This window comes from Notamacropus eugenii, chromosome 3 (assembly GCF_028372415.1).
Source record: "Notamacropus eugenii isolate mMacEug1 chromosome 3, mMacEug1.pri_v2, whole genome shotgun sequence".
NCBI classification, from domain to species: Eukaryota; Metazoa; Chordata; class Mammalia; order Diprotodontia; family Macropodidae; genus Notamacropus; species Notamacropus eugenii.
The window spans coordinates 473,265,678-473,375,973 of NC_092874.1; the positions used below are offsets into that span (position 1 = coordinate 473,265,678).

General features: G+C 42.4%; 1 protein-coding gene across 1 annotated transcript; it reads right to left on the minus strand.

Annotated features, from left to right (window-relative positions):
• Positions 1-2,281: 2,281 nt before the first annotated feature.
• Positions 2,282-90,190, minus strand: SCN10A (sodium voltage-gated channel alpha subunit 10). Its single transcript, XM_072650705.1, has 26 exons — positions 89,906-90,190; positions 88,366-88,484; positions 86,905-86,985; positions 80,221-80,349; positions 77,606-77,697; positions 75,166-75,369; positions 71,568-71,631; positions 64,443-64,584; positions 61,733-61,930; positions 61,122-61,277; positions 46,163-46,289; positions 42,913-43,151; positions 40,244-40,417; positions 36,943-37,293; positions 35,148-35,603; positions 29,671-29,794; positions 25,209-25,363; positions 22,986-23,159; positions 20,823-20,945; positions 17,587-17,868; positions 12,872-12,929; positions 11,398-11,535; positions 10,407-10,507; positions 8,704-8,974; positions 6,032-7,259; positions 2,282-2,501 (listed from the first exon to the last, which is right to left on the minus strand). Exons 1-26 carry the CDS (start codon positions 90,188-90,190, stop codon positions 2,282-2,284), a joined length of 5,691 nt encoding a protein of 1,896 aa, XP_072506806.1.
• Between the last annotated feature and the right edge of the window lie 20,106 nt (positions 90,191-110,296).

Consider the following 110,296-nt stretch of genomic DNA (forward strand, 5'->3'; position numbering starts at 1 on the left):
GAGCAGGCCTTTGGCAGCTGTGAGAGACAGAGCACAGAAGGAGAGACCAGACCTGAGGAAGTCAGACCTGGCCTGGGGGGCCATGGGGGCTCTCGAGGAGCTTCCGATCTAATGGGAGAGAAGACAAGCAAACAGCTGTGTACAAACATATGTACAGGGTAGACTGGAGACAGAGGAAGGTAGCAGCATGAAGGGGACCAGGACACGCTTCTTGTAGAAGGGGGGATTTTAGCAGGGCCTTGAAGGAAGCCAGGGAAGCCAGGAGGTAGAGAGGAGGAGGAAGGAGAGTAAGCCAGGCATGGGAGAGGGCAGCAAGAGAACATATCCAGAGCTGAGGGATGGAGGGTCTAGTGTGAGGAAAGACCCAGAGGCTAGTGTGCAGCACAAACCTGTCAGGTGGACTGTAGAGATCTTGTTCAAATGGATGGTTCCTTGTCCACTCAAGTGTGTCCTGCCCTCCCCCGCCAAGAATCTGATTCCAGAGAAGGAAGGATGAACACAGATGTCTCCTGTCTCAGCAAACTTTAACACAATGTCTAACTGCCTAGCCCTGACTTTTCTTCAATCCCTAGAGGAGTGGAGTCCTGCTCTGGGCTAGGCCCTGATGCCGGTAGAAGATTAGGCAAACTGGGGAAGGGAAGACAGCCAAGAACTCAGTCCCTCTCTGAAAATTACTTGATGGGACACACTGACTTCAGGAAAATTAACTTTAATCATTCAGGAGAACAAATGGGCTGCTAGGTTCCTCCTGGGGAATGGCTGCATTCCCAGAGCACAGGCCAGCTCAGGGGGCAGAGACCTTGGCAGGCAGATCCAAGGAAAGGCTGCACTGAGATCATCTTGTGTGTTCCTTGGGAAAACAGGCCTGCCTACCTGGATCCAAGGAAGCTGAGAGCATCTGTAGGATATGGTGACCCTTGGCCTCCACATTCCTCAAATCCTTTGCTCACATCCTGTTCTGGGGAATCTGACTTGTTATATCATCAGCACCTGGACAGCTCAGCTCTGTGATTGTTGGACTGAAGGTAGCTAAGGCTGCAGAATGAGTTATGCTACAGGTGAACTCCTTGGGAGCCCTGAAGGTTAATTCTCAACTGACCAGCTCCTGGATGAAAAGATTCACCATCGACTGGCCCCTTCTTCTGGCCTCTGACTGCACAGGCTCTCAATTTACTCTTGGTCAGCATCCTAGGGGTTTACATGAACCCATGGTCCTAGCAGATGCTTCCCAGACCTTTCCTCTAAGATGTGGCTAGCCTTCCTTTAGTTCACAATCTCTCACTAATAAAGAACCAGAACTAGGGCCGAGTAATCAGTGCTTTGCCTCAGGGTATTGGATTTTCAGGGTGATAATGGCATCCTTATCCTACAGAAACAAACATGTTCAGCATTGAGTTTGGGGGATATTTTAAAACTATATCTGTGATTTTATTTGAATAGGGAAACCTTGGGGAGGAATTTCTTTTCCCAAAGCAGGTCTGCCCCTTCTCTTCCACTTAAATTTAGGGGGTGGGGGTGGGGGTAGGGTGAAATTGCATTCACACAGGGATTGGGACTGATATTTCACTGGTAGAGGGAACTCCCAGGTGAGGAAACTCCCTTCAACAAATGCAGGTCAGCACCTTCTCTGCAACCTCTGGTCTTAGAGAATTGCCTGGAGCTCTAGAAGGTTAAATGATTTTCCCAGGGTCACACAGCTGGGATGTCAGTTAGTCAATCAATAAACATTTATTAGGCATCTAGTATGTACCAGGCACTGTGCTAACACTTGGGATATGAGCAAAGGCAGAAGATATGCTTGGTCTCAAGAAACTCAGTCTAATAAAGGAGACAACTTGCAAACAGGGATGTGCAATTACATTATAGACAGGATAAATTGGAGACAATCAGCAGAGGGAAGGCACTGTAAATAAAGGAGAACAGGGAAGTCTTCCAATAAAAGGTGGAATTTTAGCTGGGACTTGAAGGAAGCCAGGGAAGTCAGGAGGTAGAAGATGAGGAAGGAAGGCATTCCGGGCAGGGACGACTGCCAGAGTACATGCTTGGAGTCTGGAGATGGAGAGTCTTGCTTGAGGAACGGTCAGGAGGCCAATGTTGCTGGACTGCAGAGTAAGTACTGGAAGGTGGGGCATAAGGTATAAGAAGGATGAAACGGAGGGGGTGGAGGATGAAGGGCTTTAAACACTAAACACTTAAACACTATAAGATTTTATATCTGATCCTGCGGACAACAGGGAGCCCCAGGAGTTTATTGGGAGGGGGTTGTTGATGGTGATGGCAGTCACTCCATCAGACCCATCAGTGGGAAGACCACTTTGACAGCTGGGGAGAGATTTGGGGCCAGCAGCCCAACCAGCGAGCTTACTAGTGGTCCGGGGGGAGAGGAAGAGGCTTCTCCATAGCCCGGGTTGGCGGCAGGGGCAGAGGGCAGAAGAGTGTGGACACGAGCAATATCATAAAGGTAAAATGGACAGACGTTGGCAGCAGATGAGATCCGCAGGCTGAGGGAGCCAGTGAAGGAGGGAGCCAGCTCCTGGGAAGTGCTTGGCAAACCTTTAAGGGCTATGTGAATACTCCAGATGTGTGTTATTATTATCCATCATCCCCTCATATCTGGAACATTCTGCCTTCTTGTCCTGCCTAGAAAGAAATACAAGCTCCCCTGCCGGGCATCCCCAGGTCTGACATTGTCAATAGAGTTGCCAAGCAAATGTAAAACAGGGGACCTCCTGTTCTGTCCTCGTTTATAAATCACATGTTCACGATGGCCTGGGCTGGATAAATACGCAGTAGATTGATCTGTACTTCATGACTTTAGCTGGAAAATTTTCTTCTGTACTGCAGGAGACTGGCTTTCTAGTTCAAAAAACTAGAAAGTTTTTTCAAAGCAGATTCTGCTCTGACATAAAAATTAAATCTCCCAGCTACACTTGGTCTGGGGTGGAGAGATCATTTACACCATCTTCCTCATTTCATAGCTAAGGAAGATAAGGTCCAGAGAAGGGAAGGGAGTCATCTGAAGTCACCCAGCAAGCGAGCAGCAGAGACAAAGCTGAGGCCCAGGTCGCTGACTCTCATGTTAGAGGCATGACCCAAGGCTCGTATTCAATCTCTTCTCTTTTTGAAGCAATGCCATGGACTGGGAAACAGTCTGGGAAGTCTATATCAGGCTGCTCCTTCACCCTTATGTTATTAAAAGGGCAGAGAAAAGCAAATTAAAGAAATTAAAAGGACAGAAGATGGTATTCTTAGGCGAAGAGCAGGAACAAGGCATTTGCATATCCCAAGCAAAGTCTGGAAATGATCGTCTCTGAGTGTGACTTCATGGAAGGCTTCTAGCCCTCAAATGCAAGGTGAAGTAAAACAGCTCAGCTATCTATCTAGCTGGTCTTAAAAATTTGGGCATTTACAAAAAGTCACATTAAGAAGCATTCTCTCTTGCTCCTCCACAAATATTGTGCCATAGGAGACCACCCATACTTTCCACCCCTAGTTCCAACTCTGCTTAGACATGATGAATGAGCAAGAGGGAAGGAAGGGGTGTTGGGAGTTATCTATGCACACTGGGAATGTTGGGTCCTGAATCTGGGGGCAAGCTGAAGTAGCAGTACTCACTGGAGAAATTTATGCTAGATCAGACTGGCACACTGTGAGGTGTAGGGGGTCCTGGAATTGCTTCCCTCTTCTTGCCAAGATGCTCAGTATCCTACAATTGCCCCATGAGAGTCCAAGGTGAGACTGGATGACTTCCCCTCCCTGCACCCTGTCCTCCAGGGGTTGAGAGTGGGACTAACATCCCAAGTCAGTTTCAAAGACCTTTCTGCTGACCTTCGGTGATGCCCTGCTCACTGGCTGATGATGACAGTCAGAGGACTGAGGGCTTTCCCAGGACTCTGAGTCCCTGCTGTCCACAGCTCAGGCTCAGGGAAGAGCCAGAGGCCATTGGCATTCAATGTGTGGAACAGAAATTCCTTGAATGTAGTCTCTGGTTTTTTGGGATTGCTTTTGTTTTTCTCTCTCTGATATCTACACAGACCCATGTACATTTTTTATTTTTAGGTCCCACTTGTCCTATGTTGGGAATTCCTGGTGTGGAAATGTGTTCTTCTGATGCACATAAGCAACTCATCCATAACATAGAGCCTTAGAGAATTGTCCAGGGCGCTGATGAGTTAAGTGGCTTGCTCAGGGTCATAAAATCAGTATGTATCAGACATAAGTAGGACTTGAACCCAGGTCTTCTTGACCCCAAGTCACTATGCTATAGGGTCATTCGTAGTAACCATGCATATAGTAGTCTTACACATCTCCCCTGATAGAATGTGAGCCCCCTGAAGGGAGGCACTTGCTCATCTCTGTTTTTATATCTCCAGAACCTAGTCTAGTATGTGGCATACAATAGGTGCTTAAATGCTTGTTGAACTGAGTATGGTTTCCCCCATCCAAACTGAGTATTGGAATCATGGGATCATGGCTGGGAACAACCTCAGCAGTCATCTTGCCCAGCTCACATCCACAGGTATCCTCATCATACCTGGCAAATGGTTATCTACTTGTGGGTCTAGAGGTAACCTAGGGCTGTGATTACAACATTGGATTTGAAGAAGGGAAGATGATCTTGAATGCTGCCTCAAACAGCCTTCTATAAATAATCATCCCACATATCATCCCACATATATTTGAAGGGGCTGTGCTCCACCTTTGGAAGCAGCCATACCATCCCATTTTTGGACAGCTCTGATTATTAGGATGCTTATCCAGATGCCCAACCTCAATTCACCTTTTTGCTGGAAGAAAACTTGCAAACCTGTCATTTTACATGTGAGAATCGAGACCTAGGTAGGTAGACAGAGTAACAGGCCTAGGACCCTCGTACCTGATTCTGATCCTCCCATGCTTCCTCGATGTGTGACCTTGGGCAAATTCCTTAATCTCCCTGATGTTCAGGTTGCTCATATAAAAATCAAGGGGCTGAGATTACAGGGAATCTAAGTTTTCTTCCAGCTCTTTTTGCAGAGAGACACATTTTGGCTTGATGTCAGAAATGTCCAGAGACTTAGAGCAGCAGACCTATGCTCCCATCGTCACTTACTCCACCTACCTCAAGAGCGATGAGCAGTAATGACTGGCACTAATTTAGTTGCAAAATACTAATGGCAGAGGAAAGGAAGAGGGGTGTTAATGACAAATGTCAACATAATTTCTTGAAAAAATTATGCTTTTAAATAGGATGTTGGTCTTGACAGTAAATCGCTCTTTAAAAGCATTCACTTTAATAGCTATACCCATGTCCTTTTACAGTATCTTCAGTGAGTGGTACATTGGGCCAGAGGGAGTGACACTGGATCTCTAGCATGCAGCCATGCAAAGTTCTAATTAAGGTCCCTGGTCTCTTCAGGTGATGCTCTCTGGCCTGGCTCTGTGCTCCAACATGCTGGTAATCAGTCCAGTTCTGAGAGTTTTTCTCATGGGAGTCCCTGCTCCTCTTGTGTCCCTATCAGAGAAGGGGCAGAGGAGAGAGGAGGAAACTCCTGGTGGTCTCTGTGACAAGGTTAGAGGAATACATTTCTTCATTCTTTTTTATTCTTTATAGGAGTATTGGAATGCACTCCTGGATTCCACCCTGCCCATGATGTATATTGAATCTTGGGGCAGGCAGATCAAATGGAAAAATAATAAAGTTAAGGGTCTAAATTCCCTCTCTCCCTCCTCCCCAGGATTGTGAGAAATTCAGTTTCAGTTACCAAAACTGAAAAAGAAAAGAAGCTGAAAACAGCAGTGCCCACATGAAGGTGGTGCTTCTGGCCCTCTCCTGGCAGGCCAGTTTCTCCCCCAGTAGGGATGGGTGGCCCTGACACATCCACATGCTCTTTCCCAGGCCCCCCCCTCCCCCTAGGCCTTTGGCATGCATTTATAAGAGATGGGCTGAGCCTGTGGGGCTATCTGTGGTCAGAAAAACAAAACTGAGGATGCATCAAGAACTGTGCATGAGTTTCTGCTGATCAGATTTCAGTCTTATCCAGAGTTCTACGTTGATGTCTTCTCCAAGTCCTGAGATAGTTGATCGTAGGTAGCATCTTCCTCCTTTTGGCGGGTGTTAGATGTATCCAGCTGGCCTTCCTCACTGAGCCCTCTGGTGACACTGTCATAAGATGGGGGGAAAGACATGGTCGATGCAGTTTCCGACTTGTCTGGAAGCTCACTGTTTTCCTTCATCATGAATTCAAGCAAACCTTCATCTTCAGTGGCCCGCTCACAAGGACGTTCACCTGCTTCGTTCGGACATGCAGTGGTGACCTGTCGTAAGGAGTGGTGCATGAGATAATTTCTGTAGGCCCTTTGTATGATGGCAGCAGACACATTTTCTTGTTTTGATCTCAGAGTAGTTGCAATTGGTTCATAGGAATCTTTAGAAGGATTAGCAGTCATGAACTTTTCCTCCATTTGGGCCTTCAGCGTGTCCATATCGCCAGATTCTCCCAGTACTCTCTTGGTAAAAGTAAATAAGATGTCTAAACAGTGAATCTTGTCCCCTGTGACCAAAGGCAGGTCCATCTGGAGCAGCACATTCTGGTTGGGTTTTGGAATGCGCAGGGGTCCCGTCAGAGCATCCGCAAAATCGGAAAGGGCTGAAAATGTGATGAACTGAGTGGCCTTCGGGTCGAACTTCTCCCAGGTCTCGTAGAACATGTCGAAATCGTCCTCGCTCAGTGGCTCAGCGCTCTCCTCTGTGGCCACGTTGAAGTTCTCGAGGATGACGGCGATGTACATATTGATCACGATGAGGAAAGAGATGATGATGTAGCTGACAAAGAAGGCGATCCCTATGGTGGGGTTGCCACAGTCTCCTCGGGACTTACTGATGCTTCCTGAATTTGGGTCACAGTACGGGTACCCGGTGTTGAGGATGGGGCTGAGGAGCCCGTCCCAGCCAGCGGACGTGGTGATCTGGAAGAGGCAGAGCATGCTGTTGGCAAATGTCTGGAAGTTGAACATGTCATCGATCCCAGCCTCCCGCCTCACATAGGCGAAGTTGGCCATGCCGAAGATGGAGTAGATGAACATGACCAGAAAGAGCAGCAGGCCGATGTTGAAGAGGGCAGGGAGGGACATCATGAGAGCAAAGAGCAGCGTGCGAATCCCCTTGGCCGCTCGGATCAGCCGGAGGATGCGGCCGATCCGGGCCAGGCGGATGACTCTGAAGAGCGTAGGTGAAAAGTAACCTTCAAGAGACTTCATAATGCCCGAAAACACCAAGCCTTTAAAGGAAGGGGAAAGAGGGATTTTAAATCTTTAAAATTCCAGGATCCAAATCAGAACCACGACAACATAAACTGTCATCTCTCAGTCAGTTCCTTGACTGCTGTACTCCTTCCTTCCTTCCATCCATCCTTCCTTCCGTCCTTCCTTCCTTCCTTCCTTCCTTCCTTCCTTCCTTCTCTCCGGTACAGGGCCCTGCACATGGTGGATGCTAGATAAATGACTGTTCACTGAGTGGCTTACTGAATTCTACTTAGATACATCTATTTACAATTTAGAAAGAAATGCCGAGGGTGTCATAGTGAACTTGGATGCTAGTTCTTGGAGAATTTGCATAGCAACCATTGTCCAGTGCTCTAGAAGCTCTTTATTTTTCTTGAAAATGACTTGGGGGAGATTCCATTTGGGACTAATGGAAGCTAGGGAGACTGGAGACATGAACCCAGAGAAGGAAGCATGAAGGATTTCCAGGTAGTTTTCCTCCTCTTCCTCTTTCTCCAGGTTAAATTTTGGAGAGGAAAAACAAGAAATTTGGACGTTTTTGTGGTCATGGTTACAATCTGAACTTGAACTGGGGGAAATTTTACATGATATAATATACATTTTTATACATATAATATATTTTTAATATAAGACTAAATATCTTAACAAGTCGGGTCCCAGTTTTCCTTCCAACAAAATAATGACTCTGGAAAAAAGCCAGTGACTATGGCAATAAATACAGAGTTTTCTTGCCTCTCTCCAGAAAAACACTCAAGAGAGTCTGAGACATGGCCCCTGGTTTCTTGGGTTTCATCTGGGAGGGACAGCTGGAAATACAGCTATTGTCTACACAAGCTGGTCTATCTCTGCATTGTACTTTAAATGAAGTACAGCTGGCATGCCCATAGGGGCTAACTTCCCATAATGCATGGTGTCAAAGAGTATTACTTATTGGGAGAGTTTCTCAGGATTATGTAGAACAGTCTCTTTTCATTTTTAAGGGAGGGCTAGACTTGCGAATTCATTGGTACAGGGAATCTTCAGTGAGGAAGCTCCCTCTACCAATGAAGATGGGTAAGTGCTCTGTAATGTAGAGTTGCAGATAGTTGCCTGGGACATTGATAGGTGAAGTCATTCGCCCAAGATCACACAGCTGATATATGTCAGAGTAGACTTGAACCCAGGACTTCCTGACTCTGAAGCTGACTCTCTAACCACACTCATGCCACACAATTTTCTATAACAAACTCCAAAATGGCCTTTATTAGTTATCTCATCGAGAAGATTGCGATGGTAAGGACATGTGTGAGGGACCTTGAGGAGAGCCATTCTTGGATGAATGTATGAAATTCAAAGAAGCACTGCTTTGTGACTTCCTCATCAGTTTCGAAAGTCCCCCAGCTGCCCACTCCACCCAGATCATGAGCCCAGGACTCCCCCTTTTTCCAAGTGATCACTTACTTGCAACTGAGAGGATCACAACAATTAAATCAAAGATGTTCCACCCATTGATAAAATAGTAATGTCTCAGGGCAAACATCTTTAGGACACACTCTGCTGTGAAGACAGCAACAAAGAACTGGTTGATCCGGTTGAGGATTCTGGTCTTCTCATCACTCTGGTTATCTGTCTCTACCATCATGGTGACCATATTAAGGCAGATGAGGACCATGATGGCCACGTCGAAGGCTTGTTTGGTTACAATATCAAACACAAAGCCTTGGTATTTGTTCTGGGAAAAGGAGAAGGGGTCATGTTGGCCAGTCAATAAACTTTTATTAAGTACATAGTATGTGTTAACAATTATTAAGTACAGAGTATGAGATTTGGAAATGGGAACCATATAGCATGGTAGGATAAGAGTGGGGACATAACTAGAAATTCTGGTGCCTAGGATAAACACTTCAAAATGCTTTCAGGGAAAGACATTGTGTGTGTGTGTGTGTGTGTGTGTGTGTGTGTATGTGTGTGTGTTTGCGGAAGAAGGTGGAAGGAATGGGGATGGGGACAAGGGAAAGACCTGGAACCCCAGGACATGAGGCATCTCCTATCATGGAGGAGGAAGCCCACCATCTGGTAGCTTCTTATTTATTGAATTAGTCTAGTTAACTCAGTCCTGCACTCAGTTGTATCAGCTAAAGAGAAGTATTCTCTCTGCCCTGGAGCAAAGGTCTGGTCATCTTCACCTTCCATAGCCATTCTGACCCCCAGGTTGTGCTGATTCTTCCATCACAGAACCTTTCCATTCCAATAATCACTACCTAATCTAGTCCTTCACTGTCTCCTACCTGGGTTATTGCCCTGGACTCCTAACTGTTCTTCTGGCCTTCAGTCTCTTACCCTTTTAATCTATGAGGGTTAGAAGTAGGTGTAGTGAAAATGATGCTGATTTGGGGGTCATTGGGATTGGGTTTGAATCCCAGATCTGCTACTTATAATTGGACTTTAGGCAAGTCACTTTAATGGAAAATATCTCCTTTTCCAGACTTCTAAAAAGAGGGGGTTGGATTAGATGACCTCTGAGCTTCCTCTTAGCTCTTTGTCTATTATCCTACAGTCCTATCACAAGGACTATATTAAAAAATAATGACAGCAGCAAGTTTGGCAATAGAAGAAGAGATTGGAAAGTCCACAAGGAGGAAATTAGTGGTCATTGTTATTGATGGTCTGGTTCTCTCTTGCACAACTGGGAATACTCTGGAGTTCATGCAGCCCTGTGGGATTTTATTTTTTATTTCCTTTGTTCATCTAAAGTTTTGCAGTTGTCAGTGGTTTTTTGTTGAGTTGGTTTCTCTGGCTAGAGGACCTGTGATGGCATCCTAATATGAAAACTTCCTTCAGCAAAGCAGACCAGGAACATCTCTGTAACTGAGAGTCTTAGGGAGTTCACTGGGGACACTGAGAGGCTGGGACTTGCCTAAGGTCGCAAAGCCGTAGGTGTCAGGTGGGATTTGAACCCAGGTCTTCCTGGCTCCAAGACTCATCTTCTAGCCACTGTGCCATATTGCCTCCCTATTGATGGCTATTAAATTTACAAGAAAATATATTGCAAGTATGTATGTATGATAATATATATGAATGATAATAATATGATGCTATGTACATATACATACATCTCTGTGTTTATATACACACATATGATCATAAGAAATCCCAGGGCTTACCAGAGGTCTTGGTATTGGTTTTTGAGGTTTCTTGGATCCTAATTTTTTCATGGCATTATAATATTTCTTCTGTTCTTCTGTCATGAATATGTCTTGGCCACCTAAGTACAAGAGTTAACATGATCATTCACAAAGAGGAGAAGCAGGGCTGGCTGACTGGATACACAAGGACAGCTCCCTCTAATTTCACGACTCAAAGAATTTAGAACCAGAAAGGATCTACGACAGCTCCTAATCTAGGCTCTAGGCTCCCCTAGAAGGTCACTCTTCCGGACAGTGACCATATTTAACTCCACTCTCTTCACCCTAATCTCAAACCCCTAATCTCATCCTCAGCTCCATCTCTAGGACCACAAGCCTTTATCCACCTGTAGATTCAAACTTTCTTTTCAAAAGGCTCATCACAGACAGCCAGGGGCCAGACCTTGTTAGATGCAAACTTGTGACGAACTTCAAAAGCAGGTAAAGACACTCTATGAAGTCTTGGGATTTGTAGCCATATATAATAGAGCCATCCCACCTGCTTTTCAACCAGGCTGTCCCCAGCATCAGATATTTGTGTTCCATCCTCATCCTAGATGGTAATCTCCATGAGGGCAGAGACTACGTCTTAAGCTAAACTTTTATCTCCTTCGCTACTTAGTCACACAGTAGGTACTTAATAACTGTTTTTTTGAGTGAATGAATGAATGAAAGAGGAGAAACAGGAGCCCAAAAAGGTCCTTTCGTGGCCACCTCTACCTCTAGGCTAACCACCTGGTTAGAGAGAAGGAATTCCATTAGAACAGGAGCTCCTTGAGCACAAAGGCTGCCTTTTGCCTTTCTTTTTATCCCCTGTAGGCAACACAGTTCCTGGCACTTAGTTTGCAGTGTCAACTGACTGTTGTTAACAGGGCCCCGGAGGGGCTACAGCTAGAGACTCAGAAAGCCACGGGCCAAGAGCACAGCACTTCATCAGAGATTCAAGGGGTTATCAACTTAAAAGAGACACTTATCTTTTTCTTTTGTTGATTGAAATTGTCAATTATGACTCCAACAAAGAGGTTCAGTGTGAAGAAGCCCCCGAAGATGATGAAGATGACAAAATAGAGGTACATGTACACATTGGCCTCCCACTGGGGCTGCTCCTCTAGCTAGGGCCAAAGAGAGCAGAGGAAGAATCAGGAGCAGGGACTGCAGGCTTGTGTGGCAAAGACACAAAGAATAGACATGGGCAGGGAGGCATCCTCCCAGGGCTGGTTGCCCAAGGCAGGGCTCAAACATGGGTCTGGAATGGAGGCTCATGGCAGTCCATGAGACAAGGTCATAAAAAGTTTGGGTTGAAAAGTAAGAAAGCACAATGAGAGGTTATGACAACGGAATGAGGCCTCCTAAGCAGAATCTTGACTGGTGGCCATTGATAGGATTCCTGGGAAACCCTGTGCCCATGGGGACACTCTGGATGGTTCCCTTCCTTTCTGCTTAGTCAACAAAGTTAAAAGATATTTTCAGATCTCGATGCTCAATGAGTCAAACTCACAGGAGGAGTCGGTAAGGGGTGCCAAGAAGGTACCTTTCTCCAAACATCTTCCCCCATTGCCCTGATATTGAGTCTGAAATTACTCCCCTTAAAGATTCATTCCTTGGCTAATTCATGGGTTTATCTATATCTCTGTCTTAAAATGCAAATTATCTTGGGGAGAGAGGAGATATATGGTCAGTTTTTTTTTAACATCTTAGAGAGAATGATTATGTCATATAGATGCAAGGGAGGTGAGAGTTGGAAAATACCTTCACCCCTTCCTGCCTTCCCCCTCACCCCTTTATGGGTACCTTCCCTCTAAGGCTCCCTTCTACCTACTCTATGTTTATCTTATAGGTACTGCTTGGTAAACGTGATTTCCCTCATTGGAATGTAAGCCCTTTGAGGCCAGGGACTATTTTTACTTTCTATTTGTCTCTTCCGCATTTAGCATAGTGCTTGCAACAGAGAAAGCATTTAAAACACGTTTGTTGACTGATTGATTGTCTGAAATGCTTCCATTAATTTCATTACATCAAATTAAGAATTTCTATCTCTGGTCTCCTCTTTTCAACAGCCCTGGGAGGACCTCCTGCAGTCAGTCTCTAATCTCTCATCAGATGCCTTCCTCCTGTTTGGGAATGGGGAGGGGTGCCAAGAGGAGACCAAAGGACAGAGGGAGCACTATGGGTTGGGATACACTTTTTCTGACACCATGATTTGGCAAGGAGCTGGTACTAGTAACAGACTCTAGGGCATGTAGGAAGGGCTTTTATGGAGATGAGGAGGAAGTCAATTCCTGTCACCTAAACCTCCCCAGTGGGAGAAAGTTCCTCATTCACTGAGAGTCTTAGGACTGCTTTTGCCATCAACTATGAGACAGAGGGATTGTGACATTGTTACAGACTGAGAAAAATGATATGAAGACATGCAGCCCCCAACATTCTGCTCCGAGGTCACCAACCCACCTTCCGGGAATCCACAGCAGCATACATGATATCCATCCACCCTTTAAATGTTGCCTGGAAATAAAGGGCAGATGGCAAATTTCAGAGCTGGGCAACAGCATGTTCCTGAAACTCCATTTTCAAATACTTTCTATCACTTATGTCCCCATACAGTTGACAGAGAGTTCTTACCTCGTGTGTCTTCATGGAAATAAACATTTTTGTATATATAAGTTTGTATATATAAGTGAAGGAACTTCCAAGGCTTTCTTTGGCTTCCATAAACCTGGTCGGGAGCCAGAAGTCTGGGTATGGTAGGGGAGAAGGTTCCTAGAGATGTGGATAATCTCTTTACATCTGGAACTCTGGCAGAACAGTGAATTCAGCCATTCTGTGGGTCTCACCCAAAGTGCTCTTTACATAAGTGCGATATAGTGAAAAGAATGCTGCATTAGGAACCTAGGGATATAGGCTCAAATCCTGCCTCTGACAGTATCAGGGTGACCTTGGATATAACACTTAAAATTTGGGGTCTCAGTTTCCTCTTCTGTAAAACAAGGGGATTGGACTAGATGACCTTTGGGATCCTGTTCAGCTCTATGTTTATGATTTAAATCCCAGATATGTTATTTACTACCTGTGTGATGTTAGTGGTCCAGAGTGATGGGTTTGGAGTTAGGAAGAACTGCGTTTAAATCTAGCCCGAGACACTAACTAGCTACGTGGCCCTGGGCAAGTCTGTTATCCTCTACTTGTCTCAGTTTCCTCATCTGTCACATGAGGATAATAATAGCACCTATCTCCCAAGGTTGTCTTGAGAACCAAATGAAACAATAACTATAAAGCACTTAGCACAAGGCCAGAACACAGCAGGTGCTAAATAAATGTTAGCGGTTATTATTATTAATCTCTGTGGGCCTCAGTTTCCTCATCTGTAAAATGAGAGGGCTAGACTGGATGACCTCTAATGTCCTTTTCCATTCTGACTTTGTGACCTAATGATTCTAGCTGATACCTGACATTTGTTTGATGGAGAGGAGGAGCCAATTTTTTACACTTATGTATTCCTAGAATGTCATGGAATAAAACTCTCATGCAGCCATAGTGTCTCAGGCTTGGCATGACTCATCATTCATTTTGGCTGATATGTGAAGAAGAACCCCCTCTACTATCCCTGACAAGCAGTGTCTCCCTTTGAAGACCGTCAGTGATGAAGAGCCCATTACGTTCCAGGAAGTACTTTCCACTTTGAGGAAATTTTCCTTATAACATGAATTTGCATAAGTCAACATAAACAGTCGATTTTTCATGACAATCTTGTAGGTACTTGAAGACAGTTATCCCATCCTTCCCAAGTCTTTTTTCCTCCAGACTAAATATTCTTGGTCTTTTCAATGGCTTTTCCTAAAACATGGCACCCAAATGAAGGACAACATGTGAAATAGATAGTCTGACCAAGGAACACTACAGTGAGGCCACTGGCTCTCTTGTTGAAAACATTGATCCAAATACTGGAGTAGGGAATTCCCATTAAGTAAACTCACTCTATCAATGCAGAGCAGTACCTGCTCTAAGACTTAGGAGTCTGTCAGGGTTGCCTGGATCACTGAGAGTTTAAATGTTCTGCCTAAGGTTGAACAGCTCATACATGTCAGAGGTGGGATGTGAACTCAAGCCTTTCTGACTCCAAGCCCATTTCTCTAGCCACTCTCTTCCATGCTGATTCTTATTCTGGACCTCATGCCTTTCTCAATGCAGCTTCAGGTTAGGTTGGCATCTTTGGTCACCATATTATACTGCTGATTCATATTGAGTTTGTAGGTCTCTGATGTCTATCCATACGGTAGCCATCTTGGACTTGTAGCAACCTACCCTTTATTCATAGCTGTTGCTTGACACTGTCCACTCTTTGCAGTCACTGGAAGGTTTCTCCTGGGGAGGAAGTGGAAAAATTTCCTCTCCATCCCTACTTGCTGGAAGTGAAAATGCTTCTTTCTTTGTCATTCTTAATAGTAGCTTAATAGTAGCCAGTTAGAGTGTCATCACTGAGGCTTAGTTGTGATGTGATGGAGTATCCTTGGTGAGATGGGCTCCCCACCTTTCCTTCTTCTGTGGGTTTCCTCAGTTTTTCTTGTGAGGCTCTTTTTGTTTGCTCAGCTGCTTTTTATTCCTAATTAGTAGAGGTCTGCTTCTAAAGTCCTAATGCCAACAGAATTTTCTGGCAGTACTGTCTGCAAGAAGTTCTTGACTGGAAATTAAGCTGACAGGCTTCTCTCACCTCTGCTTTTCTCTCGGGTAGATGGTGCACTTTAATCCTTTGACCAGGCCCCTCTGCTTCTGCCACATTACTTGGGCTTCTCAGAAAAGACAAGGCTAAAATGTGATATAGTCTATGAAAGGAGACTGACCCAGGGCACAGTTCTGAGATGTCAGGTATGATGGGAGCTTGTGCAGTAGGTAGAGTCCATAGGCTGTTTTCATGAGGAGTTGCTATCAATTATTCAGGTGCTCAGACCCTTGGCATCTCAGCTATTCCAGGACATGAACAACCATCCTCAACATGGATGTTGAGAATGTTAGGATGTTAGGATGTTGAGGAGTTAGAATAAGCCCCAGAAGTCCTGGGAGATTGTACCCATGGGGTCTTCCATTTAGGTGTAGAGATCCTAAGACCATTCATACAAGTTGGTATTTTGTTGGAGACATGGCCACCATATTTTACAGTTACCTGTATATTCCATCTTGAATAAATCCATGTGTTCTACTGATGAGTTTTCACACTATAACTCTGTCTGATGGCTATGTTTCTTTTAGTGGAGGGAGTGGAGTAGTCTGGTGTTTGAGTAGCCCATGGAGTATCCCATCCAGCCCTGCTTGGAGAGTACAGAGATATGCATCCTGAGTTTGCTGCTGCTGAATCAGGCCTAGGTAGCACAGCTGGTGTAGAGGAGCTGCTTGATCTTTTGGCTGAGATAGGGCCAGGATGAGTGGCTGAAGATGTAAGTGTTGTACAGTAGAAAGAACTCTGGACTCAGAATCTGGAGAGTCCACAATCACTAGTTGTGTTGACCTCTCTGAACACCTGTGCCCAGCCTTCCCTTTAACATGGATGTAAAGATATTTGCTTCTTGCATCTCACAGGGTTGTTGAGGTTTCATCATTGTAGGAAATGATCAGCATAGATACTCCTTTTGCTGCTCAAGAAAGATGCTGAGTTTGGAGTCCAAGGACATTGGTTCAAATCCCAGTTCCACTATATATTATATGGGTGAGTCATTTCTCTCTAGGCCTATTTTCTCCTTTGTAAAATGAGGGATTATCGGACCATAGAGCTAGAGCCAGAAAGGCTTTAGAGGCCAACCTCTTCATTGTATAGATGAGGAAACTGAGAACCAAAGAGGTTGAATGAATTGGTTGAACTAGATGGCCTTGACAGTCCTTTCTAGCTCCATATCTATGACTCTGTGGTACAGATAGCCACCTCTTCTGCAGCTTCTTTGTCTTAGAGAGATGTCTGAGTCACTGAGGCAGTGGGGCCATGCCCAGGGTCACACAACCTGTATGTTAGCTGCTGGACTTGAGTCTTCCTGACTCCAAGACCAGACAGACTTCTATCCACTGTGTAAGTCTGAAAATGCTACAAAATAATGTGAGTTAATATGTGTGTATAGACACACACAAACCACACTTCCTGAGATGAGGCATTGGCTTGATGCTGTGACATCTAGGAAAAGATAACATAGCAAAGTTTCATAGAATCTCAGATTAGAACTGGACAGGACCTAAGAGGTCATCTAGTCTAGTCCTCCCCTTGCTGTTGTCCTTCATTCTCAAAGAGGACCAAAATGACATTACTATGCTAAAGTCAAGTTTCAATGTGTCCGATTGAATTGAGGTCCAAGACCATATAGAGGTGGGGTTTGAAACTAGGTCCTCTGACTCTAAACCTGTTGCTCTTTCCTCTGTGCTTTGCCTGATCTCTTACTGATTAAATTGAATTGAATTTTCATTAATCCTTTGATTATTTTGTTGTAGTTACTGACTTGAGATATTGATGCTGCAGATTCCAGAGGATTCAGCATTCCCATGGCAAGATAGGTGATACACACCCTGGGAAACAGCATCTTTTGTACTGACCCATTGAACAAGATGATATGCTTTCTGTTCTCTAGCTTGCCACCCAGTGTCAATAAGGTAGCATGGGAAGCAGATGCAAAGCACTCAACCTTGAGAAGTTGTTCCCCATGGCAATCTATAGGAGGGGCCCCCTTGCAAGTATGAGGAGGATGGGGGGGGGGAGGTTTTCTTTCTCATTTATTCCACTCTGCTTATTTTTTAAGTGTCTTTTGCCATGGACTAACAAACCTCTGGCTGGTTTAGTAAAGCAGCATTGGTGGGGGCTCGTGATCTGAGGCTTTCAGTGAAAGCTGATTTAAAACATGCCTTTAACCTAGAAGAGCTTTCTATGTTTAGAATCTATAAAGATTAGTTAGACTGAGCTGTCCACTCTAATGAATGGCATGAGCTTTCCCTCTGCATGGATTCTCATCACCATGTTTATTTCTTCCTGCCGTTCTTAGAGACAAACTAGAATTGGCAGAATGTTCAATGGCGTTCAGTTTATGCAAACTCTTGCTGTCCTTCAGCCTTTGGGTGCCATTTTTGTATGACTTCTCCTTGGCCATCTCCTCATATAATTCTCCCCGTGACAAGAGAGAAGAAAAGGACTTACCACCTGCAGGAGAGCAAGGTAACCGATTCCCACATTATTAAAGTTGACTTTCACAGTGTCCCAGAAGAGACCAGAGCTATTCTGCTCATTACACTGGGTCTTGTTATTGGCGATTGACACATTCACAGGGGAGAAGTCTCCCAGGGTGATGTTGATGCATTTCCCAAATTTTCCTGAAAAGAGATTTACGCCCATGATGCTGAAGATGAGCCAGAAGATAAGACAGACCAGAAGGACATTCATGATGGAAGGGATCGCACCAACCAGGGCATCTACAACCACCTGGAAATCAAAGGAGTGGGGGAAGTGGGACGGGAAGAGAGGGGACAGGGGGAGAGAAAGAGGCGTGAGGAGAGAGAGAGGGAGGAGAATGACTGGAATTATAAAATGAACAAGTTACAGAAAAATCGAGCTGATTGGACAATAGAATAATTTTCTTTCTCTGAAAGTGTTAGGACACTGGGAATGGATGCTCATTGAGTTTGCAGATGTGTTTTTCCTCAGGGTATTTGGAAAAGTGATGGGGTTTCATTTGTTAGGAATGTATTCAAAATACTCCCCACAGAACAAGAAGCACCTAGATCTAGCAGTGTGATAGAATAGATAGAGCACCACACCTGGAGTCAGGAAGACCAGGGTTCGATCCTGTCTCAACCCAAATGGTCAGCCATATGATTCTGGGCAGGTCAATTAAGCTCTCTGAGCCTCAGTTTCCTTAACTATATAAAAAGGATTGTGATATGCGCATTGTCCACCTCACTGGATTGTCGGGAGGCTCAGATGAGGCAATATATGTAAAGCATTTCACAAAACTTCAGGCTTTAATTACTGTGTAAATGTCGGTAATTACTAAGAGAGGACAGACAATTTCATAGGTGTGCTGAACACACATGCACACATACGTGCACCCCCCCACACAAACACACATGCTGTGGATGCTAACTTTGAAATAATCACTACATGGAATTTGGTGTCATGCATCCCCGTGACTGCCAACTAGCCAAGCAACAAAGCAGACAAGACACAGCCATCACCAGCATGTGCAGCTGCCATTTTTTTCTATAGTGTTTTTAGCTTTGAAAAGTACTTTACTTACATGCTCTCATTCAAGCCTCATGAAGCCCTGGAAGTGACCACTATACATATTACTATGAGTGAGGAAACTGAAGCACAGAAAAGTGAAGTGACTGGCCCTGGTAACACGGGTAGCAAGTATTACCTTTTGGGATTTCAACCCAGTCCATCCTGACTCCAAGACCAGGACTCCTTCCACATTACCGGGATTCCTCGCCAGCATACATTCTACACAGATGCATGCCTGCCGCCCATAGGTGAGTAGCAGGACCTGCTCGAATGTCTATAATTATAATTTTGATTATTCTTGATCCATATTGCTTTTATTATTGACAATGGTTGCAGAAATTCTGGAGGCAGGGCAGATCACAGACATACATTAAAGTATGTAATAGCAAGGAACCAGTCACTTTGGAAGTCTAGCGCATAGGACCTGCCCAAGTTAGAATCATCACTAACACTTGTATAGTGCTTTGAGATTTGTAAAATGTTTTGTGCGTTCTCTTGCTTGCATAGGGCTACTTGATTTAAGACTCGAAATATAATTAAATTAATTAAAAAACTTTTATTTGATAAAAGTCAATATTATGGCTTCAGAAATAATTGAATCACTTAGAAGTGCCCCTTCCCCCGTTATTAAGATGAGGAAGGGGTACAATATCATAGAAAGAACTACTGCACTGGGAATTAAAAGGTGTGAGTTTGACTCTTGGTTCTGCTCCAGAATGCCTGTGTCATGTTTGCATGAACAAAGACGTGATAGGAAGGTGTGAAGATGGCAAAAGTAGCCTGGCTTGGATGCATTATTAGTTATGTGTGTACTTAGAGAGGGCTTACTCAATGTTTGTTGGATTAGATTGGGTTAGACTTAGGAGGTAAGACTGAATAGGGAGGGTGGGGTCATCTAGTGCAGGGCTTTCAGCTCGAGGATGAGGAAACTGGAATTCATCCTAGAAGCAAAAGGGAGCTATGGAAGATTTTGGAGCAGAGGAGTAACATGACTGGAGCTATACATTACTGGGGTACCTCTGCTAGCACTTCTTACAGTGGATTGGAGAGAGAAGGCTAATTAGAAGGTGATTGAAACAGAGTAGCTCTCATTTGTCTGGTGGGGGTTCTTGGATACGGATCTTAAGGTAAATCCATAGGGGTCTTGATAAATCATTGACATGAAATTGACTATGATGTGGGTCCATTTTGGAACCCCTTCAAAGAGACTCTTTCTATAGGCACCAGGAGGACCTGGCACAGTTTTGTCCTGAGTGTATTTACTTACAGAAAAATGAAGGCACCTTCAGCATCCTACTAAGCATTTATGTAGCATCTTAAGATTTGCAAAATGCTTCATATACATGATCTCATTTGACTCTTATAAGAACCCTGGAGGATGGGTGCTACAAATCTTCTTATCTCCATTTTGCAAATCAGGAAACTGAAGCTTGCACAGGTGGAGTGATTTGCACAGGAGCACATGGCCAGTGAGTCCCCGAGGCTAGATTTTGAACTCAGGTCTTCCTGACTCCAGGTTCAACTATACCATTCAGTCTCTCATTCAGTGAGCTCATTTTTTACAGGTAGATTGTTGGAGACACTTAATGATATACCCAGATCTGGAGCTAAAAGTTCCATGAAACCTGCAAATGCCCAAACCTGGACAAAAAGACACTTAAGGAGTGAGAGCTCACTCGCTGTGGTGCAAAATTTTATTCACATATTCGTTTTAATTTTCAAAAGGGCCTTTCCCACGTGATGGTGGCAAATGGAGAGAGAAACTAAGAAATCCTTCTAAACATCTCCCAGCTGGATATCACTCCTTGTAGTGAAGATCCAAAGCAACTACCTTATCCAGATAAAGATAAGCACCATTTCCTGTATCAGGCTTGTCCTGTGTCAATAAAGACACTCTGGAAAGAGTGCTAGATTTGAGGTCTGAAGGTCTGGGTTCAAATTCTAACTCTATTTACTCTCTGTGTGACCTTGGATCAGTCACTTCATTTCTATGGGGATCAGTTTCCTCATCTGTAAAGTGAAAGGAGTTGGACCCAATGGTTTCTGAGGTCTATTCCAGCTCTTAATTTATGTACCTAGGGGAAAGGAAATGATGGATTTCAAATGATTTGGAATGGAGATGATTTTTGCAAATTTTGCCATTTCAGTCTTACCCTCATGCCTTCAAATCGTGACAGTGCTCTCAGGGGTCTCAGTGCCCGGAGGGTCCGGAGTGATTTAATGGGACCCAGATCAGAGTAGCCAAGTGTATTAGCTACAAGACTTATCATCGAAACCTGAAAGTAGAAAAGTTACAGAAGGTTATATTGAGAGCAAAACTGGTTCTTTGAATTAGTTTTCTTCACCAAGAGGATGAAACAACCCCACAGAATTGGGCATGAGAGTGAATGCAGTGGATGATAGGCAAGGGTGTGCTGGTAAATATTTAACTGGTTCTTTGGAGGGGGGTGATCTGGCTCCACCATGCCCTTGGGCCAAGATAGGGATCCAAAAAGGTCTCAGCAGGCTAAAACGTTGGGCTGAATCTAATCAAGTGAAAGCTTAGAGGGGCAAAGATAAAGTTTTACACTGGGGTTCCAAAAATGAGCTTTTCAGAGGAGGAACAAAGCATAGTTAGAAAACACTTCATGTGAAAAAGATCTATGTATTTTGATGAACTAAAATTAAAATTTCAGTGGGTTCTTCTCCAGTCAGACACGCATGTGGCTGTCCCCCATGGGTAGAATTCTCTCTCTCCTCATCTCCACTTCCCGGCATCCCACCTTCTCTGAGAAACCTTTCAAAGTCTCTAGTCCTCTTACTGCTAAGGCTGTCTCCAGGTTTATACTGTCTGAATCTTGTTTGTATGTAGCTGTTGTGATGTTTTCTCTTCCATCAGGATGAAAGCACTTTGAGGGAAGAACTGTTTTTGTCTCTTTTTTTTGCATTTCTTGTCTCTTTTTCTTTGTATCCTCAGTGCTTAGCACAGTGTATGGTACATAGTAGGTGCTTAAAAAATACTTGTTGACTAGACTTGACAAGCTAGAAAGCCTCCAGGAGAATGTGCCTGGGTGGGCAAGGGGAGGGGAGCAGAATACTCCTTGAGAGAAGTAGATGAACAAGCTAGGGGTGTTTAACCTGTGGAAGAGAAAATTTAGAAGGACCCTGAGAACTGAGCCCAATTTGTCTCGTGGAAGAAAGATCCCAGAAAATTCAGAGCATAAATACTGGATAGATCGGAGGTGCAGACAGGTTAATTTAGTCTTGAGTAAGGAAAAGCTTCCTAACAATTAGACCTCTCCAGATGGGCTGCCTCTGGAGGCAGGGCATTCTCTCCCATTGGGGTCATCAGGCACATTCTTGGTGGTCACTCACCAGTGAGATTTCAAATTTGGGTTGGGCTAGAGGTCCCCTGAGGTCTCTAGCAATACTGAAAATCAGTGATTTTGTGATTCTTGGACTAGACACATGGGAAATACTTTATAAATTCTCCTTTGAGTCTGGATTTAAAATCAGAGAATCCATGTATAAATTCTGTGTCTCACATACAATTGTATGGCCCTGGGCAATCTTTTCTCCTCTTTGAACCTCAGTGTCCTCATCTATATAATGAGCTGGAGAAGGAAATGGCAAACTGCTCCAGTGTCTTTGCCAAGAAACCCCAGATGGGGTCACCAAGAGTCAGGCATAACTGCAAAGACTAAACAACCAAAAAGAGAGGGTTGGACCAGGGGCTCTAAGGCCCCTTCCAGCTGTAAATCTTGGAATCTCATGATTCAAGATGGATGTGTGGTCGGCTGCAAAAGAATCCAGGAATACGATCTGCTTGTGTTGCTTGGGTCCTTCCCCAAAGTTTGTTTATTTAACAGTCAACAAGGGTTCCAGTCCCTGGCCCTGGACTTTCTCAGCTCCCATTCCAGAGTTCTTTCTGCATTCCTAGTGCCAATTTTCCACCCACCTTTTCCAAATGAAAAGCACACCACTCAATAGCAGTACAGAACACCTCTTGTGATGGCTTTGTGTTCAACACTGACATTTCAAGGCCTATGGAAAGGCAACACAAAGCACATAGAGCTCTCAGTTCTCTCTGAACAAGGAAATAAGGGCTGTGAGTAAGAGACACTGCCTCAGCACGAAGTCCTTTAGCGTCAGATGCTTCAAGCTCCGCATCTCATGCATCAGTCAGCTCCACAGTCTCTCCTTTGTCCCTAGAGATGTTGTGAGGGCCAGTCCCCAGATGTCTCAGAAAAGGGCCCCCTTAATTTGTGATTCTGTCTCGGCAGCCTTTCTGCGCCACCCAACCATAGGAGGAGAGGATTTGGCAGGGCCATACTCACATCCACAATGAGGAAGTCCAGCCAGCACCAGGCATTGGTGAAGTAGGTCTTGAAACCATAGGCCACCCACTTCAGCAGCATCTCAAGGATAAAGATGTAAGTGAACACCAGATCAGCAAACTCCAGGATGAGCTTCAGTGTGGGCCTAGTGTCCAGATAGATGTCTTCGAAAGCCTGGAATGAGGAGAGAGAGGATATGCCCACCCACAGATCCTTGGAGGAAAAGTTTTAAGAGATCCTAGCTCTCAACCTTTCCAATGGTCTTCTAGGATGTCACTGATCCATTTATTCTTCTCTCTATGTATATGTGTGTATGTGTGTTTATATATGTATATATGGGTGCATATGTGTACATGTATATATTTGCATATACATGCATGTATGTGTACATGTGTGTATATATGTATGTATATTTACATATATACACATGCATACATTTCACTTCAGTTGCAAAATGGCCATTCTATCAGAAGTGGGTGGGATAAATGCTTCCATTAAATCAATCCTGGTGAACCCTGCAAACAACGATAAAAGGATCCTGGAGTTCTTAGCCTTGGGATTGTGAACTTGGTTTAAAAAAATTTTTGTTTGTAGGTAACTGTATTTGAATATAATCAGTTTCCTTTGTGATCCTATGTGTTTTAATTGATGTATTTGAAAACATTATTCTGAGAAGGGATCCACAGACTTCATCAGACTCCCCCAGGGGTCCAGGATACAGAAAAGGTCAGCAGCCTTGACAGAATTGTAGATCTAGGGGAACCCTCAAAGCCATCTTATTTAGCCCTCTGAATTTACAGAAGAGGAAACAGAGGAAGATGAAGTAGCTTGTCCATGGTCACACAGTGGTGGGTTTTGAACCCAGGTCCTTTGACTCCAAACCCAGTGCGTTTTCCACTACACCAGGATGCCTTTCTTAGATTGTCTCAGATTTTGGAAATGAGCCAAAAGGAATTTATTAAGAATTGTAGCCTGATCAATTTAAAGGAAACCAGCTCCAATATTTTGATGCTTGAACAAACTGGGGCTCTCCCCACTGTGGCAGCTTCTTCCACCAATGCAAATCTCCACCCATCAGCCATCTCAACCCATCTGTGCCTTCCCATTCTATGCTCCTCTTGTCTCTACTTCCTTTTTATAAGGGCTTCACCCTGTGGGCTGGGGGTGGGGGGAGAAGGAGAGGCGAGAGGGACCTCCCTCTAGTCATCTGGATAATGAGGGGATAGATATTGATAGACTGTGTACTGGTCATTCCTCACTCTCACTGGCCCAATTTTTTTTTCTGGTTCTTCATTTTCTTATCAAAAAGGAAACTGAACTCATTGCAAATGTATGAGGAACATTGGGCATTGGTGAATGGCTCAGCACCTTGGAGAGCTGCAATGGGTCAACCTCCTTCAAGAAACTCTCTAAGGGAACAGGGGCTATGTCTCAGTGGGCTGACTGGTTTCTGAATCAGGAGAAGGGCAGGAGGAGGGGTACAGAAAGAGTGGACAAAGGGCTGGAGTTCGGGGGAATCTGGTCCCCAGCACTTACTGGGTAAGTGGTACCCAGAGCAGGTCTTTGAACCTCTGGCCTAAACAGCTCTAGAGGACCAGAAATTCTGTCAATTCTGGAGGAGCTGCCAATCTGCCTCAGTACCCTCTCCTTACATCTCTGTGATGCAATCACAGGTCCCAAGCAAAACAAATAAAAAAAAGATTAACTATTTTCTACTCTGTTTCATGAATTTGCACTCCTCCTTTCAAACAGGCTGCAAGGTGGCATAGTGGATGGGACACTGGGTCTGGAGTCTGCAAGACCTGAATTCAAATTCTGCCTCAAATACTTAATGGGTGTGACCCTGGGTGAGTTAACTTCTGTTTGCCTCAGTTTTCTCGGGTAAAATGGCAATAATGATAGTATCAAAATCACAAAGTGGTTGTAAGGATCAAATGAGATAAGATTTATAAAGTGCTCACCACAGTACATGGCACACAGTAGGTGCCTAATAAATACTTATTCCCTTCTCTTCCCATCTTCGGGGTTAGGATGGAATTGCCAGGAGGACAGAGATTGTTTTGCTTTTGTCTTTGTATCTACAGTCCTTCAGGCAGGGGCTGAGCACAGTTGCTCAATAAACATTTGGTAATGAATTCAATCAACTTCAGGAAACAGTGCTCCGCTCACCACACCACATTGCCTTCCTTGCCTCCCTTGCTCTCAGTTCAAACCTCCAATTACCAGGGCTCCGCTGCTCAGCAGAATCATAAAGATGATAAAACTCTCAAACCAATTGTGTTCCACAATATGGTAGCAGGTTTTTCTTAGGCTCCAGAAGACAGATGCAGGAAACCTTCCTGTGTCTGCTGTGCAGCATGGACAGAGCCGAATACAGTCTGGAAGGAGAGAAGTCATTGACATGGAACGTATACCATGGTAGCCAGCCAATCTCCCCATCTCCAACTCTCCACCCCATTAGCCACAAACAGGATTCGGATATCCTGGCTGCTATGTTTTAGGCAAGGGCTTCCAGAGGAGCTGGGTTCTAGTCCCTTCCCAATTCTGCCTCTTATTATCCATAGAAGCATAGCTATGAATTTGGAAGGGATCTTGGAGGTCATCTAGTTCAACCTCCTTATTTTACAGATGAGGAAACTGAGGCCAAGGAAAAGGAGATGGTAAGTAGCCAGGTCCTCTGCAACTTCAGGGCTCCCTCTACTACACCTAGCCCTGTCTTTCTTCCAAGCACAACTCTGGTGCCACCTCCAACCAGACACCTTACTTGATTCTTCTGGTTCTCTGCCTTGGGAAATTCCTTTGTATGTCCTTTGTATTTACTTACCTGTGTCTATCTGGGTGAGCTCCTTGAGGGTAGGAACTGTTTTTAATTTCTCTCTGCAATCCCAACCCCTAGCCCAGGGCCCTGCCAAGTAGACGTAGAATCATCATTTGCTGAATTGAGTCTTAAATCTGACCTTCATCTGCTTGCACAGGTCACTTATTTTCCTCATGTATAAGGTCACTTTTATATTGAACATGACAGATTTTATGATCTCACAGACTGTAGACTCATTGATATTGAAGCTTCTCCTGGTAGAGCTAGACTGTAAGATCCCATAGACAAAAATTCTATTGAAAGACTCAGTGTAGGTAGGGTGGGAAACTCATCAGAATGAAGCTCTGATAATACAACAAAGTCAGCACTGACAAGGAACAAAAACAGAAGTTTTCTGAAGATAATGAGAGATCAGAGAAACTCAACAATCAACCAAGACTTTGGTTGGAAACAAGCATCGTAATAGAACATGTCAAGAGACCATAAAAATAGTGGCAGGAGCACTAACATATAGAGTAAGCTGAAGCAGCTAGGGACAGCCAAGGACAGCAAAAGAAAAGTGTTATTAGAAGCTAAATTCAGGAAAGAGAAGGACTGAAGAAGGAGCAGAATAACTGCTATCTGTGAATAGGATAGTAACTGTCAACAGAAATCAGAATTACTCCCTGGAAAGACTTATATGAACTGATGCTGAGTGAAATGAGCAGAACCAGGAGAGCATTATACACAGTAACAGCCACAGTGTGCGCGGACTGTTTCTGATAGACTTAGCCTTTCACATCAATGCAAGGACCTAAAACATTCCCAAAGGTCTCTTGAGGCAAAATGCCATCCACATCCAGAGAAAGAACTATGGAATCAGAATGCAGAATGAAGCAGAATATTTTCTCTTGTATTATGTTTTGTTTTGATTTGGTTTTTCTCATGGTTTCTCCCATTCGTTTTAATTCTTCTATGCAACTAATCTGAAAATGTGTTTAATGAGAACACATGTGTAGAGCCCATATAAGATTGCATACCATCTTGGGGAGGGAGGGGGAGAAAAATTTAAGACTTATGGAAGTGACTGTTAAAAACTGAAAGCAAACTAATTAAATTTAAAACAGAAATTAAAAATATTAAAAAAAAAAAAGAAGAAGAAATCAGAGTTACTCGATCTAAATTTTACTTCTATCCTCTCTCCCAAGGAGAATGATCCTTTAGACTGGAAAGGGTAAAGTAAAAATGGCTGAAAGGGAGGATGCCCAAGACAAGTATGATACTGGTAAAAAAAATGCTCAACTACCCTGAATGAATTTAGAGAAGCAGCACCCTCAGGTGTTATGACTGGTAAGCCACTGTCTGCAACATCTGGAAGATCATGGAGAATGAGAGAGCCCTCCAGGAGCTTAGAGAAGGACAATTGGGGCAATTTTCAAAAAAGGGGAGACAATAAAATCTGAAGATATAGGCAACTGAATCTGACTTTGATTCCTAGGGGAATTACATAAAGGACCATTAAAGAAAGGGTTAGGGGGCTATTGAGATAAGGAAGTAGGGATTGTGAAGTGTCACTGTGGCTCCATCAAGAATAGGTTAAGAACTTAAAAAATTTAATTTTTTAAAAGAAAGCAGGTCATTTACCTTTTTTGGACAGAGCAACAAACTCATAGATCAGGAGAATGCTATAGATAGGTTTTTACCTAGATTTTAGCAAAGCATTTGATAAAATCTTTTGTGTGATTTTTATGGAAAATATAGAGAGATGTGGACTAGAAAATGGTATAATTAGATGATTCCAGAAATAGTTTAATGGTTATAATAGACTCATTCAAAGTCAACATGTCAGGAGGTATCCAATGGAATGCCTTAGGGATCTATCCTTGGTTTGGTGCCATAACATTTTTACCAATGACTTGAATAGACATACTTACAAAATTTGCAAATGACATGAAGTTGGGGGTGAAAGCCAATACGTTGGATAGTATAATTTGGATTCAAAAAATATCTTGGCAGTCTAGAACATTGGACTGAATTGAATAAGATGAAATTGAAAAGGGATAAATGTAAAGTCTTAGACTTGGGCCCAAGAAATTGAATTCATAAACATAAGAAGATGGAGACATGGTTTGCCTGAAAAATTTCTAGGGCTCTTAGGGGATTGCAAGGTCAATATAAATCAAGGGTATGACATGGTATGACACAAAATTCTCCTTTGATGTTGATTTCCATTGAGAGGTATTTTCATTCTTTTTTTCAGTCATGTCTGACTCTTTGTGACTCCAATTGAGTTTTTCTTGGCAAAGATACTGGTGTAGATTGCCATTTCCTTTTCTAGCTCATTTTACAGATGAGGAAACTGAGGTAAACAGTGTTAAGTGACTTGTCCAGGGTTATACAGTTAGTAAGTGTCTGAGGCCAGATTTGAACTCAGGAAGATGAGTGTTCCAGACTCCAGGGCCAGTGCTCTGTGCACTATGGAGCCTCCTAGTTGCCCAGAGTTATGCTCTGAGAGAGACAGCTTCCAGAGATAAGAAGATAGCTCTTTGGTTTTCTGCCCCAGCTGGACCACACTGGGAGTACAGGGTTCAGTTCTAGGCACCACATTTTTGAGGACAGTGACAAACTTGAGAGCATCCAGGCAGCCAGTCTTGTGTTTTTGGATTCTGAGAACCAGCAGAAGGAAGTAGAGATGTTTAACCTAGAGAAGGGAAGCCTGAGGGCAGGACATGAGAGCTGTCTTTAAGGGTGATCTGAAGGGCAGTCATGAGGAAGAGGGAATAGTTATATTCTGCTTGGACCCAGACAACAGAATCAAGAGTAATGATGGAAATCTGGAAAGAGGCCATTCTAGCGCAATATTAGGTAAAACAAAACAGATTCCTAAGGACTAGAGCTGACCCAAAGTGGAGTGGCTCGCCCTCCTGGGAGGGTTTCAGATATTGTGGATGACCATACGTGGTGGATGATATACAGGATTTTTTTAAGGTATAGTTTGCCTTAAATGACCTCTAAGGTCTTTTCCAGCTCTAAAATTCTGTAATTCCCAGAGTGGATGTCTCTGTGTGTGTCTCTGTCTCTGCCCTCTCTCCTCTTTTTCCCCATCCTCCCTCTGCCCAACCCACCTTCTATCTCTGTCTTTTCCATTTCAAAAAATTAAGAAGTCCTAACTCTTATCCCAGCATATTTTTTGGGTTTAGGACAGGTATGGGTTTAGAACTCAGTGCCTATATGTTCAGATGAGTAATTGTGTGCCTTATATTTCTCATATTATTATTAAGTGATCTGTTTTTATTAAATGGGAGTCATTATTGAGATAATTCATTGTTGATGAACTTATGATTCCCCTGATGGCCCATATGCTTGTTATTTTAACAGCTGCCGAATCAATGTGTTCATTATGGGGCTGTGAATTCCTTCATAGTTTATATTCTTATAGTCCCTGTTAAATACCTCTTCCATGCCATTATTTTGTGGGTTAAGCTTGCTAAGATGAAGGCCAAAGAAACCTAGATGTTTGTACATGCCTGCTTATTTGGGGGTATAGTAGACTCAAGAACTGGAGAAAGTTGGGGCTTCCCTTCCATCTTTGTACCCCAGTCATGCTAATGTATGCTAGCATGTTTATGTACCTGAATTAGATTAGAAGCCTTCTGCATATGTCATTTTCTAGGTGTGATGCCGACCTTAGCACCAAGTAATGTTAGGAGATTAGCGGCTTTTTGATGACAGGAAGAAGGAAACTAACCAATGTTTGAAGGTATATTTCTGACGGGTTTGAATTAACTTTCCCTCCACAAACTGGAACAAACCCAAGTGAAAGAGAGAGCAAAGAGAAAAGACTAACTCTGGGGCTAGCCAGGTACTTGGATGAAATCAATTACTGACCCTCTGTGAAGCAATCCTCAGGCTCCTCCAAGATCTCACTGAGGTCTGTGATTTTCTTTAGCAGTGTCTCTGGATCAGGGATGTCCACAGTGCTGCCTTCAGAGCAACTTGTGACATCTTCTTTCTGCAGGACAGAAGCACAGACCAATGAATCCCATGCTTACTTTGTGGTCACAGAACACAGGACAATGAAGGCACCTCAGATATCTGTTAGCACAATTTGGGAAGAAACTGAGGCTCAGTGAAGGAGGTCACCTGCCTAAGTTACACAGGCTGCAAGTGGCAGAGACTAAACTCATTATCACCAAGATTGCATCAGGTTTGATATGTCCATCTTTTCAGCACTCTCCTGATCCTGCCCCACTGACTGGAGGGTGGGAGAACTGAGCAAAAAACTCCCCAAACCCCCATTTAAAGAGGGCTCAGAAACCCAGACAACTCTTATTTCCCATCAGCTGCACTGCTTGGATTGACTCCACCACCATCATGCCCTTCTCCTCGGTACCTTCCCCTCCCTCACCTTCCACTTCTTTGTGCGTCTTGTCTTTCCCTAGTAGATTACAAGCTCCTTGAGGGTGGGGACTGGCTTTCTTTCTCCTAATCATGTACCCAGCACTTAGCATAGTGTCCAGTACTTAGTATGAGCTTTCTAAATACTTGGTATTGATTCCCTCAGCTGAAGATCCATCTTCTACATGAAGCCTTTCTGGATTCCTCCCAGCAACTAGGACCCTCCACTCTAAGGTTACCTTGTATGGGCTCTGTATGTATCTTTAATATTCTTTTTGTTTCATATCGATGTCTTTATTCCTGTTAATATGCCTGTTGTATGGACCTTTAATATACTCACTCTTGCATATGTAATCTTCATATCATTAACTGTATCTTTAATATGCCTATCTTTATACTATTGATAAACCTATTATATCTTTAATATGCTTATTATTGTATATGTATAGCTTTATACCATTGATGTACCTATTATTATATCTTTAATATACTTATTACTGTGTATGAATAGCTTTATACCATTGACATGCCTATTATATGTAACTTTAATATGCCTATCTATTTACTGACCACCTTCCCTACCCCCTCCCTGCCCTATGTAAGACTTCACTTTTGTCATTCTCTCCCCAGCATTTAGCCCTCATACCATAGACACTTAATGAATGCTTATGGATTGATTGACTCCTAGGTAAAAAATAAAAAAGGTGAAGTGAGATAAGAGGAAAATGTCTAAACCTGTCTTCAGTTTCTCCTTGCTTGCTTCTCCAAAAGTCAAACTTTTTCAGTGCAACCCCCTCAGGCGTCATTCTTTTTCTACCTCACTCCCCAAGCCCAGCTTCTGAACATAAGTCAGCCCCGAAGCTCTGATGAGGCTCAAATCTGGTTTCTGTCTCTAAGGTAGGCTGAAATTCTCTGACCATGGGCAGCCCTGATTCCAGGGAAGGGGTCATTTTATCTGGGGCCCCCACTCAGTGAAGGAAAGTAGAGCACTAAATAGCACTGGTGCCAAGCAGCCTGTAGCTCCAGTGCCAAGGCATCCCATATTACCTCTGTGGGACTGCCACCTGAGTGGGTATCCTTCCGTTGCTTATTCAGGTACAAGGCTAAATCTTCAGAAGAAGTCTCAGACGTGAGGTGATGGTGCTTCTCCTGTAGCCTTCCTTTTCCCTGCAGAGGGACTTCCTAATGGAAGAGAAGCCAAAGATCATTCACCTTCAGAGTCAGCCCTGATGGGTTTCAAACCCCCAGAGAAAGCTCTCACACGAGAACAATTTAAACAAATGTGAGAGCTCTCAAGAGACCATATCCTTCAAAACTTCTCAGATCATCAGATCATGAGGAAGACAAAGGTCATCTCTCTATCAGTGTTCAAGATTCTACTCCCACCTACATCAAAACTGGGCTGTGAAGTTGGCAGGTAGCTGAAGGAGGAGTTCAGAAGAATTCCCCTTTACCCAAGCAGACCTTATTCTAGCCCTGATCCCTTTTGTCCCCAGGCACCTTCAATATCCCCTTCTCCACTGATTCCTTCAATATGCTCAGGTCAACTGAAACCTAAACAAATCTTTCCCTGATCCTTTTATATCAACTTTGCTACTGTCTCATTCCTCTTGTCTCTTTCACTGACCAACTCATTGAGAGGTAGTTGGTTGCCACTCACCAGACTGGCAGAAGGCTGGCTAGTACTACTGAATATATCTAGCCCTCTTTATCAAGGATGTAACCTATGATCCAGTGATTCTTGAAAAAGATGTCTCCACATTTTCACTAGTCACTCTTTTCTCAATGCCTTAGGATCTGACACTCCCTGCCCCATTCTGCATTACCTAAGACTTCTTAGTCACTGAAATCCAAAGACTTTTTAGTTATACTGGGAGAAAAAAGAAGATTAATGAAGAGCTAGGACCTTTGCTTGGTATGGATGAGACCATGGCAACTGTGTGTGTGTGTTCGTACTTCGTTGCCAAAGAAGATCTTGCCATCAGAGAAATAATGACATGACTTGCACTTGACTTTGTGTTGAGTGAGGAAAGGTGTGCAGGTCACCAACCTCACTTCTCCTCCAGAGTCGTCTGAATCCAGTGACCAGATATTCATCAGGATGACTGGAGATGACCCAGGATGAGGCAGTTGGGGTTAAGTGACTTGCCCAAAGTCACATAGCTAGTGAGTGTCATGTCTCAGGTGAGATTCGAACTCAGGTCCTCCTGACTCCTGCACTGGTGCTCTATCCACTGCACCACCTAGCTGCCCCGTGGTAACTGACACTCGAGAGAAGGCAGAGACGTCTTCATTTGTTTCTGTTTTTTCTTTCAAGGAGAATGACCTTCATATTGGAAATGGCAGAACACAAAGACTAACTCTGAAATGATAATTATTATAAGGAAAGAGATTGATAAGAGTGCACATAGCTGCCCTTGAGTCTCCTAGTTCAGATGAATGTTGTTCTTCTGTGTAGGAAGACCTGGCAGGTGTGATGGCTGAACCACTGCAATGGTCTTCGAGAGTTCGCAGAAGACAGGAGAGGCAGTACAAGACCGGAGAAGGGCAGATGTCTTGATTTTCCAAAAAAAGGAGGAGGCAGGAAGAGAACAGAGTCTGCAAGCTACAGGCCAATGAGGACTTCAATTGGTGGGAAAATCTCAGAGGAAGTACTTCAAGAGATGCTTGGTCAATACCTACGAAGGGAAGCGCTTGTTCCAAAGAAACTTCCTGGTTTCATGAAGAAGGAATCATGCTCAACAAACCAAACTTGCTTTTTTTGATGGATTACTAAACAAACAGATGAAAACGATGATGTGGCTAGCGTTTCCCCAGATGTCCACAAGGCTTTTTTTTGATAATTAACAACAACAATAATGATAATAAAGAACAATGATAATGACGATAGCTAGCATTTACATAGCGCTTTATGGTGAGGAAGACGCTTTACAAATATGATCTTGTGCTCCTCACAAAACCCCGAGAGGCAGGTGTTATTATTATCCCCATTTTATAGATGAGAAAACTGAGGTAGACAGAAGCTAAGTAATTTGCCCTCCTAGTAAGTATCTGAGGCAGGATTTGAATTCAACTCTTCTTGAGTCCAGGTCCACTATTCTCTCTTCACACTTCCTGGTTTCCTATCTCATACTGTTCTTGAGGAGATGATGGAGAGATATGAATTCAACAATAGAATAGCAAGAGTTGTTGGATGTGGTTTGGTGCTCCATTATCGATGTGGCAGAAGGTTTCCAGTGCAGTACCTCAGGGATCTGTACTTGGCACTGTGCTGTCTCACAATTTTTATCAAAGATTTAGATAAAGGCATTGATGACATTTTAATCTGATGTACAGATTACACAAGCTCCAGGAAGGATAACAAAAGTCAGGATCCAAAAGGACCTTACCAGGCTAGAACACTGGGCTGAAATTCATCAGATGAGAAGGAATGGAGAAAAATGTAAAGGCTTCCCCATGAGGGCCAAAGACCAATTCCATAAATATAGGATGGGGGAGGCACGGATAGAGAGCACACTCAGATGAGACAGCTGTGTGACGAAACAGACCCCAAGTCTAATGAGACCTTGGGACTACACTAGGAAGAAGTGTTGACTCCAGGAAAGGAGAGGTGATGGTTCCACTGCTGTCTGCCCTCATCAGACCTCCTCATCTGGAGTAGTGTGTCCAGGCTTTTTGCACCACAGTTTAACGATGGCATTGATAGACTGGAGAGTTCCTAGAACACCACTCACCCAGCTTTGCAGCCAAGGAGACCATGGGTGGAAATTGCAAAGAGTCAGATTTAAACTTGCTGTTAGAAAAAGCAAACTTAGCTAACATTGCATGCTGTCCTAAAGCAAAGAGAGTGGGCTCAGGGGATGGCCTCTTCCTTCTGGGAGGCCTTCAAGCAGAGGTTGGCCAACTACTTGTTGAGCGGGTTAGAGTAGAGATTCTTTCCCATATGGGTAGGACTAGATAGCACAAGTGGCCCCTGCCAATTCTCCAATTCTGGGATTCTCTAATCCCTGAGCCCTCTGGGGTATATGCCCATATCTCCACTCCTTTCCTGTTAGAGACTTTCTTTCTTTGGTTACAGAGACTCAATACCTTCCTTTTACTTCTCCCCCTATCTCTTTCTTTTTCTTAATCCAGATGATCCTTTCCTAATTCCTTATGGTAAATGATCTCTAAATGTAGACACTCAGACGGGGCAGTGGGAGACTACTGGATTCAAAATGTTCTGAGTTCAAGTCCTACTGCAGACACTTACTAGCTCTGATTTTGAGCAAGTCATTTATAACCTGTCTGCCTCCGTTTCCTTATTTGTAAATAGGAATAATGATAGCACCAAACTTCTCCCATGACAATATTATAAATTCATTATTATCATTATCATTATTATGCCCAAGTGTGCCCCCTTCGCCTTTTCCTCTACTCTCTTCTTTGGTAAACTCATTCTTTCTCTAAACTTTAACTTCCATGTTGACATACATGCCGCCCATATGTGTCTGTTCTCCCTTTTCCAGTTTCAGATTCACATCTTCGCCTCCAGGTGAAGTCACAGGTCCTATACTTTACAAAGTTCTCTTATTATATATTCCAGACACCATGCTAGGTGGTGGAGATAACACAATAGTAGTTATAGGAGTAATAAGAACTCACATTTGTGTAGTGGCTTAGGGTTTGTGAAGCACTTTGTAAATGATCTCGTCTGCCTCACAACAGCCTGGGGAGATAGGTTATTATTATTATCTCCACTTAACAGATGAGGAAATAGAGGTAGATAGAGGTGAGTGACTTGGCCAGGGTCACAACTAGTCAATTTTTGAGGCTGCATTTGAACTCAGGTCTTGTTGACTCTAGCACTGTAACGCACGCACACACACACACATTTCATGAATTTTTTTGGTACAGAAGGACATAGAGATTTCCCTCTCATCACTTTACAGATGCCTTAAATAAAAAGTCTTCACCTGTGGAACCACTTCTAATGCCACATTCGACTCCTCCTCCTCCTCATCATCATCATCTTCAATATCAGATTCTGCCACAGCCATCGGGACGGAGACCTCCATGTTGCTGTTGATCATGAAGTTTCCAGGGTCATTGATGGGGCACGCAGTCAACTCCAAGGCCAGCCCATTGGGAGCTGGGTTCTCTTGGACACTCCCAACACTGGGGAGCACCTGGGCAGCCACGTGGTTTGGGGCCCTGCATTCTGAGAGGGCCATTTTCACCAGCGCCTTCTGTTTCTCCTCTTTGGCCTTTGAAGTCCTGAGCTTTCTGCTCCAAAAGTCCTGAACGGCCTGCCTTACAAGATGCAGAAACTTCTGAATCCTGGCCAGGGCTACCTGTAAGTTGTTCAGTTCTCCATCATCTTCCGAGGCTAGGTTGTCAGCACTGAAGGAATTCAGCAGCAAGGCAATGAACAAGTTGAGGACCTGGAGATGAGGGGAGAGAAAAGAGGATCAGCTGGACCACCATTTTCCAAATCACCTGTGGATTTGTATATTGTAGAACATGTCCCTTAGCTCTACAGTGCCCTGGTGAAGCAGCTACAAGCTGAAAATGAGGCAAAATGGGATAGGACATTAAAGAGGAGGTAACATTTCTGTAGTGCTTACTATGTACCTGCCACTGTCCTAAGGGCTTCTCATTTGATCCTCACAACAATACAGAGAGGTAGGTACTATTATTATCCCCATTGTACAATTGAGTGAGCTGAGGTAGGCAGAGGGTAAGTGACTTGCCCAGGTTCACATAGTTAATAAGTATCTGAGATTGGATTTGAACTCAGGACTTCCTGATTTCAGGGCCATGACTCTATCTTCTGTGCCACCTAACTGCCATCAAAACCTGATCATTCAAGGCTCCACTGACACAAGCTGAGGGAGCAGGCTGAGAGGGCAGCTTTCTTGTCCCCTGCCTGGACTGAATCACAGGGGACATCATGGTGCTGAGAAAAACTTGCTACCATATTGTGAAGCAAAATTAGTGTGAAAATTAGATTGCTTTCGTGATTCTTCTGAGGAATGGAGCCCTGCTAATTGGATGTTTGAATTGAGAGCAAAGGAGTCAAGAAAGGCAGTATGGTGTAGTGAGCAGAGCACTGTTTCCTGAAGTCCTCACACACTCCCTAGCTGGGTGACCCTAGGAAGACTATCTAACTCTGTCTCAGTTTCCTCGTCTGTAAGATGGGCAGGGTCACTGTGAGGATCATATTAGATAATATTTGTAAAGCACCTGGCAAAATCTAAAAGTATTATCACATTAGGAGTACCATTCTCACACATTTTAAGGCTGGTAGTAAAATTGGTTTCACTTGTGGAGAAGAACCCAGACAATGTGGTTGTACCCAGATTTAAGGGGGACATTAAGGAAGAAACATCAAATAAGGAACCATCAGAGAGGTAGGAGAAGAACCATGAACAGCCAATCTCTCCAAAGCTAAGGTGGGAGAGAATGTCAGGAAAGCAGTCTGAAGGGGCTAAGGGCACCAAGAAGTATTGGAGGATGGAGACAGCGAAAAGAGGGCCAGCTTTGCAGTCAGAGGACATGGGTTTGACTGCAACCCAGGCTTCCTGGGCAAGTTATTGAGCCCCTGTGGGCAATGGTTTCTTCATCTATAAAAGGGAAAGAGGAATTGGTTGAAATCCTGGACATGGATATTTGGATAGAAAACCCACAGTGCTGCTAGGACACCATTGAGCCAGCTTTACAGCCCAGAAGATATTTCCAAGAAAGGATACGAATGTCCTTAAATGGGATCTGGCCACTTACCACCAGGTTCCCCAGCACCATCACCATTAAGAAGACAATGAGGCACATGTATATCCCAGACACTCGCATACAATCCCACATGGTCTCAATCCATTCCCCGCAGAGGATTCGGAACACAATGAGAAAAGAATGGAAGAAGTCATTCATATGCCAACGAGGCAGCTGCTCTGTTTCCAAATCACGGAGTTTATTGTAGCTCTCTCCAAACAGTTGCTTTCCAACCACAGCAAAGATGAAGACGATGATGGCCAGGATCAGGGTGAGATTGCCTAAGGCTCCCACAGAGTTGCCAATGATCTTGATAAGATTGTTCAAGGTTGGCCAGGACTTGGCCAGCTTGAAGACCCTCAGCTGGGGAAAAGCAGAAACATGGTGGCAGGTTACTCACGGGTATCATCATCATCCACTCAAATGCCCCAAATCTTCCATGAAACCATTGCCCTCCAGAGAGAAGGCCTGACCCTTGACACGTGGCACCAAATTCTTATATGGCTGCATGCTTAGCTTTCATGAACCCTCTATGAGCCTCAGTTTCCTCATTTGTCAAATGGAGATAATGATATTGGAACAAGTGAGAAAATGTATGCAAAACCCTTTGAAAACTTTTGAGTGACTTATTGGTGTCAGCTTTGTTATTAATCAACTGATCAACCAAAAATCCATCAATAAGCATTTATTAAGAACCTGCTATGAGTCAGGCACTATACTAAGCACTGGGAATATAAAAAGAGGGAAAAGACAATCCCTGCCCTCAAGGAGCTTACAATCTAATGAAGGAGATAACATGCAAACAGAAATATACGAAGCAAAATATACACAGGATAAATAAGACGTAATTAAAAGAAGAAAGGCACTGGGATTAAGAGGGGTTAGGGAAAGCTTCCTGGCAAAGACTGAATCTAATAGCCTTTGGGTCCCTGCCTTTCTAGTCTTCTTCCATGTCACTCCCCTTCACACTCTCTCCCTTCTCACCCATCTGGTGGCAGCCGATTCCCTGCCCATGATATCCCACTTGTGTCACAGAGCATCCTTTATAGTCCGAACGCACACCCTCCACCCTTCTGCCTCATAGCATCCCAGGTTCTTTCAAGGTACAGCTCAGGCCCTGACTCCTGCTTCAGGCCTTTCCTCATTCTTCCCACCTTTAGGTCTTGCTCTTCCTCTTAAAATTCTTTTGTATAACTTTGTGCGTTTATCATGTCCACTCCTCTGCGTACATGCTGTATGCTCCTGGTGGGGAGAGACGATTTTGGCTTTGCCTTCATAGCCCCAGCAACCATCATGATGCTTTACATAGAGGAATCCTTTAACCAATGTTTGTTAACAAGAATTCAATCATTTTTTTTCCCTAAGAATGTCTCCTTGGTTTAGCTGGGCATCAAGTTCCCAAGTTCCCAAGTCCCCAAGTTCCCATCAAGTTTCCAGTCTCTGACTGACAGTTTAGGGGCTAACAAGGCCCAAGGCATGGGTTTCAGCCTTTCTGTGGGTCATCTGGCTACACTCTGTTGTTTCACAATCATACGTCCTCCCCTCCCTCCACTGCCATGTCTTGTGAATGGCACAAGGTTGGTTGGGGGAGAGAGAAAGGGGACTGGTCAGAGTCCATGGATGAGTTAAAGCAAACTCATCCCTCAGATGGACAGAAACCATTCCAAATCTAAAGCCTGGATCTCTAGATAGTTATGGATCATTGATTTGGGACTGCAGGGGACCTTAGATGTCATTTAGCCTAAGCCCCCTGTCTTCATTAGCATCCATTTACCAAGTGTTCTCTGAGTACTGAGCACTGTTCTGTGGTGTACAGAGACAAACACATCCAGCAACCCCTTCCCTAGGGGAAGCAAGGGAAGAGAGAAGAACACTGGAGGTGGTCTCAGAGGGGACCCTGGCTCTGCCATTTTCTACCTTTGTGGCCAAGAATAGACCAATCACTTTCCTTCAGTTTTCTTCAGTCTCACTTTCTTCATCTGTAGAATAATGATGACCTTTGTGAGGCCTTGAAGCTTTAAATGGATGACTTGAAGAAAATTAAATACACAGTGCTAGCAATGTGTGAGGTCTGGGAAGGGGGCTATTGATCCATACTGATTTTCTTATGCCTGGAGTTTCCCAATGCTCCCTTAGGGCAATGGGGGATGATGAAGATACTATTTATATACACTTCTGGTTGCTCCCCAAACCTCACCACCTGTACTGCGATCATCTACCTGGACTAGGCCCATTTTTCCAGGCTCTGATATGGGAGCTTCTATCTTTCCTTGTGCACTGGAATCAGGCCATTCCAAACTATGCCACCACAAACAACATCTCTATCCCTTTCTAACTCTCTTTTAAATGTTGTATGTCCTCATTAGTATGTAAGCACATTGAGGACAGGAACTATTGAGTTTGTATTATGTATATATCCAGTGCTTAGTGCAGTGACTAGCCCAAGTGTTTAATAAATTCCTTTTCATTCATTCATTTATAGTACTTTGAAGTTTTCAAACATTTGAGCCTCACAACAACCCTGAGGGGTAGATATCAGTGGTATTATTATCCTTTTTTACAATTAAGGAAACTAAGTCTCTGAGGAATTAAGTGACTTACCCAAGATCACACAGCTAATATGAGTGGAGGTCTTCTTGTCTGCTAGTTCAGAGTTCTTTCCATTGTCCTAATCTGTGTATCTGAACAGGCTGAGGAGGCCAGAGCTGCTGCAGTCACCTCTGATCCTCCAGGGCCATTTGTCACAAGTGGACTTCTGCTAGCCATGCAATAGATTCATGCCACACTCATGACCCTTCCTGGGGCCTCCTTGCTGCGAGACTACCTCTCTACTGTAGGGTTGGAGGCCCTTCCAAAGGACCCATTTTATTTATTGACAAGTGACTTCTGTTGGGAATTCCCAGCATCATGATTTTTCCTGACGTTTTCTGATATCAGGATTTGGACAGCACCAAGAACATGAAATAATGTCCAAGCTGGAAAGCCCCCACACTCGCTACCTGTGTGACCATCAGGAGGCTGCTCAATCTCTCGTAGACTCAATTTACTCACCTAGTAGAAAGAAGGGATGATAGAATCCTAGCTGGAGAGTTGCCAGGGATCTTTGAGACCACTCAGTCCCATGCCCTCATTTGACAGACAAGGACATGGGGCCTAGTTCGACTGAAGACATTGTCCAAGGCCTTGCAGATTGGAAGGGGAAGAATTGGGGTTTGAACTGAAGTTTTCTGACACCCATTCTAGTACTCATGAGCTGAATTGACTTAAACCAAGCAAAGGTGCATTTCCCAGACTCCCCAAGAAAAGAGCTTACCAGCCTGAAGGAGCGGAGCACCGACAAGCTTGCTTTTTGGGGCAGCCCCAGCTCCACCAGGCTCAAGGTGACAATGACGCTGTCAAAGATATTCCAACTCCTCTGGAAGTAATAGTAGGGATGAAAGGCAATGATCTTGAACACCATCTCAGCAGTGAAAATCACGGTGAAGAACTGTGGAGGGAGAAAAGGTTTCAGCAGAGCTGGATTTTAAGCCATGCCTCCCCTCAGGACACAATAGAAAGTTGAGGGTCTGTTCCCCTAAATACCTTCCTGCTTAAACTCCCTCTTGGTTACCAGGTGTTATCAGTGAGAATGATGGCTGTGGTGGGATGGCAATATGGGCTGTGGTCTGAACCCAACTCTGCCGCTGAAGGACTGTGTGACTTTGGGCAAATCACTTTCCCTCTCTGGGTCACTAATAAAAGCACACACACATGTATATGTGTATATTCACACACATACACACACAAATGCATGTTTATACATGAACATGCACATTATATGCACATACATTGTATATTTACACATACATATATCTATATACACATGTGTGTATATGTATGTCTAAGTCAGTTAGGTGACACAGTGAAACGAGTGCAGACTTGGAGTCAGGAAGTCACGAATTCAAATCCTGCTTCAGACACTAGCTGGGTAATCCTGGGCAAGTCACTTAATCTCAGTCTGCTTCAGTTTCCTCATCTGTAAAACTGGGATATCATATATGAGTATGACTATAGATATCCAAGTATGTACGTATATGTGTATCATGTATATGCATGTTTGTGTGTATATGCGTGTGCGTCTGTGCTTAATTGTGGCCTTCTTGGGGGAGGGAGGAGGAAAAAATAAAGTAAAAAGTGCACAGCAGAGAACAAAAGTTTTTAACAAGGAAGCCAAGAAAAGACGGACAACCTGGAACACAAAGCCTAGCATTTATTACGTAGACTTTCTAGAAATGGAAATTCATTGCTCTGTATTTTGAAGCCTCTCAGGTTCCGCTGTGCACATGGCAATGCTTGGTTTTCTTTTATTATTTTGTATTTAAGTTTTAGCGTTTTAGTTGATATTTCTTTTTCTTTTCTTACTGTGTACTTAAGTCTTAGTATTTACATTAAAAATAAATTTAACAATAAATAAATAAGTAAAATGGGGATGATAAGGATACTTACTTCCCCAGGTTGTTGTATAGACCAAATGAGTTAACATATATAAATGCATTTCAAATTATAGAGCGTTATGTAAATGCTACTTATTAATATGCATACAAGTACGTCTATATATTTATGTGTGTAAGTGTGTAACTATGCATGCATACGTATGTAATATATACATAAATAAGAAAAGTCCAAATGAAAGAAAAATTTGCTCTTCATGGTGGGGGAACAGAGGTGGGGGGGTGTCTCCAAATGCTCCCATTTAAAGAAGGCATCATGCGTTGCGCCTGTCTCCAGCCTAAACCTCCTTAATGAAATTCAAGTAATGAGACTGAGCTTCCCATCTACCCTGATAAAACACAGTAGATGAAAAATTCCTCTTGCCCTACTTATGACATCTAGCTCATGGGCCATTTATTGAATTTGTGCACCAGTCTGTGTGCCTTGGGTAAAGAGACAGGGCTGGATAATAACACTGTCACCACCACCACCAATAACGACAACAGTATCTATGAAATCCTTTGTTCTGCAAAGTACATTACATACATTATGGCGTTTGGGAAATTGCCCCGTGGTTTCTGTGACCTCGGCCCACTCAGAGTCAAGGCTGCGGGCCATGAAAGGCAGCCGTCACAGGAAAATTAAGGCTAGTAAGAACTCAAAGGTCAATGCAGAGATGCAGAGGGTGTGAGAGTGTTACCAATTATATTCTGAGTGTAAGATGTGGAGTAAAAATGTGTGACTGGAAAGCAAAGTGAGAACGAGATAACAGATCATGGCTGAAGTGGATTGGAGGTGCCCTAGAGTTTAAAACCATGGACAAAAGCCCCAAGAGGAATGGGTAGCACTGAGAGGTTGCAATCTGCCTCATGGGAGGCAGTGGCCACAAAATCACAGATCACCCAAAGTACACTAAGTACAAGGCAGGCAAAGTTATTTTTTTCCTTATGCTGCAATGAATCTGTCAGAGTCCTTAGAAAAACCCCATAGGGTCCAGCATAGCCATCAAGATAAGGTGGCCCAGCTTTTCTCTAGTACTAAAATAATAAATCTTGGAGACAGAAGAGACTTTAAAAAGCATCTAGCTTAGTCTCTTGCTGTCAGTCTAATGACATATTAATACACTTACATTGAGAGACAAGGCAACTGAGGCCTGTGGAGGTTAGATGACACACTCAAGGTCACACAGTTAATGGTAGAGGAAAATCTAAAACCCAACTCCCACTATCCAAGTGATCTTTTCAGTCATGTGACTTTGTCACTGACCTCCTGGCATAACCTGGCTTTTGATAGTTCCTTTGTCTTCTTTACCAAAGTCAGCCTTACATCCCATCCTGCCCTCCATCCTTCTTCTAGCCACCTCAACCTACCTACTAGCTAACTAAGGGTCTACTCCAACCACCTGCCCCCCACATAACCTTTCCTCAATGGAGATTATTTCCATTCCATCCTTCAGGTGGAGTTTGGGAGTGCCCCTTTCCCAACAGTTGGTTAATAGAAAATATGATTTACTATGTTGCCCTTTTGGAGCATTGAAGAAAAGGATGGAGTCATATTATAATGCTCCATGGACATGAACAGGGTGTTGGTCACAATGCAGAGGGTGACGGCAAGCTCCGTGAAAGGGTCCATCACGATATTTGATATCAGATCCTTGAACTTCACCCAGGGTTTGCAGCATTCCCAAATCAGATACTTCTGAGCAAAGTGGATCCAGCAAGGGGGGCACCTCTGCTCCGATTCTTCAAGTTCTAAATAAAATAAGAATCAATCCATGAGCACTCAATTACATGTCAAAAGAAAGTACTTCTACCAAGTACAGAACAGAAAGTAACTCACAATCTGAGCTAGGAAGGACCTGATGAGGGCTCCCTATTTTTTAAAGGCCCCAGGGATGGACATGCCATATATCCCTCTATCCCCTGGCTCAGGGCTAAATCATGTCAATGTTTTGAAAGTCCCTCCCTATATTTAACTGAATGCTCTCTTGCTGCTCTAATGAAGATTCCTGGCTCTCCCTGGAGATATAATATTGGGGGTTAAGACCGAGTTTTTAAAATGTTGTAAAGACTTGATCAAGTCTTCTTGTATCCAGGATAATCAGTCCCAACTCTTTTCAACTTTGCCCTATTTCCATCTTTTCAGGCAGCTCTGTTGATCTTGTCTGTAACAGCTCTGGTTTCTCCATCTCCCTATTCAGTGTTCAGGAATCTCTTTTGAATGGAATCTCCAAAATCCAATGACCAGTCTCACTAAACTTGTCTTGAATTTCCTCCTGCCTTACAGAAGTTAGATTTAACTCACCACTGGCCAAACACAAGTCTGTAGACTTGGTCTTTGGTACTCTCTCTGTACCACTCAATGTTGTCTGACCAGATTTTGTTCATTTGTGAAGGTAGAAAGAAGGAAAAGAAAATGGGGCACTCCAGACTTAGTGTTCAAATTTCTGAGTTCATAATTATTTCTATGGAGGAAACACTTGCAGAAAACCTAACCCTAACTCTAAATGATTATTGATTGATTAATTATTTTACAGGTGAGGAAACTGAGGCACACATAAGCTAAGTGACTTGCCCTGTTAGTAAGTTCAAGAAACAGGATTTGAATCCAAGCATTCCTGACTTCAAATCACTGCCTTACTATTACACCTCTTGATAAGGTCTAGATTATAAGCTCTTAACTTGGAGGGTCTATGACCTTGTCTTTAAAAATATTTTAATAACTGCATTTTAATACAATTGGCTTCCTCTGTTATTATGTGTACTGTGTACATATGCATATACATAAATATATGTATGTTCATGTGTATATATACATAGGTATGTATCTGTATTTTATACCTTTAAAACCATGATTCTGAGAGGGGATCTGTAGTGGGCTTCATTACTCCCTAGTGAGTATGATAGGTGTCTTCTCTTATCCTTTTGCCTTCTCTGTCCAAAAGAAGGAAAGATAGGAAAACCATCCTCCATACCCAAAGTATTCTCAAATTTATATTAAAAAAGCTATTCTTTCACCTCCTGAGGGACTCCTTTGAAACACCAGGCCAAGCAGTTAGGCATGATCTATTTTAGGACTTTCACCTTGGACAGAAATGTCTGTCATCCACAGCCTGTGGGTTGCTACCCCTGTCATGGTGGAAGGATTGGCTGTAGAGTGAATGTCCATATCCATTGTCATATCTCATGGGGACTTGATCTCCTTCCTGGGGGACTTGGGACCCTGTTTCTGTCTTTTGGAGGACAGCCTTTCTATTGCCATTTTGAGACAGGTATATTTCACACTTCTAGCTCCTGACTGTTGTCAACCATCTGATTCAGTCACCCCAAAGCATTTTCCCAAGCTAAATCCAAGTAACTGAATGATAACAGCTGACATTTAAGTGGTGCTTTAAAGTCCAGGAACCACTTTACACTCATGGACACCTTTTGAGATAGACCCTATTATCATTCCAATTTGGCTTGTGTAGAAACTGAGGATCTGAGAAGGGTCAGGGACACGCCCATTGCCTCACACAGCTGGCATGTGTCCAAGATAGGATTTGAGTTCCTGAAGTTTCTGATGCCCTATGTTGGCACCAGGGTGACTCTGGGTTCTTCAAAGCAATGGAGCCACCAACGGAGGGCAGACTTTGTCTAACTCTGGTTCTATGGTGACTTTCTGGCTCTGTTTTCTCGATTTCTAGCATTTGGCTTATATTTCTCTCACTGGCTATGATCTCATCTACAATCCTCTAGTCTCAGTTCTCCCATCCTTTGGGCTCAGTTGTCCAAGAGGCTCACCTCTTGACATCTGCTTGAAAGATGCCTTCAGACCTTCCAACCATCCTTACATGTTTTTCGTTGTCTGCATATGCCCTTCATGTCAGAACATCCACTAGGAATTCGTATAGCCAGGATATAAAAGCTATACATTGATCACCCATTATGCCCAAAGCAAGTGGCTTAAATTCTGACCTCAGATAAATGGAAGTTAGAAGTGACATGAGAATGCACCCAATTATTTCTGATAACAGGGTGCTAAGTTTTGTTGTTTCTCTGCTGCTGAAGGACTGTAGGTATGGTTAGGACCTTCTAAATTTAGTGCCCTAGGACAAAGGTCTGATCACCCTGCCCTAGTTATAGCTCTGCCTCTTGTTCTGGAGCCCTGACTGTTTTACTTCCGGATGTAGTTCTAGATTTTTCTCTCTACTTTTGTCTTGCTCCCTTTTTAGGGGGCTAGACTCATGATTTCCTTGATATAAGAAACTGCCAATAAGAAAATGCCCTCTATCACCATAGACTGGCAACTCTTCCATAGCTTAGATTCTCGGGAGAGTCATGTGGGTCCCTGAGAGGTTAAAGGACATCTGGTATGGATCAGATACAGGATCTGAGCCTGTCTTCCTAACTTTGAAGTCAACTCTTTATTCACTAGGCCATACTGGCTTACTTCTTTGTATACAGTGAGTACTTAATATGTACTTGTTGAGTTGAATTAAATGGAATCCTTGTTCTCTTGTTCTATTTCTGCTAGCCAGTTCTGGGTCCTTATAGTTAGCTGTCCTCCTGATTCATGCTGACATAACTCTGGCCTTAGTCAAGTATTTATAATATACCAATGTGGATTAGTGGGGGTGACTGGTGATTAACTTCCATAACGATATGAGACACCAGGCCACATAGGCATGGCGAGGAGACCCTGGCTAACTCTGGGGATGGATTTTAGCAAGGACTGTAACAAAAACAACAAAGCGAATGTATTAAAGTGAAAGACAGTTTACCCTCAAGGACAGAAGTAATGATACTGACTACACTCACTGCCCTTTTCACTCGGAATGGTTCATCAAAATAGTCTGTAGACAAGGTGTGAGCTGCCAGAGCATTCTTCTTTCTGGCTTCCTCAGATGCCTGTGAACACACAAAGGCACAGTTACCATCCAGTGGGGCTCACCCAGCATCACCTCTGGTAGGGGAGGGTGATGGTTTGTTTCAGGTCAGATGCAAACTCTTGGGGAGAGATGGAGAGGTGGGCGATAGAAGAGTGGCTCACATAATGTGGCAACCAGGCTCCTGAGAGGCTGTTGGGGAGGTAGCAGGTGGGGTGGGTTGGGAACTCTGCTCTCTGTCCCTGCAAAAACTTCTTCCTTTCATTGGATGAATTTTCCTAGAACCTCCATTGAAAGAGGGCACCCAGACCAGCATTCTTCCTGCTCCATGCTCCCCATGTCTCCCTCCCCTTTCAGCTTCTTTTTTATGTGTTGTCTTCCCCTATTAGGAGCTAAGCTCCATCAATCAGGCCAGTGGCTGTCTTTCTTTTGACTTGCTTTTTATTCCCAGCATTTAGCACGGTGCTTAGCACAAAGTAAGCACTCAATAAATGCTTGTTGAGTTGACTGACTTGGATATCATCTAGTGCCTGTTGTAGAAAGCATTCCTGGATTTGTTGGGAGTTTGGACTGGATGATTTTGGAGATCCCTTCCAACCCCATGTTTCTATGCTTTCCCTTGATTTTACAAATAAAAGAATGCCCCAAGTGAATGGTCAACTCAGGACAAGAACTCAGGTGGTCAGTTCTAGTGTTCTTTCTCATTTTTATCCCACTTACCCATACTTTCTATGACATGGTTTCCAGGACCCACTGTCCTGGTAGACCTGGGACAAGTGCATAGAGCCTGGATAATTCACAAACTGGATATTAAACTCCTGAGGAAAGGTGAGTTAGAGTTACTACTGAGGGCACACCAGGAAGGGAAGCCAGCACCTTGGGGCCTCAGGATCAGGGAATGTGAAGCACAATTAAAGAAATTAGAGATGATGAGCCAGAAGAAAAGATGAGAGTTGAGGTGGAGAGGCATGTAGGATAACAGTTTTTAATTAGCTGAAGGGCTGTCATGTGACAGAGGGATCTGACCTATTCTTCTTGGCTCTAGAAGAGAATCAAGGTCAGTGGATGGAAGCTTCAAAGAGGCAACTTTAGATTTGACGGTGGGAAAAGCTTCCTAACAATTTGAGTTGCCCCAAAGTGGAATGGACCATCTGATGACACAGTAGGTTTTTTCCTTCCTCCGCTCAGACTCTTTAAGTAAAAGGAAGATGGCCATTTGTGGAAGATGCTGGCTAGGGCATTCCCACTAGGGGTGGGGAAGGACTGGATGTCCTCTGAAGTCCTGTCCCTCTCAAAGAGTCTTGGATGCTTCCATTCTAAATCCCAGATTGCACCAATATTGGCTTTCTCACTTACCATATCTACTTTTCCAGATGTTTCAGTCATCCCTGAGGATGTGACATTCCCAGAAGTGGGATCTCCACCAAACAAAGAAGGTTTCCCATTGCATTCTCCAGAGTTGCTTGGCTCTTTGCCATCGTGCCTCAAGGTGGGGATGGGAGGTTGAGATGAGGTGATCCTTTGGTTTTGCATACTCATGTGCCTCCCCATATGTGACAAAAGCAAGGACCCTGGACGACTCTCATTCTCCTTATTGGTGATTTTCTCATCATCGGTAAAGACAGAGTCCAGACCATCTTGACTCTTGAGATTAAAGTTCCCATAGCTGTACCTTCTCTTGCTTGAATTGCCACTGGGACCATAGTTAATGCTAAGGAAAGACTGGGTATCACCCCCAGAGGAAAAAGAAAAAAACATATTTTTTTAAAAAAACCCATGGAATGACAGAGGCATTCTTAATTGAAATGGCCCTTTTCTCATTATTCCGTGGGAAAATCTTTTGCCCCTGATCATCACTCCTTCTCCTTGTCTCTCACTGAATCACCCAAGTAAGCTCATTCTCCCACGTATTCTTGCTCTAGGTTCTAATACCTCACAGCACTATGGTTTTTGTGGGTGTGAGTGGTTCTCATCATTGCTGCATAATACGATGATACCTTTACAAAAGTGTGACTGCTGCCTGTCATCACTTATATTTCAGCCCTAGCTAGTTTGGAAGTACCATGCAGAATTGGAGCTCTATTTCAATGCCATTCAAACAAACAAACACTTCTTAAGTGCCTACTGTGTACCAGGTGAGAGGCAGTGCAGTGCGGGGAATAGGGAGCTGACTTCAGAGGCAGGAAGACTCCTATTCAAGACTCCTTTTTCTGACTCATCCTGGTTGCATGACCCTACGCAAGTCCCTTAACCTCTCACTGCCTTGAAGCAATAAACTTTTAGATGAGCTGCCAATATTCATCCATGAAGGAAGTTTCTCCGCAAGGAGTTCCTTATGCTACTAAATCACTGGTACAGATCAAAATGTGAAAGGAACCGCACTACTAGGTGCTAAGGATGCAAAACCAAACAAGAGTTGGCATTTTGCTGAAGCTGGCCTCAAGGGGCTTCCAGTTAGGAGCCCAGGCTCTCCTCCATGCCTCAACTAGGCACCAGAGGCTAGATACAGAGAAGCCATCAAATCAAATCCACTGATGCCCTGTGTGTGGAAGAGACTTGCCTAAGAATATAAGGATGATAAGAGGAGGAGTTGACTTTAGGAGAGTCCAGTTAAATAACTTTCCATAATAAAATGGCAACTTTAATGATCTTGTGTAGTATGTGTGTGTGAAGACAGAATTAGTTGAGTGGTTCATAAACCATGTTTGTTAAACATGGTTCTCCACTAAGTATGAGGGAAAATTTCATAATTCCCAGTGGGGATAGTTGAGGGTATCAGCAACTCTATTAAAATCTGATTATCCTAACTTTTACTTCTCATTTCAGACTGTATTATAAACACAGGAGAGTTATAGGGCTCTGGAATATTGGAGTACAATAGGCCCCCACAGGACCAAGACCATCTGCAGCAGTGAGGTTCCCAAATTTTAGTCTGGCAGGAAAGAGGATCTGCAACAAAACATCAAAAAAAAAAAAAAAAAAAAAAAAGAGATGCATAGACTCCCAGAACCTCAGAGCTGAAGGACACATTCTGATGCCTACCCTAGATTTGAGGAAAGTCAGTATCAAAGGATTCAGAGAAATTGTAGGCAGTCTTATCTCCTACAACTAGTTCTACATGGGAAGTGAGCTTGAGAGGGTTGGGAAGCCCTCAAGGATTCATTTCCAAAGACAAAAAAAAATTACTACAAAGCAGTAGAAAGGGGAAATAATCTAAAGAGACTGAGGTAATTGTAGATGGAACTTGTCAACCAACTCAGATTAAACAAAGGTGGCTAACTGAGGCAACTCTAAGAATAGTGTCAGGGTACACAATGATCTGAGGCTGGTGATAAATGCCAAAAATAAGTAAAAGGGCTGCTAGAGGTGAGAGAAAAATCAAAGAAGGAACAGAACCACTGATCAAAGTGGATGGGACAATGAGAATGGAAGCTCAAATGAAAGTGAAACCACTCAACTTATGTTTGATTCACTTCTTTTGCAAAGGTGAATGATTTTTGTATTGGAAAGAGACAAAAAAAAAATGACTATCAGAGAACTGAAAACTTCAATGAACTCAAGTTACTAAATCCGGACAGATGACATCTTACGGGATTAAGAGAACTGGCAAATGTAATTACTGAGCTGTCAGAAATCTTTGAAAGAATTTGTCGAGTGGTTTTGGCACACAAGACTGGTGACAGGCAAACATTGTACTGATTCTTTTTCCTAACAGTAGGTTGACATATGCCAAGTCTTGACTGGTGAACATGGCTTTGATTCCAGGCAAGATTTTACAATGTATTATTAAAATTATGGTTAGTAAATACATAGAAAATAAAGAACTCACCACAAAGAGCCAACAGGGCTTCACCCAGGACAGGTCATGTCAGATTAACCTCCTTTCCTCTGTAGATTGGGTTACTGGGGGGAGGGAGGTGGTGTTGGAGCAAGCTGAAACAGCTTATGAGAACTGATCATTTAAACTTCAGTGTGAGCATTTCTATAACAGAAAATGCTGCAATGCTGTCAGGGCTTGATTTACTGTTTTGTTAAGGTCTAGACTTACAAATGTGATGAAGAAGATATTAATAATGCAGATTGAACTTAAAGTATGTACTGTGCTTTTTTACCTCCAGACAATTGGTCATTAAATACTTATCAACACACTCCTGATGACTAGATTGTTATGTTAGAGGAATATTATAGATGAAATTCACCTAGATTTTTAGCAAAATATTTAACACCGAATTTTACATATTAGGAAACCAAAGAGCACGGACACAATAAAACAATATTACTGATTAAAAGCAGAGGTAAAAGTGATGGAATGATAGCAATAATATCTAAAACATATAGCATTTTAAGGTTTGCAAAGTTTTATATATATATATATACATATACATATATACGCATATATATTTCTCATTTGATCTTCATAAGAACCCTGAGAAATAGGTGCTATTATCATTTCCACTTTACACACGAAAAAGCTGAGGCTGAGAGATATTAAGTGACTTGTTCAAGGTCACATAAAGTATCTAGTAAGTGTCTGAGGGAGAATTAAAAACAGCACTGTATGACTCCAATTCAATGCTCCATCCCAGGGGTTCTTAATTTTTGTGTGTGTCATGGACCTATTCGAATTCTGAGGAAGACTATGAATCCCTTCTCAGAATAATGGTTTTAAGTAAAGAAAATGCTAAATTTCAATTAGAGGCTAGTTAAAATAAAGATGAAATTTCCTCCCATCCAAATTCTAGGACCTCCTTAAATCCAACCATGAATTCCAAGTTAAGAACACCTTCTGTAGGGGGCAGAGCCAACATTGCAGAGTAAAATCAGCACACCTGCCAAACTTTCCCTATCACTCTACAACAACTTTTAAAAAAAAAGCCAAATTCTGAGTGGAAAAGTCAGGAAAAAATCAAAGTGAGTCATTAAGGCTTTAAGGGCAGGTAGGTAGAACAATGGATAGAGGGTTAGGCCTGGAGCCAGAAAGACCTAAGTTCAAATTCAGCTTCTGAAACTAGTTGTGTGACCCAGTGCAAGGTACTTAACTCCATTTGCCTCAGTTTCTTCATCTGTTAAATGAACTGGAATAAAAAATGACAAACCACTCTGGTGTCTTTCCCAAGAAAACCCCAAATACTTATTTGTAAGAGTCAGATGCAAGTGAAACAACTAAACAACCATCAGCTTAGGAAGTCAGAAAAAGATGTCTACAGATACTGGAATGGGGACTGGTTGGGAGCATGGAACAAGAGGAGCTGTGGGCTATGGTTACTTCAATGGACATTAGGAGCAGTCAAGTACCCAGAGGTCAGTGAGGGGACTGAACACCTGGTCATAAAGAGATCCCAGGACACTGCTGTACTGCTGGGAGAAGGACTGGTTGCTATCTGGCAGCTTTGTCACCCATTAGCCAGTTCTGGATCACAGTTCCAGAAAGGAGCAGTCCCAGTCAAGTGGGAGCAGGGCCCCTACATATGTAAGGACCAGAGCAGTATAAAATAAGTAAAATCAAGTGAGATATCATAAGCTGTATAAAAAGGTTAAATGATTTACATTCTTATATGAAATGATGATGCATGTAACCCTTAAGAACATTATCATCATTAGGGCAGTTAGAAGGACTCTACTAAGACAGAGGATATGCATGTAAGTCCATTATGCTGAGATGATCTCAAAAGAAGAGTGGAAGGGTAAGAAAGAGGAATGCACTAAGAGGAAAGAAAAATAAAATGAGAAGTATTATCTCACAAAAAAGAGGCATACAAGGAAGAGTTTTTATATAGAGGGAAAATGAAAGGGGGAGCAGGCAATGCTTAAATTTCACTTTCATATGAACTGGTTCAAGCAGAGAAATGTGTACATACACGCACACACACACAACATGAACACAAGGAATTGGGTATAGAAATTCATCTTACCCAACAGGGAAGTAGGAGGGGAAGGGGCTAAGAAAAAAGTGAAGGGATTGATAAGAGGGAGGGTAAATTAAGGGAGGCAGTAATGAAAAGTGAAACAGACTTTTAAGGAGGGGAAAGAGTAGAAAAGAGAAGGCTAAATAGAAACCAATAGGATGGAAGGGAATACACAAGTAGAAAGCACAACTGAATGTGAATGGTATAAACTCACTCATAAGATGAAAGAGAATGGCAGAATGGATTAGAAACCAGAATCCAACAATATTTTGTTTACAAGAGATATACTAGTGGGGAAATTAAAATTATGCTATAACATTTAATAATTGATTCCACTCCACAATTGACCCTAGTCATTTTGTCAAGCCCCATTTTTAATTTTTGTTAAAAAAGATAATCTCTCCCAGTCCAAATTGCCTTTAAGGCATTGATAAAATGGAATGATGTTATCATGCCCTTTCAACTAGACCCTGGGCTATTTGCTTACTAAAGTAATTAACCTGGAACCTCTGTTTTGTTGCCTGTAAATGAAAACCAGCTTAGACTGAGCCCCTCCCCAAAAGACATTCTTCTGTGCTTATCTCTTCTTGTGAAATTAGGGCTGGTTTGATCTCCTCCAAGGGGCAGCTAACCTGATGGAAGGTCCTGATTGGAGTAGTTCTGATTTTCTAGCCAAGACTACTTGAGGGAGTCCTAGCAATTAACATTCCTTAATTGTCAGAGGCATGATCATCCACACCTGAAGGCCCACACACCTTTCCAAACTGCAGTCAATTGTGACATCCCCCAACCACCCAGAACTTCTTTCCTGTTTCAATAAAGAGGATTTTCTGCTTCTCATCTTGGTCATTGAGCTAACTAAGGTGACCAGTCTAACCTATTTTATTGACAGCTATATGTTTTACTGTTAATAAGCTGTTATCTTGTTTAGAGAAAGCATGCATTAGTTTTGCCTTTGTTGCATTTTATTTGCCACAATTCTTGAAACAGAAAAACACAGTTAAAACAAAGAGCTAGAGTAGAATTTATTACACTTCAGCTTCAGTAAAAAACAAAAACAAAAAACTTGTGGTGACATTGGAATCTAAGAGGAGGGCCTGTCATTTGGGGAATGGTTGAACAAAACATGGATTGTGAATTTAAAGAAACACTATCATGCTGTAAGAGATAATTTCAGAGGAAGCTGGACTTATGTGAACTGATGCTGTGTAAGGGGAACAGAAGTGAATAGAAGAGTTTTTTCTAAATCAACATTATAAAAATGAATAATCTTGAAAGATTTAAAATTCTGATCAGTTCAATGACCAATTGATTCTAAGGGCCCAATGATAAAGAATGCAACTCACTTTCTATAAGGATGTGATAGATTGACATACAGAATGAGATGACTTTTTCAACTTGGCCAATGCAGGAATTTGCTCACCTATGTTTACTTGTCATAATGATTTTCTTCCTTTCTTTTAGTGGGGGAGGTAGCTAGGTAGGGAGAAGAAACAAATGTACTCACATTCCCAATGGAAACCACATGTCTTTGTGGGTGAGTACATCTGAGATTTATGGGGAAAATGTTTGATAGCTACTCCATCTTAACAAGTGCCTTTACTAAGACACAATTATGTCTATGGACTGTTTATTCAGGGAAAACACATTGGTAGGGGATTATGAGTTATAACTTTCATGAGTGAATATCCATAGGGGGTTACCCAGACCCTGAGAGTAGTAGCTGCCCTTTAGTTGCCAAAACTATGAGGAGGAATGCAAGTGGAAGGAGTATCCCAGATGGAATGCTACAGAAAGATAAGAAATAGAGACTCCCCCCTATTAGCCTCCCACCATTCTTTTTGAAAACAAAAAACTGTCATGTGATAACCAAAAGAACTTTGAACAATCCATAGACAAAAAAAGCCAACATTGGAGAAGCTTTTGACTGGAAACCAAGTGAGAAACTGCCAAACAGACTGGGTCATAAAGCTAAATGCTTTAATTAGCAAGTTCTTTACAATGGTGACTAACTAATTGCTATGTTAAAACAAAGCAAAACTGTAGTATTGTTTTGGTAAACTACTGAATGACATAATTGAGCTCTTTATAAAAATAAGATACATTCCTCAATTAACTGAAGAAAATTGTGGTATGTAACGATGATAGAATACTATTGTACTATAGGAAATGATGAGCAGGATGCTCTCAGAAAAACTGGAAAGACTTGCATGGACTGATGAAAAGTGAAATGTACTGTGTACAAAGTAATAGCAATATTGTAGAATGACCAGTTGTGAATGACTTGGCTATTCTCAGCCATACAATGATCTTAGACAACTGTGAAGGACTTAAAATGAAAAACGCTATCCATTCCCAGAGAAAGAACTGATAGTGTCCCAATCAGATTGAAGTATACCTTTTTATTTTCTTTTTCTTGAGTTTTTTTCTTATCTGTTTTCTTTCAAAATGTGACTATTATGGATATGTTTTGCATGTAAATATATATGTATAATCTATATTGAATTGCTTGCCTTCTCAATGGAAAGGAAAGGGAGAGAATTTGGAACTCAAAGTTTTAAAAACAAATGTTAAAAATTGTTTTTTTCATGTCACCTGGGAAAAATAAAATATAAATAAAAATACAGGAAAAATGTTCAGAAAAAGGAAACTATAGGTCAATATCATCAATGAATATCACTGCAGAACCATTCAACTAAATACTGGAGAGTACAACATAGAAAAATACTAAAGAACCATTCATTATGATCAAGTAAGGTCATTATGATAACCAGAATTAGGAAAATGATCAGGATGAAAAAAACCCATACAACTTTCTATAAATGACAAAGAGGCTACTGATAAAATACCATATCCTTTAATTTTTTTTTAAATGCTTAAGGTGTATAAGAATGAAAGAATTTGTCCTTATTATGAAAAAAAACAAACACCCAACATTTATCAAGAACTGACACTGCAAGTCATGAAAGAATGTTAGAGGTTTTCCCACTAAAAAGAAGAGTTGGCCATTCTAATCATTCCACATTAGTATAGAAATACTAGCTACTTCAAAAAGATAAGAGAAAGAAATTAAAGAAATAAGAATAGGTTTACAGAGGTTAGTAGAGATGCAAGTGGTTTTTTTTTGGCAGATAGTATGATTATAGAGTTAGAACCAAAATGTTTATTAAAATAATATATTGTTTTTGCATTATAGCAGGATATAATATAAACCCACACATTCTTAGTATTTTTACATATTCGTAACAAAAAACATTAGAAGAAAGAAACATTAGGAGAAATACCACAGCCAGAGTGTTAGACTTGAAGTAAGGAAGGTCTGGGTTCGATTCCTGCTTCTGACATTTATTAGGAACTTAATTAACATGGGGAGATCACAGCAACAGCACTCTAGAGCTGGAAGAGATCTCTGAGGTCATCTAGATCAACTCCTTCATTTACAAAGAAGGAGAGAGAGGCCTGGCTAGGATAAGTGACCTATCCAAGATCACTTGCCCAAGCATCAGAGATGGGACTTGAATTCTGGGACTGGCTCTTTTCCTGCTCCATCATACAGCCTCTATCTTAACTTAGCTGAGACTCAATTTCCTCATTTGTAAAGTGGGAGATAGTGAAAGCTCCCTTACCTACCTCAGGGAGTTGTCCTGGGGCTCAAATAAGATAAAAGTTTGTAAAGAATTTTGAAAACTTTAAAACATTATACTGATTCCCGTCATTGTTAATGACAAACTATTGACCCACTTCTACCTTAACTGGCCATAACACATTCAAGTCCTATATAAAGACAAAAAGAAAACAATTTTAATGGAAAGAACAGAAAAATTAAATAATTGGAAACTTATCTAATGGACACAGGTAGGTCATGCCTATATGATTAAGGATGAAAATACTACTTGGATGAATTTGTTGCTGTGATAGGTTCTAATGCCAATACCAGTGGGCTATTTCATAGAACTAGATAAAAGGCTGGTATTACCCAAAGTAATCAATGGACAGAAACACCAAGGCAGTGTACATAGGAGGGAAGAAGGAAGAAGACTTAAACCACCAGATCTCATCTGCTAAATGGATAGTTATCAGAACTCTTCTGGAGATGGACTAAAAAAATCTACAAATCAATGGATCAGAATGTTCTAGAAATAGAGCCTTGGTCACTAGAGCCTCTAGCACTGAACAGTTCAGGATTAAATAATGCTGAGGCAAGGAATCATTATTCAATAAAACCTGTTAGGGAAATTGGAGACATCGTGTAGAAATGGGATTAGATTAACAATGAGTTATGCATAAGGGATCAGCAGGTTTTAAAAAAAACATATTATTAGACAGTTAGAAGAAAATGGAATAATATGTGCAGCATGAGCATGGGGAGGAGGGAAATTCTTATTTCTTCAAATAACAGAAGAAATTATAGGACACAAAAGGGATGGATTTGCCGATATAAAAATAGAGTTTTTGTGCCACAAAAAAACAATGCATTTAGAAAAAAAGGAAAAAAAAGGACTGGGAAAAATTGTTGGTACAAACATTTCCACCAATAACTTGTCATGCAGAATCTATTAGGAAGTGACACACACTTAAAAGTGGATCATCTACTCTTCAATGGATAACAATAACAACCAGGACCATGGCTAGGGCTTCTATGGCCCTTGAAAATTTGCACAGCACTTTACATGTTATCTCATTTTAAATGCCAGAGGTCAAAAGATAAGGGTGACTAAGTCTCCAAAGAGGAAACAAATTATCAGTAAAAAAAAACTGTTCAAACCGCTAGTAATCAGGGAACTGCAAATGAAAATAGATCTGAGATGCCACTTTCTGCCCAGTGAACTGGCAATGGCAATTTAAAATGGTGAGATTCAATGTTGGTGGGGTGGTGGGGTAGTAGGCATGATGCCACATTGCTGGCAGAGCTATTGGAAAGTAATGAATTATGCAATGAGTTACAAAAGCATTCATATCCTTTGACACAATGATTTCACTACTAGAATAAAGAAGCTAATGATGGTATTGACAATGGGAGAAAGTGAGGCATCACAAATATTCATAGAAGTTTTACTAATAAATAACAAAACAAGCAACCAACCTACCAGCCAATATCTGCAGCTAGAACAACACCCTAGAAACATCTTGTGTTCCCAGTGATTAAGGAGTGATGGAATAAATGATGGGCCATGGATGTATTTGAACATGTCTTTGCCATAAGCAAAGACAGATGTGAAGAACCATGGGAAGATTATATAAAGTAATAAACTTTGGAGTCAGAGGACCTGTGTTCAAATCCCACCTCTGAAACTTTCTCTCTGAATGACTTTGGGCAAGTGACTTCTTTCCAGGCTTGTTTTTCCTCCTCCATAAAATAAGGGCGTTGACCTAGTAGACATCTGTGGTCTCCTGCAGCTCTAAACGTATGGTGTGCAAGAAGGGACAATTGGATGTTAAGGTAACAATAGAAAGACACAGTATTACAGAAGAAATAACAATAATAAAAAAGTGTTAACAAGAAATAAATAAGAAATTTAAAAACACTAGGAACCAAGAGGTTAGGAAGGGGACTTAAAAACAATTTTTAAAAATTATCTCATTAAAGCTAACACATATTTTTAGAAAAACTGAGAATGATAAAGGTTTTATTTTTACAAATTTAAGTTTATGTTGTGTTGTTGGCAATGGTCCACTAACTTAGAATATCAAATAAACAACGTGTAGAAACTTCAGAGGGTCCATCATGGTGGCATCATAGAGAAGGTCCTGGTCTGGGAATTGGGAGATCTGAGTTCTAGTCTTACCTAATCCTTACCTCTCCTAAACAGATGACCCTTCTGGAGGCTTTAACATCTACAAACCACTTTATGAACACTTGATCTCCACCTCACCCTGTTGGTCAGATCAAGTGAAGCCTTACATTGCTAAAGAAACTAATAAGTGTTAGAGGCAGGATTTGAACCCAGCACCAGCCACTTCATCTCTCTGAGAGAGAGCTGAACTACAGTAAGTGTCCTTAACATTTTTTTATGGGTCCTGGTTTTCTTGAATAGACTGGTGAAACCTGTGAACCCCTTCTCAGAAGAATGTTTGTAAACACATAAAATAGAAGACAGAAGAAAAAGGAAACTGCTAACAGTGAAATCCAGTCATCCAAATATTCTTAAAAATCCACAGTTCATAGACCCCAGGTTAGGAGCACCCAGACTAGATGAACTCTCACAAATCTTTTAGCTTTCTGAGTCTATGAGTCTAAGAATCTGAAGGGTCAAAGAGGGACAAAGCCACGAATAGAGGCATGGAGACTAGTTTCTGTGAACAGAGGATGGCAGAATGGGGAGGACCAAGGCCAGAAAGAAGAGAACTGGAAATGGGTCAGGGGAGGGGAGGATGGAAGGGTGTTGAAGAACTCGTTTGCTATCTTGCTATGTCTGAGGCTGCTCTCCATATCTACTGGAGAAATAACTAAAGGAAACCAGCCCAAATGAAAGGCAATGAGATGGTGGTCAGACTTAAGGAATCTTGACCTGCACAAATTGCTTAATTCAACTCCATCCAGCCCAACAAACACGTATGAAGGTGTTGAAATCTACCTAAGGTAAAGAAAGGAGTCCAGTGAGTGGGCTGGGCTTCTTCATAGCGCCAGACACCCTTCAACTCCAGAACTGCATAGTGTCAGAGGCTGAAGGAATCTCAGATTCTCAAGTCCAGCCACCACATCTTAGATAGGAAACAATTTTTACCCAGTACTTGCTATGCAAGGAGGGAAAATAGTGGAGTCTCTCTCCCCCCATGCCCAGTTTGTGACATGCTTCTCAAGTTCTGAGCTCTTCAAACCTGAGACAGAACCCTTGAACGTAGTAGGGAGAGGGCTGTTCAGGGGCTGACTTGTTTCCCTGGTTACACTTGCATAGGATAATTTAAACATCTATCCAGTTTCTACTATCTAACAGAGAGCTAAGTGTCTATTGAATGCCCATGAAAGTTCGCTAAATGATTTCAATTGCCTGGAAAGTTCCATGTTAATCTGTCTCCTTGACTCCCAGCTCCATGCATGGAGGCCTCTGAGTCTGCATCTGCTAAGTAACAGACAAGGGCTTTATCATATTATGAGCTTCTAGAATTCCTCAGGGAAATAGCCTTAGAACTTCATTAATGTTTTCCTCAAGTTGTTGAAAGGAAGAGCTCCAATCTAATTGGATGGATGAAATATGTAGTCCCTTCCATTTAGTGTCATTTCCCCTCAGATCAGCCATGGAGGAGAATTGATGACTTCTAGTAGTCTATATGCCGCATCCTCCCTATCCCTTCCAAGTAACCCCCTTGGGTTTGTGAGGATTTTACTAGTCAATGTCCTATTCCCACTCTATTTTTAAGTTCAACTATATCCCAGCTTGAAGAATATGCAGTCTGGTTTCAACCTGATTTTTCAAATTTGGTTTTCCATTGCTTCCCTTATGCCCTCTAGATTCTGTTGTCTGAATTCATCATTCCATCTCCAGCTTCTGTCCATTTGCTTGTCATCCATCCTGCTTGGAATGCACTCACTCCTCACCTCCTCCTCTCCCTCCTCCACTCCCAGTATCCTTACCTTCCTCCTAGGCTTAGCTAACATATCGTTTCTTGTAGAAGCCTTCTCTAATCCCCCTATCTCTCTCACCTTGCATCAGGTTATACTGCCTTATCTATGATCCTGCTGAACCTTTCCTACCTCCCTTCAGTAGAATGTGAGTTCCTTGTGGATAGGGACTGGGATTTGTGCCTTTGCTTGTTTTGCCTTTGTATCTTCAGCACTTAGGAAGGAAGGAGGGACAGGGGGAAGGAAGGAAGGAAGGAAACAAGTATTTATTAATTACCTACTATGTGCTAGGCACTGTGCTGAGCATTTTTAAAAAATATCTTCTTGGCTGATCTTCACAACTATCCTGGAAAGTAGGTGCTGGTTTTATCCCCATGTTACAGATGAGCAAATAGAGGTAAAGTTTTTTACGCAGGATTACAAAGCCAGTAAGTGTCTGAGGCTGTATTAGAACTCAGGTCTTCCTGACTCTAGGTCCAGCACTCTATCCACTATAGCACCACCTAGCTTTCTCTTAGCACAATACCTAGTACCTAGTAGGTGGTTCATAAATACTTGTTGAATTGAATTCCCTCAGGAGGCAATGGGTCTCCTTTCCCTAGAGGGATTCTAGCACAGGTGAATAAGTGCCTTCAATGGGCATGCGCAGAGCAGCATCTGATTCAGACATGCAATAATTTGTGTGGGGAGTGGGGAAGGAGGAACATGTGCAGAATTCTGCAAGGGCTGGGGGTGGCCAGGTGCCAATGGGGAAGTATTTGGGGAATATGAATGGGACAGGGCTGGCCAAGGGATGTGGAGAAATAGGCTCAGAGGGGAATTGGGTGTCCCTCGGGAAGCACAAAATTCTAAGGTCGCTTCCTCATACTGGGGATAGCAGCAGCTTCCCACCCTGCTCTGTGAAGTCTCCATCCCACCTACCCAGCCCCTTCTCCTTCAAGCATTCAACTTATAGAGTCCTGAGGCTATTTTAATCTTGTCTTTGAATCTCCAAAATGAGCAGAGTCCTGCAATTAGTAAGTGCTTAATAAGAGATTACAGAACTGAATTGCATCGCACTGAATTGAATCAACAGATTGGAATGGAATGGAGAGAAATTTCTTTGGTCCAGGAGACACTGGAGATTCCTCATAGGACCAGCTAGAACAGTGTCTGGCACATTGTAGGTCCTTAATCAATGCCTTTTGACTGACTGACATCCATTTTTTCCTGGTCTAAATCAACACGATCCTCTCCCCACATATATCCCTAGGGAAGGCTATGTTTGAATGGATCTTGAGGATCACTAGTAACCCAGTCACCCAAACCAACAACCTGAAAAGGAGATCTGGAATAACGTCTTACTAGAGGCAACAACAAAGTCATCAATATTCAGGTGAACTTTTACCGTCTTCCGCTGGCGGTGGGAGCCGGCGTCCTCTATGGAATCATCAGACTTCTTCAGATTCATCTTGTTTCTTCTTTCTTTGGCATTTTTGGAGGCTAGAGGTGACATTTCAAAGGAAAGAAGTGAGCTTGTGTCAATCCCCATAGCCGCCAGGACCTGCAAAGAAAGGACATGGAGACGCTGGACCCAGAGGGCACCCAGGTCAATTTCAAGCGTCATCGTGAAATGCTTAGGGACCATAGCACGTTTACGTCCTGGGTTACTCTGCTCAGAAAATTATGTATTGGGAAAATAAGGTTGTTAGCAAAGGCAAGTGAAGAGTGGAAATAGTCAACACTCACTAGAACCTAGAGGAGCAAATTTCAGAAATTTTAGAAGTGGTAGCAATCTCAGAAGCCTTTCAGTCAGAGCCAGACCTGAATAAGAAAGGAAGGAAGGGAGGAAGGAAGGAAGGGAGGGAGGGAGGGAGAAAGGAAGGGAGGGAGGGAGGGAGAAAGAGAGATGGAGGAAGGTGAAAGGGAGAAAGGAAGGAAGGGAGGAAGGAAGGAAGGGAAGAAGGAAGGAAAGATGGTGGAAAGAGTGAAGGAGGAAGGGAGGGATGACTTACTAACCTCCTGTTCTTTCCTGAGCATCTCAAGGGCCTCCTGAAACTTCTTTTCCTTTGCTTCTATTTCAGCCTTTGTGGTTTCATTCTGCTCTTCGTAAGCCATGGTCACAACTGCCAGGATCAGATTGACTAGATAGAAGGATCCCAGAAAAATGACGAGCACAAAAAAGAGCATGTAGATTTTCCCAGATGCTCTCAAGGTCTGTCAAAGAAAGATAGAGAATTAGCCAGCTGCCCCCAGGTCCCCCAGAGTCTCTCCCTAAGTCTTAGGTCTATGAATGCTCTTGCATACTTGAATTAAGGAGGCATGTTTTGCAGGGGCCACCCCGTTCATAATATAACAAGAATCTTAGCTGTCTTTTCTCTATCAACTTATGGCCAAGCCTGTGTGAGAGTCAAGGTAAATTCAACTCCATCCTGGACCAGGAGCTTGGGCTGCCAGGGAGGGAACAGCCAATCATTGCCATCCAAAGGAAGCTAGGGCCAATGGGATGGAGGCAGACTGACCCTACCCAGGGCACTACCCTCGGGAACACTGGCACTAAGGAATCTCAGCAAAGGAATGAGAAGAGCCATGTCTGTAAGCATGGTGGTGGCTCCCACAGACCTGGCAGGGTCTGACTTGTCAGTCCTTCCTTGAGGTCCCTGGAGATCTTTTATATCTCTCAGTTCAGCCTTGTAATTTCATCAGTCAGTCCTGGTGTGGAATCTACCAATCCTTAAAGCCTTGGACAATTACTAGAGCACTACAAGCTTAAGAGTTTTGCCCAGTATGTGTCAAAGGCAGGATCTGATTCCAAACTTAGTTCTCTCTCCATTTGCCTTGCTCCCTCTCCAAGGCCAGCTAACAACTGAGGGCTGAGCAACAAACTTGTCACCCAATTCCGTCAATGCAGAAAGGGCCCAGTGTCCTAATGAACAGGAAAAAGACATCAGCTGTTCCTTACAGTAAATCCTCTTCTGGGGCTGTCTGCTCGAGGTTTTCTCTCCAGGAGTGGTCTGGGTAGAAACTGGTCTGGGGAGGGTCAAACTATGAGAGAAGCTAAGTTTGGCTTTGGGAACCTCTCAATCCTTCTCCCTCTGGATACCAAGGGTACTCACATTGCTCTGTGTCTGTGTGGGCCCTTATTGTGGTAGCCCACAAAAGCCTGCCTTCCAGTGTGCCAGAGCACATTGACCCAGACTTCCCTCTCACCCATCAAAGTCAAAGCCAGCTTTCATTTTTACTGTTGGAAAGGGTCTAACAAACTAATTGAAACTAAGGTATTAACAGTTGGTACAAAGAAATGCATGCTGAACTTGGGGGCATGAACCCTGAGTCTGATCCTTCTCTGTAGAGGATTTGAGTGGCTCTACCACTTATTAAGTGTGTGACCTTGGGCCAATCACTTCATGTTATGGCCTCATTTTCCTCATCTGTAAAATGGGGGAGTTGGACCAGATGACTTCTGAGGTCCTTTCCAGTTGAGAAACTATGTCCCTATGACACCTTAATCCATCACAAGGGAACTGACTTTTGAAGAGGGAACAACACTCTAATCCAGCTGCCAACATCGGGCCTGGTACTTTGTAAGCACCTAATAAATGTTTGTTGAATATCAAATGAATGGTGGAACTTTAGATGTGGGATGTTGGCTGGTGCCCTGCAAGATACCACCTACTCACAGTCACAATGCCCATCTTCTATATAAAAATGCCAGGGTCAGTCTTGACCCTGATTCTTGATACTTTTAAAGCCTCCCTTCTGCCTGCAAATATCTTTTTTACTTTTTTTAGTTGACTCTTATCTACAATTGTCCCATCCAATAACCCAACACTTCCTAGTTTTGTGACCTGGGCAAGTCACTGGGCCTCAGTTTCCTTATATGTAAAATGGAGCTAATAACACTGGGTTTTAGAGAGAAAAGTGTTTTATAACCCTTAAGCTGCTAATGATGCATGGGATTTTCTTATTGTTACTCTAATTATAGAATGCTGTAAGCCTCCCCCAATAGGGTAAAATTGTACATAACTTAAAGATGGATTAACTGGAGGTCCCAAAATACTTTATTAGGCATTAAGCTAAGTCAGCACACCGTTAACTGAATAATAATAAATAGCACATATATACTACTTTGAGGTTTGCCAGCTGCTTTATAGATGTCATCTCACTGATTCTCACAAACCCTGGAGGTGTGTGGGTAGATGTTATTATTTCCTCTTTTTGACAGACAAGGAAACTGAGGCTGAGAGACTTGTCCATGACTGTACTGCCAGTAAATGTCTGAGGTAGGATTTGAACTCAGATCTTCCTGAATCTGAGTCTAGTACTCTCTCTGCTATGCTACCTAGCTCATTAGCATCCTAGATCTAGAACTAAGAGACTTTTGAGGTCATCTAGTCTGACTTTCTCTGAAGCTTGTGGAAAGGGAGTAACCTGCCCAGACACACAGGTAATAAATATCAGAGACAGGAATTGAATGCAGATCTCAAGTCAGTGTTCAGGATTCCTTTTTATACCACTTATGTGGGGCATTCTTTCCCCGGATGATCAATTTGTTTTCCATTCTGGAGATTGGATTATAAAGTACAGTCACTGAAGGGAAGAAAAAGCAAAGACCACTTGCTGCCTGATGCTCATCTTAACTTGCTAGAATTCTCATGAAGCCAAACCTCTCCACTTAAGCATGTAAAAGAATCAGAGACTGGAGAGTCTGCAAGGCCCAGGGAGAGACCTGCTGGTAGAGCCGCTCCCAGTAATCCTGTGTCATCAGGCGGAACAGGGCCAGGAAAGCCCAGCCAAAGGAGTCGAAACTGGTGTAGTTAAAATCGGGATTTTCTCCTATCTTTAGGCAGAAGTAGCCTTCGGGACAGCTCCTGTGGGCAACAACAGGACAGAAGGTGAGAGTGGGAGGACCTTGTGCAGAGCCAGCATCAGGACAAGGTTGCATCTAAAGAGAGCTTTCCCACTGGCCCTCTCCCTGAGGCAATGTCCATACTCATTGTACCTTTCCCAGGCTGTGCCTGCATCTTTGATTCATGCCCCATGCTTACTTGTGGTGCTGACAATGCTTAATGATGGCTCTGACGATTGTACCTGGAGTACCTTCAGCAGCTAGGAACAACAACTTTTGGCTCCTAGTCTGCAGGAATAATTTGTTGAAACAAAAAGCTACTAGAGGATAGCAAACTCCTTTACTCTTCCTTGTTCCCCATATAGTGACTACTTCCCCACCCCCCACCCCCCCTCCATGCTATTGCTTGCCTCAGGGGCGAAAATTCCTAGCTATAGCTCTGGCCTGGTGGGTTTGAAGTTCTTAATTTTTTTCACTGAGGTCACTGCCCCAAGCAAGGTTGAGGGAAAAGTAATTTGCCATGAACCTTGAACTTGTCTCTTGTCAAACCTAGGACTGGTGCCACACTCTTCCCTTGTCTCTGGGCTCAGGAACATGAGCCACCAAGAACCAGCTCATAAAGTCCTTTCTGCCAGTTTCATCAGGTTAAAACCAAATAGGAATTAGAATAATGCTTATATAGTGCTTTCAATTTTGCAGAGTGCTTTCCATTCATTATCCTATTTCAGCCTTTCATAGAATTTTGTCCTGTGCATTTGGGACTACACGTGGTAGACATCCTCACTATTAAGATGAGGGAGCTGAGGTTCAGAGAGGTTGGCTGACTTGCCCATGGTCACATAACCAATACATATCAGACACAGGATCTGAATCCAGATCTTCTCAACTCCAGGTGCAGAATTCTCTTCACTACAGCACCTCCCTAGTGCCAAGGAGCACCTCAGGGACATCTTTCCTTGCAGTGAAAAGCAGGGCAAGCATCAGCTGACTTGACTTCTCTTGGCCCTTCTGTTTAATCAGAAATTTATATTCTGCTTTCACTTGAGACGATGCTGACGTAGTCATTAACAGCCTGAAGTGGCTTTTGCTCATCTGTATCTAAAGGAACAGACTTTTAAAGGTAGCAAGGCATGGTGTAGGGCAGACTCCAGACTTGGTTTAAAATTTTGCCTCGTGCATATTGGCTGTATCACCCTAGGCAAGTCATCTTCCCTTCAGTATCCCAGGCAAATCTCTACTGAAAGAATAAATTACAGAGGATTTGCTGACCTCCATCAGTTTGGGAAGTTTCCCTCCTCCAAAGAAATAATAGCTTTAGATCCCTTATCTGCCCCTCCCACCCCAACTCTGCAACCAATCTGACTGTCTTTTTACTCCTTTGGTTCCAGACCAGGTTCATTTCTCATCACTTATCATGGCAGACATAGGCTTCTTAAGCTTTGCCTCTTCCCCTTCAGGTAATTCCCAATTCTTGTCTATCCTGTCCAGTTACTACTTTCTGACTCCATCCCCAGAGATGAGAACAACCTGCATCCCAGTCCAAGGCTCCTCCCTCACTCCAGGAAAGTCTGTTGCTTATTGATAGTAGCTGCCTATTTATGAAATGGGGAAGTTACTACCTGTAACACATCTTCAAAGGTCTTTTGTGAGGCTCAAATAAGATCAGGGTGGCAAAGCATTTTGTAACCCCTATGTGTCAGGTCTTATTATTAAAAGGAGATTTGTTCATTTTTGAAAATCCACAGAGAGAAAGGGGCTAAAAATTTGAGTAAAATTGAAGCCAAGAACTTGGGCTTCCACCAAAGTTCATACAATTCTTCCCCCAAACCCAGAGATACGATGGCTATAGACCATCCTTCAAACCAGAGTTTGAGTCAGCCAAAGCAAAGGAAATGTCACTGTTTCCACCTCATAGAGCATGGAATTACTTTCAACCAGGGTTTCAAGGTAATACTGAAGTGTTTCATGTGCTACATATGTGTGATTCTGGCTTGGTGGGTAGAATGCTGACTGTGATGGGATGCACAAGGGATGGAGTTTGTACAAGAACTTTGGAAGAGAAGAAACACTCTTCTTTATTTCTTCTCTAAGAAATACACACATAATTCCAGGATCTCTTCAAAGAGAGACATGTGGAAAGAGAAAGAAAGATTTTGAATGTAGCCAACACTCAGGGGAATCTGGTTCCTCAACCAAAGCTACTTCTTATTTTTTGTGATACACTCAGCATTCTCTTCACCACTCTGAAGTCATGTGTACAAAGTAGGCAAAATTTTCCAGACTTGGCTTGAAACTTGGGTTACAAAAGAAACAGTGGAAATGCAGACGGTCTGACAGTCTCCTCACAAAGATGGCAGAGGCCCAAGAATGCTTAGCTAAGGTGACAGAAAGAGTCTCTCCTACTGATTCCCCAGGACAATCCTGTCAGTAATATTCCAAACCTTTTCCTTCCTCCCTTTGACTTCAGTCTCACTACCTTAAAAAGCTAGGTAGAAGTGGAGCCAAGATGATGGAGTAAAAGCAGGGACTTGCTACAACTCTTCCCCCAAACCCAGTCAAATACCTGTAAAAAATGACTCTGAACAAATTCTGGAGCTGCAGAACCCACAGAATGATGGAGTGAAGTAAACCTGTAGCCCAAGACAGCCTGGAAAGTCTATGGGAAGCATCTATCAGCCTGAGATGGAAGCAGAGCACAGTACAGCATGGGCCATGCTGGCACAGACTGGACCTGAGCAAGTCTCAGGGGTGCTGAATTACTGGCACATGTGGTGGTTCCCAGAACTCACGATGCCAAAACCCCAAGGACAAGTTGGAAGGTCCGTGGAAAAAACTGTGGGACCTGTGTGAGAGAGTAGAGTGGTCCAGCCCCAAGGTGGCAGAGTGGGTAGAGGAGGAGCCTCTGGCAGCAGCAGCAGGGGCAGTGGCAGGTGGAGTGCTAAGCCCACAGATTGTGGGGGAATTCAGCACCAGACAGTACACCCCCCATGCTCACTAGAAGCAGAGAACTACCTTGAAAAAGAGCTCAAAAGTCAAGTAAATGACTGGAGAAATGAGCAAAAACTGGAAAAAGAATCAGACTATAGAATCTTACTTTGGTGACAAGAAAGACTAAAATATACAAATAGAAAACAACAAAGTCAAAGCTCCTCCATCCAAAGCCTGCAAGAAAAATGTGAATTGGTCTCAGGCCATCGAAGAGCTCAAAAAGGATTTTGAAAAGAGAAGTAGAGCAAAAGTTGAGAAGAGAAATGAGAGCAATGCAAGAAAATCATGAAACACGAGTCAACTACTTGCTAAAGGGGGCCAAAAATGCTGAAGAAAATAACACCTTAAAAAATAGATGAACCCAAATAACAAAAGAGATCCAAAAAGCCAATGAGGGGAAGAGTGCCTTAAAAAACAGAATTGACCAGATGAAAAAGGAAGTCCAAAAACTCCCTGAAGAAAATAAGTTCTTAAAGATTAGAATGGAGAAGAGGAAAGCTAATGACTTTATGAAAACTTAAGAGATTATAAAACAAAAATAAAAGAATGAAAAATAGCAGACAATGTGAAATATTTCATTGGAAAAACAATTGACCTGGAAAATAGATCCAGGAAAGACAGTTTAAAAATTATTGGACTACCTGAAAACCATGATAAAAAAAACAGCCTATACATCATCTTTCAAGAAATTATCAAGAAAAACTGTCCTGATATTCTAGAACCAGAGGGTAACATAGATATTGAAAGAATCCACCTATTGCCTCCAGAAAGAGATCCCCAAAGAAAAACTCCTAGAAATGTTATAACCAAATTCCAGAGCTCCCAGATCAAGGAGAAAATATTGCAAGCAGGCAGAAAAAAACAATTTGAGGATGGTGGAAACACAATTAGCATAACACAAGATCTAGCAGCTTCTACATTAAGGGATCAAAGTGCTTGGAATATGATATTTCAGAAGTCCTGGGATCTAGGATTAAAATCAAGATTCACCTACCCAGTAAAACTGAGTATAATACTTCAAGGGGAAAGTGATCATATGATGAAATAGAGGACTTGCAAACATCCTTGATGAAAAGACCAGGGCTGGATAGAAAATTTGACTTTCAAACACAAGAATCAAGAATAGTATGAAAAGGTAAACAGGAAAGAGAAATCATAAGGAACTTACTAAAGTTGAACTGTTTACATTCCTACATAAAAAGCTAATATTTGTAACTCCTGAGACTTTTCTCAGTATTAGGGTAGTTGGAGGCGTGTGTGTGTGTGTGTGTGTGTGTGTGTGTGTGTGTGTGTGTGTGCATGGCAAAAGAGATATGCACACTATATATATGTGTGTGTGTGTATGTATATATGTATATATATAGAAAGAGAGGGAGAGAGAAAGAGAGCACACAGGGTGAGCTGAATATGAAGAGATGATACCTAAAAAAATAAAATTAAGGAGTGAGAGAGGAATATATTGGGAGAAGGACAAAGGAAGAAATAGAATAGTGTAAATTATTTCTCACATAAAGGAGGGAAGAAAAAGCTTTCTCAATAGAGAGGAAGGGAGGAGGTAAGAGGGAAAGAGTGAATGTTACTCTCATCAGATTTGGTTTAAGGAAGGAGTAACATGCACACTGAATTTGGTATGAAAGTCTATCTTACACTACAGGAAAATAGAAGGGAAGGGGATAAGTGGGAGTATAGAAGGGAGGGCAAATGAAAGGAGGGGGTAATTAGAAGTAAACACTTTTTGAGGAGGGACAGGATTGAAAGAGAGAATAGAATAAATGGGGGCAGGATAGGATGGAAGGAAATATAGTGAGTCTTCCACAACATGACTGTTATGAAAGTGCTTTTCATGACTGCACATGTATAATCTGTGTCGAATTGCTTGCCTTCTCAATGGGGATGGGTGGGGAGGGAGGAAGATGGCAAAGTTGGAACTCAAAGTTTTAAAAATGAGTGTTAAAATTGTTTTTACATGCAGCTGGGGAATAAGACACATAGGCAATGGGGTATAGAAATCTATCTTGCCCTACAAGAAAATAGAAGGGAAGGGGATAAGAGAAGGGAGAGATATGATAGAAGGGAGGACAGATTGAGGGAAGGGGTAATCCGAATGCACACTGTCTTGGAGTGGGTAGAGGGGAGACATGGGAAGAAAATTTGGAACTGTAAATCTTGTGGAAGTGAATATTGAAAACTAAAAGTAAATAAATTAACCAATAAAAATGAATATTAAAAAAGAACTATGTAAATGGTAGCTGTTATTGTTGGTAGTAACAATGTTGGTTTCAAAGAAATTACTTTAATCTTCTTGATTGCGCAGATCCAAGATCTCAGGTCACAGTCTGCAGTCCCTGTAAAAGACACTAGGATGGCAGTGTAGAAGCCCTGTCTCTACCCACCTGGCGCTACTGCAGCCTTAGTTTTGTGTATTTGTCAGCAGCCACACCCTCAGGCTTCAGTACTGTATTTTAACTAGGGAAAAACCTTGTTTTATTCTACATTCTCCCCTTTCCAGTAAAGAATTTATAGTTCTAGCCAATTACTTGAGGCATACTTGAATATATATTTTAAGCAGCCTAAATGAATACATAACAGAACTCCAGGTACTTATCCCAACTCTGAAGTAGCATGCATGAGCATACACATACTACGTTACATTCATACCAGAACTGCATCCAGTTCACATTAGTGCATACAACTAACAGATTACATACCACGTAACCAACAGCACATATTACAACATAGAATACATTAAACTAAGGACAGAAATCTCAGTGCAATACACACAGGGGTATGCCAGTAAATGTTTAACAATCAGCTCTCTAAAAATGTGTGTAAAAACACTTTTCATTTTAATCTGCTTTATTAAAACTTTCTCCATCACTTCTTAAGTCTAGACCATCAGCAAAATAATCAGTCAAGCTCTGATTTGTAGTATTTGCTTGTTTATGAGGTGAATGCTCACACTGAAAATTTAATGATCATCTCTTGCAAGCTCGTACAAGGTGACTCTGGCATACCCTTGGATACAGCATCCAGCATCACATAACAAAGTTGTATGCAGTGATTGAAAACAGAAATATGCTACAAGTAAGAGTCCACATATAACATTGGCTACTAGTATATCTGGTAAGGAAACATAACCCAGAAGTAAAAATATATTGCATAGCAACAATCTAGGGATATCCAGGCTAGGCACTGGACCTGGGATTTTGGAGATATGGGGAAGTCCCAGGTGAAAAAACTCCCTCTACTGATCATGGCTGACCCCTTCTATATACCTTCTATCGTCTTAGAGAGTTGTGTATAGGCACTGAAAGTGATTTTCCCAGACTCCTAAAGACCCTGTGCATTGTGGGTGGAACTGAAACCCAAACCTTCCTGGTGCCAAGGCCAGCTCTCTAATCACTATGTCATGTTTTTCTTTGCATAACGAATAATTAAGGCGCATAAAACATGTGTTAGCATATATTGAAGTCACTCATGAAGCCTATTATGCACAGTCCAATAATGGACACTGGTTGGTTGCATGGGTACTTACTTCTCCCATTTCCAAAAAAACATCATCTGTAAGTTTGGTCATATATTACAAGCTGACCACTGATACTATGACTTTAAGTCATTGTATAGCTCATTGTACTGTGAGCTAGTAGATGACCCAGAGTGCCTGGCACAATCCTCAGCCTTCCTGGCCTGCAATCTCCATCCTGAGCTGGTGGATGGCTCAGGATGACCATGGATGTCTCCAGGCTGTATGGGTTCCTTCTGTTCTATAACTATCTCCATAAATGGAGTATTAGGTCAGAAAAGGCAGCCTGTAAGTTCAGCCTTCCCTCCTCTCCCCACCTCTTTTTGCCCAAGTCTTAGCTCTCCCCTTAGACAATAAGCTCATAGAGAACAAGACCAAATCCGTAGTCATCTCTGTGTCTCCTGCGTCCTTGGCTCAGGCCCTTGCACATAGCAGAGGTTCAAGACCTTTGTTTGAATGAACAAAAAGTACATTGCTATAGAACATGTACTCACCCAGCTTCAGAGCCATTTCCACAGAGTAGATAATCCATTGTGTCAGACCTGCGTTTAAAGTAATCTAAACAACATGGAAAGGAAGGAAATCAGGCCTTCAGGAAACTTCCGTACCCTCCCCCACTGACCATTTAAGAGTCAAGGAATCCAGATTCTCCAGGGAATCCTTGGGAGTGAACTGGATGGTACATCAAAATGGCTATTATAAATAATGCATCACTATTATAAATAATCAATCAAAAAATGTGGTTTTTGTTTGCATAGAGCCATCAAACTGAGATATATGTAAAGTACTTTGCCAACCTTGAAGTATAATTGTTGCTATTAGTGCAAAATGTTCAGGGTATATGACATTAGCAACTTTGTGTAATGCAAAGAGGGCTCAGTTTGGAGTCAGGAAAGACCTGAGTTCAAATCCTGGCTCTGACACTAATGGAATGATCGTAGACAAGACATTTAATCTCTCCAAGTCTCAATTTTGTCATCTGAAAAATGGGGACAAAAGCACTGTGTACCTTATTAGGTTGTTCTGAGGAACATGAATGATAAATTTCAAAACACTCTAGAAATGAGTTATTAGTATCATTACACATTTGGAATTCACTCAAGAGTGACAATAAAGGTATTAGCAGGTGTGTTTGGATGGGCTCAAGGCCAGAGGCACAAAAGCGGAGTTGGTGTCTGGGAACCTCAAATTGCCCAGAGAAAGTAGAAGTGGGCAGCAGAAAGCTGAGATCTGTGGATTTGTACAAAGAGATCAGATATCTAAGTTTGTTTGAATTACCACCAAATGGGAGAACATGTATAACACTTCATAAACTTCATGCTTATACACTATGCAGAAGCCGTCCAAGGTTTGTACAATTCACATCAGAGGCCTGGTGGTCTCAGGAACTGTCCAAGGTAGGTTTAGTGGGAGACCTGCATTTTGCTGCTTGTCCACTGTGAAATGGTGTCAATTGCTTTGGAAATGACCATGTCTAGGTTAAGTAGATGATAAAGTAATGGGAAGGGGCTTAGGCGACTCATCTACAGCTTAAGACCTGTAATATTTTTTGAAGATATGACACTAGCCCCAAATAGGCTTCCTCTAGTCCCTTAGGAGTGAAAATACAAAGTTGGAGCCTGAGATTCTCTTTCATCTTCACCTCTGGCTTTCCAGGGTTTCCTTAAGTCCCAGGTAAAATTTCACCATCTACAAGAGGCCTTTCCTAACTTAATGTTAGTGCCTACCAATTTTACTGATTACCTCCAATTTATCCTATTCATATCTTGAGGGTACCTACTGTTTTGAAGTTTGTCTCCTGACTGTCTTTTGCCTTTCTTTGTACTCCTGTATATAATACAGAACATGGCACAGAAAGGGAGTTTAATAAATGCTTAGTGAGTGACTGGAAATCCTCTGAGTCTTTTACCAGCTGGTTTTTCTCTTTTCTCCTTTTCTGTCCAGGACTTTTCACATCTTCTCACCCACCTCAAATTCTTTGCACACCTTGACACCTGACTTTTACTTGATATGTTAACTATAAGCTCCTTGAGGGCAAGGACCATTCCCCAGGTCTAGCCAAGTACCAGGCACATAGCAGGTACTTTGAATAAATCAATGAATGAGTGGAAATGCACACATGAAGTATTTTCTATGTGTGAACACTTTATAAATGTTTGGTGACGGAACCTGTCTTGTTCATCCTCACCAGCTTCCCTGTGAAATGTAAGCTCTCTATCCTGAGCTTCCTAGATCTCTATTATTTCACAGTCTCATCCCTACCCTCTGCCCTCCCCACCCCTGATCATTAGGCCCTGTCATGCCATTGGCAGGCTTCCCAGTCTTGTTTGATGTATTGGAAAAGGGCCCCTATTATTGGGTTTGGACTTGAGGATGAATTTCCATCAAGGCACCAGCTCACATATGCACCACCAACCAAGAATTAATTATTCCTTATGAAAATAATCTATGTATAACCAACTCACCACCAACCCTCAAAAATAATCACCAATATTAAGTGAAAATAAGGTCTAGCATTGCTCAGTCTATTTAACTACTGGTTCCCAGGCAGGCTGGGTTACATGTTGAGGATGAAGGTCCCTTCCAGCTTGGACATTCCAAGAGTGTCTAAGTCTATGCATTTGGCCAGTACAGAACTTTCTAACTCAACAGACTGGAGACTGAGATTTTTTAATCTCAGTTTTACTAAAATGTTATGCATGTCCCTCATGAAGCAAACCAACCCTGAAACTTTCAACTTCTCATTACACTGATCTGTTTACACAGTATGATTTCCCTTCCCCCAGTTGAATGTAAGATCTTGAAGAGTGGACACCATTTTGTATCTGTCTTTGTATCCTCAGCATCTAGCACAGCACCCAGTTTATAGTTAGTACTTCATTTCAATCTAACTAGTTTTTATTACACCCAGACTATGTGACAAGAAACTATGTTAGGCACCAGGCATACAAAGATAAGAACCCAACAATTCCTGGTTGCAAGGAATTTCCATTCTATGGGATATTTGTTGAATGGACGAAGGAAAAAATGAATGAAACAGAACAGAAACCAAACTTGGCCTTTGATTCTCTTACTTATCCACTTGATTGTCAGGGTCTGGTTGCTGGAAGCAGACACTGTAGAGTCCTGGACTTAAGTCTCTTGGTTTAAAGCCCTGCTGTGCTTGAGACTTTGGGTAGCTGATTCATATCTCTGGCCTCAGTTTCTCTGTGTGTGAAATGAGGGGGCTGTACTTGATCTCTTCTAGACTGCTGCATTTAGAGATCTTGTAAGATGAGCAAAAGGGGAGGGATGTGAGCCAAGAGGAGTCAAAGAGAGGGGGTGCTATCTGATTATTTCAACAGTTACTTCCTAGAGAGCAAAAGGCCATTTTCAAAATTTATTCAATTTAAGAAGTGCAACTTCACTTGTCTCAATGTTCCACATTCCTCCCATTGCCATTTACCTTACATTCCTGACAGTCATCACAGACAATGAGAAAGAAAGTCCTTACAGCAAGTTCCTGTGTTCTTTGGGAGCATCTTTATTATAGGGTCATAAAATGTAAGACGTAGAAGAGACCTCAGAGATTATTTAGTCTATGTCCCCCAATGCTCATTTTACAGAAGGAAATACTGAGGCCAGGAGAGATGTAATAATATGTCTTAGGGTAGGACCATATTTAAGAATTTGAAGCCCTGGAGAAAGGGGAAGGGATGAGTAGGAGTTCACCTGAAACATGGCCATGATGGTAGGTGAGGAGGTAGGGAGAACTGTACCAGGATAAACCAGGCATTTTCTATACTGCTAAAGCACTTGTCACTACATGAGAAGGCTGAAGATATAACCTCTCTAGGAAAGAAATTCCCTATGTGACAACATTGTAAGTTTCCTATAAATTTTGGCAAACTCGGCCAGTGCCTCAGTTGTCTTACCCTAGTTATGGTTCTGCCTATGCAGTGGTTTTTCCATCCCATTTTTAGGCCTTACTGATGAGACCAGCGTAGTGTTTTAGCAATGCCACAGGCAATCTTGTACTGATTTTTTAACTGTAAAACAAAACACAAAGGGGCTTTCAAAAATACATGGCAGATTTACCAGAGTCATTTTTGCAGAAATCCCACGTCTTATTTTCACCATAGGGATCACTGGTCACATTAAAGAATGTGCAGTTCTTAGTGCATTTGTGCTTGAGATTCCCCTTAAAGAGCTGCAGTGCCACAAGGGCAAAGACGCTGAGGCAGAATACTGTCAGCACCATCACATCCGCCAGTTTCTTCACGGAGTGGATCAGGGCACCCACGATGACTTTTAAACCTAGAGACATCAAGGAGCAACACCTTAGAGGACTCGGAGCAGAAAGAAAGCCCAAACCTTTCTTTCAACATGGAAATTGTATGATGTGCTTCCAATGCTGTAACTAAGGTGGGATAACTGGGATGATTCCTCAGGTAACTGACATTTAGAGCGTGCTACCAGCACTTCCTCCTTCTGCAGGGACACAAGGAAACACAGCACATGAAGACAGAGAATAGTCAGAGAAAATAAGAAGATACCAGGTGTCGTACTCTTAGAGGCTATGCTCCAGGCCACCCTGGGGCAGCATCTCACATTTCAGTGTCTCACCTTGGCCCTGGGGTCCCTCACCCTCCTGATTCTTCTTGCTGTTTGCTCCAAGCACATTTTGAGACATAAGTCCCAAGTACCAACATGGCTCATTATGGGTATGCATGTACTTCATACAATTATCTGAACAATATTAACCCCTTGTGTTTCTGGTCCAAGGCCAGGAGGGGTGTTTGTGAACAGATGATCCCATTTCTTTCATTTCTACTCTCCAAATAACCTCAATCAATCAATTGATCAATCAGCAAACCTCTGTTTGGGTCCCATCATGGGCCTCCTTCTTCATTGTCAAAACAAGAATTGATTTGTGTAAGACCTCAGCATGTACAGCAGGTAGCAGAGAACATCCATCTATAGCAAAAGATTGGTATTTATTCATTTTTTCCTTTCAATGAACTTAATCACCCTCTGCTGATGAGAGAAACAGTATGGCCCAGAACCCTGAGTTAGAAGCTAGTAACTCTGGCCACTTACCAACTGCCTGGCCTTGGACAAATAACTCATCTGGGAAATGAAATACTTGAACCTGCTCAGTGGTTCTTAACCTGGAGTCTACAAATTTGTCTTCTTATTTAAAAATTTTTCATAACTGTATTTCAATAAAATTGGCTTCCTTTGTAATCCACTGTATTTTATTTTGTGAATTTGAAAATATTATTCTGACTTTCAGAGGTGTCCCTGACACAAAAAAGTTAAGAATTCCTGAACTAGATGATCTGTAGGGTCCCCTGAAACTCACACCTTCTCTGGCCCTATGGAAAAGGCAATGGTGACCCATGATCCCAGAACCTAGAGAAGAGAGTGGGCAATTTCAAATCAAACTTTGGTCTCAGAGCTCTGCTTTATCTCTGGAATATTGAGGCTGTCTTCACCAGTGGGGGCTTTTCTGTGTCTGGACCCTGAGGCTCTTGAGTATCATAGATGAGATTGCCAAAGAAGCTATCACTTACTGTCATTTGGCCAACATAGCAGTCATGTTTCATTGGGAAGGTCACATTGGCACTTATGCCCTGGCCGAGACCCTGCATTGTTGGAAAACCCACACATTGGGTAGCTCAAGAGCCAAAGGCTCTTTATCTTGTGACCCATCTATAGGACCCCCAATCCAGGTAAATAGTCATGATAAAACTCAAGTGGGAGCAGGGTGAAGTACCTGTCATTCCCTGAGCAGTTGAGGTTGCTCTTATGGCTTACAGAGGATGAGCTTACAAATCATTGTTTTTATTCAAATACAAAAAACATATTTTAACCACTTGTGCAAAGACCATCAAGTAGGAAAGCATGAAGGCAGGAAGGGAAATTGTCCCAGGACCATTTCTACAGGAACTCCATTGATGACAATGGAAGAATAGGTTATAATAAGAATAGTGACAGATTCTGATGAGAAGAATAATGGTAGCCACAGCTGGTGTTAATACAGCGTGACCTGCATTGATGACCAGCTCCTCTTCCAGAATCCCACCTATGACTCACAACAACCTTGATAAATGAATATTGCAGGTAAAGAAACTGAGGTTCAGCATTGCTCAGGGGCTCACAGCTATTAAGTGTCAGAGTCGGTTCTCATCCTGCCTTCCTTACTCCAAGGTCAGGGCTTTATCCATTGTGGCCAACTCCAGGCCCAATAGAACAGTGCCCAACAGGCAAGCAGTCATCAGGAAGATGGTGCTGTCTAGCCCTAAATTCATGTTGACAATTTGGGCAGGTGGGCCTTGACACAGGGAAGGTGCACTGAAGCCACCCTGGGAAGAGTGAAGTCCCTGGATGAGGGCAGGCCTCATTGCATCTCTCTCCCCAGCCCCCAAGCAGCCCTTCACTGGTTCCCAGATGGTTCAGTGGTAGGAGGTGATCAAACGCCCAGGAAGTATGTTGTCCACTTCCTTTGGATACCTAGATGCTCACTTCACAAGCAATTCCATCTCCTTACCTGGGATCACTGAAACTGTTTTAAGAGCCCGGAATACTCTGAAAGTTCTTAGAGCTGAAACTCCACGGAGGTCTGTAACTTCAGCAATATACCTGCCAGATTACAGTAATCAATTGGTCAGTCATTAAACATTTATTAAATGGTTGGTATGTACCAGAAAAAGCAAAAAACATCAATCCCTACCCTCAAGGAGCTCATACAGGGGGGTGGGTAGGAGGAGGAGAGACAACATGCAAACAACTATATGTTGGAGATATGTACAGGACAGATGAATAGACAGAAGGTGGACTTCAAGAGGTATTGCTATCTGGAGGAGACTGAGAAAGGTCTTCTGCAGAAGGGGGTGCTTGAGCTTAACCTAGAAGGAAGTCAGGGATGTCAGGAGACCAAGGAGAGAAGGGAGAGCCTTTTAGACATGGGGGACAACAGCCAGCACCAAGGAGACTGGAGATAAAGTTTCAATGTGAGGACCAGAAGGTGGTCTAGAATGTTTCATATTGAAGAGTAAAGTATAAGAAGGTTGGAAATGTAGAAAGGGGCAGGGAAGGATTTTAAATGCCAAACAGAAGACTTCCTTTTTGATGCTGGAGGCAAGAGGAAGCCATTGGAATTTATTGAGAAAGGGGTGACATGGCTAGACCTGGGCTTTAGGAAGATTGCTTTGTAGTTGAGGGGAGGATGGACTGGAGTGGGAAGAGATTGGAGGCAGCAGGCCAATCAGAAGGCTCTTGCCATTGTCTAAGGGAGAGACAACAAGAGTAGACCATGACCATGTGATGGAGGATGAGATGTTGTGAAGGTAGAAATAGCAAGATTTGGCAATGAACTGGATTTGTGGAGTGTCAGAAAGCTGTCGAAAAGAACGTTTCAAAGAAAGGAAGGTGAATCTGATTTGCACTATCCCAGGGAGTGTCCATGCTGCCCTCTCTGCTCTCCAGACCTTTTGTCTTAACTTTTACCCATCACAGGAACCTCCTCCTTGTTCTCTTGCCACCATATCCCCCCTCCCCAGACCATCCCCTACACAACCATCAAATGGATAATCCTGAACAACAGATCTGACCCAACATTCGCTTCAGAGCCACAGAGGCTTCTGTGGCTCCTGACTGCCTCTAATTTCAACACAGATGTCTGTTTAGTTTTTGTCTTTATGTCCTGAGGAACAAAAAATGTACAGTGCCTGGCACAGAATCGGTGATTCATAAATGCTTGTTGAAATCAAATTTGATATAAGGAAGGATAAGGAAAAGGGAATAAGCATTAATTAAGCACCTACTATGTGCCAGTTGTGCTAACATTATCTCATATAGAAATATTGAAGGTGTTTAGTTCATTTAGTTAAATGAGTATGGATTAAGCCCCTGGAGACTCTTACTGCTAATCAACCCAGGTACCAATCAACATCCATTGCAATGCTAGGTGCTAGGGGATTCTCTTGACCCAAGAGTTTGGAGATCCTCTTGATCCATGCTTGGAAGACCAACCCTTTATGTGTTCTAGTTCCCAGCTTTGCCTCTATCCTCCAGTGGGGCCATGTAATCTCTCCCAGGTGAGCAAACTATCTCCCTGCCTCCTCATCTTGTATGGTTTCTGATGATACCCCAAGGATGGGAAAAGAAAAAAAGAATGTTGGATTTGTGTGTGCCAGGGGTCTGGATTCAAATCCTGGCTCTCCTATTCACTACCTGAGTAGCCTTGGGCCCTGGCCCTCACTTTCTTCATCTGTAAAAATGAAATGTCAAACTCTGAGCCCTTTGGGCCCCTTCTGGTTTTGTGTCTTTGATCTTATGATCCCTTCACAGGCTTTTGTTTTTGTGTTTAGATTAAGGCCACCAATGTGATTAAATTGGCAGGAGGGACACTCCTGGTACAAAATGTTCCTACATAACTTATTGTTTTAGGCAGTTGCCTGGGGCACAGAGGGTTTAAATAACTGGCCTAGGGTTACATAGCTAGTCCCTTCTTTACTCCTAGTCCCACACAAGATGTCACATTAACTCTTTATCACAAATCATTGTCCCAACACACCTTCTGTGTCCCACTCCTTCTCTTGGCCATGTCCTATGTTCAATTATTTTCGGTTGTGTCTGACTCCTTGTGACCTCATTTAGGGTTTTCTTGGCAAAGATGCTGAAAGAAATTGCCATTTCTTTCTCCAGTTCATCTTACAGATGAGGAAACTGAGGCAAACAGGGTTTAATGACTTGCCCACGGTCACATAGCTAGTAAGAGTCTGAGGACAGAGTTGAATTCAGATCTTCCTGACTTTGGGCCTACCTCTCTATGTCCCAAGTCATCTGGTTGCCGCTGGTCATGTCCAGGGGAGCCTTTAGAAAAAACTAAACCCTACTACAGTGAGCACACTAAAATGACTTGAGCCCAAGGAAGAGAGAAGGCCCAGTCACTTTGAAAATGAGAGTATCACTCACTCAAAAGACTATATTTAGTACGTGCTCTTGGCCAGGCACTTTGCTAAGTCTTGGGGCTACAATTACAAAAATGCAATAATCTTCATAAGGAGCTGACATTTTCTCCCCAAAGTTTTGGTCCTATAACATGAGTATACATGCGTTCACAGATGCACACACATACGTACATACTTGAGAATTACTTACGCCAGGGAAATCACACTAAAATCCAGCCAATTCCATGGATCTCGAAGGTAGGTGAATTCATTCAGACAAAATCCTCGGGCCACTATTTTTATTAAGGATTCAAATGTGTAAATACCTGTAAAGACATACCTACAGAGGCAGAGAAATGCAAGGGTATTAGTTACAACAGGGGAAGATCCTTGACGCTTTTCCATTTGGTAGAAAGTAACTGATCTGGTTTTTTCCTCTTTTTAAAAAATCTTTAGTTGTTAGGGATGAGTTGCTGGCAAAGCGGGGGGGGGATTTGAAAATGATTATTTTCTAAAAGCAAAAGATATCAATAAAAATAGGATCTTTAGAAAGTAAATTGGAAGGCAGAGCCAAGATGGCAGAGTAAACACTCAGCTGAGCTCTCCCAACATTCTACACACCTTTAAAATAATACCTCAAATCAAGTTCTGGAGTAGCAGAGTCAAAAAAAGGTCAGAGTGAAAGGGATGTACCACCAGTGGTGGCATTAGATGGTGGATAGAAGAAGTAGCAGCTTCAGGAGCTCTCAAGCTACAGACAGTAAAGGGATCTGGGAACTGATCAGAAAGAGGTTACAGAGGACCCCTGCACTGGATGCAGGACTATAAGTTGTTTGGCATTCTCTTGCATATACCCACTTCTGGGTCAAGTTCACAGGTGGAGAGGAACACTTTTGATCAAGAGGGAGCAGTGACTGTGAGAAACAGTATCACTTCCAGTCCCAAGGGAGCAGGGGCTCTTTCTGGGTAATGACCAGAGTAGAGATGAAGAAATCAGTGACCAGACCCCTTCTCAAATTCTACATCAGAATCACTGAAAACTTCCAAATCCACAGAACTAGCTCTGAAAATAGCAGTGCAGAAAAGTTCCCTATGTTGGGAACAGAGCTCAATTTTAACATAAATTCAAAGTCAAGAAAGTCTGGAAACAATAAATAAACAACAATAAAGGAACCTGACCATAAAAATCCACTGTGATAACAGGAAAGATCAAGACACAAATTCAGAAGAACATAATGAAATCAAAAAAGCTACAAGCAAAACCTCAAAAATGGGAATTGGACACAAGTCCAAGAAGAATTTCTGGAAGAGCTAAAAAAAAGTATTTTAAAAATCAAATAAGAATAATAGAGGAAAATAGTTAAAGAAATAAGAACAAGGAAAGAAAATCATGAAAAGACAACATCTTGGTAAAAGAGGCACAAAAAATACTAAAGAAAATAACACTTTATAAAAGCAGAATTGATCAAATGGAAAATGTACTGATGAAAATAACTCCTTAAAAATTGGAATTGGGTAAGTTGTCACTACTAATTCCATGAGATACCAAGAAACAATAAAATTAAGTTTAAAGAATGAACAAAAGGCCTCCCCTACCCCATGAGAAGGCATATCTTCTTGTATTGACTGATTATTCTCAGATGTCATAGCATAAGAATAGAGATCCAGTCTTAGAGATAGGGAGACCTAGATTCAAGACCTACCTTTGATACATAGTGGCTGTGTGAGTCTGGGCAAAGAGCTTTTCACTGTTCCCAAGCAATTCTCCACAACCATAAGTTGGAAAGTAGGTGCCAACCTACATTGGTAGAAGGAGTTTCCTCATCTGAGAGTTCTCTATACCAATGAAATTATAGGTCTAGTTCCTCCCTTTATTCTCACTTAATTGTTGCTAAACTCGGTTATTTTGAAGCTGTTGGGAAGAGTGTACATGTTAAATATTTGTGCTTGGGGCCAAAGCCTTTACTGCTCTATTTAGGTTATGGCTTTGATTTCTTTCCACATGGAAATATTCAGAGTAAGTAGGTAGAGATCATTACCAACTAGCAAGTCTGGTAAGTAAGTCTGCTAGGAAGGGGGGAAAGTGAGAGTAGGATAGAGACAGAGAGTGACTTCTTTGCCAGAAGAGAGATCACTTAAGAAACTCATTAGGAATATCAAGAGAGACTCCATCCTTGAAGCCTCCCTAGCTAGGCTGAGATAGCCAATGGGAGCTACAACTTCATTACCCCTTGGAGATGCTCTACGTGATCCTTGCAGCCCCAGTATGTGCTAAGGAGACTTCTATGTGTTCCTCCTGATCACTGACTATATCAACAGCAGGATGACTGCCTTTGGGCTAGTGGATGTTGAAATGTCATAAAAACTATCATTGAATTGTTTCCACGAATTTTATTGCAGTCGTTATCTGAAAAATCAAGAACTAGCTCTTAGAGCGGTAACGTGGTGTAGTGCTTAGCATCCTGGACCTGGAACCAGGAATCAAAATACTGCTTCAGATGCTCAGTGGCTATATAGCTTGACTTTTAAAGTCTCAGTTTTCCTCATCTGTTAAATAAGGGTAGTAATACTTATACTGCTTACCCCATATGGGGTGTTGAGAGAAAAACACTTTGCAAACCTCAACCTGCCAGAAATGGGAGCTATCATATTAATTTCCATGCCTAACCATACAAGCCCAATAAAATGTAAGTTCCTTTAGGGCAGACTACACACACACACACACACACACACACACACACACACACACACACACACACACATACGCACACACACATACACACACACACATTTTTTCCCCTTCATACTCTCATTACTTGGCATAGTGACTGTCACATAGTTGGTGCTTCTTTTGGTTTAGTCTGAGAGTTTGCTTAGATGTTAATTTTCTTACATTTCTATTTTAAGAGTTTCCAAAGGTATCAGATCCAAGATAGGGAAGAAAAGCCAGGAAGTTACCTAAGTTCCCCCCAGTTTCCCTCAAAACACTGTTAAATTAAGCCTCTAAATGAATTCTGGAGTGACAGAACCCACAAAAAGATGGGGTGAAACAAATTTCTAGATAACTTAGAAAGACTGCAGGAAAGGTCTATATCATTTGAGTAAAAGGGGAGCACAACCCAGCATAGGTGGTGTCTGGGCAAGTCAATGGGAGGTTCTTGGCTATAGCACAGACCAATGACCCACATATTCTTGACTAAGCAGGCCAATATCACAGCAGATCAGGTTTGAGACCTCCAGCTCCAAGGCAGAAGGCACACTTCTAGCCTTGGAATCCCTGGCACAACAAACTAGAGGATGAGACACCCCAGAATAGTGGGTAAGCCACTAGCCCCAGGAGCATGGGGACAGAAAGCTAGTGATCAGGCCCCTGGCTCCCAGCATAAGAAACTTGGGACAGTGTCCCCTGTAACACAGAAGCAGAGCTCAACTTTAAAAACCACAAAATAGACTGAAAAACGAGGAGGGGAAAGCCCTGACAATAGCAAGCTGCCATGGTGATAGAGCAGATCAAAACACAATCTCAGAAGAGGACAATAATGTCAAAATGTCTACATTTGAAGCCTCAAAGAGAATATAAATTGCTCTCAGCCCAAAAACGCCTCCTGGAAGTGCTCAAAAAGGATTTTAACAACCAAATAAGAGAGATAGAAGAAAATTGGGAAAAGAAATGAGAGTAATGCAAGACAATCATGAAAAAAGGAATCAACATCTTGGAAAAAGAAAATAACTCCTTAAAAAAGTAGAATTGGACAAATAGAAAGGGATAGAAAGCTAATGACCCTATGAGACATCAGTCAAAAAAATCAAAAGAATGAAAAAATAGAAGAAAATATAAAATACCTCATTGGAAAAACAACTGACCTGGAAAATAGATCCAGGAGAGATAATTTAAGAATTATTGGACTACCTGAAAGCCATGATAAAAAAAAGATCCTGGACATCATTTTTCAAGAAATTATCAAGGAAAACTGCCTTGATACCCTAGAATCAGAGGGTAAAATCATAATTGAAAAAATCTACCAATCATCTCCTTAAAGAGATCCCCAAATGAAAATTCCAAGGAATATTATAGCCAAATTCTGGACTTATCAGGTCAAGGAAAAAAATGCTACAAGCAGCCAGAAAGAATCAATTCTAATACCAAGGAGTCACAGTCAGTACTACACAAGACTTAGCAGCTTCCACATTAAAGGACCAAAAGGCTTGAAATATATGATATTCTAGAAGGCAAAAGAGCTTGGATTACAACCAAAAATCAACTACCCAGTAAAACTGAACATAATCTTTCAGGGGGAAAAATGGATAGCCAATGAAATATAGGATTTTCAAGCTTTCCTGCCGAAAAGACCAGCGCTGAAAGAAAACTCAGTTTTCAAATGCAAAAATTAAGAGAATCACAAAAGGTAAATAGGAAAGAAAAAAGCAGTTGTTATTCAATAAACTTAAACTTTCACATTCTTACATGAGAAGGTGATACCTGTAACTTAAGAATGGTGTCTCTTTTAGAGCAATTAGAAAGAGTATACAAAGACAGAGGGTGCAGGTATAAGTTGACTTTGATGGGATGATTAAAAAAATTTAAGGGTGAAAAGCATGATTGTACTGGGAGAAGAGGAAAGGAGAGGCAGAATGAGGCAAATTGTATCATGTGAAGAGGTACAAAAGACCTATTACAGTAGAGGGAAAGAATGTAGGGAGGTGAGCATTGTTTGAACCTTACTCTCATCAGATTTGACTCAAAAAAAGAATAACATGCACTCAGTTTGGTATAGGTAACTATCTTATCTTATAGGAAAATAGGAGGGGAAGAGGAAAAGAAAATCAGTGGGGGCTGATAGAAGGGATGCCAGATTGAGGGAGGTGATGATCAGAAGCAAAACACTGGTGAGGAGGGACAGGGTAGAAGGAGAGAGAAAGAGGGAAAAATATAAATAAATGGGAAAAATAGGGTGAAGGGAAATATACAATTAGTGATCACAACTATGAATGTGAATGGCATGAACTCTCCCATAAAACAAAAGCGTATAGCAGAAAGGGTTAAAAAACAGAACCTACAATACGGTTTTTATAAGAAACACATTTGAAACAGAGATACATGCAGGGTAAAGGTGAAAGGCTGGAGCAGAATATATTATGCTTAGGCTGAAGTAGAAAAAGCACAGGTAACAAACATGATCTCAGACAAAAACAAAGCTAAAATAGATTTAATTAAAAGAGACAAAGGAAGGAACCTACATCTTGGTAAAAGGTATCCTAGACAGTGAAGTACTATCAATATTGAGAACATCTGCACCAAATGATATAGCATCCAAATTTCTAAAGGAGAAGTCAAAAGAGTTGCAGGGGAAAACAGACAGTAAAACACTACTAGTCAGGGACCTCAACCTTCCTGTGTCAGAATTAGATAAATCTAACCACAAATAAGCAAGAAAGAAATTTAGTAGGTGAATACAATTTAGAAAAGTTAGATATGATAGACCTCTGGAGAAAATTGAATAGGGACAGAAAAGAATATACCCTTTTCTCAGTGGTACATGACACCTACACAAAAATTGCCAACATATTAAGGGATAAAAATCTCACAGTAAAATGCAGAAGGAAGTAATATTAAATACATCCTTTTCAGATCATGATATAATAAAAATTACATTTAATTAAGGACAGTGCAAGATTAAAAATTAATTGGAAACCAAATAATATAATGCTAAAGAAGGAGTGGGTCAAAGAGTTTCCAAGAAGCTTCTCACATTCCCTAACTCCTTTGATTGTCAGAGCAATCCTATGAGATAGGAAAAGCAAGGATCTATTTGTTTTTGGAGGGAGAAAGGTACTGTGACAGCATCGACTCTATATGGGGAGAAAAAGAAACTGCTCCTAGGAATCCTCTCCTTTACCAGTGAGTGAGAAAGGGAGGTGGGAAGATTTCCATCACACCAGTTAAACAACCTGAGAACTTGTCAGTCACTCTAAAACATATAGGTATCCATATGTATATACAGAGAGAGACATACATGTGTATATATGCAGCGGGTTTTATATGTATATATACATATAGCATGTGTATACGTTATACACACATGTACACATATAATTACACGTGACTATGAAGTTCTCTTCTAGATTAGTTCTAACAATGTTCAATGTTTGACTTTGGTCTTGTCCCACAGATGTTGGGGGTGTCAGAGAGACCTGTGATTTTCTAACAGAAAAGAAACATGTCAGGACTCGGTTCAGCTGTCCCCAGGCAAGCAAACATGGGTAGATTGAAAACTGTTAATATATTTAATTCTTGAAGTTTACAGGGAAGGAAACACGTGGACAAACATTTTATCATTTCTATATTCAATTTTCATGAGATAGTGTGTAATATTAATAATAGCTAATATTTATACAATACTTTAAGGTTTGCAAGGCACTTCATATAGAGTAACTCATTTGATCCTGGGTTGAGACCCCAAGAGTCAGGAAGACTTGGGTTCAAGTCTTGCCTTTGACATACACTGGCTGTGTTACCCTGAGCATGTTCCTAAGAGTAAAAACTACAATATGGGTACTACTATGCATTGGTAGAGTCCCCTCACTGGGAGTTCCTATACAGATGAACTCACAGGTCTATATCCCAACTCACCATCCAAAGATAATCATTACTTTCAAGAGACAACAGAGGCTAATAAAGGTTGTTTACGTGACCTCACTTTTCACGTAGTTAATGAGTTGAATGACTTGACCCCTGGTCTTCCAGAATCTCCATTTTTATTATTGACAAGAAACCTGCCAAGCCAAAGAACATCAAATAGAGAAGGAGGTGGGAAAATGGGAGCGGGGTGAGTGGTGGACAGGGAGATAAGAGGAAAACAAAAACTGCTCCTACCAAGGAGGGGAAATGACTTACTCAACAGCGGATGGAGTGTCATTCTGGGTCATGAACACACAGTTGACCATAATCGTCATCATGATAAGGAAACTGAACAGAGTGAGGAAGATGTGTTAAGGAGAAAGCATGACTGATCTAAGTGGCAGCACGGAAGCCCACTTCCTGAAGGTTCTTCTCCAATTCTGCTTGTCTATGATCCAATGGACAACTCCAACAGATCTGTGCTGGGAAGGAGGGAGGGCCTGGAAGCCCCTCCTCAGAGATGCCACCTGAGATCCCTTTCACTAGACCTTCCTCAGCATACCCACATGTCAAAGAGACAGGACTAGATTTCAGAATGCAGCTGCACTCACTCTTAGGAAACAGGCACTCAAAGGCAAATATGAGGGAAAGAGTTTCTTAAGACTATTTGACTGAGGTGGAGACGTATTTATCTTATTAATATTTAAAATAAAAAAGAATACCAACATTAATAATGATGTATATCTACACAGCACTTTCATTTTTTCAAAGAGATTTGAGAACTTGCTGCCACAAGAGCCGCATCACAGCACATTATTACCTCGATTTTATAGATGGAGACACTGAGGTTCAGAGCAATGAAATGACTTGGATCAATAAATACCAAGCAAATATATTCTTAAAGCACTAGTAGAAACCCACGAATTAAGGAACCAGGGAACAGTGAAATTTAAGATGAATTAATCCCCTTGGAACATCAAGTGACCATTTAGCTTTTGTATCTGGTCATACCCCCCCCCCAACTCCACCCCAAGTGGAATTTTTATCAGGACACTGGCCTCAAGCTGTTAGTGGGAAAGCCAGAGAAGTGGATGGGGGAAGAACTCACTCATTGTGCCTTTTGGCAGTTTCCTTTCTGAATAATTATTCTCGCAAACTAGGTGAGTGTCTGTTATTAAAAACAGGAACATGTTTTTGAAGGTTCAAAAGCAGTTAAGGAGTTCAGTGAATGGAGCACCGGGCCCAAAGTCAGGAGGACCTGAATTCAAATCCAGCTTCAGACACTAACTGTATGACCCTGGGCAAGTCAATTAGCCTCTGTCTGCCTCAGTTTCCTCATCTATAAAATGGGTATAATACTAGAACCTATCTCCTACAATGGTTTTGAGGATCAAATGAAATAATATTTGTAAAGCACTTAGCACAGTGCCCAGCACATAGTAGGTTCTTTATAAATGTTAGCTGTTATTATTCAGTGGACTGTTTTCATCGTGGGGTTGTTTAGACTGCACCTGTGATTTCATTAGCATGGGGAATTCCTGGTATGGCAACACCCTTTTCTGCAGATCAGCAGAGTCAGCATCTCTCCCTTTTTAATTCTTCTCTTTTAAAAAACATTGCAGGATTGCCTTGTTTCTGAGGCAATCTTAATGTTCCATTTCAAGAGGATGTATGTGGCACCAAGAACCAGACACACTTGACTTCCTTTAAAGGAAAAATATCCAGGAGAAAGGATATGAATGGACCGACACTTTGATGGCGGTTCTCCTGATGGGATGGAAAGGACTGAGTAGCCCCAAAGCCCGGGTTGCGCTGAACCGGTAGATGGTCCGCCCTTTGTTTAGGACTATAAATGTCTGTTAAAACAAAATACAAAATCAAACCTAAGTAACCAAGCAGACTTGAAAAACAAGAGAACTTATTTACCCATTGACCAATCCCAGTGCCAAAGGCAAGACTAGAGAATGCCCAGATCCTCCTGCCCAGGGGAGTTAGGTCCCTTCTGATGGTTAGCTAGAAAGGCACCCTGTCCCCACACTACTCTCAAAGGCCCCAGCAGTGGGCTATGAGCATTATCTATTTAAACCAGCAACCACTGAGGTCAAGGGTTTTGAGGTAAAGAGAAGCTGAGATAGACAGAAGGTCAGTCTTGGTGTTCAAAAAGAGACTCTAGACAAGTCACTTCCCAGGGTCCCAGGCAACTCTCTAAGACCAGGTGCCAATCTGCATTAGTGGATGCAGTCTCAATTGTGGGACACCCCCACTCTGATGAAATCATAGTCTAAACAATGTTAAAATCATGGGTCACAACAGCGAACAGGTTACAACAGAGCTTCTTGATACCCAGGCCTGGTTTCAGCACTGTCCTTTAGTTCAGTTATGAAAATAACAATGTGTAGGTACAGAGGACAACCAGGTGTCATGGTGTGAACCATGTCCTCAGAGCCATCCATGCCACCTTCTCTTCCTCTCTGGTCCCTCTAATCCTTTCCTGCTTCTCCCACCCTGTCTTAGCTCTCACCTCCTCCAACTGGCAGCGAGAACTCAGAGTCTGTCACCAGTATACAAGTCCTGTGCTTGATTCTTCAAGGATGCTCTAGGTAGACAGTGTCCCAGGAGATGGGAACCCTCTGCAATTGACTGACTCTGTTCTGCTTGGGGCCATCTTAATGAATGAAAGACAACAAGACAACTGCACAAAATTTTTGGTCCTGCCTCCTTAAAAAGGTAACTATGTTTATAGAGACATAGCATCTGAGTTCTTTCCTCCCATCTCCAGCCACAGGTCAACCATCCTACAAAGGTGGAAGAACAAAGCCAAGGAGGGAATGACAGGGTGAGTTATATGACACTGAAGGTCACCAACCCCAACCGTCTTCAGGTACAGGGTATAATCTCTTCTATGACATGAATCCTTGATTACTGAATTCAAATATTTGATGTTACAGGCCTGGGGGACTGTGGGCCAAAGCTCTAACCTGGCCATGTTCTGTTTCATTCCTGGGGGTTAGTTAGCAAAATGAGCCACTAGTATTCCCCATAAACAAAATAAAGAGTAGAAGGTACCCTGGACTGGCTTTGTGTGGCTTTTGAAGACTGAATGGTATGTCATCTCTATCACAAAAGTTTGAGTCACAGGAAAGGGGGTCAAAAGCTTTGTAATAGGGACCAAAGGGCCTATGGCCAGACCTTTGGGTCCCCCAGTCCAAGAGGCAGGCAGAATCAATACAAGCACAAAGCTGCCACATGAGTCAGGCTCTAGAGCCTGGGCTCTTACCCTGTGATTTCTGTAAAAGGGGTCCAGATCCTCCAGGGGCTCCCCCACCAATTCTGGGGGAAGTTCCCCATAGAACTTGGGCAGCTGGCTGCAGGCCTTTAGGTCCAGTTGGGGTCGGAGTTTCTCAGCTTTGACCTTTGATTCATCCTTCTCCTCTTCCTCATGTTCCTTCTTCACCTTGTTCTGGTGCTTCTCCTCCTCAATCAGCCTTTCAATGGCAGCCAGAGATTCAGGAGTAAAAGGTCGAAAGTTGTTTGTATCCAGAGAGCCAAAGGGGTTTTCCATCTTTTCATTCTTCAGGAAGAGTTTCTAACTCCTAGTAGATGGAACAGCTGAAAAAAGAATAGCAGTGATCACAACATCTGGAAACGAGAAGACAAGGGAACATCCACTTAGTCAGTGGTGGTGGGCCCTTGAACATCAACATGGCCAAAGCAGATCTCATTCTCCATCTTCCCCCCCCAGCACCATCCTTCTTCCAATGTCCCTGCTCCTACAAAGGGTGCCACCATCCTTCTGGCACACAGATCTGAAGCCTTGGAGTTTCCCTTACTCTCCTCATGGCTGGTCAACCAGTCAATCAACAGATATTAAGTAATTACTACCTGCCAAGTGTTGTGCTTGAGTGCTGGGGATACAAAGAAGAAACAACACAGACCTAGCTCTCAAGAATCTCACATTCTGGTAAAAATCATTTACCAAGTTTGCATTTCTTCTCTACAATATGTCTCACATTCAGTCCTTTCTCTATACCTACTTGACCACAGCCTGAATTCAGGCCCTTCTCACCTCCTGCCTGGACTATTGCAGTAGCCACCTAAGTGGTCTCCCTGACTCCAGACGCCCCCCAACTCCACCTCACCCCTCCCATGCTCTGCTCCAATCCATTCACCACTCAGCTGCCAAGGGAAATTTCTAAAACCATAGGTATGACCAAAGCATTTCAGGAACTCCTGATTTTGCCTAGGATAAAATGCAAAACTCTTTGTTTAGATTTGAAAACCTTTCACCATCTGGCTCCAACCTCTTCCCCAGGCTTATTTTTCATTAATCTCCTTCATAAACTCTGGATTTGACTTACCTATACCTCTGCATCTTGGAAGCCCTTGATCAGTTGTTTCAGTTATGTCCAACTCTTTGTGAATCCATTTGGGGTTTGGTTTTTTTTTGTTTTTGTTTTTTGGCACAGCTACTACTAGAGTGGTTTACCATTTCCTCCTCTAGCTCGTTTTCCAGATGAGGAGACTGAGGCAAACAGGGTGAAGTGACTTGCCTAGAGTCACACAGCTGGTAAGTGTCTGAGGTCAGATTTGAACTCAGGAAGGCTCATCTCCCTGACTCCAGGCTTGGTCTTCTATCCACTATGTTGTCACCTAGCTCCACCCTTGGAAGCCCTACCACTCTTCAAATGCCACGTCCTGCTTCAGGCCTTTCCTGATTTCCCCAGTTGTTAATTTTAGCCCCAGATGGGGATGGTGGATATAGCACCAAATTCAAAGTCAGGAAGAGCTAAATTCAAATCCAGATTCAGACACTCTCTTGAGACCTTGGACAAGTCACTTAACCTCTGCATGCTTTAGTTCCCTCTTTTGTAAAATCAGGATGATAACAGTACCTACCTTCCAGCATTGTTCTCAGGTTCAAATGAAATATTTGTAAAGCACTTCAAAAATCTTAAAATGTGTTATAAATACTAGCTATTTTTGTGATTATCAGCCCCCCACCCACAACTCCATCCTATGTACACATGCAGATTTTTATTTTTTTTGTATGGTTTTTTTTTCTTCTCTGTATACTTGTGGTTTCCCAAACTCTTCAGCCTCCCCAACTCCCTGGGACTAAAATGTGAATTCCTTGATGGCAGAAACTGCTTTGGCCTTTAGCTTCTAACATACTGCTTACTACATAGTAAGCACTTAATAAATGCTTACTGATTGGTAGACATATTGGTGCAGTGTATGCCGCATAATAGGCATTTAATAAATTGAATTGAGTCTAGTACAATTGAACAGAATTGATTGATTGATTCTGCAAGGATAGTTGAGGAGAAGGCTCCAGACTCAGTATCTCTCTTTGGTTAAGAATGGTCCAAAGATGATAAATGCAAATTGTATTTAATTAGTTTTGTACTAATGTTCTTGTGGAACTCTCCTTTACCCAAGTTAAACTGGTTCTTTGGGTTTGTCTCTGGGAAACTTCCTTCAGTCCAAAAGACCAGTTTTCTACTTTGGCCCAGGTCTTCCCTCCCTGTCAAAGACCTCACCCAGGTATGACTTAGCATACGGATTTTAGAGTTTTGTGACTGAAAAATTCATTCCTTGCCTCCAGTGGAGTGATTCATACTTGACTGGGTTGATCCTTGGATAGCAGGCAAATGGACTGTGAACAGACCACACTTGACACCTTCTAGCTTGGTAGCACACATCAAAACTTGCCTGCAATTGGCATGGCCACTGGGAGACCAAGGGCTCACTGTGAGTTATACCACAGTGAAGCCTTGAGCAGAGAGGGGCTCCTTAAGACCCATGATTCCCTCTCTTGCAGTGACAGCAGCCTATGTGTCCTTGGGGGAGACTCTGGCCATCACAGAGAAGCTTCGAGTGCCAGAAGGCTCCGTGGTTGACTTACTGAATATTTAAACTATAGCCATCATCAGTCATCCGACAAATCTTTTTAAAGCGTTTGCCATCTTTCCTGGCACTGTGCTGGCTGCAGCTTTTAGCAGAGAGCCTGTCTGTGGTAGTCAACCACTTCAACAAACATCCTGGGTAATAATTATCCTAGATCCTAAAGGCATAGACTGTCCAGGGGCATAAGGACCCCAGCAGGAATCCTTAACTTTTTTGTCTCATTGGCCCCTTGGGCAGTCTAGGGGAGCCTCTGTATTGATCCCCTTTTAGAATCATCATTTTAAATCAATGAAGAAAATGCCAAGTTTTAGTTAGAGGTTAGTGAGGGGGGAAGATGTCATTTTCTTTTCCCATCCTGGACTCCTGGAAATTCAGGTTAAGAGTTATTGTTCGAGTCCTATTAATATCTGGAAAGAGTTCCATCTGTAGTGTAACTGCCAAAGGGTCACCCATTCATTCTTTGCTTGCAAGTCTCCATGGGAGGAAGGTGATGTCTCCTGCTACACATTGAGATGACCAGTATGCTTTTCCCTCAAACTCTTGGGTCTTTTGGGGGGTAGCTATTGGCTAGGGACCCTTAAAGCTCTTTATAAATGTGAATTATCATCCAAACATTGTTACAGTCAGACTCGACCCCTTCCCCTGGTTGGGAAAGGAAGACAGAGAGGCAGAAATAGCTAGAACGACCAATAATTCCATAGATAGAATAATACCAAGGTCATTTAGACAATTCTCATGTTTTGTCCCTATTGAAAGACAACATGGGAGAGTGACAGGGCCCTGGACTTGGAGTCAGGAAGACTTGGGTTCAAATCCTGCCTCAGGCACTTACCGTGTGACCCTGGGCAAGTCACTTAAGAAATCATATAGCTGTGCCTCAATTTCCCTACATTTAAAATAAGGGAGTAAGATGTGATGGTCTCAGATCTCTTCAGCTCTGAATCTATGATCCAGCCTACTTTGATTAGCTTCTCTGAATGTCTGTTTATCCTGGAATGGTACTTTTGTAAAGGGCCACAGCTCTCTGTCTATTGAGTATACAACGTGATAACTCCTACATCCATAGGCCATCCTGTAGCTAGAAGCCTAGAACGTCTTTCCCTCCCAGCTTGATGAATTGTTGGCATTCTTTACAGTTAATACAAATTCTTCCTCTTCCAGGAAGATTTCTTTATTTCCACACACACACACTCCCTTGTCCCACCTTTCCCTCGTGGATCTCACATAGCATTTTCCTCATGTTTTTTTTTTTTTATGTACTCATCAAGTACTATAATGCTTATTAATATATATGCTCTTAAGGGGTACCCTAAAGCCAACCTAAAATGGTTTGGAAGAGCCAATTGTTAAATTTTCAGTGTGAGCATTTATAGCTCAGAAAATGGCAAACACAATAAATCAGGGTTTGACTTATTGTTTCTTAATTGGTTAGACTTAAGAAAATGATAATAACGCAGATTACAGTGTGTTCTGTGTATATTTTGAGGGGAGAGTTGATTGTTGAACATTTCCCAGTACACCACTGATCCTCTCCCTTACCTCACCTTCACCTTAATAAGTATAAACTTCCTGAGGACAGGACTATGGGGGGCAACTTGATGAAGTAGAAATGGCACTTGATCGGGGATCAGAAGACCAGCACTCAACTCAGTTTTCTACCTCTTAACTGTAGGACTTTGGACAGAGCACTCGACTTCTGAATCTTAGTTTCTTCTTCACTACAAGGATGGAACCGAACTCAATGACCTCTAAGGTCCCTTTCAATTCTAAACTCCTATAATCTCATGGCCTAATCTGTGTTAGCTCCTCCAGTTCCCAGCACAGTACTCTACAAACAGCAGGAGCTTAATCAACATTGGTTGAATTTAAATTATTAAGCTTTGCCACTCATTGATGGCTTTAAACTTTCATTTTCTTTGAATGGAAAATAGCACATTTTGCTGAACAGAGTTCTGGTAATAATGCCTTGGCAGGCCCAGGTTTTTTTCTCCCAAGATACTAAGAAGAGAACATTACAGATGTTCAATTGGTTGACCCCAATCTATAGCAGAAATGGCACAGGAATAAAGAGTCAAGAGATGAGCTCAACTCCTCCCAATGCTTCGTTGCTGTGCAACTTTGGACCAATCACAAAACTTTTCCATGGCTCAGTTTTCCCATGTGCAAAATGGGGACAATAATGTATTCACTACCTCCAGCTTCCAAGGTTGCAAAGGAAAAGTGTACTATAGAGGAACACACACACACACACATACACACACACACACACACACATATATATGAGTGTGTGTATGTACATACATATAGTGTGTATACACACATGTGTGTGCAATATAGGAGTATAAATAGTATATATAATCCCATTTATTATCAAGAAATTGGAGCATCCTAAAAATATTTACTCATTTTGGATGACTTCTTAGGAAAGGGAGTAATCTTGTTAGCCTGAGATAGGTGGGATACGTGAGAAGTATGCTGGACTTGGAATCTAGAACAACTGGGTTCTCATTCTGAACCTGGCTCTTCTTATAAAACAGGGGATATGAGCCCTTGTCAAGTCTTCCTCCTAGGGATGCTATCAGGCTTCAATGAGAGGGTGCACGTGTCTTGCGTCCCTAAGATGTTAAGCAAATACAAAATCCTCTGCTTGGCACACAGAGTCCTTCATGACCTGCCCCTCCTCCCTTTCCAGTCTTCTCATACCTTCCCATATACTCTTTGATCCAGTGACACGGGCCTGCTAGTCATTCCATAAATCATGCCCTCCATCTCTTGGCTCTGGGCATTTTCTCTGGCGTCCCCCACTTCATGCCTGAAACACTCTCCTTCCTCACTCTGACTCCCGACCTCCCTGGCTTCTTTCAAGACCCAACTAAAGTCCCACCTCTTATAGGAAGTCTCTCCTACCCTCTTAATTCCAGGGCTTCCCGCTTTCTAATTATTTCCCTTTTATCTTCTGTATTGCTTGCTTTGTATATAGCTGGAATGATGGATTACTCCATAGGTAGAAAGATACCAAAGTTATTTTGGACAGTTTCTGTGTTTGTCCTTGGAAGGGAATTTGGCAGAGTGGATTTGTTTGAATGTTGTCTTCTCCTTTAGATTGGATGCTCTTTGAGGCCAGGGACTGTCTTTTGCCTCTTTTTGTAACCCTAGCACTAAGCACAGTGCCTGGTACATAGTGCACTTAATAATATTTGTTGAATTGAATTGATTTGAATCAAGAGCAGAAACTTTAGCAGAACTTTGGGTTTTCCCTAATGCCTTGCACAGGACTCCATCCATATTGGATGCCTGAGAGGATTTGACTTGCTGATGGTCCTTTGTAAACTGTAAAGGGCTTGTAAAAATGTACATTATTCTTTTTTAATGTGCATTATTCTTTTAAAAAAGTAAATTATTTTTGAAATGTAAATTATTCTGAGGGAATCTGGAGAAATCAATCTGGGTTCAATGCTAGGCAGACTCAGAACTCATTCAAAGACCAGCCTAAAAGCATAGAGATCAATAGACCGATGTAAACACAGAAGGATTACACTGGTGCCTCTGCCCTTGGCCTTGTGCTGGTCAACGTTTCAATCACTGACTTGGATGAAGGCATAGGTCTTGTGTTTATCTAATTTGAAGATTACAGGTGTGATGGGGAGTTAATGTGTTGGCTGATACAAACAAGTCCACAGAGATTTCAACAGGCCAGAACAGACCATAGACTTGAATAAACTGAAATATTATAAGTATACATATAGTTTTCCACTTAAGTTCAAAACATCAACTGCAAAAGGAAAAGATGGTTAGACGTTTTATGTCTAACTGAGTCAATGAGGAGGTGTAATGGATAGAGCATTGGACCTGGAGACAGGAAGGCTTGAGTTCAAATTTAGACCCAGACACATATTAGCTGTGTGACCCTGGGCAAGTCACTTAACCTCTATCTGCCTCAGTTTCCTCATCTGTAAAATATGGATGATAATAATAGCACTTAGCTACCACAAGGATCAAATGAGAACACTTTATAAACATCAAAATTCTATGTAAATTATATTAGATGCTAGTTCACATGAAAACACATCCCAAAACTCTAGGAGTTTTAGTGGGCAGAGAGCCCTGTACGATGGAGAAAGCGGAAAGCTCTATACAATTTAGTGAATGTCATTTTGGGTTGCATTAAGAAGCACAGGCAGAGGAGTGAGCAGGATTTGGGAGGTAAGGGCTCCACCTCCTTCCACAACTGATTAAATCAGATGGCATCTGAATGATCTTCCTCAATTCTGGGCACCATATTTCAGGAAGGAAGTTCACAAGCTGGCCTTCTTCTAGAGAATGGTGACCAGAATTCTGAGATGGCCAGAGAACGGGTAATCCTGGGATTGGTTCAGAGAACCAGTGAGAGGGCATAGATATAATAGCTGTCTTCAAATATTTGAAGGGGAGTTGTAAAGGCTTAGCATACTTGGCCTCAGCCCAGGCAAAGCACTAAGATCATTGAGAAGCAATTGGAGGAGAGGGGCAGATTTCAACCTGGCACAGGGGAAAACTTCCCAGTAATTAGAAACCTCACAAAAACATAATGAGCTACCTTGGAGGTAGTGAGTTCCCCATCACTGAACGTCTTCAAGTGAAAAATGAATTGTTATTTGCTTGAAGTATGGTAGAGCAAGTTCTACTGGGCAAGATTATCTCTGAGCATCTTTCTGACTGAGGTTAACTTTATATTTCTTTTACTAAGCTTACTATTTCAATTTCTAGAGATAAGTAATGCTTTTAGAAGACTTACCTGACATATATTTTTAAAGTTCTTACAACATTCTAGGCACTAGTAGGTACAGACATGGTCCCTGCCTCCATGGAACTAGCAGTCTTATATTGAGTTATAAACAATTAGAATATGATACAAAATCTGATGATGAGTTCAGAAGAGAATGGAAAGCAGAGGTCTGAAGTGGGGGGGGGGGATGATAAAGCAATTTTTCAAATTTCGGGAATAACTGTATCACACCCTCCCTCCCTAAGCTCCAGTGGCCCCCTATGGCAGTCTATCTTCCACTCAGCTGTGAAATTTATCTTCTAAAGCGCGTATCTGACTATGTCCTCCCCACCCTCCCACACACACACTTAGTAAACTTCAATGGTTCCTTATCACCTCCAAAATCAAATACAAAATCCTGTTCGGATTTTAAAGTGCTTTGTAGCCTGGCTCTTTCCTATACCTTATACCTTACAATCTTCTTATCCCTTACAATCAATCACCTATGATGCAGGACACTGGCCTTTTTGTTGTTTCTTATACAAAACCCTCCATCTTTTGATTCTGTGCATTTTCCCTGGCTATCGTCCTTGCCTGGAATGTCCTTGTGGCTTCTTCCATGTCCCACCTTCTACAAGAAGGCATTCAATGCCAGTGCCATGAGTGTAGCCAGAACAGAGTTTGTTTTTAATAGAGCTGCTGGTATGCTGTTTCCCCCATTAGACAGTGAACTCCTGCATGGTAGGGACTGTCTTTTGTCTTGCTCCAGTCTCCTAGTGCCTTCTCTGATCTTTCAATCAATAAAATGAAGAGGTGAAGGTAGATTGGCCTCTCAGGCAAGACACTTCTGTTGTAAGTGACCTTCAAGGCCAGTGGAAATCCCTCCCCAACCACACTGGCCCCCCCCACACACCATTCTGGGTTCTCTTTTCTACCCTCAGTGTTAGCTGCCCCACCTGAGGAATCCCAGCATCTCAAGGTTGAAGGGGCCTCGAGGTCAGGGGGACTCTGAGCAAGGATCCTCTCCAAGGCAGACCTGGAGGCCTGGAGGGACAGGGTTCCTGTCTTCCTCACCTGGCCCACATCACTCTGTGACTGCTCTCATTGTTAGGAAGTTTTGTCTTAATATCAAGCCCAAGTTGACTTCTGTACCTCTTCTACTCATTGCAGTTTTGCCCTCTGGAGCCTATCAGAATCATATTTTAAAAATCTGCCTTGGTAGGGCTCTGGGTAGCTCTCCAGCTGGACTGTAAGGTCCCAGAGGCCCAGCCTGATTTATCTAGGCATCGCCTACAATGCCTTAGCTGCCATGGAGCCAAGGGTTATCATTTTAGCTGATTTCTGCCAACATTTTATAACTACTTCAGCCTTGACTTTGAAAATAGTATTCCTCCCACAATCATTTCAGAGGGAAAGTCAAAAATGGAAAAGTGTATCAGGATGCAAACTCCTCTTGTCCCCAAGAGACCACTCCCAACTCTACCCCAGCAGTGGCCTGGTTCCTGGAAGGGATGATTCCTATGCCTGAAGACAAGGGAAAGATGACTTCCTGCATTGTTCCCCCTACTCTTACTACTACTACCACTACCACTACCACTATCACCACCACCACCACCACCACCACCACCATTACCACTACTACTAGTACTACTACTATTACTACTACCACTACTACTACTATTACTACTACCACTACTACTACTACTACTACTACTACTACTACTACTACTACTACTACTACTAAACACCTATGGTGTTATAAGACTTATAAGGGCAGCTAGGTGTCTCAGTGGATAGAGCCAGGCCTGGAGTCAGGAAGACAAACTCATCTTCCTGAGTTTAAATACTTACTAGCTGTGTGACCCTGGGCAAGTCACTTAACCCTGTTTGCCTCAGTTTCTTCATCTGTAAAATTAACTGGAGAAGGAAATAGCAAATCAATCCAGTATCTTTGCCAAGAAAACCCCAGTGGGGTCATGAGAGTCAGACACTGCTGAAAAGCAGCTGAACAACAACAAAACTTTGAAAAGTACTTTACAAACATTATCCAATTTTATTCTCACAGCAGCCCTGGGAAGTAGATCCCACTATGATCCTCATTTTACAGATAAGAAAATTGAGGCAGATAGTGGTTAAGTGACTTGTCATATAGCTAGTAAGTATCTGAGTCTGGATTTGAACTCACATCTTTCTGATTCCAGATCTGACACTCTGTCTATTATTCCACCACACAATTCAAGGCTTTATTGTTTCACCAATGGAATTTATATCTCTGGTCACTGGGCCAGAGATGCAGAAGGGACCTTAGTGACTATCTCTCTTATTTTACAGATGAAGAAACTGAGACCCAGAAGAGTTTACTGACTTGCCCTGGGTCACATAGTAAGCACAAGATCATCTGACTCCAGAGACAGGACCCTTTCCATTGTACCATGCAAGAAGTCTCCAGGGGCTGCTGTGGAACAATCCTAAGGCTCCTTCCACCTCTTTCCCACCACAGCATTCAGGAATGAAGGGCTATCCCATCACCTGCCATCCCTCCTCAGAGAACCTTGGCCAAAAGTCCGCCACCAGTCTTCAGACTCCTTCCTTCTCCTGATGCTGGGATCAACTTTCTCACTTCCCCAGGGCAGGCATAACCAACTGATTCTAGAAAACAGCATGGAAAGTCCCTTAAGGGAGTGGTCTTTTATAATCAGCTCTTTGGCGGCCTTTGGAGGAGAGTGCAAGTTTGGGGAGAAAGGCCAAGAAAATCATCCCATTTCTCTGCAACAGATCCCTGAGGTTATCTTTAAGTATTCAAAGAACAAAAAAGAGGAATGATTAACCTGGTTTTTCTAGGCCCCAGAAGGCAGAGCCTGGAGCAGTGGGTGAAAGTTTCAGAGAGGAGCCTTTAGGTTTAATCTCCTAAAAGACTTTTCTACAGTCAAAGCTGTCTTGAAGTGGAAGAGTTAGCTTTGGAAAGTACTAAGTTCTCCTCCCCTGAGGGTATTCAAGAAAACGCTGGATTTGGGGGGATGTTGGGAGGACAAAAAATATTGTGTGTAAAGTACTTTGCAAATCTTAGGTTGCTAAATAAAAGTGAACTATCACTGTTACTGCGCTGGACCTATGATTTTACTGATGGACAGAGCTCCCGGGTAAGGGAACTTCTTTTACCAATGGAGGGTGCTAGCGAGCACACATGAGAGTTTCAGAGAGTTGCTGGGACCTCTAGGAAGTTCAGTGATTTGCCAAGAGTTGTACAGAGTGTAGGGTACAGAAGTGGGTTTGAATCCAGTTCATACTGACTCCAAGGCCAGAACTCCAGTCACTGTGCCGCTGAAATCATTATTATCTGAGAGGATTCTCGTTCAGGCCTAGGCTCTATTAGCTTGTCATTAGGGTCGAAGCACTTCCAGTGCTTCTACAAAACTTCCCTGACATTTCTATTAAGCGTTTATTCAGTATTTGGGACAGCATTTCTATATCCTGACGGTCTCCCTTCACCTTTTTCTCCATTAGTGCCCAGCCCCAATCTTGGGGACTCTTATTTCGATTCCTATCACAGTACACTTCAACTCACAATTCACCTGCTCCCCCTTTTTGTGAGAGCTTTGAGGGCTGGGAATCTTTCTCTTCTATCTCCAAATGATCCTTTTAAGAAGTGAATTGACATTAAAAACACTAGAATCTTGGGAAAGAGAGGCCATAGAAACTAGCAGGCTCCTGACTTTGGGACCTTCCTGCTGGGGGGAATGTTACAGGCTTCCTTCCTTCCATACACATTTTTATCTGACTCACTTCTATCCTGCTCACAACAACAACAAATGACACACTTAAGCATGTGTCTCACTGATATGACCCTCAACAGTTTACATACCGCTTCCTAATGGTAATACTGTCTGATAGGTTATGCATTATACAGATGTTGAAACAAATGTTCAGAGAGGTTAATTGCTTGCACATAGGCGCGCAACTAGCTCATAAGTGGTAGACCTGAGGTTAGAACCCAGGTCTTTTGACTCAAACTTCAAAGATTTTTTCTATGCCACTCCTCTCCCTTCTCCATCTCACTTCATTTTTGGTCCAGACCTGCAATTTTATCAGTATAGAGAAATTGCCAGTGAGGAAACTCCCTCCACTGCTGCACATCAGCAATTCATATGTATTTTTTAGTCTGCAATGTGGAGAGGTTAAGACTCGCCTAGGTTCACAAAAGAAGCCGTTGTCAGAGGCATGTCTTGAACCCAGGGCTTCCTGATGTTACACTGACTATATCACAAAGCCATGTACTGTCTCTTAGAAAAGAATCTAAATGTACCCCTTTGGTTTACCTGGGCAGCGAAATACTCTTCATTGCCCACACCTGAGCTCATTCCTGTATTCTGCCAATATGCCATGAAATAAAAGTTTTAGAATCTCATGGTCCCTAATGAGATGAAGCACAGACACCCCCCCCACACACACACACAAATACACACACACACTGTCTGCCTGCCTGCAGACCCTCAACATTGGCTTCATTCTTTTTCTGGGATGTCCCTCACTCATTTCATCAGTATTCCTGGAGCTATCGGCCAATATACCCCACAGTCCATACAAAACTGTTCTACTCAAACCTGCTGATTGAATATTTCCTTCTCCCCCAGGGGATCCCACCTTTGACGTGGTTCATCTTACTGGCGGCAGGCTGGCAAGAGGACTAAGTGTTGCTCATTGCATTACTGGCTTGGTGGGCTAGCTTGGGGGCCTATTCTGGGAGATAAGGGAACACTATGGCTCCAGAAGGGCAGAATCTGAAGTGTCCTGCCCTGCTATACAAACGTGGTCCAGAAGTATCCTATTGAGGTGTTGGCCAGTGAAGACACTACTCAAGAGACCCTTCATCGGTCAGCCTTCCCTTTTCCCCATAGAGCTCTTAATTCATTATCATTTGAGGAGATAATTAATCAAATCAAATAAATAGGGGGGAAGCAGTGTAATTTTCAAGAGATGAAGATGGGGAGAAACTTCTAACATCTGCCCTCTGTCCATTCCCCATCTGGGAAGGTAGATTGCCCAGCTGCGATACAAGCCCAATTTCCCAGGCAAATTGCTTACTTCAAGTGCAAGATTAGGGCAGACACTTACATTTTCTTCTTCCTCCTGCTGGTCAAGATATATGCCATGACATCCAGAGAGAACCAGATGGCCTTTCATAAAATGGTAGAAAAGCTTGCTTTATCGGGTGCCATTTTTATCACCAGTCCTGGGTTCCATCCTGGCTGCCTCCCACTGTAGTAAATGCATTATCTGGGGGCAGGGAAGCAGGGAAGGAGGGAGGGAGAGAGAGAGAGAGAGAGTATGTGAGTGTGCGTGCCTGTGCGTGCTGGAGAGAGCAAGTTGTGTGTGTGTGTGCGTGTGTGTGTGTGTGTGTGTGTGTGTGTGTGTGTGTGTAGGAACAAATAACAAATGTGATTTTAAATGATCTCTAGGGAAATTCTGTAACCTGAGGAAGCAAGTCGGCAAGCCCCAGCACTTAGCCCAAGCCCAGATTTCTTTCTTTAAACACTGGTGAATGACTCTAGCCCCAAAGCAAGGAGCATGTCTGATAATGGAGCAGGCTGTTTTATTCATGCTGGACTGACTGATCAGAAGACGGAAATGAAGAGTGAGTGACTAGTTGTTCTGTCTTGTTTCCAATACCTGTTTCCAGGGTGCTCATGGGACCTTCTAAAGAAAACTTTCCTCTAAGTGCCCATGGAAGCCATGAGTCTTTGTATTTGGGGAGGGGGGGGGCAGTAGAAAATGGCAACAATTAGAAGTGAATTAAATTCCAGTCCTGTAGAATGACATTCAAGGCTTAGTCTCCCACCCCACATGGGATGCCGGCTATCTTTCCATGTCAAGGTCTGGGGTAATCCTATTAGGTTATGGAATTTTCTCTGATGCCATTGGCTCCAGCTCCTTTGTGGAGTGTTCCCCCAATGCCACTTGTCAGAATCAATATCTCTCCAATACCACTGATAGTAAAGAACATCAATTAACATCAATCAAAGGGATGCAAATTGGTAGGCACTAGGAAGAAGCACAAATTTATTGCCTTGAACTGGAGGCACACTATCTCTTCTCCACTTTGGTCCTGGAGAGGAGGGCCTCAGACTTGGAGCAGTTGGTATAAAGCTCCTCTTCATAGGTCGCAGCCTCTTGGCTCCCAAGGGTCCATTCACTGCTGGACCAGAGCCTGCAGGTCACTCCTTGGGGCTCTCCTGCAGATTTCACAAAGCTCTGAAGAAGACCCAACCAACACAGAGCCCCAGTACAGCTCCTTCATAATCTAGGTACTGGCTTGCCTAGGAGGCCATATGCTCATGGTCTGGCTTGATGCATGGTAAACCAAATCCCCAAATGGGCCTCCAGAGCTCAGAGAGTCCTCCTCACATCTCACATGGCCAACAGGAAGGAAAGTGAGCACATTTCTCCATTGGTAGCTTCAATATATGCTCTCAGTTCTAGTCAGCCATCAACCCAAAGGTTTTTTCATCATCATGCACTGAGAATCAGTACACAATAGCTATACATACTCTGAAGACAAAAGCTAGATCCTTCTACTCTGTGTCATCAATGATTTCTGAAAATAGGATCCCCAAGGTTCCATAGGCAGAGCCCCCTATAAATGCTCTGAGAGCTGGACCCTCATCAGTCAGATCACTCTGGCAGCTGGGTAATTCAAGTCAATACTTTCCAAAGCTCCAAACTGCCAAATGGGAAATGCGAGGCTTAGAAGAGACCCTGGATGTATGTTTGAAAATGGACACAAACTTCAGGTTTACAAACTTCAGAGTACAGGAAAAACACTGCCCCTGTGACCAGGGGACCAAAGGAAGACACTTTATTTCTTGGCCATCTCAGTAGTGGGGTTGAAATACCATATAACCAGACAGAGTCAAAGTTGCATCCTCTCTGTGTTCACCCTCCCAGCTCCCATTCCCACCAGCACATTGAGTCCCAATTGGGTAGGTGATTTTAGACATAAGCATGAAAGTCTGTGGCTTCATGAGCCCCTATCTGGTCTGCTTCCCTAATCTCTTTCTATCAGTTGACATCAATTATCTTTTATAAAAGGGAATTTATTGAGGAGTAGCTGAAACAATATTTACAAAGTAATTCTCCCCTATCTATCCCCCTCCTCACTAGGGGGAGGGGTATATTCTCACACAAAAGCCCAAGTTTCTGGAGGAAAGAAGGCTCAGACTTAATGTGCCAAGGTAGTAAGGTACACATGCGGAGAGTATATGGCCCCAGGGATACCTTATGACTTTTGATCCTGGAGTCCACCCAAAATTCTCTTCAAGGACTGCTAACAGTGATGAATGAGTCACTCTCCTGCTCAGTTGGGTTTGATCCTTCCTCTAGAGGCATTTTGGCTGATGGTTCACTGTGGGTCAAGCAGATTACTTGGGTACTGGACTGACTCTTCACCGGACATTGCTGCCATTTCAGCTCTAGCTCTGGTAGTCTCTGTTCCCACTATGACTTGTTTTAGGGGATCTGTGAATGCTTGTCTGAACTTGTCACACAACCTGGCCAATTCCATCTCCAGATACTCCTTCATCTAAGATCAGGAAAGATTAAACACAAAAGAGACAGAAAAAAAGAAGTGTCATGAGAGTCACAGGGTGACTGGGTCCAGGCTTGATCCTGCCTCTTCTCCATCCAGCAGCACAGAACTGTCTTACTTAAAGCTACTAGAGAAGAGTGGGAGAGATTGGCTGCTCGAACCTTTGCATGTTCATAATTATTTAATAGAGTTTTATAAACTTACATTTATAGTCTCCATAATTATAGGTAGAATGGGGTTTATATTTTGTGGTTATAATTATATAATGTAAATTTTTATTCTGGAGCTTTTGGGGGCACTTGTAACTATTATAAACTCTTAATGAATAAATGTATAAGAATATTGCGAGTAGTATATTAAATCACCCTGGGGGGTTCACGACACATTTTTGTTATTGTTGAAAGGGGCTTGAAGAACAAAAAAAAATGAAGCCATTGAACCAAGTGATTGCTAACGACCTTTGAATGCATAATCTTACAGTAAGTGCTCAGGGGCAGGGCAGAGGTCCATAGACAAAGAAGTACCACAGACCTGGGGAAATTGCACTAAGGGAGAAATGGAACTTCAAATTGATATTTACAAACTTTATTTTCCTTAAGATCTAAAGTAAGACCTATTCTTTGGAGAATGATCCTATTGGGTGATTTTTCACCCCATGTGAGATCTCCCAGCAAGTTCTGCCATTGTTGGCATCACCTCCCAGTATTTCTTGGCATGGTCCTGGGGCTCTCTTGCTGCTGCAATTCCAAGCTCCAACTCTACAGCGGGCATCCTCTGAAGCCTGTACTTTTCCGTGACTACTTCTCTGCTGCCCGTCTACTGTTGTCTGTTTCTCCTCCTTGAAGAAAGTGGCATTGTTATTTTAGAATGAGACCAAGGTCAGTAGATTGTAGATTCTATTGCTAGTGAACTACGAGCCTTCTTCCAGCAGGTGAACCAAAGGGCTACTCACACAACTATCAAGACTTCTAAATCTCACCCCTCTCGAAGCCAGTCCCCCAGTTTTTAACGTATTTGAATTGAGGAGGGAGGAACTCTAGTCACCTCCTCTCTGCCTCAGGTTGTGAGCAAGCTGCTCTCCAACACAATCAGAATTTCCAAATTCCTCTTTTTAATGCTAGGGATTAATATTTACACACTTTAGTTTGCCTTTCCAGCACCTGTTTTGCTCCTTGGTAAATGGTTTTGGATCATTCAAATTTGTCTTTAATACACAGAGAGTGCGGTGAATCTGGAGTTAGAAAGACCTGAGTTTAAATCCTCCTTCAGACAATTACTAGTTGTGTGACCCTAGGCAAGTCACTTAATCTCTGCCTGCCTGAGTTTTCTCATCTGTAAAATGAAGATGATAATAATAGTATCTCTCTCCCCAGGTTATTATGAGGATAAGATAAACTATGTGTTAGATACTTTAATAATCTTAAAGTACTGTATAAAAGCTAGCTATTATCATTGAAGCTTAAGTTTCAAAAGTGGCACTAGAAGTACTGGTGGGCAGGGGCACAAGCTCATGGTATTTGTGGGCAAGACTCTCTTGTCCCTCTTGCCACTGGCTTTAGCTAATTACTATTTTAAACTAAAAGAATTTTAACTTTGTTCATTTCAAATACCTAGCTTACACATAGTGCACACTTTTTATCATCCTGTATTACCTCCAAGTTTACAACTTTCATGGTCCTTCTCACAAGACTAGTCACAACATTCCTCAGGAATCCTCTTGGTGCCAGGACTCACAGAGTTGAATTTCGAAATGTCACCTCTCCTGATAATCCTGTGGCTCCTCTCCCCCCAACTTTGGTCTCAACTGGAGAGAAAGAGACTGTCTGATTGTAAGGAAAGAAACAAGCATTTATTAAACACTTACTGGATACCAGGCACTGTGCTGAGTACTTTACAAACATATTATTTGTCTTCACAACAATCCTGGGAAAGAGATGCTGTTATCATTCTCATTTTACAGTTGAGTAAACTGATGCATACAGAGGTTAAAGATTTTCCCAGGCTCACACAGCTAGTTAGGATCTGTATTTGAATTCAGGTCTTCCTAACTAGTTGGAATATTCTGCTTGGTCATGGGCCAGTCACTTTTGATCACCACTTAGAAGAGTCAGCTAAAGTTAAATTATACCATTGGTTCTGCCCCAAGAAATCCCCAGCAATCCAATCAACACTTCCTTGGTTGTTTCCACTTATGTGAGTGGACCACCTGCAAGATGACCCTGAGAATTTGGGGAAGGAACTCAGAGTGAGCTTTGGGGATTCAGTTCCCAAATCTGGGAACCTGGGAAGAATCCCAGGATCTCATAGTTAGAAGTGACTTCACCCAGCAAAACTGAGTATAATGCTTCAGGGGAAAACATAGTTATTCAGTGAAATAGAGGACTTTCAAGCATTCTTGATGAAAAGACCAGAACTGAATAGAAAATTTGACTTTTAAACACAAGAATCAAGAGAAGCATGAAAAGGTAAACAGGAAAGAGAAATCACAAGGGACTTTCTAAAGTTGAACTGTTTACATTCCTAGATGGAAAGATAATATTTGTAACTTGTGACTTTTCTGAATATTTGGGTAGTTGGAGGGATTATACACACACACACACGTACATACACACATACATACATATATCTATATATAGACAGAGCACACAGGGTAAACTGAATAAGAAGGGATGATATCTAAAAAAATAAAATTAAGGGGTAAGATAGGAATATATTGGGAGGAGAAAGGGAGAAATGGAATGCGTCAAATTATCTCTCATAAAAGAGACAAGAAAAAGCTTTTTAAATGGAGGAGAAAAGAGGGGAGGTGAGAGGGAAAAAGTGAAGCTTACTCTCATCACATTTGGCTTAAGGAGGGAATAACATGCACCCTCAATGTGGTATGAAAATCTGTCTTACACTACAGGAAAGTAGGGGAGAAGGGGATAAGTGGGGTGGGGGGATGATAGGATGGAGGGCAAATGGGGGAGGGAGTAATTAGAAGTCAACATTCTTGGGGAGGGACAAGGTCAAAAGAGAGAATAGAATAAATGGGGACCAGGATAAGATGGAGGGAAATATAGTTAGTCTTACACAACACCACTATTATGGAAGTTTTTTGTATAACTACACATATATAGCCTATGTTGAATTGCTTGCCTTCTCAGTGGGGATGGGTGAGGAGGGAGGAAGGGAGATAAGTTGGAACTCAAAGTTTTAGGAATGAATGTTGAGAATTGTTTTTGCATGCAACTGGGAAATAAGAAATACAGGTAATGGGGTATAGAATCAATCTCACCCTAAAAGAAAAGAGAGAAGATTAGGATAAGGAAAGGGAGGGGTGTGATAGAAGGGAGGGCATATTGAGGGAAGGGGTAATCAGAATACAAGGCATTATGGGATGGGAGGAGGGGAGAGATGGGCAGAAAATTTGGAACTCAACATGTTGTGGAAATGAATGTTAAAAACTAAAAATAAATAAACATTAAAAAAAAAAAAGAAAAAAAGTGACTTCAAAGGCCATCTAGTCTAGTTGTACTTGAATTCCGGATGTGGGGTCATCCAGCCTTTGAATAAAGACGTCATTCAAAATTTTTATGGATGAATGTCATGATAATAATAAAATATGACAGAAGACCTTAGCATATTTGGCTCCCTCCACCCCCACCCTGTAGTGATGTTGTGGGAGTGTAAGGGCAATAGTTAACAAAGGATAGGTACAAAGGCGTGGATGAACTACAATTTGTACCATTAAAAAAAATACTACACTAGTGAAATTTCAGATTCACTGGAGTATCTGAGGATGTCATCAACCATCTCCTGAGGAAGCCTTTTCAGACCTCAGTGTCAGAAAATCTCCTTTATATCATCCCAAAATTATCAGTGAGAATCATAAAAGTGTGGAGCTGGAAGTCACTCCAGATACCATCTAGGCTGAACATAGGCCTTCACTCTTTGCTTCTGAATTTGTTCTTTCACTTCAGATAAAGGAGCAACTGAGACCTTGTGAGTTATAGGTGAGGAGAACAAGCCAGGAGAAGACCCTGGAGTGAATCCCATGCTAGGGTTTGCTCACCCGGCAGCATTGCCACATTTAGATGCACATTTGGTGGGACCAGTGCTGCTTAGAACCTGCATGAAGATGGAGCCTACTCTCCCCAAGGACCAAGGTGATACAGGAAGGAGTACACCCTTGAGAGGTTGGGGGCAATGTTGGTAATTCTGTTATTGATATATCTTTGAAGTAAAATTTCCTTGTAAAGATTTTTTTAAAAAATAAGGAAAGAAAAGATACTCTTTGACATATTTATTAATCTTTCATTGGATATGTAACTTCAATTAAACAACAATCTATTCCCTCAATCTCCCCCCCAAAAAAATTCTGGGTCTGAATATCACTAAATATTTTAAGTTCATAGAACATGGAAATGATTCTTATGTAATTTCTGTCCAGTCTCCTTTGAGGAGTAATACAGAGAATGGCTACAATCAATCAATCAGGCGATCATTGACTGGGAATGAGAACAGCTCTAATCTCAGCTCCCTGAGGGCCCAGGCCTCCCTTCAAGAGATTCTGAGATCAGCCCAGCAAGCTTTGAACAAGTTCATAGTGAGCACAGGGAGGCATTTATTCTAGGTTTAACTGTTTTCTATTGTTTGATTTTTAACTGGAAGGCACAGCCAACTCTGCTGTCTGCCCTAAGTATTCTAGAAAGTATTTCAGCTGATTCTGAAGTGGAAATGAAACAGCAAGAAAATTTCATGGCAGGGTGTCCAGGCTTTGGCTTGTTCTCTAAGAAAAAAGAATATGATGAAATCATGAAATTCCTCAAAGCTTTTTGGGAGGAACCCCTGATTATAAATGCCATCAACAGGCTGTCTGAGCCTTTTATTGAGGGGCTAATGGACTTGCTTAGAATTAATTCACGAGAGGGTGACAGCCATTTCCCTGGACACATTGATTAAGGGCAGTCTCCACATTGGCTGGTTTTGCATGGGTCCTGCCAGATTTCAGGTTGGTAGCTTCAGACCTTCCACTTCCTCTGCCACGGGTATCATGCTTGACCTGAAAGAGTTTGAGTAATTAGTCCAGTCCTGCTTAATCCCAGAATAGGCACCCAGGGAGGGGTAGGGAAAGGAAGAGGACAGTAACTGTCCTGTAGGTGGGTGATGGCTGATCACTGCCTTGTCTTCTTTTGTCAGTTCTAGCCCCAAATCTCCAACCACCTAGAGGGACCTCATATTCAGCATGCTCAGTATTGAACTTAATGTCTTTAAATCTGTATGACTGAGTAAATTGAGCATCTCCTTGAGTCTCAGTTTTCTCATCTATAAAATAAGAGGTTTGGGAGATTTTTGGGGGAGTGGTCTTGATGTCCCTTCTAAAACCTGTTCCACTTTTCTGATTTCACTTATTCTATTTATAGCAACACCAATCACCAGCATCCAATGAATGA

Bases quoted from the DNA above. Each gene is read 5' to 3' on its own strand.
- SCN10A (XM_072650705.1), bottom strand. From the start codon at position 90,190: ATGGAAAACCCCTTTGGCTCTCTGGATACAAACAACTTTCGACCTTTT. The intron at 40,418-42,912 runs GTAAATCATATT...CTCCCTCCACAG, and splicing joins TGCTCCAAAAGGGCAACATA to TTCTTCACCGTGATTTTCAC. The intron at 35,604-36,942 runs GTAAGTGGCCAG...CCTCATCTCCAG, and splicing joins TGGTGCTGGGGAACCTGGTG to GTCCTCAACTTGTTCATTGC.